At 41.4% G+C, this 121,896-nt stretch overlaps 1 protein-coding gene and 1 pseudogene across 2 annotated transcripts; both read right to left on the bottom strand.

Moving 5' to 3' along the window:
- Nucleotides 1–24,763: 24,763 nt before the first annotated feature.
- On the bottom strand, nt 24,764–62,669 carry RASGEF1B (RasGEF domain family member 1B). 2 transcript variants are annotated; one of them, XM_028124197.1, is made up of 14 exons: nt 62,542–62,669; nt 50,607–50,789; nt 48,599–48,721; nt 47,877–48,014; nt 42,041–42,253; nt 41,335–41,409; nt 39,867–39,962; nt 39,642–39,744; nt 37,868–37,947; nt 36,486–36,581; nt 31,125–31,220; nt 30,647–30,770; nt 29,406–29,478; nt 24,764–26,139 (listed from the first exon to the last, which is right to left on the bottom strand). In XM_028124197.1, the coding sequence occupies exons 2-14, from the start codon at nt 50,781–50,783 to the stop codon at nt 26,115–26,117; spliced, it is 1,419 nt and encodes a 472-aa protein (XP_027979998.1). In that variant the 5' UTR covers nt 50,784–50,789; nt 62,542–62,669; the 3' UTR covers nt 24,764–26,114. The 2 variants fall into 2 exon arrangements, with proteins under 2 accessions (XP_027979998.1, XP_027979999.1); XM_028124198.2 differs by lacking the exon at nt 62,542–62,669 and adding an exon at nt 61,853–61,957.
- A 53,101-nt stretch (nt 62,670–115,770) lies between these two features.
- On the bottom strand, nt 115,771–116,398 carry LOC148164901 (small ribosomal subunit protein bS16m pseudogene; annotated as a pseudogene).
- Between the last annotated feature and the right edge of the window lie 5,498 nt (nt 116,399–121,896).

Genomic DNA, 121,896 nt, shown 5'->3' with positions numbered 1-121,896 from the left:
CCAGTTTGTTTCTCAGAGTCCATCGTCTCTCATGGTTCATCTTCCCCTCCGATTCCCCCCACTTCATTTTTCCCTTCCTGCTGTCTTCTTTTTTTTTTTTTTAACATAAAATCTATTATTTGTTTCAGAGGTACAGATCCATTTTTTATCTATCTTGTTCGACCTTTCATTAGCTACTGCTTTTTGTGAGCTGAATATTTTTAAGCAGCAGACAGTAGAAACCCTTGATACCACAGGCAAAGGAACTGGATTCACACTTAACTTGGGAGCTCAACAATTGTGATCCATTAGGCTATTGGTATCCATAGTTGTAGCGATTCCGGAAACATTAGACCTACAGGGTATCGAACCCACGTAATCAATAGCTGTTATGAGAAGATTCTTTTGTAGTTGAAAAAAAGAACAGTGCTTAAAAACAAACACATTTAGGCAACCATGAGTACTATGTAACCAAACAACTTTATTAATTTTGGCTTATAGGATTTCTTCTTCTTCCTCTCCTCCTCCTCCTTCTTCTTTTTACTTGAGATGCCATATATTTGACTGCAGTACATTCCCTCAGTAAAGCATTATATCTTTTAGGCATGAGTACGCTAAAAGTAGGCTCCATGCCCAGCATGGAGCCCAACATGGGGTTCGAACCCATGACCCTGAGATCAAGACCTGAGCCGAAATCCAAAGTCGGATGCTTAACCTACTGAGCCACCCAGGCACCCCACAATGGTTTTTTAAATATAATTTAATTTAATTTTAAGTTCCAATATAGTTAACATACAGTGTAATATTAGTTTCAGGTGTACAATATAATGATTCAGCATTTCCATATATCATCCTGTGCTCATCACACCAAGTGCACTCCTTAATCCCCATCACCGAGTTAACCCATCCCCCACCCACCTACCCTCTGGTAATGTCAGTTTGTTCTCTACGGTTAAGAGTCTGTTTCTTGGTTTGTCTCTTCTTTCTCTCTCTCTCTTTTTTCCCTTTGCTCGTTTTGTTTGTTTGTTTTTTAAATTCCACGTATGCGTGAAATCTTAGAGTATTTGTCTTTCTCTGACTGACTTATTTCACTTAACAATATACTCTCTAGTTCCATCCATGTCATTGCAAATGGCAAGATTTCACTGAATGCAATGATTAATTAAATCTACACAGTGACTTCAGTTGTCCTGAGGCTTTATATTTACTTGGGCTCTCTTCCTTAGGGGAACCGCACAAGCCGGATCCCCTAAGGGGGATATAGATATATAAGGGGGATATAGTAAATATAAAGCCTCTTCCTGAGGCTTTATATTTACTTGGGCTCTCTTCCTTAGGGGAACCGCACAAGCCGGATCCCCTGTCTGTGCTGTGGAAACATTTGGCAAGGCTTTCTCTCTCTCTGTCAAATGAATAAATAAAATATTTTTTAAAAACAATTTACAATTGTTTTCTACCTGCTTGCCCTCTGTTTCTCACTACCTTCATATAGAGGCTATTAGAGAACAGAACAGCCCAAAACTCATCATCTCTTTGCAGGACCTTTTCCTCTCAATGTTCCAGAGGGGCTGGAGAGAGATTGCTCCCCATCGTGAACAAAAGTTGCATACGTGCAGAACAGATTCTCCAGCAGAACTCAGGAGAGATATTCAGGGAAATTAGTATGGTGAGGTAGTCATTTCTAATAATACACACGTAAGAAGAAAACAAGACTTTGGGGAGGGAAGAGACTACGGATCACATCAGTGATAGTAGCCCTTCCTAAGTGCAAAAACAACCTCCTTTAAAAAAACAAAAGCAAAAACAAATAAAGTATATTCCACCTTCATCTTTCTAAGATAATAACCACAAAAATTTCTCCGTGGGATTCTCTGAAAGGTTTTTCCTTGGTGCGTTTTAAATGATTATCTTACAAGAATTAATGTTGCACATGACTTGAGGAACACATACCATTTAATTAAGGTAGAGCCCACCCTACTGCAGTTCAAGATGAGAGACCACCCCGATCTGGAGCAAAGGAGCCAAACAACTTCCAAAGTGGTACAACAGGTCAGTCCATTGGTCAACAGGGGTATGTTGAGTGCCTTTTCTGTGCCAGACACTTCTCATTCTCCATGGTTCGGAGACAGCAGGAAATCAGAGAGACAATGTTACTAACTTCAAGTTCCCCGGCTGCATTATCGACAGAACATTTAATTTCTCAGTTTTGGGGCTGATGCCCTGCATTTATTTTTTCATCCAAAACAGTGATGGATACTTTTACATAAGGAAACTGGTCTACCTACAAACTATTTCAGTTTTGTTTTAGTTTTGTCCAGAACAAAAGGAGAGTATGCTCCAAAGGTAAATTCAACCTGCCTTTTCTAATAAGGCAGAGAATACTTTTTAAAAATGTGAAATGATGGGGCGCCTGGGTGGCTCAGTCAGGTAAGCGTCTGCCTTGAGCTCAGGTCATGATCCCAGGGTCCTGGGATGGGCTTCCTGCTCAGCGGGGAGCCTGCTTCTCCCTCTCTCTCTGCTGCTCCCCCTGCTTGTGCTCTCTCTTTCTCTCTCTCTGTCAAATGAATAAATAAAATATTTTTTAAAAATGTTAAATGACATTTTGTTTGGTTTCTCCTTAGAATTTAGAAAAACAGTTAAGTCCAGGTCTCTTCCAGGATATCCCATTATATTACCTCGGAAGAAAGAAGAGCTAGGACATAAGAAGTTACAGTTAGATGGCAAAGGGGCCCCTGTTAGAAATAATTTTTGAAACCATGGGTTTAGTGTCAAAGCTACTAAACAAACACTAGTTGACACTTGCTACTCATCTTTGAAAAAACCTCCTCTAGGGCTGGCTGAGAGGGTCAAGAAAGCATGACCATTGCAGACCACATTCCTGGCCCCATCCCTGGAACCGACTTAGAATCCTCACGTTGTCAAGCTTCGTGAAGGCAGCCCAAGCTGCCTTTCCCAGTCCTTGTTCCAGGAAATAAAGTCATGGAGAGAGGCAGAGAAGAGGCCAGTGTCTGTCCATCAAATTGGGCCACACTTGAAGGGACAAGGTCATAGTCTTGAATAAAATCTCCAGAACCCCATGTACTATATTATTGGGCCACATTTATAGCTTCTACCCTATTCAGCTGAATAAAGGAAGCAATTTCAACATAAATATTAACTAAACTGTCGTTGCATTCAAAGCTTTACCTTTTCCCAGGCGCATATTAGGTTCTCCTTCCTTTTAGAGAACCGTTGTCCCCCAAACCATGCCCTCAGCAAGGTCCTAAATGGCTGTCAGGAGGAACACGGGGCAGAGTTAGTTACTGCGAAGCCTGCTTGCTATACGATGGCATGAGACCATATTGCACACTCCGTTGGCCACGAGTGGGGAGAAAGTTGTTTCCACTTTGGTTGCTGAGTAGATTAAGCCTGGAAGAATGTGATGCAAGCTGGGGGCCCCCTCCTGCCCTCCGCACAAGCCGGATCCCCTGTCTGTGCTGTGGAAACATTTGGCAAGGCTTATAGCTGGGACATGTGTTTCTTAATCCCCAGTGTTCTGGTTACCCAGAACCCGGTGGGTCTGATCCCAAGAATGCCGTATCTAAAACTCAGCTGAATCTGCTTTGGGTCTGGCAGTAACGATGGTCACTGGGTTGCATGCATATCTAGCATGTAATGCCTCTTAGTGGAGAGTTACAAGTGGAATGTGTCTGTAACAGTTATAAATTGGTTTGTTTTTATTGGGCCAGATTCTTATTCTCTGAACGCAGTAATAACTCTCTCATAGAGCTTCAGAGCATAAAAATCTGGAATCTGGCCTGGGGTTTAACCTTTGCCGAGCCTGAATGCTTCCTTCCAGAATGTTGCAGTGGGACATCTGAAGTCCTTCATTCCCACATTTGGGGAATGGGGTTAACTTGTCCTTAGGTAGCATAAGCAGGCCAAGCCCAGATCAGCACCAATTCCTAGAGGAGGTGACTATGTCCCTGAGCCATAAGAGGGCTAAATTGTGGGTAGAGAGGATGGGGTACAGTCAGCGAATTGCCCCTGTGCCTGATCCTCACAGCTGTTGGAATGCATACAGCTCCTTGAGTATCTATGACACCAGCATCTGCTGTCATCCATGGCATGGATTTACCCGTTAACGTCAGGGTATCCTCTTATACGTCAGTGCAGCTTTTAATTCAGAATTATAAGAGGCTCAGGCTGTAACTATGGTAACATAGCCAATAACAAAGACCCAAACATAACCCTAAGTAGTTTTTGCATTTATCATTCTCCCATGGACCTGTGTTTTTGCTGTGATGCGGAATTTAAAGACTACTCTTTAAATTGTTACTGTGTATATATTATCACCCATTCTACACGGAAAGCCCCTTGGGGACAGAAGCCATATTCCAACCATCTTTGTGGCAAAAATAGGACAACGAAAAAGACATAGCCTTTGATATTAAATTGACTTGTGTTCGAATGCCAGATCTTCCTAGGTTGGCCTCGTGTGATTTAATTAACTTCTACGAGCTTCCATTTCCTTATGTGTAAAATGGGGATAACACCCTCCTCATAAAGTTCTCAGTTCCTTTCTTGACTTTCCATTGCCTTCACCCTCACCCAGTGTCTATTAGAATGTTTTCCATGCATGCAGTAGATATTTTAAATATGTGAACTGAATTCCTTACAAGAAGCAGCTAACATTTTCAAAAGGGGAAAATGTTTTATTTAACAATCCTATATATGAATGCCTGAAAGAGAGAACCAGAGAAACTCAATAAACTGCCCAAGGCCCTAGAAAGCATTGGTGGCAGGTCCCAGGATAAAAATCAAGACTCCTGGATCTCAGATGAGCTCTTCAAGGTCATCTAAGCCTTCCGTAAATGCATGATTTCACAGTGAGCAACAGTCCATGAGGAGACAGGGCAGAGCAAGGAGGTGGCAGGGCTGGAAATCTTACCAGAGCTAATGCCATTCTTGAAGGCCCCAAAGCGTAGCCCCGTGGCCTCAGTCAAAGGCTTTATGAGAACAGAGACAGACTCCACAAAACCTGAAAGGTACATTTTATTAACTAGCAGGATAACGTCCATTCTGTGGCCTCCAAGCACAGGGAAGGGGGTTAAGAGAGAGAAGAAACCACAGTATGGATACGTTCCCACCCGCACCGACTCCTCTCTGCCTTCGTCTTCCGTTTTCAGAACACACAGGAAAATAAAGAGAAAGAAAACAAGAACTGCTTTTAGACAAACACCACAATCGCTATTGCTGCAGAGGTATTAAAGGGACTACTGCCGAGGGATTCCCCAAGGGCTCCCCTCCTGACTCAGGTAGCAGGCTATGCACGAGGAGCTCAGGCCTGGGAGCCGTGGGCCCCGCTGCTCCCCAGCTGGGTTCTTGCACACAATGAGCCCACCCAAGATCTCAAACTTGTGAAAAGCTACATTGGGTCAAACCAAGTGGTTCTCAAGCCCATTGAAATCTAAAATATTATCTATTACATCGTCAGTGCCTATTAGGACAGGCAGTGCTAGTCCTCTGGCCTCACGCATTCACTTAGCTGTCCTCTGTCCTGAAGTTGGGAGTCACTGGACTAGCTGGTCTCTTTAAATGTATGATGTGTATCAGTGATGGGAAAGGTAGTGAAGAAATTGTTATGGATAAATAACCTTAGGGGTAAGAGCCACGATCTGCCAAAGACCACCCAGGCATTCTGATTAACCGTCTCTGAAGTGGGGTGCTTGTGTCCAATGGGAAAATATGTTTCCATTCACCAAACCCACTGGAATGAAATACTACTTAGGACGTGAACAAAGAGGGGCGTGCTGAAGGCCACACAGTGTGTGAAGTTGACAATGCAGGGATGGCGGCTGCCTGCAGGGCCTTGTGGGTTTCTTCCCAAGGAATATGTGTCACCCTCCCCCCTGTAGGACTTGACCTTTTCGTTTCAACATCACTGGACTGGGTGGGAATGTTGATCCTGGAGAACTTGATCAATGCACTCTTGCCATCAAGGAGGGGCCCTTAGTACCACTATGTCTCCATCTGCCTCAAATCATCTTCTACTTCATCTCTTGCTCCCAGACTTGCAAAGGAGAAAGGGCAACGTGTCGGGACTCCAGCACAACTTATACTACATAAAAGATCCCTAAATGCATCCACACAGTGGAATATCCAGTCATATTTGGAAAGCCGAACTCAAAGAGTGGAATGTTGGAAATCAAAGAGTCGCACGCACAGTGTCCCAGAACAAGCCAGCCATGCCCTGGTGGCACACAGTGTCCGCGAGGGGGCAGGGCACAGGTACCATCCACACTCACACAGCTCTTTCCTCAGTACCTCCAACCTGACCGGTTTGCTCTTTTTTGTTTGTTTGTCTTTGCGAGGCAAGACAGTTGAGATAAAACTGCCATCTAAAATACTTACGTATGTCAAGTTGTTCCTTTTCTTTTTAAAGGGGAACTAGAAGAGAGAAACTAATCAACTAGAGAGGAGCCATGGGCCATCTTCGTCCCTCTTAATACCTTAGCTCTATGTCTCCATTTGTCTCTGTCTGTCTCTGGTTCTTTACCAGGATAGAGGGGGAAGGAAGGAAGAGATGAGCTGAGAAAGAGGGCATAGAAACCAGGGAGAATTGAAAGGTGTGTGTTGTGGGGAGGGAGAGCCCCTAGCTGGGCAGGTATGGAAGGTGGGGGGAGGAAGAGGAGGAAAGGGAGAGGGTGGAGGGACCAGGAGTTGAACACTCAGATGCCGAAGGCCCCCAGCAGGTGACCCAGGAGAGTGATGCTCAGGCCAGGGAGGAGAGCTCAGAGGGAGTGGTGAGGACCTTCGTGAATGGAGAACGCATGGCCCCCACTACTCTCCTCCACCTTGCATTTATCAAGAGAGAACGTGGGCTTGGTAATGCTGGATCTTCTGATTTTTCCAAAGGGGTTTGAAATCCAAACTTTCTTTTCTTTTTTTTTGAAAGATTTTATTTATTTGACAGAGAGAGAAAGAGAGAGAGAGAGAAAGCACAAGCAGGGGGAGCGGCAGAGGCAGAAGCACGCTCCCCGCTGAGCAGGGGGAGCCCGAAGTGGGGCTCCATCCCAGGACCCCAGGACCATGACCTGAGCTGAAGGCAGTCGCTTAACCGACTGAGCCACCCAGGCGCTCAGAAATCCAAACGTCCCTATGAACCATTCCAGTTTCTATATATTGGTAAAACATTGTTCATCATAAAAAATAATTGCAGGGCAGATTTGATGCAAGAGCTACTGTGTGTGACCAGCGTGTAAGCAAAGAACAGGTGAGGAAAGTGTCAGACACCTATCAGATAGGAATGGGTTGATTTTCACAGAACAGGAGGGTGGCTAAAAACAAGAATAAGGAGAGAGAGCAGGCCAAGCCAGGCTCAGGCCTCTGGATAATCAATGCCCTGGGGTAGCAGCTGGGATGTGCATCTTGGCGCCTGGAATGCCTGTTTGAATGCCAGGTGTCGCTGGGCAAGTTATGTGACTTTGGGGAGCTTCCGCTGCCCTGCTCGCGAACAGGAGAACGACACTGACCTTGCGTGGGTGTTGAGAGGGTTAGGTGAGCTACTCTGTCTGGACATGCCTGGCATGTAGTTGATGCTCCATGGATGTTGGTTAACTTGTTTTATTTTTTTCCTGTCAGCAGAGGGAACAGTTGGATCCCAAGAAGATAACTCATTGGTTTAAGGGACCACATTCTTATACTCTGGAACGCCATTTAGAAGGGCCACTGGGGAATTATGAATCCTTTTGAGAACTCTTGAAAATACATGGACTTTCTCCTCAGAAAAGTATATATAACAACACACAAAATATACACACACATACAGTTTACGTTCCATTTCAGAAGGTTATAGGTCATCTGAAACCTATCCATGAACTTCAGGGAAGGGTCACTCGTTTATGATAATTTTGTTACAAAGCATTGGAAAAGAGAAGTGCCATGAGAGTTGGTCCCTCATGTTCATGGTGAAAGACTCAGACCCAGAGCCAGATCATGGGACGAAAATCTGGGATGCATGTGAACACATATGTACATGTTTTACGTACCTTGCTCATTTAGGTTGACTTTTCATTACCCCAGCATCATAAAAAAGGAATTGTCCATACCACCTGCGTGAATGACCATCTGACTGAAATGTTTCCAAGGAGCTGGAAGACGCTTTGCGTGCAGAGATAGCCTTGAGGGGGAGGCAAACCACATTTGTCACTAAGAAAGAGGATCATCTAAGGAACGCTCCTCCATACGACTTGTGAGTAACAGGCTGAAGGTGAGCAGCACCCAGGAGTGGGCCCGCTGAGATATTTGGAAACATCTTTTGCAAACAAGAAGGAATCCAAGGCAATAATGGAGACCAGGTATCCCTTCCCTGAAGGTGATACCGTTACGTGTGCTAACAAAACACGATGAGGTAACAGGTAGCGACACACTCCCATGATATCCACCCACCTTACCTACTGCTCTAGACTTTGCAAGGTCATTTTCAGAGGCTCTTTGAAAATTCCATCTAAACACGTTCCTCGCCTGTCAGTAAGTACCACACTTGACGCAGAAATGGCTCTAGTATGTAATTGGTCTTTCTTCTACATTTACCCAAAACTCAAGGCGGGGGGCCTTCTGTTTCCTAAGAGATATATTTGTAAATACAACTGATCCCTCTCAAGCTGAAAAGGAGTTCCTACGTGTTGTGAATTGAAGATAAGTAAAGAAAGAACCATGCGGGGAGAAAGGGCCTGGGCCAATGGAAAGGGAGCGGGTCTAAGGAGATCCCTGGTAGAGGCAAAGCGTTGTCGCCCAGAAAGCTCCAGGGCTCCCTCTGCCGGCCACGTGTGAGGTGGAGAGCATTTCCCCAGAAAATCCAGAGCCCTCGTGATCCGTGATCCGCCAGGCAGGGCGAGTTTGGGGATCTGTGTTTCTCCTTAACTCCAGGACCATTAAAGAGGGCGGGCGGCACCTGCAGGAAATGAGCAAAATCTTCCGGGAAATCTAAGTCGTATTGGAACTTCCTAGCTTTCCAATGTATGGGGTTACCATTTTTCAAGTTGTTTACTCTGGGAAATGAAAATCAGTAGCCCTATTTCTTTTTAATCGTTAAAAACATGATTTCATAAGAAGCATTTCCCCAGTTTTATTGTCTATTTCTCCCCTTACCACTGTAAAGAAACAGGAAGAAATGTAATAGACAAGCAGGGGTTCCGTATCCTTAAGGAGATAGGCTTTAAACAATGTCCTTGGACTCTTTTCTGGGAAACCTGTGTTTTGTGGGTCCTGTGGGCTCCCCTGCATCGGGATCTGCCTTTTGCATAAGACGAACACCGGAATAAGTGCTAACCCATACAGCGTAACCCGCGGGAGGCACCAGAGGCTTGAAGCAGAAACTCAGCTAAATGAATCTTCAGCTCTGCTGGAGTTCTACCGAGTTGCCCTCGAAAAAATAGAAATTTATGTTCAGTTATAAAAATAAAGATTTATTTCTGCCATCCTACATTTTATGGACTGATACAACCCCAAAACAGCACAGCGGTTACAGATACTTCGGTGTAAATTAATATAAGCAGGGCATTTATTTCCTACCTGGGGGAAGGAGGATAGAAAAATGCAAGAAGCCCCTGTGATAATGGAGGCAGATAATCAAGGGAAACAATATTCGTTGTGTTCTGTAAGCATTATGGTGTCCACTTTACAGAGAAGGAAACTGAGGTTAAGGAATTCATTTACTTATGGCCACACAAAAGTGACAAATCTATAATTCAAAAATAGTCTACGTTCTTTCCCTACAAAAGGGAGGATAGAAATATCAAAGGTCTATCCTGCTGGCTTCACACTTTTGCTTAAGGCTAAGTTCCCACTTGAACGGGTCCAAATTTCTCCTCGCAAAGTTCAACAATTTCTTGGAGCGCTCCGTGCTTCTTTTCATATCTGCCACAGGGTGGCAGCATTTCCCCAACGATACCGCGGCCAAGCACCTAAAACTGGAGGAATCCGACGGTGGAGCCAGAAGTGCAAATCGAGAGACAACCAATACAGGACATACAAAAAGAGGAAAAGTTCCCAAACTGTGATGGCACCCTAACGAAGTAAAAGCTTTTAAACCCAATCGTAACTTTCAAACTGAAGACCTTCCAGCCTCCCTGCTACCTAGGAAAATGAGTTCCTGTGACAATTATTTTAGAGCTATCCTTGTTTCCACCACCTGATGGCAATCAAGACCCCGAGAATATCTAAAACCCATTCTTTTTCTTGGAAGTTGGGAATCCTGTTTGGAAAGTTCAGCAGCCTAGGCCTTTATCCGTAATCCCCAGGTGTGGTGTGGTGTGGTGTGGTGTGGTGTGGTGTGGTGTGGTGTGGTGTTCAAGATGCCGTGAGTGGGATGCCCTGACCATTCATTCGACCCATGGCCTCTCTCAGAGGTCCCACTAGTACGGGATTCACGGACTCACATTTTCTCTAATAAGTTTCATAATTTTCCACCTCTAAGCTTCAGCCTGCCACAATTTGGGTTGCTCCTTCAAATAGCTTCTGAAACAACCAACTTCTTCCTGTTCAGCTCTGTCCTGTCTCCACATGGAACTCCCATGATCCTCCACCACCTGTCACAGCGCACACACCCCTAGACATGGACACTCTGTGGAATGTAGGTCATAACTCATGGATCTAATGGTAGAAGCAGCCCTCAGATTGCTCCTTGAAGCTGAGACCACGTCTTAGGCCCTCTTTGTGAGGCCAGCTTTAAGCTTTCAGCAAAGAGCTTAGTGCCGTGTCTGCAGAACGGATAATTGTGAAACTGTGATTTCCTTGGCTTCAGGGATGCTGATGATAAATTTCCTTGGAGGGCCTCTGCTGTGATGTGAGCATCCATGAAGATGAGGACAGTAGGGGGGAGTCCGTGTCACATAGAAGAAGGGGAGAATTAGTGAGTGAGGGGAGAATACTGCGAGCAGTGTGCTGACTCCAGAGTCCCTGACAACTCTCGGCAAGCTTTCAGGAGCGGTGAGAGCCCACACTGCACCTTCATGTCTCTAGGCTGGGGTACCTCCAGGATGGGCGGTGGGCTTGAATGCAATGTCAAGCCTGGTGTAGAGTTTTTTTCTGAGACGAGTTAAGTTATACATCAAGATGCTATTGCTTTGGCCGTCTTTGCAATAATTTTTGGCTGAACGCTGTTGGAGAGAAACAATGGAGAGGATTCAGGAAGACCATGCCGTGAGGTAAATGAAGGAAAGGCTAGAGGCTAGGCCCTCTGAGGTGGGAATCAGGAAAGCTGAGGAGATGGCTTCTTTATAGCTCCTTGAGTACTTAAAGTTTAGTGAAGAAAGAAATGAATGAATGAAGAGTAGTTGTCCTCACAGAAAGGAAGTAGTCTTCAGGAAATCATTTTGATCGCTATTCTTCTTTATTTTTCTGTGACTGTAAATGAGGATGCCCTATCTCTTTTGTGTACCGTGTTGCTGCCCAGATTGTATCTTTGTGCTGAGTGAGGCAATGACTTCTTGGCATCCACATCATATGCACTTGGTGTTTATAGACAGTTATCATATCATTAGTCATTGCCTGCTTAGCTCTGCTTTCATGTTTCCACATAAATGAATCCCGCCCACTCCCTCAGTCTTGTCTGCCCTTATTCTCTGATCTTCTTCCAGCCTTTCCATCTTTTGGGGGCCCCAGAGCACCTCACTGACAATTTATGGTCTCAGGTAAAATACCGGAGCTACCCAGAAGAAAAATAGGGTTGTGTGGACTCAGGGGAGGGTTAACCCTCTTGCGTACAGTTTCGAAGTGGGAACCGGGCACAAAGGAACTTCCCGATTGGCCGCCTTATTGGGATGAAATGCCTAAACTGGTTTTGAAGGGCTTGACTATTTACTGGCTGTACCCATAAGGAAATTTTGAAAGCAGGCCTATCCATCATACGTTATAATACATTTAATGTCCTTTGTCCCCCAATACCGAAATTTTAGACCAGGGGCAATAACCTTTCATAAAAGGAGATGGAGCAAAACCTAAGGCAAGTGGGGAAGAGGGGAGGAGGTTGCAGGAAGAGCCCTGAAGCTTGGGCAGGAAGAGGTTGTCCCCAGAGAGCCCTGGCAGATGGTCACGCTGGGTACAAACACACAGACCAGTCGGAAAGGAGGGTGGGTGGTCGGTGGAGTGAGGTGGAAATTGGGTTGATTTTCCCATCGACCTCAATTTCCTTGATGAATCAGGAGGCAAGATGGGCAGCGGCGTGTGAGCAGGAGTCGGGGGGAAGGAGTTTTGAAATTAAAGGCTGGAAGGACCCCAGGAAGAAGGAAGCGTTGACAGCTGGGCTGAAACGGGGGAACCCTGATCTGGGAATGGCTTTCATCTACAGCCCTACCGTTTTCTCTTCCAGCATGCCAATGGTATCATTCTGTTGGTTAGATCTTCCTGATCCTGCCTTTTCTCCTCACTGTGGCTCTCTAGATTTTTGTCACTTTTCACCCGCACCCGATTGGTCTCGTTACATCCCATCTCTCTCTGCCAACCTTCCTTCTTTCTCGCCGCTGCTGGAGTGACATTTCTCACCACCCGATCTGATCATAGGACTCTGTGGCTTGAAAGTCTTCAGTGGCTCCCTTGACTATTGATTAGAAACTGAGTTCCTTTCCTTGGCACATGAGGCTCTGGTAAATTGAAAAATAGCCACGGATTTTTCCTTTCCCCGGATGGATGCCCTTTTGCAAAGTCAAGAGATGGAGTCCATTTCTCCACCCCTTCAGTCTGGGTTTGGGCACGGGATTGGCTTTGAGCAATGGAACAGCCACTAAGTTGCTACATGCAGAGATGTGAAAGGCACTGGTGCCCTCTCCTTGCTCTTCTTGGGGACCTTTGGAAGTCCATGTGAACGAGCTCAAGCCAGTGGGTCGGTGGACCAGAGACCACCTGGAGAGAGTGTCCAGTCGTTCTAGACATTCCAGCCAGGGCTGTCACCAACGAGTCAAATCCGGCTGACCACAGACATGTGAACAAGCCTAGCCTCGACCAGCAGAACTGCCCTGCTCGGCTCACTGAACCCATAGGTTCCTGAGTCAAACCACGAAATGTTGGGGTGGCTGAAGATCAGAACGAGGGTAAAGTAAGTGAGGTAGCTATAGTGCAAACCGTAAGGAGGCTCTCCCTTACCTTTTCACAACACTGAGAGGGGGTGCCATCTTGTACCCCAACATGTCATACTGGCCTCCCTCACCTGGCCCTAGTCCTGGCCCTTTGTAGATGTTATACAGCCATGGCTGACTGGCACAAGTTTCTTCTTGACCCGGCTCCTGAGACTTTATTCTGGGGAGTCACAGCATCGATACCATGGACCACTGCTTTCATCCCCTCAAAATGTGCCCTGTGATATTTCTCCCTGTCCTCCCAGTGACAGCTGCTGGGCACCAGGGTCTGGTACCTGCCCAAAGCTTACAGCAGATTAAGAAGTGTGCTGATTCAAAAAGTTCTGCTCAGAAAAGGTCAGTGATGTTTACCTAGGCCAAGAGATTCTCGACCTTGGATATTATCTCCTGCGTGTGAGATCCCCAGAGCATCCTGAATCCTGAATCCCCTTCCTGAATCAGCGTCAGTGAAGTGTCAATATATTACAGGATTTTTCCCCCTAGATTTCCTTGAGGTTTCTGTCTCTCTTGAGCTAACTTGCTAGATTTTTTTCCCTAGTACCGCAAAGTACTTTAGCATTTTTCCTCCTTATCTTCTATTCACTCTTTATGTTGAGTGATACTGCATCTATTTCTCTAAGCATACATAAGTTGTGGTGCCTTTGCTCAGCGAGTTCTTTTGGTTACAAGGCCTTCCCTTCCAGATCTTTAATGGCAGACACTGCTGGTATGGAATCAGATCCCCTGGCTATATGTGATCCTTTCCATATCTTGTACCCTTACTTCAACTTTAGCACGTTCTGCTAATGACCCACACCCAGCACCTATGCCCCTCAGAGGATTGTACTGGAGATGCCCCGCCTCTTGCCCATATGCTGGGAGTTTTATACCCCCACCCCCTGCTCCATCAGGGTACCAGTGACAGAGCCTTTTGTAGAAGTACAAAAGGCTCACTATTTCCGCTCTAGAAGGACAAACTCTGAGTGTCGTTTATGCTCCAGAGCTCCTCATGGGCATGGGGATCAGTCTGAATCTGGGACTTCACCTGAAATTGCCCTTTTGCTTGGCTTCTTCCGATCCTTATATGATATCCCTAACCTCCTTACTGCTTTGTCCTGGGAGCATACCCCTAGCGCATATCCCCCTGCAGAACGCATCCTTGTGCTTCTACGTTATGCTTAATAATTGCTTCTGTTGTGTCCCTGACCACTTACGGGGAGGGAATCAACCACTTCTCTCTGTGCCCTGCGGACCCCAGCAGCTTCAGTGGTTGCAATTGAGCAAAGTCAACACTAACAAGTCAGCAGACTGGTTCTCTTACTGGTCAGTGAGCACTTTGAAGGCAGGGGTATGGTCACATTACTATTCACTGAACTATCTCTCGTAACCATGAGAGACACAGGGCATAGTTGTTGATTAAAAAATTCTTCTCATTGACTTGAAATCTGCCTCCTGGCGATTTTTCCTTTTGACCCCTAATTCCTCCCTTTTACACAATAGAGGAAGACTTCTGACAGTGGTTCCTTTCCACCAAGTCTTCCCTTCTGGCTCAGTAACTCTGGGTCTCACATGGCTTTGATTTCTAAAACTTCACCATCCTTATCACTGCCTTCTTGGTGCTCCCAAGTTTGTCAATGTCCCTCGTCAAACCTGGCACTCAGAACTAAAAACAATAGGATGACAGGGGCGCCTGGGTGGTTCAGTCATTTAAGTGGCCGACTCTTGGTTTCGGCTCAGGTCATGATCTCAGGGTTGTGAGACGGAACCCCACACGGGGCTCTGTGCTCAGCGTGGAATCTGCTGGAGATATTCTCTCTCCCTCTCCCTCTGCCCCTCTTCCCTTCTGAATAAAATAAATCTTTAAAAAAATAAAAAATTAAAAGCAATGGGGTGACAAAACAACAAGATGACCTAAAACAGACGTGGATTAGCAGGCCCTTGACTATAGACCTCTAGTCTTCCTCCATCTGGATGCAGGATTTGTCTTAATAAGACTGAAGTGGCTACTACAAATACCCATTTTGGTCCAATGAAGATACATGTCAGTTAAAATCACTAGCGCCCTTTACATGAACTTTTGTTAAGACCCATCTTCCTCCACCTGAATTTACAAGAGTGAGTTTTAAACCTAACGTCAGTCTGTCAAGCTTCATCTGGTTTGGTTTAATTTGTCATCGCAGCAAAACGAAAACTCCATCAGTCTTGTGAACTTTTCAAGCGTCGTGCCGGTCAATGACAAAAATGAGAACAAAATGAGGACAGAGTCGGAGCACCGTCACTCCCTGAGCAACTGTATGTGAGCAGACATTGACCTCACGCCATACTCTGGGAGCCCCTGCCCAGCAAGCTCTGAATTCTGCTCTACTGTGCTATGAGAGGGTCTCCATTTGTGCACTGATAGGATGACAGAAAGACTTATTTTAAAAATTGCTAAAATCAAGTTTTCTTATATCTTTGGAATTTTCCTAATCGAAGAAGCAAAATGACATGGCAATTAAGAGCATGGCTTTTCTGGTCTGACACAGATAAATCTAAGTTGTGTCACTTACCAGTTTTGTGATGTTGAGCAACTTGCAAACGTTTCTGTGCCACGTTTTCTCGACTCCTTAAATAAGAGTAAGAATGGTTTCCATGCCATAGGATATTTATAAGTAACTTAGTTTATTTCTACCAGGAGTTTAATAGAGAACCTAGCATGTAGTGGTAAGCTTGATTATGTGTTATTCCCAACTTAAAGACACATTGGGAGGGGGCTGCTGATTTAGGGAAAATAATTCTGATCACTAATTCCAACATGTGGGTGGCACACCACCAAACAATTCCCCAAAACCAGCTGGATGTCCTACGATTCAGTGAATTCTAAGTCAGATCGCATAGGTTAAGGGCTAGGTCCTGCAAGACTGCCCGCCGCTCCCACTTCAGATGCCAATCGCAAGTCCAGGTTGTAACTTGAACTTCTGACCCATTGGCTATAGATCTGAAGTTTCCACTACCTCCTCGTTGGGTTCAGGGAAACATTTCAGTTGATAGATCACCGGTTTGTTATAAAAGAATATAATAATATATTATAAAAGAATATGAATATAAAAGAATATAACTCAGCCAGCTGGAAGAGAAATGCAGGGCAAGGTGTAGGGCCGGGGCTCCATGAGAAAGCCTCCATGCCCTCTCAGAGCACACCACTTTCTCTGCTTCCCCATGTGCTCACCGACCTGGATGGTCTCTGAACCCTTCCTTTTCAGTTTTTATGGAGCCTTCGTTACTTAGGCATACTTGATCAGATCATTTGGTTATTGGTGATTGATTCTGCTTCCAGCTTTTCTCCCCTCCCCCAGGTCAGGGGAGGTGAAACTGAAAGTTCCAACCCTCTAACCACAAGTTTGGTTCTCCAGGCAACCAGCCTCCTTCCTTAGATGCTTTCCAAAAATGACCTCATTAACATAACAAAAGACACCTTGCTCACTCTCCTCGCTTAGGAAATTCCAAGGGTTTAGGACCTCTGTGTCAGAAACCAGGAAGGGAAGAAAACCAAGTATATATTTCTTGTTATAATTCACAGTATCACAAGAGGGCATCAACCAGAAGGCCTCACTGAGAAGGAAACATCTGAGCAGAGCTGGTGAAGAAGGAATGAGCCATAAAGCTGATGGGGAAGAGGGCTCCAGGCCAAGGGGATGGTTGGGACAAGTCTCAATGTGTGTACGGACTAGTAAGGAGTATGTGCCTGGATCTGCCTGAGCGAGGGGGGGGGAGCAGAGGAGGAGAGGAGGGGAGAAGGGGAGGAGGGGAGGCCAGAAAGGCAACAGGCTTAAATCTTACAGGACCTCAAAATTTTGCTTTGAGTGAGATGTGAGACCACTGTGGTAGTATGGGCATTGGGATGAGTGCCATAAATGGACTTGTGTCCTAAACCACCACCCTAGCTGAGATGGGGTACATAGGCCACAGGGTTGGGGAGGCTGTTGATGATGGTGTCTTGACCTGGTGGAAGGGGTAGCAGTGGTAAGTAGTCAGTTTCTAGCTGTTTGAAGGTGCAGGCTACAGGACAATTGACGTGCACTAGAAGAAAGAGAGAGCAAGGATGTGGCCGAGGGATCTGGCCTGAGCGACCCAGAGGACTGAATTGAGGTTTGCAGCGAGGGAAAAACAGGAAGGACATATCTGGGAAGTACATCAATCAGGGTAGACTAGGTGCTGCTGTGGTAACAAACAGACTCCCAGGCTTCCCTGGCTCAATCCACACACACTCTCTCCCACTCATAGTACGTGTCTGTTGCCTGTTGGCAGGGAGCTCAGCTTGGAGCATTCACTCGGGGACCCAGAAGGGCCGAGGCTTCCTCCTGGCACCTTTCCTCCAACACCACAGCAGTTGGAAGGGAGCGCCATGAATTGAACTCTGGCTTTGAAAGCTCCCGCTGGGAAGTGAAGTCACTTCCACTCCCAGTTTATCAGACAAAGCAATCACAGAGCTCGGCCTCACTTCAAAAGGGGATGATGGGGAGTGCAATCCTACCACTTGCCTGGAAATCAGAGTTGGAAAGACTCAGTGACTAGCACCGATGACCACCACTGGTGAGAAATTCCCAATTTTTTTGCTTTTGTATTTTGGACACGGCCATCCAAGTAGAGGTATAATGTACGAGGTCTGCAGTCCGGGAGACAGTAAGATGTGGATCCAGGCTTGTAGGAACCTAGAGTTCATATCATTTTAGGGGAAGCTTCTTTAAGATCAAGGACTTTGAGACTCAATATAAAATTAGGGCCAGGGTCTTCAAAGGGGTTGTACAAGTGAGAGGGCTTGAAGCTTCAAGGTGAATCCACCTCTAAGAAAAATTCTGCCCGACACCTCACGGCCGAAAATCCTTCAGTGGCTCTACATAGACATTTAGGGAAAAGTGCAATTTCTCAATACAGAGCCCAAATCTTTCGTCCAGCTGGCTCCCGCCTACCTCTCAGGCCACAGCTTAAACCCTACCTCAACCGTCACAAACACGAGTTGGTTCTTTGAATAGAGCATTTCATCTGTGCCCCTTTTGCAGGGATGCTGGCAGTGTATCAAGGGCCTCGGTGCCGGTCGGAAAAGGCGACTCGTGGGGAGGCTGGATGGCACCAAAGCATCCTGTCCTCCAGATGGAGGCTGCCTCCACGGAGGCTCCACACAGCTTGGTGGGTGGGGGCTGGTTGGATTTCAGTCCGGAGCTGTCCTCCTCTGCCCGTGCGGTATACAAGGATACACGTGGCCCTGGACCTACACAGAGTAAGAGCTCCCCAGGCAGACATTTGTAAAATCTCAGGCTTGCATCTGCCCTGCAAAGGGCTCTGATCTCCCAAACTAATTAGATAAAAATAAAACGTTCAGGTGCAGCGTCCAGGAGAGACGAGCTCCCGACATCGGTTACACTATAGAGGTTGATTTTCTCAGGAGAAGCGGAGCCCTCCCGGGCTGGTAGAGGGTTTTAAAGCAACGGCGTAGGTGCTGGGTCTCATTCACACCTCGGTGTCTCTGGCACTTTGTACAGGGTGAAGCGTGCCTAGGAACTCACCAAATCTTGGATGAGATTTTGCCTTTGTTTTCTTGACAGCTAGACAATCTGTAACTTCCAAAGTGCCGGAATAGCTGAAAACAGCACGAATTGCTAAGGACGGGAACCTGGGCAGAGTCCCAGGCAGGCTGGTCTGCCTTAAGCGGGCATCTGCTTAGTGCAAGGGAACAGTCCCAGATTGTGGTTCGGGTCCCAGGCCACTCACCAACAAGCCTGATGGCTAAATTAATCAATTGCTTGGTAAAACCTTTAAAACTCCTATATTATATGGCTTTAGAAGTTCTCCTCGTCCTCATGTCTCCCCTCACTGCCTAAATTGTTAAATTTCGCTCTACTGGATGCCCTAAAATTCTACCAGTTAGAAAGCTAACATAGAATGATTCTTAGTCAATCACTTAATAGAATGAATTAGATTAACAAATTTAAACCTTCCAATTGCTAGCTTAGACCAGTAAACCCTAATGAAAGCGATGCCTTGCTTTGGAGAGAGGGGTGAGGGGAAGCTCCAGGACACAAAGCAAGTTCAGGACATAGGATGGGAGCTGGGAATTTACCAGCCTTATTGGGAACAGTGTTGTCTGTCATGGGCAAGGCTGAGATTCCTCCATTCATCCCGCAATCCGCTGAGCCACGTGACCACTGACCTTCTGGGGCCCAGGCACATTCCAAGTAGAGATACTTGATAGGACTCTTTGTTAAGGCAAAGAAAAGAGAGGCTCAATACATACAAAAGCACCTGGGAATTGTGCTAAAGGAGGTGGACAATCTTAGCAGTAATACAACTACTTTCCTTCATTCCTTCCATCTCTGCTAGAACCCAGAGTTCCACTGAGGACAGAGTCTGGAAATTGAAGGCCACATAGGGCTGGATGAGGCAGACTAAAACTCCCTTCGGACTTGTTCCAGATTGACAGCTATGGGTTGAAAAAATAACTCGAGGAGAAAAACCAAAGAACTGTTTGTACCATATCCTAAACTCTCCGAACCTAGGACATTCCACGTATAAGAATGTTTTGGTAATTAGCCTGCACCCTCGCCGCCTTATAAAATTAAAGGGCAGAGATAAGGGATCTCATTTATTCCACTGTGCACCTGACAGCACAGCAGGGCTGGCTTGATGTGTGAGCCAAGAGAATAGTCTGAAGGAGAGAAAGCATTTCACAATGCTCGAGCGTTTGGGGGGCACCCCAAAACCCCGCGGGTTAGCCTTACCTCCTAGGTCCGACCTGGCTGAGAGGCAAGCACGCCAGCCAGCTTCTCGTTGCCCTGCGACAAAGCGCTTGATCATTTTTGGGTGAGGGGAGAGGGATCGATGACGCCCATTTTCCAGAATTTCATAAAATTGTGTGGAGTCAGTTAAGTAAGTGACTATAATTAAAAGCAATCCTCCTACATATCTAGGTCTATTCACTCATAGAATACCTATTTTGATAGCAAGCAGTTTGTAATTTCCCCACATGTTGCCTAACTTCACTGTTTTATTAGCGTTTACATCTTCTGAGCATCTCAGAAACTCTGACACTGCTCATATCACACCTCTTCTTAAACTTGCCAAAAGCTTTGTATGTACAGATCCCCCCTCTCCCTACATTTTTTTCTCCCTCTTCTGAGTTCATGCCTGTTGTGTTCTTCCTTTGATCTTTTCTCCATGGCAGAGGTCTTCCTGGATTAGGATTCCTGGAGCATGGGTAGCTTCAGGAAAGAAGAAGGTGTCCATCCTCAGGGGACTGGTGTGTGTCCCTCCTTGTCTCCTTCAGCGTGGGACTTCCTCTAACAGGTAAGTCAGATTCTGCTGCTTACCACCGAGGAGGGCTCCTCTGGCCCAAGACACGAAAGTTGACAAAATGCTGAAGCGGGCTCTGACCATCACTTGTGTGAATCTGGGTCTTTTGAGCCAAAGCGTGACTCATTTGTAAATGACTAGGTGTGAACAGGCAATTTCTTTATGATTTTATCTACATAAACAAGCACAATTACAGCAGCTGCTGTGGCAAAGATTGGTCTACACAGCAAAGCTATTCTTGTCATCTTCAGACACTGTGCTTTCTTAATCTAGCACCTTTGAAATCATTCCACTGGCCTTGCACAAAGGATATTTTCTGGTTTCTGGTCTAACGGGCACTTTTCACTATAGAGAGCTCTTTCCCGGTGTGGGGAACCACTGGAGGAGTGACTTGAGCCTCTAGTACTCCTTTGTCTCCTCTGAGTAGCAATTAGCCTCCGATCCCTCCGTCTTCAAACACAATGACACAAAACACAAAAGAGGCAGGGGGGGAAGAGAAGGTTGCAGGCACAGATGCAGGATGTTGTATTTACTTGCTAATTCACCTTTCAGTGGGGCAGGCTGAGAAGGGCTTTCCCAAACCACAGACTCTTAGCTCTGGAATGGCCATCCCACATCAATTAGTCCAGACCCATTACGTACAGAGGAGGACACTGAGGTTCAGAGAGGTGGGGAGACTTCCCCAAAGTCCCACAAATCTCAGCACGGTGCAGTTTAGCATTCCGTTCTCATGTGGCTCATCTAATACTCTCACAGAGTGGATTTCCAACTTATCCTAGAACCCTGAGCAATCTTGGTCCCAATTAATATTATTTTTAAAGGTGGATTTCTTGTTACGATTATTGGTACCAGTAAACACAGGGGGATGTTAGCAGTCTAATTAAGCATCATCATAATAAAAACAAACCTCAATGCCTTGGATTTACCTTGTTGATCTCTGGGCACTGATGAGCTTGGACCGGAATTACTTAAAGTTATACTTATTTCCAAAATCCAAATGTCTTAGAGGTACGTTCGCTATTTAGTCAACCCAAAGAAAGCAAAAACCGGTGAATCTCCAATAACCAGACTGATTAATTGGCTTGCCTGTGCATTCAACACACTTACTGAGCACACGTTAACTCCCCACACCACTCACATGCCCTTAGGAGATTTCATAATTGCTTTGCAAAAAATTTAACAATGCCCACGGTCCTCCAAGTCCACGTTTCAACCAAGTTGACAATATACTGTGCTGAACTTACTTTCCCACAGCAGTTCATCCAGAGAAAGATGATTTCAAGCTAACTATCATTTTCTCCAAGCAGTGTAGGGTGGAAAGAGGGAAGAATGCAAACTTTGTTTCATGGTAGAAAACCCATTGGTTTGGCACCCTTCGAGAAGTACATCATTTTCTTCTTGACTCTAAGAAATATCAGTTCCCTTCTTCCTCTTTAATGCCCTAAATTATGACCTACAAAACCATTGCCTAGAAATAAAAAAGGTTGGATTCTGTGCATATTTAAACTTAGGTGTGCTAACAGTTAACAGTATTCTAAGATAGATCTCTCAGACTGTCCAGAATGTGATCACACACATTTGGATGTTTCTTCTCTTAATAGAGCAAATCATAGAGAAAGGAAGCAGGGTTTTAGGTTTTCAGAGTGGGAATTAAGCCTGTTGAAGGCTGCTAGCACTAAAAAGGGAATTAGCTGCCTGGGAACCTCCTTATTGCATTAAGTTTTAAAGAAGTATATATACATCCTTTAGGAGGAGTTGATTTTTTAATGTAGTATTAGGGCAGTGGCTTTTTTGCATGGAGCCTTATCTGCTAGTTTTGAATGATAGGTCCCTAACCTTCTAGGTTCGGATGCATAAACCTTCAAACCCCAACATCTCTTTTGTTGGCATTTAGTGGAGCCAGTGATCTTGATTACGTGAAGCAGACAGTTGAGGGGATGATCTGATCATTCAAATCCGGAAAAAAACCCATGGCTTGACTTATCCAGGAAGTTTTAATTTTCTAGTAAAACTCTCGAAGCCCAAATCTGGCAAACGTCTTTCCTTTTCAAATGTCTCCAGGGTGGGGCAGCTGGCTGGCTCAGGGGGTCAAGTGTGCAAGTCTTGATCCTGGGGTTGTAAGTCGAGCCCCATTGTGGGGGTAGAGATTACTTAAAAATAAAATCTTAAAAAAAAAAAGTCTCAAGGGTAAAACTGACAGAGTTGCTCTCAGCATATCTTTTTTTATGTTTGGTTACTAGTTTCCAAGTAGCTCACATTTTTTTTCCCCAGACAACAAATTTAGGAATTCCTTTGAATGCTTAGCTCCAAAAGAAAATTACCCCCAGTTGTGCACTGTCAGTCAGGATAGTAAGATATGTTTGGAAAAGAGGCAGGCACTGTCTTTTGTTGAGACAAGTCACAAAGCAAACAGAATCTACCCCAGCAGCAGGTAGAGGATGTTAATAATCCACAGCTCAACATTCCTCATCGTTTAGTGACTCAGCTCCCAGTGGTAGGCTGTGGTTTCTTGAGGTTCTAAGTGCAGGAGGCAGATGGGCGGCAGTTAGAAAAAGAAAAGCACAGAAAGAAGTGTGCTAGGAGAAAAGCACAAGACGGGTGAGGCACCGGCCGGGGTGCCAGAGCCAGGTCGAGTGGACAGGCAAAGCTGAAAACCTTCAAAGGCAAAGGTAAGGTGACCGTATCCAAGGATGTTCTTTGTGAGACGAAAGGCAGGCGCCCTGGGAGCTCAAGCCTGTGGCGGCAAACACAGGAGACCCTTGCAATGGAGAAAGGTACATTCTTCTTTCCCTACCCAACCCAGGTTGTTCGGAGGCTCCCTCCAGGCCTCAGCGCGCAGCCTGCTTTGGAATGTCTGGCGTGCCTGGACAGAGTACCTCCTGAATTGAAATCTACTGACTGACATGGCCCGGCGCTGCTTGCACTGTGTTTACCGAGGCTTCTGTCCAGCCACATAAATTGGACATGGATCTGTTAACCTGCTGGGGAGTCCAGATATGCGGCACGAAGAGGAGAAGAGTAAATGATTGCCACATATCAGTCAACTGCATGCTTTCAACCCCCGGTTTAGCTAGATATTAAGACAAGAGGCTATTTGTGAGAATGGCAACCCTTTCCATGAAAACTGTTTAAGAAGCCTTGGCATCACGTTTTAAGCCTAATTCCGCTTTAGGAAAATTTTTCCAGCAGCCACATGTATGTATCTAATGCTCTAATAGAGACCTTATAGCATCTTTGCAAACTCATTTATGTAATGCTCAAAACGACCTTGAGATCAGGGGCTGGTCAGCAAACTTTCTGTAAAGGGCCAGAGGGTGACTATTTGAGGCTTTGCGGGCCACGCTGTCTTTGCCTCTCTGCCGCAACTAGAAGATTCCACAGCAGAAAGCGGCCACGAGACAATGCCTGAGCGGATGCGGGTGGCTGTGTTCTACTTTATTTATGGACACTGAAATTTAAATTTCATATGATTTTCACAAACCATCAGATTTTATTCTTTTGATTTTTTTCAACCATTGTGGCAGATTTGGCCAGCAGCCCATGGTTAGCTGACCCTGGATGTGGATGTTTGAGAGAGGAAATAGCACGGCTGTCACGGCAACAAGAAAAGGGGCACGGAGCTCAGGGAAAGGTCTTCCTCAGGGAAAAACAGCAGTTTTGTGGGGTGCCTTCCTACTCTAAGCAGATTCCAGGACCAATAGCATTAGCAACCGCTGGGCCCTACCCCAGACCTGCAGAATCCAAATCTGCACCAAAGCACGATCCCTGGGCAGTTTGCAAGTTTGGAAAGGTTATATCGAAGTTGGAGAAGGCTTGGCAGCATGGTTCAAAGCTTGGCCTCCTTCAAATTTTGGGGCCTTTCAATGGCTATGCGGCCTTGGACAAATTATTGTTATTATCATTATTATTACTTTTTTAAAAGATTTTATTTATTTATTTATTTGAGAGAGAAAGAGAGAGAGAGAAACAGCATGAGAGGGAGAGAGGGTCAGAGGGAGAAGCAGGCTCCCCACTAAGCCGGAAGCCCGATGTGGGGCTTGATCCCAGGACCCTGGGATCATGACCCAAGCCGAAGGCAGTCACCCAACCAACTGAGCCACCCAGGCACCCCTATTACTATTATTAATATGCCATTCCCACACCTAAAAAGCGGGGATGGCGATCCACTTGGAGAGTGCCTGGCAAGTGCTATTTATTAAATGCTTGCTCTGATCCATTTTTAGAAAATAAGTATCTGCACACATACTCAAGGCCACTTCCTCAAGGACAGACACACTCCTAGCAGTCACTTGAGTTGACTTGCTTTGACGATAGCCCCCCACCCCAACAACCCCACCCATAAAAGAAAAGAGAGACGCCACAGCTCCTGGCCGCAGAGTTTAAAATATATTGATGGTTGTACAGGGACAACTGGGAGACATTTTGGGTCTGCTGAGATGGCGTGCAGCGTACACACATGCTCTGTTTTTGGAAACCATGTCATTAAGTTCTCAAATACATCTCTGTTTTGAACATGATGTTTTGTTTTTTTCATTAGCACGGTTTACTACTCTACAGTTTCTCCTAGAGTAAATAAATATAATGGCTATTTGCAGAGCAGCTACAGACTTATTGAGATGTTTAACAAGGTGAACTATTTCACAATTAGATCGACCTTTGAGTTAACAGCAAGATGTTTTTCATCTGTTTTCGTTCACTCCTGCAGTGGAGGGGAGGGGGGATTAACTCTTCCAATTTATTCTTTGTTCACATGTTTAGTCACCAACAGACTCCCAAGCATAATGAAAAATAACAGTCTGTTCAAAAAATTAAATTGTAATTAGGCCATGGGTTTTTTCCAAGACCCTTAAAGTCAGATAATTTAAATTTACAAGAGGAAAAACACAGGCATGATGGAAAACTAAGTAACAAAAAACTACTGCAAAATACATCTGTAGAACACAGTGGTCAGCTGTAAACTGCTCAGAAGGGCAGAGAAAACAAAAAGTTCTTCTAGAACGTTAAGCAGTCCAACGACAAACTCTGCTTTTTTTTTTCTTTTCCCTAGTGGCTATTTTCCTACCACAGTGTTGAGCTTCATTATATTAAATAACTTATATGGGTAAAAAGGAGTTTGCTAACCAGCAGCCAACTCAAAATCTTGCAGGAAGAGGGAGGAGAGGAATTCAAAACGCAGCACACACTAAGGGGAAACGAAGTCCAGAGTTAGCAGTGCACCATCTTACCCCTCCTGGCAACACTGTGAGGCTGAAGTTGGGATCTACATGGAAGGTTCTCTCCCCTCCCTCCTCTCCCTTTCTCATTTAAGTTAACAAAGAAACATGGGCTTCCTAAGAGCCAGCACTCAGCTGGGCAAGTCCCATTAGCAGCAAATGTTCAACCAAATAAAAACACACACACACACACACACACACACAAAAGAAAGCTCCATCCAGGTGCAGAGCGGTGATTCACATGGAAATTCCAGAAGATGAATCATGTGCAGAGCCGGATCGGTAGAGGATTCTTTCTCAAGTGTCTTCAGTGAACATGTCAGTTCTCCCCAAATCCAAGTCAATCTGTCAGCTGTGGGAAATAAGTTCCCCATCTGCTCTTGAGCGAGCTTGCTTGCAGAGACTTAGCAGGCTATTTTGTAGAACTAGATGCCAAATAACAAAGGCCAGCCCCTCAGTGATCTGAGTGACACAGCAGCGGTGACAGTCAGCATCCCATTCCTTAAACTCTGCCTAAGAGGCTGGACCTGAGTAATAAAGAAGACAGTGTGAGAAGGAATGTGGCAGATGATTTCAGTTAGAATTAAAAGGTCTTGCCTAATACTAGTTTCACCTCTCCTAGGCTTTAAGTTTGATTACACATAGTTAAAAAGAGGAAGAAGGGCACCTGGGTGGCTCAGTTGGTTAAGCTTCGGACTCTTGATTTTTGGCTCAGGGCACGATCTTAGGGTTGTGAGATCAAGCCCCACGTGGGGCTCCCCGCTCAGCGGGGAGTTTGCTTGAGATTCTCTTCCCCTCCCTCTGCCGCTCCCCCCCACCCCATGTGCATGCTCTCTCATTCTCAAAAAAAAAAAAAGGAAGAAAAAAATATTAAGCATTGAAGTCCTTCTGGTTTTTGTGCCAGTGACTGCTAGTCACTTCAAATAACTATTTATTAATGGAGTTGGCAAAAAGCTTTGTTTATAGGTAAATCTTTATTTTGAGTGGCTTTATATTAAAACAAAAACAAAAAGACAAAAGTCATTGATTATTAAAAGCGTTTACATCTGCACTGGTCTTATCACAGATGGGCTTACTCAGCAAATATAAGCATCTTCACATTCCAATGTCCATTGAGAGCATTTAAATAGACGGTGACAAGAATGGTGTCTACCGTCAGAGGTATATTTGTCATTGCCACTGCTGAGCCTACGTGTCTGACTGAACGGTGCTAGGACCAGCAGGAAAACCTTCTACGCGAAATTATCTAATTGCCTTCAAAGTTAATGCGATGTAAGTTTCAGCTAGGTATTATCATTCTAGAATAATTAGTCTTTGTATCCACTTAACACATGCAGCTTTGCAAACCATGATAGCCTATTTTCTCTTCTTTATCCTCTTGGTGGTTGCTATGATTGGGTCAACACCTGCCGTAACCCCACGTCATTCCCCAACATGGCAGGAGCACAGGCCCAGCGCTGCAGCGGGCATGAAAGACCCCATGCTTGCCCTCAAGGGGCTTACATTGTAGTAGGGATAAGAAGCAATGCACTACAAGACAACCCGTTGGCTTGTAACAGGAGACTGCCTTAGACTCCTTCTGGGGAGATATGAATCAGAGAGGGGGAGGTATTGGAGGGGGGCCTTGAGATGACACAGGATGTGGAAAGGGCAGAGTGCACAGCTGTTACCCAGACTCAAAGGAGAGTTTGTTCTTCAAGGCTCCTTAAAAACAATTTTAATGTAGAAACTCGTCTGTTATACCAAGGATACATCTTCATTGTGTTTAGATACATATTTCCCCATATACCGTCCTCTCTCTTTGTGCTGGGGCTAGCCCCTCAATGAATGCTTATCAGAAGCATTATTACTGAACACTTTTGAGTTGAGTACAACTGCGGACGGATTCATGGATTTGTGTCTGAATTTAAGCCAGTACAGGGCACCCTCTTTTTCACTTTCTATTTCTAAATTCTCCACTAAATTCTCTGGTCACATTTCAACCAACAGATTGTTAACTGTTATTGTATATTGTGTGTACGGTACATATAGATACGGGAAGAGACTGTGTAATTCACGATCTTTAGTTTTTACTATCAATTCTTTGGCTTTACGAACCCTTCCAAACTAACCACTAACCACTAGGAATATGGCATAAAAGAATAACAAACAGAAAAGCCTGGAAAAAAGTATGTGGGAGGTTTGGACTATTTAATGTGTCTGGATTTCACAGGTAAAATGCTGATACCAGGTATCATTTAAGTATAGCCAATTTCCCCACTTACCAATTTTTAAAAAATCTATAAAAGTCACAAGAATTAAGCTATACTCAGGGGCCATATCAACTTCAGGCTCTTAAAAAAAAAAGAAGAAGAAGAAAGGGAATTAAAAAGAGAAGAAACATGGAAGGCAAAGAACGACAAGGAGTCATTCCTAAAGCTCTTATCCAGCAAGATGTGGGCTCTGAGGCTCATGTTCTACACATGAATAACACTGAAGAGTGCCATAAATATCCTTTAACCCCAACAGAGTAATACAAAATTTTAATATAAAATTGCCACTGGCAGGCGCACAATCTCATGAAAGTAGACTTGAGCACCAGCCCAGCAAGCCTGTTACATTCCCTTGATTCCAGGTGTTGGCCACCCCTTCTTTACGTTTGTGTCTGGGATAAAAGAAACATCTCCAACCCTTTACCTATCACCATGACGTATTCTAAGGCTAATGATTCCATTGCCTCTGCACCCCTCCCTCTTCACTGAGAGGTACACAGAAAACCTAAATTTTCCTTTGAAACAAATGAAATCACACAAACCAAATATATCTAGGATACCCTAGTTCATGAAACACAGCCCATTATCAAGTATAATGAAGACTCCCAAATGACTTTGGGAAGAAGAGAAATGTGGTTGTCCACCCTGGGACAAAAAGGCACATGTTCCCAGAGTCTCTTATTAAAATTACAAATAGAGCAATTTTGATTATATGGTTACTGAATTCTGGGCGATTTTACCTATTAAAATATCTCAAATGGTTAAAATATACATTTACCTATTACCTAACCTTGTTTTTCTGAAACTACATTTGCTTGAAAATACCAATAGATTAACACAATTCTTCAATTTGAATAGATTCTGGATTATGTTTAAAGTCCCAACTTTTGGGGCACCTGGGGGGCTCAGTCAGTTGAGTGTCCGACTCTTGATTTCTGCTAAGGTCATGATCTCAGGGTCCTGAGATCAAGCCCTGCACCAGGCTCCGTGCTCTGCTTGGGAGTCTCTCCCCCCTCTATCCTTTCCTACCCACTCAAGTAAGTAAATCTTTAAAAGATAAGTAAATAAAGTCCCAGCTTCCTCTTTTTCTCAAACCAAAATGGAGACCAAAATCCAGTCGCTGAGAGAGTGACACACTCAGATTTACTGAACCAACTGGTGCTCGGTTCTCTTTTATCTCAGGTCAAGTAAAACTTTTAGTGTTAGAACTATTCAGAAATAGAGTCTGAACTTGTTATCTTTTAGATGAAGGGAATGAGTCAGTGCTCTTTGTACCATACATACTATGGGGTAAACAATGGCAGAAAGAAAGGAGAGCAGAGTCACTGCATGTGTGACAGTATAAAAAAAGTGAAAGGTGATAAAACTGACCGATGGCAATGAGGATTCTCATCTGCAAAGATTCAGGTGACAAGAGATAAGGAGCAGAGAGGACTCGGAACACACAGGGAGGGACTTCCTACAGAAAGCATGTGGCTTTCCTCAAGTAAGCCCAACGTGGCCTATCGAGACGCACAGCAATGAGAAACACAGAGCCTCACCTTAAGGACTTCCATCTGTCCTTCTCTATATGATTTTCAGGTCCTTCACTCTCATAGGAAGCCAAGTAGAGCGCTACAATCGACAAAAAGTAAGAATGCATGAACACTGAGGCCTTCTCCTGGTATATTACCCACCACCATCCGCCTCCTGTTTAACGTGAGCTAAACCCTAAAGCAAAACTCTTTAACATATCCAATTACAACTGAGAAGCATCATGGTTTCATTAAGAACACAAAATATCACTTTGCCTGACTGACCATCTCAACAAAAACCCAAGGGCCTCTAGGCCAAAAAGGCACTTAATTAACTGACAGTTTATGGGGGGGGAAACAGCTTACAAATGCAAGCCACATGATGCTATCACACACTCATATTTGTGTTCTTTATGAAGAAGGGGATGGGAGGGGGATCCTTTCCTGGTAGCCTCAATTTTTAAAACACCTTTCATAGCTAAAAAGCCAGATTTTCCAGGCCACTTTTTCATTCTTCTAATATTTTTTTCTTTATTTTTAAATCAAAAAGAATCTCATTCAAAGATTTAAAAGCTTGGTATTACTCTTATTTGTAGAGGTTAATAGCAACCAAGTCCCGTCTGGAGTGGGTAAAATATTAATGCAAAATGCACTTCAGTCATTATCACAAACACTATCAATCGACTATGAGAAATTGTTAATAATACTAGTGATTTCGAGAATATCAGAATATAAAAGATCAAAAGAATAAATCCCTAAGTCTTTTACAAACTTTAATTCTCTTCTCAATTTATTTTATTATAGACAATCGCTGTTTCTGCCTCAAATTCCTTAATGTCTTAACAGGTCAAGATTTTCCACTACTTGTTCAAATAGCAGCAGGTAGCAACTACTGATTTTTTTTATTTTTGTTTTTTCAAATTGCTTTTAATGTCAACATTTTTTGTCCAATGAAGCAAGTCCAAACAAGGGCAAAAAAAAGTCCTTCAAAACCTTTCCATTTGTGCCCAAAGCTCTGCAGCTCTAGTATTATAAAGAATGTTTAAACACGGAAACAATCTGTTTATGGGTGAAGAGTGAGTGCCTGGCAAATATTTTAGGGATAAATCATATGGTTTCCTGTGCAACAGAAAACTCTTAAGATGGAAGAGGTCAGAAGACAGGCCTCATGTTATATGAGGAACCAGACACCAGGCTTGTATGCACCCATTCCCTAATGGCAGGGCTTGAGGACGTTGGTAGGAGCTCCAGCTATGAGGCTTACTCACCATCTTCACTGAAGACTGGCACCGTGAGCAGATACTGCAAGATCTTCCGGTCCCTCTCAAATGGACACTCTACCTGTTTCCACGTCATGAATTCACTCACTTGTTTGGCCAGTTCCCAAAATTTCTAAGAAAAAAGAAAAGAGTTGAAAAGCGGTCATCAAAAGTCATGAGCATTCCATTTAATGTTCCCCTCTGGCTTCAAATCAACTGAACTACATGATTTGCTTAATTTAATAAAAACTAGCTATAGGTATTTGTGAGGAACAGGTAAACATTTACTCACATACCTCCGGATGATAATTAATAATAATGTTGCAGCTAATTTATTCTACTCAGTAGTGTTATTTCCTTTCAAAACAATAGAGAAAGAGAAAACTGCGTTCTAGAACTTCATAATCTGCTTAGGCTGCTTGGCCCGGGATGGAATGTCAGAGAGGCCGGCTCCTCCCTGTGCTCAGATTCTGCGGCCCACCCTTACCTCAAAGTTGACATGGCCGTTTGGAAGGCGGTTGGCACAGCCCTCATTGAGGAAATAAATATCTTTGATTAAAAGACTGAAGAACGGTATCACAATCTAGAGAAAAGAAAAGATTTTGGTTTGCTTGGGCAAATAGATACTCAGTGTCTCATCAAACAATACAAGAAATTCATGAAGGACATTAGTGCCGGCTTACATAACAGACCACGATGAATTAAGATACAGTGTTTTGTTCATGGCCCATGACAGCAGTTTCCTCCCTTGCATAATTTTGCTAAAGATGCAAATGCTATTAATAACCAAACCCCAGCAAAGACAACAAGCATTAGGAGGTGGATGGCTTCATGTAGCTTTTGCAGTCTTCCCCACTGCAACAGCATAGGATAAATCTAAAAGTTCTAGCTCTAATCCATGGGAGAAGATCTAAAAGAACTCTTGCCTTTCGTTTAGCAATCTCTTAGAGCAAAATATTAACAGAACACCTGTCACTGCAGGCATTTTAAGATTTTTAAGATATGTGACCCCTGTCCCTGCTAGAGATCTGTACTGTTGTATCAGCTAGACTTCTATATTTTAGATGAATTTCTTTTTAGATGAACATTTTACCCGTGAAGACATTGCTCAAGATAATGTGAGAGCTCAGGGTTTTAGGTAATAGTTGCTGCAAACTTCCTATTGGGTAAACCTGGCCTTCAGAAGAGAACAAGTAGGCACCTGTTCTCATGGGAAATCACCTAAGCAGTACATTGCACAATATGTTGTGAGCTATGTCCAAGTGAAGGAGGAATATAAATGTGTACATTAGAGTTAATGGCTGTTGGAAAAACACTAAACCTCTAGTAAGACTCTCCTGCCCCGGGTCTTTGATTTGATGAGGTGGTATTTAATTAATTAACCTAAAATAATAATCTCTAAGAAACTCTTCTAAATCCTACTAAGCCCATAAGGAACAAAGAACAAAGCTCAGACATGGTAACTTCCACCTTTTCTCAAATGCCAACAAGTTTTTGAAGATTCTAAATTTGCTACAGTGCAAACAACGCTCCAAACACAAGTTGTGGGCCTCTGTTGTTTACCCAACAGCAGGTTTTTGAAGTTTCCCAAAGCCTATGACTCATAGGGTACATCTACACTAGATGAATGGGAGCCCTGGAAAACATACATTTGGGCTCATACACAAAAATATGAGGTATCAATTTTCACTTCTAGAGATAAATTCACATTTCCCCCCTAAAGTCATTTTAAAAAACAAGCTTTGGTTATTTTTTATTTCATTGGTCGCTGGAACAGCCAAAGTGAATCTGTGGTTTTGACAGCGTCTTTGAGTATTCTTGTAATCATTTGCTATTGTCTGTGGAAGTCTCTCAAGCCAAATTAGTAAAGATCCCCTCATTACCTTCCCCTTCAAATAATACTGGCTAATTCTCTATTATTTTAGGACTAAACAACCATCGTAACAATGAAAAAGCATACCCTGGACCTCGCTTCTTTGAAAGACCACCTCTAATGGGGAAGCCTGGGTTTTGGACTCCATTGGACCTCGGCTTAAAATGTGGCCCCACAATTTATTGGCAGTACAAGCCAGGAGTCGACAAACTGGCCCGCGGCCCAGCCCAGGCCCACCACCTGTTTTGGTATAGCCCAGGAGCCACACATTTAACATTTTTAAATGGCTGGAAAAATAACAAAATAATATTTCATGAGCACGAAAATTAAAGGAAATTCAACTTACAGTAGCCAGAGAGCTTTACTGGAAAAAAGCCATACTCGCTCATTCATCTACATAACGTCTGTCTGCTTTTATGCCTGCACGTCAGAGTTGAGTAGTTACAAGAGAGGCCGTATGGCCTACAAAGCCTAAAATATTTATGATCTGGCCCTTGATGGGAAAAGTCTGCCAACCCCTGATGTAAGTGTAACATACTAAGAAAGCCTAGTTTCCTCACCTTAAAATGGGAACAACAGTAACTACCTCACTGAGTTGTGGTGAGGATTAAATAATACAGGTCTGACCTCGGTTAAGTACTCCCAAAAAATCAATGGGGCCCATAAAAAGGGAAAAATACTATTGATACAGTTATAAGATAATAAGGATATGTCATCACAAGGGAAATGAAGACTAAGTTATAATCAAGATGTGGTACTTGCATGGTATAATAGCTTTTAAGCAAGAACTTTATTCTCAGTGCTAGGCTGTGAGATTCATGTGGTGTTGACCATTCTGTCTCACATTGATATTTAAACTTTCCATAACTCCATGTCATGTGCCTCTAGCTGAGATACAGAGGCTCTACTTTATGTAATATTCACATTTATGGTGCTGCAAGATGATCATATACATACATATATATATATATATATATATACACATATATATAAATAGAGAGAGAGAGAGAGAGACTTCACATATAAGAGAGATCTAGTATTTGTCTTTGTCTGACTTATTTCACTTAGCATAATGTCCTTGAGGTTCATCTATGTTGTCACAAATGGCAAGATTTCATTCTTTTTTATGGCTGAATAATATTCCATTGTGTATATATACCACAATCTCTTCATCCATTCATCCATCAGTGGATACTCAGGTTGTTTACATGTCTTGGCTACTGTAAATCATGCTGCAATAAACATAGGGGTGCAGAGATCTTTTGGTTTTCTTTGGATAAATATCCAGAAGTAGAATTGCTGGACTGATCCACTATTAATGGTTTGAATCACTCTTCTAAGAATATAGAAATATAAGTAATCTCCCTTTACTGTTCTGTTCCTTATGCCCATACGCCAGAAAGAAGTCTCATAGGCTCTTCAACTTCCAATTTACTCATTGATAGTCTTCTTCATTATCTGCAGCCCCTATAACAAATCTCACAAAATAAGAATCAGGAGATTATAAGGACTTTGGATTTCCAGGCACTAAGGTAGAGGTATGGGTTACCAATAGGAGGGAGCCCGAGCCTGGTTTCTGGGAGGTCCTGCCAATGATGTCTTTAAAGGGAGAACTTCTCAAGTAATAATGTTTTCTAATTTCCTTTCAAAGTATTCTTTTTTTTTTTTTTTTTTTAGATTTTATTCGTTTAAGTAATCTCTGCCTGCCCCCAATGTGGGGCTCGAACCCACGACTCTGAGATCAGGTGTCATATGCACACTTCACCAACTGAGCCAGCCAGGCACCCCTCTTTCAAAATATTCTTAATTCAGGGGCGCCTGGGCGGCTCAGTCATTAAGCACCTGCCTTCGGCTCAGGTCATGATCTCAGGGTCCTGGGATCGAGCCCAGCATCGGGCTCCCTGCTCAGCGGGAAGCCTGCTTCTCCCTCTCCCACTCCCTCTGCTTGTGTTCCCTCTTTCGCTGTGTCTCTCTCTGTCAAATAAATAAATAAAATCTTTAAAAAATATATTCTTAATTCAGCGACTTGGCAAATATACCTTAGAGGCATTACTGGTTTCATACCTAGAAATGAATGCTGTTGAGCAGGACCAAGTTCCCACAAACATAAATGGAATGGTAAAAGGATTTAAAACCATGTAATCATATGAGGAATGGTTAAAAACCTGGAGGCATGAGTACCCATAGGAAAAACAGCTGTTTAAAGGTCATTTAAGGGCCTCTGTGAGGAAGACAGAATTGATTTGTTCTATGATATGGTACCTAGAGATGTGCCACCCTGGCCACATAAACTTGCAATTTGAAAGAATATTAAAGATGCTATTATCCCAAACCATGTTGCTGGAAAGATTTTTAAATTACTTACAAATAAAGAGAGTTTCTCCTCACTTCAAAAAAGGAAAAATAAACCCCAACTCTCCTGAATAAAAGATGTGTTTTACCCAGAAATGTTTTCATTCATAGCCCTTGAGACCAATTGTGAAAAAGCAATGGCATTTTTTTATTTTATGGTGGTGATTTCATTTGTTTTATGAACTAGAGAGTACAATTCATATGCTCACATAGAACTGGTTTAAAAGAACAACAAAACTAAAGTGGACAGAATTTATTAAACGCTGTAAAGGGTAAATACTTTGGACTGGTCTCTGGAAAAAGCTATGAGAGTCCCACAAGTCTAGTCTCTCTGGGGGGCTGGACTTCAGAATGACTTTGGCCAGGGCTCCCTGTTACAGATAGGATTCTATAGCCTCCTGGCTCTCCTGGAGGGTCCTGCAGAGAGAGCCTTGCATCTGTCTGGGACGGGGAATGACAGGATGTAGACAGCCCCCCATGTGCTGATTTCCTGAAGCTGAAGAAACTTCTGATTCAATTTTTTCTCAGTCTTGTCACAGGGGTGCTGAGATTTGGGCAAGTAAAACTTAAAAGCTGGTACACTCTGTCAGGCTAAATTGAGATAGTTTTCCCAGTTTCTTCTCCTCTCTGACCTTGTCTCTTTAAAAAAATAATGTATTCACAGTGTCTCTCAAATGTTATCAGAACTGATATTCTGGATTTTGTTGAGAACCAATTTAACATTTTCAAAAGGTGGTGTTTCTTTTGTGATTTGTTTTTATTTTAGATCACTGAGGCTGAAGTTTTTTTGCGGAAGGGATTGAGATGCCCTGAAATGTTTTTTACCCTTATTTCTAAAAATTTGTTGAAGATACAGTTTAACTTAAAAGATGGATAGAATCTAAGCGAAACATAACTTTCATCAAACAACTTCATCAGCCCATTTACCATAACCAGGTATTTACTTTGCAAATAACATGATCTCTAAATGTCAAAATGACTATTCCTTTCCACCTAAGGAAACAGGACAATGACATGGGCCAAGAAAGGACCCTCAGAGTCGAGAGTATGATAGATCCAGGATAGTATTAAATTGTTTAAGGGGAGAGTAGATAAAGCAAGGACCATTAATTTCTCAGACACCATCCCTGTACTTTTTCTGCCACCCACGTACCCAATTAGTAACAGCAGGCCTAATGCTACAGCAACTAACCTACTTTCTGAAAATAAATGACTTAACCATGGGAGGTAAGCTAATTCTTTTAAGAAGAAAGGTTATGCTAAATCAGCTACCTTGTGCAGAGCTGAAATGTCTATTTTCCATTAAATCAAATTACTCCAATGTTATCAGTCATCTTAACATATGACTTAATTTATTGCTTAAAAAACAACTAAGACATATTACAAAATGATCATTTAAATAATGCAATAATGACATAGTAATATCCATTTATAATGGATAATAACATGGTACCTTCCTTTAGCATTCCCCTTCTCTCTGTGGCAAAGCATAAAAATTTCCATAGTATATCAACTTCTCTCTTAGATCTGAACAGGTAAAGGAAGCTTGGGACATTAGTTCACGTGGCATTTAATGCAACACATGGCAATTCTACCACGAATAAAACTCCTTTAAGCACATACCTTCTCTCTGCTGCTGTGAGCAGTTAAAGACCTTTGTGCTGCCCCACGAAGAGCTGTTCGGTAATTGTAGAAATTACTTGAAGGGTCCATCTGATGCTGTCCACAAAAGAGAGAAGAGTATTAATCATTTACTTCTCACCAGCAGAAAGTTTGCAAGATCATACTTTTAACCCTACATAAAAAATTGCAATAGGCGAGGGGTGCCTAGGTAGCATAGTTGGTTAAGTGCCTGACTCTTGGTTTCAGCTCAGGCCCTGACCTCGGAGTCCTGAGATCAAGCCCCGTGTAGGGCTCCATGCTCAGTGCAGTCTGCTTGGATTTCTCTCTCCCTCTCCCTCCTCCCCACCCCTGTTAGCTCCCTCTTTCTCTCTATAATAAATAAATAGATCTTTAAAAAAAAGATTGCAGTAGGTGAGAGAACTCATTAAGGATCAGATCTACCATAGGCATAAAATACATCATAACACAAATGTTTTCTTTGCTAAGGTTTGGTTCATTTAAATAAGCTGATGTCAGCTTCAATAATGTCAAACCTAGACCAAATTCTTTCCAGGTTCACTGTGGAGCTTAAACTTAAAACTGATAACAAAGAATCAAACACCAGTGTAAGAAACCATTTCCAGGTTTCATTTGAATGTTAATGGGTCAGCTGATGGTTGGCCATGCATAGGGATCCAACCCTTTCTGGTGAACTTGTTCTTTGCATTTGTTAACAAATCATTCACAAATAATTGAGGCATACTATCTTATAAGAAGGAAAAGACATTTAATAGATAATATGAAAAAAAGCAATATATCCAATGATACTTCCCAATTTGGAGGAAAACTTAGGAAAGGACATTTTTTTATTATCTCCAAAGACCGCTGATTCAAAGCACCAATATGCCAAGGGGATAATGACATTAGTATGACCCAAACACAAAGACTTTATGTATAATTCTTACTATCCTCAGAATTATCCTGGAAGAGCTTTTGCATAGGTTAGCTAAATTTGCTGAAAGGAGGATGAATGAGTATCTCTATAGGGATGGGAACTCTTCCCCTGGGACACTGTAAATAAATGAAGTTAGCCCACCTTGAAGTAGAACTCCCAATGGTTCAGGATCCAAATTCCATCCTGGCAAACAATGGGATGTAACTGACAGGTCACCATTTCTTCAGTCAGTTCACCCCAAAATGGACACCTCTATCTATGAAAGGGCTGGTCTACAACCTGATTTATTCCCCCCCCCCCGCTAATTCTAACCCCTTCCATTCCCTACCTCTCTAAGGAGAGATGGGCTTTCTTCTCTGCAGTACTCCCTGATCAAGAGCAAGCTCACATAGAAGAATTTCACTTTCTGGGTGTAAAATGTTAACAGCAAGGCATCAGCTTCACATACCTCAAGAACATCAAACTTTGCAGTCTTCACTTTGGCCCATGTTTTTTTCAGTCGAGACACTGGGCTCATGTTCATGCCAGCTTCCCATTTAAAATGGAGTCGGGGGCGGGGGGAGAAAAAGTTGAAACAGACAAATAAGAGAAGTCATTTGAAGTTATCCTCTAAAAAAGTGTTCATTACTAAGTGTAAGTTAACTTGATTAAAAAAAAAAACAACAACAAACTGCCAGTTTCCCACAGTAGAAATACCATTTCATATTCCCACCAATAATATACGAGAATTCCTCTTGGTCTCATCCTCAACAATATTTGGTTCACCCAGTCCTTTTAATTTCAGTCATTTCAGTGTGTGAAATGGTTTTACACTGTGATTTTAATTTGTATTTCTCTGATGACTAATGATATGGAACGCGTTTTCATATACTTATCATCTATAATATAACAATAAGTATATGAAAGCATACTTTTGTGACATATCTAAGTATCTGCCTCATTTTTCATTGGGTTATTTGTCTTCTTATTATTGATTCATAGGGTCCTTTATAGAGTCTGGATACAAGTTCTTTTTCAGCTATAATATATTATAAATACTCTCTCCCATGACATGCCTTGTCTTGACATTTTCTTAATGGTATATGGGGGAAAATTAAGTAATCTTCTATTACCCAGACTGTGGACTTTCATTCAGGTCCCTGATTTAGATGATCTTTCTGTTCACTATTTTCAAGAAGTAAACCAAAGAGCCAAAATTTGGGGTGAGTATTTTTAGGGAGAAAATAAGGAAGATTATGTCAAAAAGAAAATGGAAAACAGAATTGGTGAGGTGGGGGAGTTATCAGGATCAAAAGCTTGAATTTCATTTGGTAGAATCTCTGACTTCAAATTGACTCTGACTCTAAAGGGTCAGGTAAATACTCAACTATTTACTAAATACCTACAATGTATACAATAAACATATGATTTATCATATAAATTAGGGTATTTTTAAATGAAAGAGTCACTATCAATAATTGTGGCATGACCCCATGCACTATGTTTATAGGATGAATGAAAAGAAACATGGTCCCTGGTGTTAAAATCTCCATGTTACAAAGGAGGAGCAGAGTTCGTACACCAGGGTAATAAGGTGCTGTGGGTGGTAAGTACTAGGAGCATGGGCAGTCAGAAGACGTTACAGTTTCTCAGGCCACCCTCTGATCCATGCTGATAGAATCGTACAGTGTAGTCGCAGATCATACATTTCTATAATGCTTGACACACTTATAATGCCCAAACACTTTTTAAAATCCTTCATTTGGGCAAATCTCTCACTTATGAGCTTCTATTGATAAATATTCAGATGAGGACAAACTGACTGGATGTATTCCATGAAGTCTCATACATGTCAAAAGGAATGTACACAGGGCGCCTGGGTGGCTCAGTTGGTTAAGCGACTGCCTTCGGCTCAGGTCATGATCCTGGAGTCCCGGGATCGAGTCCCGCATCGGGCTCCCCGCTCAGCGGGGAGTCTGCTTCTCCCTCTGACCCTCTTCCCTCTCATGCTCTCTATCTCTCATTCTCTCTCTCTCAAATAAATAAATAAAATCTTTAAAAAAAAAAAAAGGAATGTACACATTTGTACGATGGTGATATTTAAAGCATTCTGAACATTCTAAAACAATTCAGGATTAAAAAGAATTTTCATTAATAAAACTGTACTACATGTAAATTTCTAGTAGACACATTTCACAGGACCTATACAAATAAAGGACATGTATCTTCCAGAAAACACTCACAGATTATCGCCATCAGGGAATTGAAGTTGCCAATGTTAAAACACTCCCGAGCTACGTCAATGAAATACTCGATCATTCTTGCTCGGTGCTTCTTCTTTACAGGCTGTATAGAAAAGGCGGGGGGGGGCGGGAAGAGGGCAGTGATCCAACACGTAGACCCAACAGATGTAAAATAAGTACAAAAAAATAATAAAGTGAGGAGAAAGAGAAAATTCATTTCCTCACCATGCAGATTTCTGTGGCAACCAGGTAGCTGAGGCGATTGAACCATTCCACGTAAGCCTCTAAGTTTCGTGTTTTCTTCCGTTCGCTGTAGCAACTCTACAGAGAGAGAGCAAAGTGAGCAGATGAGTTGGAGACAAAAAAAAAAAAAAGAGTGGATTAGGCTCTCATTTTTGTCAGATATGGGCCTTTATTCCAGTTGATGGAGCAAGACAGCTTTCTAAGACAAGGGGATGGGGACAGAGAGAGAGAAAATCACTAACATTCTCGACTCCCTTTACGGAAATATCACAATCTCTTCAAACAGTCCAGTTAATCCCATAAGATCTAGAAAGGTACTCTGATGCATTCAAAATGCTGCCCCTCCCTCCCCGGAAACTAAGTTACTCTCCTTGGGAACTGTCCTCAGAAGCACAATTCAAAGGGTTTTGGCTGCATTCTAAAACAATCTCGACTGATTAATGGGGTGTGACTGCCAATTGCTAGCAACACAGCAAGAAGAAGCTGAGACAGCAGGGGACTAGAACATTTTCTTTTAAAATTCAGTCTAGGACAAAATTTTGAAGCATCATGTAGCAAGAAACTAAACATCTTCCAAGGTAGGTAAAGGGAAGTCTAGGCCATCACGGTCTTTAGTAGGGTGAATGACACATTATTCAAAAGTGAAAGGAGCTCAGCTCATCTCGGAGCTCAAGGCCAAGCCTGAACAGGTTAATTACACCCCTCTTTCCTTCCTTCAAAAAAAAAACCTAACAAACAAAAAAGTCCACTAGCCTTCTGCAAAACCTAATCCTCGCTTCCTGTACTGAGGGAAGCTATTCTAAGGCCGGAAAACAGCCGTTACCCCTAAGTTCCAAAGGAGGGCTTTCATTAGTGGGTTGATACAGTCTTTGCCTAACAACTTGCGATGTTTCTGGAGGTCACTGGCTGGGGGTGGGTAGTTTCTTATGTGTGTTTTATAGTCCATGCCCAGTGTTATTTGCTTTACATGTGGGCTTCACTCGGGCAATAAACCTGTCATGAGGGTTCATCTTAAAACAAGAGGCAAAGCGGCAGAGACCCTTACTCAGCACGCTGCATGTGCATCCTGTCTTTAATGCCCTGTTATTGTTGAATCATAAGCATAGCATTCTCTTGTATTTTCTTTCTGACTTAATCTGCTAAAGCCATTATGCTTTTATCTCCTACCTTTATCACCACAAATCCTGCATCTACGTGCTTATTAAATTTCCCAATAAGGAGGAAGAAGAGGCTAAACGTTTGTGATAGGGTAAGAATAGGGTGAAGGCACTTGAAGATCTGGCTTAAGAAAACTGCAATGAATCAGACATAGCTAATGAAAAAAAAAAAAACTTTCTGATTGTAAAACCTAAGACAAAATAATTCAAATTTCTGCCTCTTGTACCTACTGTCACAGACACAGAAATTCCATTTCCAATTTCAGAGCTGACTTCTAGGTAGCCTGATTTACCTTGTCATTGTCCAAAGGGTCCTTCTGTACAAACGCCTGAACAAATTCTTCTGGCCCAATATAATTGAGCCTTTCCTGAAACACAAAACCAGCAGGTCAACGTTATTAAAGAAAATGAGAAGAAATGGACGGTTAACTCCTTCTGTTGACTTTTGGCATGGCCCCCACTTTTTATAAATGAGCCTTTAACCCTAAATATTGTCATCATCATCAAGATCTGAGCAGAGGCAATTTTCTGTGTAAGTCAATGTTACAGGACATAGTGAAATGCTGGGCAAATTATGGAAAAGTAGAGGGGAAGATGAGGTAGGTCAGTAAACATGCCCTTCAGTCTTGCTCTCACAATATTTAAATTGAATTCCCGGGGCGCCTGGGTGGCTCAGCTGTTAAGCGTCTGCCTTCGGCTCCAGTTGTGATCCCAGGGTCCTGGGATGGAGCCCCACATCAGGCTCCCTGCTCAGTGGGGAGCCACTTCTCCCTCTCCCTCTGTGCTCTCTCTCTCTCAAATAAATAAATAAATCTTAAAAGAAATTAAGTGAATTCCCAGAATGTCAGAAACATTCATATTTGAATGTCTAAGGAAAACGAATTCTAGCTATTACACATATTATTTCCCATTTGGATTATTCTAATATAATCTCCCATGACATTACAGCAGATAAACAACTTGTGTGGTTGCCACAGCAAAAGGTGACAAGGACCTTACCAGCTCTATGTGAGTCAGCTGCTGAGCCAGAGTGTAAGGGTCACTGCAGACAGTGATGATGTCCCTTTGTATGGACTGTGGCTTGGTCTTGAGAACCGTGAGCCGATCTGTGGACGTGGAGCTGATTTTTGCCAGGACTTCCTCGTACTGGCTGAGTGTAGCAAGTTTGCGGATTAGACACTGGATCATCTGCTGGACATTCTTCCTGTATGTCTGCCGGAGGATAAGCAAAGGATTACATCCTGGCTCTGCGTGTCGACTTTTGCCACCATGCAAACTCAGGGACTGTGTTCTTAAGTGCTTTTACCCGGATGCTGGAGAACCACCAGGGCAGTTACAGGACGAGTCAGCCTGGCTCTCATAGTTTGAGAGAGATACATCACACATAAGGTGTCTTTTCAGACCTGTAAAATTTAGCTTTTTCCTCAGGCTGTTCTTGAGAATACAATTCAGGCTGAGCCAGGAAAACCCCACAAAGACATTTTAGATTAGCTATTACATAGAACTAACTGCTCTTTGGGCCGGCTTAGGAATGTCCTGCTTTACTTCTGGTAGGCTAAAATACATTGATCTCCACTCAGAGCATCCTCTTCCTAACACTTTTTCTGTCGGGTCACCTTCTTGATTTCCCCACTCCTCTCATGCCCAGTCTCATTAGTCTACAAGCATGGATGCCAACCGGACAGAAAATACCATGACTCTCCACTCCCCACCCCCCCCAGCCACCTTCCTGACTTCCACATAGGACCTGGGTTACCATGAGGAAGCAGTGGCTATTCATTTTTGGTATCTGACCTCCATTTGACTCAGGTCCATTTCTCTTACATTCATGAGTCAGTGCTAACACTCACAACCAACCAGACTCTTCCATGTGGCAGTTCTCCCCATAATGCTATTACCAGTTGCCACCTTGTCTGCTGCTGCATTACGCTACAGCCATAACACTTAAGATCAATTGGTTTCAAAAGCAATCTACGTATTAGAGATAAATGTCAACCTCTTGACTTCTTACAACACTTGTTAAGACAAAGAAATAACTTCACAATTGATCCATCCCCAGGGTACTTTTATCATGATAGAGTTATAGCATTCTTTTATTTTTCCTTTTCTAGCCCCAGACTGCCAAACAAACAACATTCATCCTTGTAGGTAAATTACCTGAGAAAGGGACACACGCTAACATGGTCCTTAAGTTAACAGCTCCAAAGGAGGGCAGTACCAGTGAATTGAGATGTGAAAAGGCCTTTGGTTATGCTCCTCTGCGTAGTCAGACCCTTTTTAAAAGGTACTACACAATATTACTTTCTGAGATGAATTATTTGAAAACTGAATGGCAATCTCACCAACAAGTATAAGAACCATATTATTTTACAGAGGCAATTTGGTTTACTAGAGCAAATTACAAAAACTCAAATGAATAGATATTTGCATACTTAAGGAAAATTACAAATGCATCTGGAAATGATCAATTCTTACTTAGTCAAGGCAAAAGAGCATACACAGCCTTCTTTTTCTTTCTTTTTCTCTACTTATCTGGCATATATTCTACTTAGTTCTTTAAACTGGTCCATTAGATGACCTTTTTTTCTCTCTCTATTATTCACAGACCACCCTAAATCATTAATGAAATACCTAAGTGTTTAAAAAGTTGAACCTTCACAAAAACCTATCTTTCACCTAGCATTAAGGTTATCAATTTAGAAGATGCTATCTATTTGGTAATATGCTTGTCACTCAAAGAAAATGTCTTTTTCTTTGGAATTTGAAGGAGTTCAAGATTGAATTAAGGGCTATTTTAAATCCTTAATGGTGGGGTGAAGTAGGGGACAGGGGATGGGTAAAGCAAAATGGGTAAAGCTGGTCAAAAGGTACAAACTTGTAGTTATAAAATAAATAATCACGGGATGTAATGTACAGCATGGTGACTATGTGAATAATACTGTATTACATCTTTGAAACTTGCTAAGAGAATGGATCTTAAAGTCCTTATCCCAAGGAAAAAAAATTCTGTAATTTTTTGTGTGGTGATGGATGTTAGTAAGACTTATTGTGATCACTTCACAATATATGCAAATATCGAATCATCATGTTGTACACCTGCAACTAATATATTATATGTCAATTACACCTCAGTAAAAACAATAAATAGAAATACAAGAAAATAAAATAAATCCCTTGTCCCTATTTCCCTTGCTCTTCTGCTTTCATCATCTTGAGTTACACTAAAAATCTATGAACTTAAAATGGTTTCTTCGGCCCCCTGTCCCAAATGTCATAATAAATATTCCCAGGTGACTCTGGTATGTAGCAAAGTGTCAGAATCTAGGCTCTACTGGCAAATCTGGTGGAAGATTCTTATTCTACACTTTAAAATATGCTTTTTTAAGGGAAGAGGTTGAGGGATGTACAGTCAAGGATTCAGCTAGTGAGCAAAAGGCAGGAAGCTATAAGGGGAAAATGTATACAACAGGGTGGAGGGTAAAGCTATTCAAATAATAAAGAATTAGTGTGCGTGTGTGTGTGTGTGTGTGTGTGTGTGTGAGACAGAGATGAAGAGACACACAGGAAAGAGAGTATGTATGTATGACCTCTTTTAAAAGTTTCCTGCTGCCATTTGATTCCATTCCAAGCTTTGTGTTGTTAAGCATGCTTCCTTACTGAGTCATGAATTGCTAAATATGCACTTATTCTTTTTTATAACTTAAAATGCCAGTGACAGTAATTACCTGGCAAATAAAGATAGAATAAAGACCAGCCCCTTAAGGAAGAGAAAATTGCATTTTACCCACTATAGTCATTTGTCATGTAATTCAATCATTAGCTCCATTTCATGTTTCTTGCAGGCAAGTCCTAATAAACCACTTCATTTTGGGCAAATCCCTAGAGGGGGAAATATATTAAGCCAAATTATGCAGAACTGTCCTAGCAGATTCAGCAGAACCCGACAAAATTATATATAGGGAGCACCTGGATTCATTGACTGCCAAAAAAATCCCTCACGTCTCGGGCAAGAAGCAACAAGTCTCAACCCAAGCCCATACTCCTTCCTGTGGAGGGAAATATTTTTTTCCTCTTCTAGTAACTGATTAGTTCGTTCATTCATTCATTCATTCATTCAAACACTACTGAATACCTATGAAATGCCAGGCACTGAGCTAGTAGTTAAGGATGATATGATGAACAAAGGGGGCACAGCAAGGAGTCGGGGGGGGGAGGGGGGAAACAAGTCATAAAAAAAAAAGCAAGTAATTACTAACCACAGAGTGCTATGAAGAAAACAGCGGTGAAAGCCAACAATGAGAGAGTTGCAGGGTGACTGTGGTGGGGGTGGTGAGGGAAGGTCTTTCTGAGGAGAGACACTTGAGCACATCACAGATACGTGGCCTGCCAAGCACAACTGAGGAAAGAGCATCCATCGCAGAATTTTAGAGCTGACAGGGATGTTAACATAGCGCAGTTACCTCTACAATTTACGGGAATGGAGAAGAGGCAAGGAATTGAGGGAACCTGCCGAAGCACACTCAGATCAACCAGATGCCAAGTGTGGCCATGATTCTGAATACTGGACTGAAGGAGCCAAAGGAACAGTCTCTCCCTGGAAAACCCAACCTGATCAAGGCAGGTGACTCTCGGCTGCTCGATCCCTAGGTTAATCAATTCCTTGGTTCGACCTGGCTTACTTTCTCATCTCCTCTTTTCACATTCAAAACCATCTGAAAATCTCAAGGTTTATCAAGGATTTGCTATTAACAAAAGAGTGCTGACAGGAAGCCAGGTTAGAAGGTGGTGTGGCCCTTTATATTTCCCCCTAACCCTAGAGTAGCTTGAGTCTGACAAAAAAAAAAAAAAAAAAAGACTGGATCCAATCTGGCCATCACAGATAGAAAGGATCTCCCTCATTGACTACCACGACAAGAAAAACAAAAGGCCACCCATCTGGCACTTTCAGAACGCTAACTTTTTATCTGAAAAAGATTTTTAAGATGTTCCTTTGGAAAGGATCAAGGGACCATTCCTACTTTTTAAAAAGGCAATAGAGGGAAGGGCAGTTGACTGACTATCAGGTTGAGTACCTAAATACAACTTAACTAAAATGCAGTACTGACTGGCTCTGGACTCAGGCTTCATATAAGAAAAAGTCCTAGTGATGCCACTAATCTTTTGAGCATCTTGTCCTAAACTAAGTTCATTGAGCCAGGATTGACCCTGCCAAGCAACCCAACAGATATAACTCCTCTATTGTAAGACTGACTACAAAACTGCCCTGGGATACTGAACTTTTGCCTTTGTGAGTGAGGGGCCTGCCAATTCATACCTGGCTAGAGCCTGTCACGGGCAAACTGGCAAAATAATTTAACAGTCATAACTTGCAAAACGACTCAGGAAACCACTCATTCAGCCTTATAGATATAAATCATGGTTGTCTTGAGCACCAGGTTCAATAGAATGTCATAAGGGAGCAGTAAAAGGGTTAAATCCATTTTCAGGAGGACATAACTGTAGGGAAGCAAGTAAAGTTTTTAATTGCAAATCTTATATAATTTTTTAAGGTGGGGAAGAAATGGTATTAAAATATATTCACCAGAAGTAGACACAATAGATAGGGTATCTTGTTACATGATCTTTACAGCACACCACTGAAAGAGTGAGTTCTCAAGGAAGGTACTCGTAATGGGAAAATTCATTTTAAGATGAATGAACCAAGATATCTCTGCAACTGCCAAATGCTTCATCAGTCTTTTCCTGCATGAAAGTGTTGTATCTGCGCCTAAGAAACTTGTTCCCAGGGGCTCACTGGCAGCACAGAAACTACAAAGACACCCTTGCCCAACAAGGCTCAACACAAAATATCAACCTTCCAGGCCTGCTTCAAAGAGGACCACCTTGATTTTGTTGCAGCTAGTTAATTCTTATCAAAGGCTCGAATGTGGGAAAAGATATTTATGAAAGAGTATCCAAGAGACTCACTTTCTTTCTCCACCTATGCTAGGTGCTAGCCTTGAACCAACTTCCAAGCACCAAGAGACTTGGATCTTTTTCCCTTTGTCTTCTCCTCTCCAGAAGAATGACCTTAGCTAATGACATATTAATTGTGTAGCCTCAGTTTTTTATCAAGGAGCATTTGTTATAAAAACTATACAGAGCAGTTTCCCCAATCTCATTCTATGCCCCCCAGATAAAGTCCTCCGTAAGAAAATTCTTAAAATTTCATTTAATTTAATGCCCTGAAGAATTAGTAGGTTTTCTCTTTCCTGATGGTGAAAATCACATAACCATCTGTATTTCTCTTTTACCTGGAGTTTATGCTCAAATCACAGCAGGCCTGTCCTACTAGACTGTTCTCAACATGAGCCTATTTGTGCTCTCCCTTCCATAGTACAAAGTGTCTATTTCTATTTACTATGTATCAATGTACAACTTGTTATCTGTTAATATGTTACTATGTTATTTATTTGATATCTATTTGTGTTTAGATCTATTAATATGATATGTATTATCATACATGATATGTAACTTTCTATGTCAAATCTTTTTAGAAGGAAGAAGAGTATAAGTAAAATTGAAAAACACTTGCAATGTGAATCCTATGCACGGATTGACATGAACATACCCCCAAATTAATCCCATGAAACTCCAGATGATAGCCCTTAGAAGTGGGATTGTATAATCATTCCCATTCGACACACCAAACAGGCCACTATGCTATGTCAAAGACTTGCCCAAAGGCAACACAGAAAGGAAGAAGTGAAGATTGTGATACATAATTCAGCACCATTTCCCACCAAGGCTCGGCCCTGGAAATTCAAGTACTTTTGCTAAAATTCAGGATACCAACCTCCTCTCCACTAGCTATTCGGTGAGCCAGATCTTTTAAGTTTCTCATCATTCTTTCATCCCGAAAATCATAAGGAAACGTTTCCGTCCATTCTGTCAGGAGTTGAAGGATTTTGGGTGCAATTTTTCTTATCTGGTTCTGGGGAGAAAAAGCAAATCTCATTCAGTGATCTCTATCACCATGGACTGCATCAAATCAATAACTGTGAACAGAGTCATTGGAAAACTTCTAGTACAAAGTCTTTGGGGTTGAAGAAGAAGTCTAGTCCCCCTTCCCCAAGTCAATGCCAAGTACCACCAGCTTAAGGCAGGACCTAGGGATCTTCCATGGCCTTAAATTTATATTGTGGGCATTTGTTTGTTTGGCATGAAGGGCATGATAGTTTATTTAAAAAATTCGACCACACTGATCATAATGACCAGCATACACATTATGAAGGCTTTTCTCTTGGGTATTAACATTGAGGTATTTTTATATATTGAAATGTTTCAATAGGACCAAGAATGTTAGAGAAATAAAGATCTTAGATGAAAATGAACACTAATAATTCCAGTGTCCAACCCTATCATGTGTTCTGTAGCCCATTCCCAGTGCCCTTTGCACAGCGGTGATACCATTAATGCCCTTCAGCCTGGGGGGAAGGAAACCAACTTCACAAAATCTAAGCGGCAGAGTTACCATGCCTAATAGACAAAATGGTAAAGTTCAAAACACATCATTACCTTATCGCTATTAGGATCACTTAGTCTCTGGTGCTCAACACATAAGTGGCAAACTTTGGCCATTAACTCATACGGATGCATAAATAACCGAGAACTGAGTAGGAAGGTAAATATGTACGTTCTCTGTGGCAAGAGAAAAAAAATCATTATGGTTACATTCTCTCCAAAACTAATATCTTTCCTATAGTTTATACATCTTATTTCATTAAGTTCTCTTGATCAAAGTTAATATGCTGCAGTTTCAAAAGTAATGCTTCGTAGTAAAACACCTTAAGATGGATTTTTCCTTTGCCTTCTGATGTATCTCTTCCCTTAAACCATACTAAAAATAACAGAAGTACAAGATAAGTTTATCTACTGAAATTATTCAAAGCACACTTTCACATCTCTCCTCTGGGAGTCAGGACACCAGGACACATAACTCAATTCTAGGTAAGAAGAATGAAATTCAGCCCAGAGAAATAGATCTAACTTAAATATACCACCCATACAGAATCTTGTTCTGGGTCCAAATATTATGATAACTCAGTGGAAACCAAAAAAAAAAAAAAAAAAAACACCCAACCACAATAGCTCAAGAAGTCTCCAGTGTGTCCAGCATGGCACACAACAGTGTCTGTATGCTTGTGCCAGAACGTTCAAAGGCGGGCTTTCAAGTAATCTGTTTACTTGCTCAAAGGCTAAGCAATTTCATAAAACACAATATCACACTATACACTTTTCTTTAACTACATTGTCTCCCAAGAAGCCAGTAACGAAGTAGGGTTTATTTGTTATAATAGTTTCAGACTCCCAGTGAAAAGAGAAATACCAGGGTTTTTTTTTTTTAACCCCCCCCCCCCCCCCCCCCCCCCCCGCCTTAGGCGCCTTTACTAGCTCATAAACACTTACAGGGCTGAACAAGAGATTCCTTTTACTTTTGATTACAAGTTTTCCCTGTGTGGCAACATATTTCAAAATGCTATGTAACAAATCACACAGAGAGATAACTCAGGAAGAAACACTATGGTGAATTACAGTGGCAAGCACAAACTATCCTTCGCACACCAAGGTCATTATTATATTTATAAAAACATATGAATCTAGTGTCTAGATCATTTCATGAAATTCTTATCAACAACCAGCTGCTGTTGAGTAACAGGGGCAGCTGTGGCACAAGCAAAGGGGGAGAAAAACACCACTTGCCCAGAAACAGAAAAACCTAGGTTTGATTGCTGATGCTGGGGTTAAACCGTGTGCCGATTACTCAACATTCTGAATTTCAGTGCTCTCCTCTCTGGCTTCTTGGAATTGCCATAGAGAAAATGTAAATGAATTCCTTAGATTAGAAAGTATCATCTAGGGGCGCCTGGGTGGCTCAGTCGTTAAGCATTTGCTTTCGGCTCAGGTCATGATCCCGGGCTCCTGGGATCAAGCCCCGCATCCGGCTCCCTGCTCCGCGGGAAGCCTGCTTCTCCCTCTCCCACTCCCCCTGCTTGTGTTCCCTCTCTCGCTATATCTCTCTCTGTCAAATAAATAAATAAAATCTTTAAAAAAAATTAAAAAAAAGAAAGTATCATCTACATAAACACCAGCTATCAAAGTAAAACATAAACAACCTATAAAGAACTGCAACTTGAATATGACTGTTGATCTCCTTTCTCTGAAGTTTTCCCGTCACACTTCACTTTTCTCAGCATAGTGATGATCTTGGCAACAAAACAAGGCATTAAGTATTCTAGGAGTATCCAATGTCCTCCGGCATTTCTATGTAAGGACCAACGTATATGCATGAATTAAACCTACAGATACTTCACTTAGATGGTATCTGACCATCTACCGTGTGGTACCAGCCCTGAAAAGAAACGGATATGCAGACAATAACCAAAATCTGAATCATAAGCAGGCTCAATTTGATCTTAAAATACTCAATAACCAATATGCATTTTCTTATTTGGGAAAAATTCTTAGCAACCCAGATATTCTGAAGAATACCAAGGATGTGTTTCAGAGGAACAGGGATACCTACATCCGGATAATAATCCACATTAGGTACTAAGTGCTGGATGAGTGCTTCCAGAGACCCGGAGAGGAGGTTGTTGTCATGGTAATACAACCCTCCACAGCTGTCGTCCGCAGCCTGATAGAGGTTTCGGTTGTAACCACTGCTGTCAAACATTGCTGAAAAGGGAGGAGTCTGAGGCATGCTTTCCTAAAATGAATTTTAAAAGGAGAAAACATAGTGTCAGTAATATGCCATCCAGAAGAAAAGTGAGCTTTAATAGCAACGAGGGAATAGGTTATTTTAAAAATAGGTGAGGTTCTGATAGAATATCAGAATCCATCAAGAAAGCAAATTGCTCTTTGAGTAACACATGTATGCATATGGGTGAGTACAAATCTCATTCAGTTGAATACCATAAAATGCTTAGATCAAAGGATCCAGTTTGGATTTGAATCCAAGTCTCCAGCTGCCATACTTAGAGATCACTCCTTCACACGTGGGGAAGAGAACTGAGCTTCCGATTGCTTTATCTCACTGAGTCAAGTGTCAGTCATCCTAAGGTAGAAATGGGCAAGCCTTCAAAGCTGGCTGGGGAGAATTACATCACATACGAGAAATACTGGACTAACGTTGGGCATAGCAGGAGATAATCAAAACAGATGTTGAAAAAGTAAAACTGTAAGAGAGGCCTAGAATTAAAGTACATTGTGTGTGTGTGTGTGTGTGTGTGTGTGTGTGTGTGTGTGCGCGCGCGCGTGTTTACAGATGTATGTACAGATGTACGTATGTAAATCCAGAAATACAATGCTGACTCTCCAGCTTCTATTGGGAGATCAGAAGCTGTCGATTTTCACTCCTTTGTGTCAAATTCTTTTGGGGTGGGGGCTCTATAAAGCCTCCATTGTCAGCAAACATGTGGGCTGAGGGGCCCCTGATTTGGGGAACAGGAAGCAGGGTGCTGGTTCTCTCCATTTGTATGCTTTGCAACTCACACAGCCCTTGTTAGAGGGTGCTCAGTAGAGGCTAGAGGCTATTAAGTTATTACTCGGATTCCTAGGGACAGAGCTTGGGACCCTGAGAACAGACTCTTGGTTTCTGGCAGCACGTTTGGACAATGGAGGCATTCAGGAGCTGCCAGACTGAGAGTTTCAGAAGGCAAACAATGCGGGAAGCCAACTCCAGGGTTTGGACTGACGGGGACAGGGTATGTGGAGGCTGCAGGAGGACACAACCTGGGCTAATCCTTCTTTTTGAGATGCCAAAAGATATTTGCATCCAGATGGGGGAGGGGTGTGGAGCCCTGTGTGAGAAAGCACATCCTTCACTCCAGGTGCATCTGCTCCCACTCCAGCTAATGGGGACATGTGCGCGTGCCTCGGCAAGCGTGGCCACGGAGTGGGGTGTTGGGAAAAAAAAACCTACTCTTAGGACAACCTGGCAGATGAAAACAGCATTTAGGGAAGGAAGCATCAAGAAAAAGAAACAGAAGATAAGCTTCAGCATTTTGTACTCTATCCCATCCACAAACCAATGCCGAGGGAGAATGCAAAAGGGAAAAACCAGCCACCAATGGGGAGAAATTGATTACTGAGGATCACTTTGGGAGATTTGTCACTACCTGCATCATCACTGCCATGCCTCGCGCTGAGGCAGGACAAGGTCAGAACAGCCAAAGGATCAGGAACTATGGGATGTAAACATTAACACAAATGCTCCATGCTTAGTTGAAATCATTGTTAAATAAATAACTCCACGTTAACATTTTATAAGACAGTGGACAAAGTGTGTTTCTGTCCTCATCAAATTGCCAGTTTTCTATGAGTACAATGCTTGTGCAATATAATCTTTGCAAATGAGTTGTCCTTGGTGGGAAGATAAAAAAAAGAGCCCATCTACCCTTGCCCTGAGAAACTCAAAATGTCCATAAACTGAGACTCTGGGACCTGAGATGAGAAGCGCCTCAAAGTTTTGCCTGATAGCCTGGAGGGAACGGTTCATTTGAATTTGGTTACCTACTTCTGGCTTAAAAAAGCTTTAGATGGTTAAAAACCATACAGTGTCCTTCATGAGCAGGATCACAGGTGGAACTCTGGGAGTTGAGTTTTTTTTTTTAATTTTTTCTGCCAAGAACCATGAATTTTCTTTAATTTCTCCATCTATTCATCACTACTGAAACCATCCTAATAAAGTGATTTGGGGAGATGGCTGGCCAAAAACTTGGGAGTTTCAGAAAAATCAGAAAATGTTGAAAGTTCAAAAGGATCATAGAAATCATCTGGTCCGGGATGAAAAAGAGATTTCATTTCACTTTCCAACTGCAATCAATTAGAAGTGGGTGCCTAGCGGCCTGTGGGTGAGTGAGAAGAATTTAAAGGCTGTAACTAGGTGGGAGAATGTGTGACCTAAGTGATTAGCAACGACTGCAAAAACAGTCATGGAAGAGGTCAAAGCCCAACCTGCTCCGAGCTCCTATTTTTATTAATGTGCAAACCCTGGAAGGTGGAACGAAGTGACCAGGCTAAGATCTCACAGTGCTGTGGCTACAGCACCAAAGGAACCCAGTGGAAGCCCCTCACCCCGTGAATCTTGCACCCCTGCTGCCTTCGGTTTATTAACAGTAACCATTAGCCCGTGATAGTCAAGAGTCACCCAGTTCCCTTTCAAGGAATCAGCACCAAAAGCCACAAGTATCTGTACTTCTCAATTATTTACTCCCACGAAGCAACAAGGACTCAGGTCTGACCAAGGACTCAGATTTAATGAAACCCTAACCTGGTGCTTCACGGTGGTGAGAACTTCAAAAGGTAATATACCACCACCACCACCACCACCACCCCCCCAACACATGTTTTTTATTTAGAAAATTATTCTCAATTTTGTTCACTCCTTCCCAAATCCTAAATTATAACAAAACTATTAAGTTCTTTTATAGCAAAATTCTTCTGAGAGCATTCTTAGAGCAATGGCAAAAGGCTTCTGTATTGTTCCTTGGAAATGTTTCACTCATGGGATTTCTTTGATGAGGTAGAAAATATCCACACTTAGAAAATCCCCTCCAACCAAGCACCAAAGAAAATACTGCAAATAGCAATGGAAACCAAACTGAGGTAAATGAATTGGGGTTATAGCTTATTACTCCTACAAATCAATTTTAAGAGGGTATGTCTCAGGTCATTTTCCGCCTTCTAATCAGCCCTAAGTTCTATTGCTAATCAGCTGATTTCATTCTCCTATGATCCATCTTGACTGTTGAACTTGCACATAGCAACAATCAACTGCCGAGATTTGAGTCACTCCAAGAGACTCCAGCCCCTATTTACGCATGTTGGTCATATTTTTCTATGTTGCCTTATACTCACAACGGCATCTTTTCCATTCCTTAGGCCCCCTCTCTCCCTCCCCATTCTGCTACTATGAGATCCTTTGTGCAAGGGAAAGGTCTCTACATTCCACCTTCCTTTACTTCTCTGATTCCCCTTCAAGGCCGCTCACCTGAGAAATGCCTGGACGCACGGCACGGAAGGCTCTGAGATCAGCAGCTCCCGTTTGTGTGGTTTACTGCCTACAAATGCCTTTCGGGATTCTTAGAGCTACTCTGTTTGGTAGACAGCCTCTTGTTGTTTGGACTGCATAAGAAGCTGAGGTTCAGAAAACCTGTCATAACTGACTGGGGTTACACAGCAGAGAAGGGACAGATAGATAGGACAGTGTTTCAAACCTTGATCTTCAGGTTCCAGGGTCCAAATTTATTATACTACATCGTGTTGTACTACAAATGGACCTCCTTGAACCTGTAATATTTCACCATAAAATGAAAAGTCTGTCAGTCTATCCCAAATTGTAGGCATCAGAACAATTTATATGCCTTATATGTTTTATGTAAGTCATTGCTCCAAAGATGCATCAATGACACTAATTATTCTTATGAAGAAGCAATACTCCCATGAGAACAGAAGTATTTACGCTACTGACTTTTGCCATCAAGGCACAGTCCCATCTAGACAGAGATTTCGGATTTTAACATATACATCTTTACGTTTTAGTCTCTTTGTAATTGGCATGCATATAGTGATAAGAAGGCACGCGTGACAGTCTTTTTTGTCCTTAGCAATATGAAATAAAAAAGAGCATCTTACAATGGATGGCATCTCAGATTCAATTAAATAGAGTAGTATTTGCTTATGTTTACTTTATAGATCTCCAGTAAAAAAATCTTACTGAGACAAATGACCAAAATAAAGATCATGGATCACAGTATTCATCACCCATTTCTGGACAATCTCTAACAAGTGGCCAGTCTAGCCATTTTCTAGAAAGACCAACTGCCTTGTGTAAGAAATGCATTTGACAAACAAGGGGAGGTCAACAGCATGGTAAAGTACTGTCTGTGAAGTGTACCTTAAATACCTAAGAAGATAAACATAGTTTTTTCTTTCAAGTATCTTCCCTGTTATTACCCACATCAAGAACTATTGTTTGTTCAGTATTACTCAGATTTGTCATCCAAGACTTGAATTCTCTTGCTTCAGTTCTGGAGTTGAAAAACAAGGCTCAGAAGATTAAATATTAGCTTGGTTCTTGTTTTAAAAAACAGAGAAAATATCCAAGTGCTGGACATGAGAATCCTGAACAGCATTTATCCCCAGGTGCTATTAACGCCAGGAATCATTTGCTAATGATTTCTGTAGCAGAAGAAGGGCAAAGGGCGAGGCTGCTCTTATCCCAGAAATCCCATTTATTTGTTTTCATCTCGGGGTAGTTCTGATTTCTTATCTGTAGCAAACCTTTTACAGCTCTCACAATTAATATTATCTGTCTCTAGGGTCCTTTAAACTCTCAATCCACTCCCCTCTACCCTTTCCAATATAATCTCAAAACCAACTTCTCCACTGTCTACCACCCTTCCTTAGCGCAGATTTTGCCCAATCCAATTGGCTAACCAAAAATCTTATTCAGGAGAACCTGACTTTTCCAAAATTAGAATGTGCAACAGCATTAGGGTAAATGCTGGCATTAATTTACTATTAAGTCAAACTTCAAAGTAGTTAATTCCTTTGGGGAAAAAAAGAGATTTATATGAGATACTTGAAAAGAAAAACAAAACTGCTGACTTTATTCAAATCACTACCAATAAGATAAGGCAGAGGACAGGCTCACCTCACAAGCAATTCTCACCTTAAAATCATTTCCTGGGAAACAGTATATTCAATGTGGCCAGTGGCTCTTAACTTCTCGGGAGATCACAAACCTCTCCCCACACTGCCCTGAGAGCAATGTACCAACAAGTTTGCATATACCTTGTGGAGTTCGGACCCCAGTTTAATAAACACTATGTGCAGACCTGTACAGAGCCTAGATATGATTTATCTAATCGTCTTCAAAGAAGAAGAACATGGCGGTTCTAAAGGGAAGCTTGGTCTAGCACATCCAAGCTTGGCTCCTTAGAAATCAAGGAATACTTATATTCTCCGGTAGTGCCAATCAAATGGAGCTAAAGAGGCTTTTAAAATGATACTTCTTTTGGTTTGGGTAGAGATATTTAAACAGGTATTTCCACTCCCCCTTAATTGAGATGGCACTTTGGGGTGGGGAAAGATGCGATGAGACAATGGGAAACAGACTTTGGTTTTTAAAACAATGAACCAGGCTAAAAGAAAGCTTAGAGCCATGAAATTAGCATACAGATCACAGGTTCTGTTGGAAAACTTCCCAACAGGAAGTAAAAGATATATCCAACTCAGGTGTACAAGATGAATGTTCTTTCTTAAAATTAACTTGGTAAGCTGAAAAGTTGGTTGACAGACTAGATATGTTACAGGGGCACCTAATTCAGTCACAAAGATATATCATGTTCTTCCAAGGACTCTGAAAAAGCTCAGCCTGACATTGATCCAGAAGCAAGGAAACAAGGTCTGGGTGATTTAAGGGATGAATGGATTTGAAAGGCATGCCTAATGGTTTCAAACCAACGAAAGCACCAGATGAAAAGCTGCCTTTTTCTAAACAGCAGACTGTGTTTGAATTAGCGACTGCTTTTGCACAATGTTATTTATGATGAGGCAGGTGCACCAGGATAAGGTGGTTTCAGGTGACATTTCAAATTGGAAAAGAGGTTGAGGAAAAGATGGGTGTGGGAACTAAATCCAAAGCTATCCTTCAACATCTGCTGTAGGTACTTTGTAAATCTCTACCAGAATGTCAAGTCAGCATTTCCTTTACACTTAAGAGAATGAGCTAGAAAAGGTAGGACTCAAAAAAAAAAAAAAAAAGTATGGGAAGCTTTCAATCCATATTTCATCATAGAGTACTTTGGTGAAATATTTAACAAATCCAATGCCTTTATATCGATCACTATCTTTTCATTTCTGTTCAAGTGCTGGGCATGTGTCCCAATTGAAAAAAACAAAGCCACTGAAGTAGAGGAAGGCCTCCCTATCACAGCTGAACTTTGAAAGTATATTTGTTTAGTGAGGAGAGGCTTAATTCAATATCCTGGAATTACCTGTTTCCCCATTCCCATCTAGATTCCAAAGGAACTTTGCACTTTGCTGAGATGAACCTTCTTCCTTTTCTCACTTGAGGTTCCAGAAAGCTGAATGAGAAAGATTCACATGTTTCAGCTTTACTCAAGTACTTCTAGCCTCCTTTTGGCACCACTGAATCTTAGAATACAAGGACAGACTGCACGCTCATAGAGGGTAGCGAACTATGGATTTGACTCAGGGTGAAAGTAAAAGTCACGTTTCTGACACTATCTAAAACACGGCTTCTTTTGAGCTTGAAAGTGTCTAGAAGATTATCTTCGCACATTTTCCTGAGCCAGGGAAAGTCCTAAGGGCAGAGATTTCTAGCAACAGCTCTGGAAACTGTAGAAACGCTACACTTCTGCTGACCTCCTTGAGAAAAGAGGTACAGTTCCTGTGAGTACAAACAATGCAGAGTAGACAACTCTAAATCAACTCACTTCTTTGGCATGTGAACAGAAAGGAACTCACTCCCAGATAGGTACATTCTTTGGAACTGAGCCCCAAGTGCTCAGTAAATTTCATACTCAAGGAGGGAAAAGTGAGTATTTTTTATTAAAGAAGGTCTTATTTCTCTCCATAATGATGAAATTGGTGGTACTATTTACCGATGTTACAGGCTTTCATAAAAAAGAACTTGCATTTTTCTTGATTTATCCTGGATGCTACTTAAGAAATCTTTACTAATTCCTAATTGATGGAGGAAAAAGATTGTGACTCAAATAATTACTGTCTTTGGTTTCCTTGGAAGAAAATTAAAGCTAAAAAGTGTGTCATCTTTTGTCTTGGAGATATCTTGTTAGCAGTTTATTTATTAAAACACAAAACAACATTTTACTACATGGCAACTCTAAATGGACCTGGAAAGTCATTTAAAACTTTTCTACAAGATAAATCTTATACTGCGTGGGAACAGATCACAGAACACTTTGATACTCTTTATGCGTTGTTTTGAATCTACAACTTCCATGTAGTTCCTGAGCTGAACAGTAGATGGCTCCACGTTCCTTGTCTGTGAAAAGATTGGTGCTTTCCAGCTTCAACAGTGGGTGCTGGTTTAGAAATGTAGAAGGACAACTGGAGTTCTGGGTGAAAAAAAACCTAAGAAATTGGTGTTTGTGATCTTGGCATATTATTGAGCTTCGGAAAGTGGCACTGTTCGTGCTGTACGGCTGAAAACAAATACTGGCTGAAGAAGTCAAGTCAGTCTTATTTTGTAGGTCTTAGGTGCCCAAATACAATGAGAGTTAATTATTCCATTTTCCCAGGAGGACAAAAGTGATCTTCTGGACAATCAAAATCATCCTGATCTAATTAGGTGCTGTCAAAAAGAACTTTGACCTTTCTGGGATATTGGAAATGGCCCTCTTCCACACTGTCCAGTCAGTCGCTGTTAGCTGTAAGTAGCTATTAAGCACTTAAAATGTGGCTGGCGCAACTAAGAAACTCAATTCTTAATTTTGTTTAATTTAATTAAACATAAGTTTAAATATACCCATGTGCCTAGTGGCTACCATACTGGATGGCACAGATATAAGGTGTTGGATCATCTATACGATAGCTCTCAAGCCAAATTATAGAATATCATATGGGGAGCATCCTTTACTAAAAGGGTTTATTTTTCTAAACCCAATTCATTTCAGCAGAAAAACGATCTGATACTTAGTGAGGACATTTAGTAAACAAGCAGAAGTTTCTATTTACATTTTATTATGTAACATGGTTCCTAGGATAATTTTATTTTTTGGCTGCAAGTCCTTGAAAAACTATGCTTATCCCTCCCCCTCCATTCTTCTCTTTTTGATAAATAGAACGATCCTGGCAGTCTGTAAAGTGTTTTCCTTCCCTACAAGGCTAATTTGTATTTTCCCTGTGTGAAACTGATTTTCATACAAGGGCTTCCTAATAAAATTTGAATCAAATGAATGACTTCTAGATATAGACATACCTTGAAATGGAATAGCAAATATATAAACCTAAGGAAAAAACCTAGGTCAGAGGCTGGTTAAAAATTTCATAAATGATGGGATGCCCGGGTGGCTCAGTCAGTTAAGCATCTGACTCTCTTGGTTTCGGCTCAGGTCATGATCTCAGGGTCATGAGATATAGCCCTGCTTCAGACTCCGTGCTCAGCGGGAAGTCGGCTTGAGATTCTCTCCCGCTCCCTCTGCCCCTCACGCTTGGGCTCTGGCTCTCAAATAAATAAATAAATAAAATCTTTTTTAAAAATTTCATAAACGGTAACACTGACTTAAGTAAAAAAAATTTCTGACTCAACTTTCTTGATAATTAGTATTTTTTAGTACACTTATAGGAGAAAAACAAAAGCAAAAAGGAGGTCAAGAAAATATTAAATCTCTATCTAGTTGTTATCAATACAAAGAAACTTCACTCTCTTCTCTCATTTCCCTGCACCCAGAAAGTAGCTGAACATCTAACTGCAGACACTTCATCTTTCATCTTCCACCCCATCTAGGGTACAAATGCAGAAAGGGATAATATAGCAAAATCAAGCAGTTGTCACAGAACTTAAAAGGGACTCATAGATCATCTAGTTCAACACCTGACCAACTTTACAGATACTGCAGGTAGAGGGAGAGAACAAACAACTTGTGAGGGCCTCAGGACTCATCTCCCTTAATCCCAGGGCAGAAATCTGTCCAGAGCACTAGGCTACAATATCTGTTATTTTAAGATAATCAAGGGCTGTATAGATCTATTTTTTTTTAGTAGGTTTAATTGGAGAACCAAAAAAAGGACAACTGTAGTTCTAGAAAAGTGAAGGGGGTGGGGAGGCAACACCTAAATTCAACCACGAACATCAAAAATGCCACAAATCGTAAGCAGTATTTTCAACAGTACAATTTGTCTCTTTAAGACTTCACAATACGTTATAATGTCTTTTCCATTATTTGTGGCATAAGAATCAAGATTCTCAATCCCTGCTTCAGGAATTCCAAATTCTTCTCTAAGTAAGGGGGAATACTTTCTTTTCCCCACCTCCTGTCTCAGGGAGACTTGCTGGGGCCATCCAAATTGCTTCTCCAAAGTCCACTTCTTCCAGGTAGCCTTTGGAGATTGCTAATGTTGATTCCCTCATTTCCTGCGCCATTATTGGGTACCTTACCCTGTATAGACTCACCCAGCTTCTTCCCTTCGTTTCTTTTTCTTAGATAGGAGTTATTCAATTGTTATTTTTTTTTGAAAGGGTCTATTGTACTTTATTAGCCGGTGGTTAATTTTAGATTATCAGAATGTAACGTTACTAATAATATAAGAAATATGTATTATGACAAATAATACATTTTTAGAAACATTAAGTAATATAGACCTAAGACTATATTAGATTAGATGCTAAGCTGGGGTAAAAAAGAAAACAATTGTAAATGCTTTCTGGTGATTTTCTATTCCAAAAGACAGTGTTATCTCAGGTATCAGGTGTGGTAATATCAGAGAAAATGTCTTGTGGACCACACAAAATGGAGCGAGACTGAAAGTGAACCACGGGGGAAATAAATTCTAAGAATTTAACACTCCATTAGACAACTAGAAAGTACAAGGCCAGTATGCTTAGTCGCCAGAAATGTTGCCACCTCCAGGAAAACAAAGGATTGACCCACATGTAGTGGAATAATGCCAACAAGAAACTTGCTAGTCAGTAGCTAATCTTCTCAACTTTGCCAGAAAATCTGCTTGAAAGGAATAATACAGCAAAGCTTGTGAACCCTGATTTCTGTCAAAAGTGGCCCAACAACTGTCCCCCCAAAATTAAAATAACCACTAATGATAGGCTCTAACAAGCTGCCATTCTTTTATTCTGTTTGAAAATCTCAACAGCCAAAAAATTTTATTTGTATTTCTTTTTGAAAATCAATTCTATATTTACCCCAAACCTCACCTGATCAGTTATATTCCTCCCAAATCTCCAATGAGGCATACACTCTGGTTAATTGTAACCTCCTTATTTCTTAGCATAGGTTTTATCACAGTGGTCCAACTATGTTTTAAATTGAGACACAGCTATCACATGCCAAGCTCTGGCTGCTATCTTCAAGAGGAAAGAATAATTATTCACCCCATCTGAGTCTGACTGTACCAGACATTATTCAAGAGTGCAACACCCTGATCCCTAGACTCTTCCCCTTTATGCACCCAGTTCAGAGACCCTCCCTCGGCCTTTGGAGATCATCCAGGGCTAAATATAGATCTACGCACACCAGCAGTTCCTGGCCGCTGTCACATGGTGCTGCTGACGATGGACTCCTTGGAGACATGCTGGGCCCAAACACATACACACAAATTTGTGTGCATATTCATCTATACCCACCGAATACACTGGCAAAGATGGGCACCTCCACGTTCACAAGAGAACGTCGCTCCCTAGAGATCTCCTCCTGCTATTTACATCACTTGGACCACCCTCTGCACTGTCAGATGACTTAGCTACCTTGCTTTAGCCTGAACTGCATCAATTCGATTGGGGTAAGGTGAGAAACAATACTCAAAACAATGCTCAAGTGGTACGCGGATGCGGACACACACACACACACACACACACACACACACACAGGTGTGTACACACCAGACATCCCCCCCCCCGTCTCCCCCTTTGCTCTTGTACAGCACTGAAGTTGTTCCCACGATTCCCCTAGAAAGTGGAGCTTCTCTTGTGCTAGCTGCCGCAAGGCTCCTAGGTACTTCAGCTCACGTTATTATAACCTAGCCAGGTGTCTCGAGGCGACTCACCTGAGCTCGGGCAAAAGTCAGGAGACACGGTGTGTCCCAAATTCGCCAGGTGAACGGAGGGATAAACAACTATCGCCTCGTCAGTGGCAAGCACATAACTTCTGTTTCCTGTCCTTTCCTAAGAATCAGAGCTTAGATTATAAGGCACCCACACCAAAAATAAACAACCCTCCCCCCACCCCCAACACACACGAAACTAGCCAAGTAGTAGAAGGAAACAGCCTAGCAGCGCGCTGGAAAGGAGATGAAAGGATGAACGCGACTAGAACTCAGACAAATCCTCAAAAACTACCAAGATTTCAAGCGTAAGGCCTGGCTGCGGGATCGGGGCGAGAGCAGCAAAGCAAAACGCAAGCTTGTCCCTGCCCGGACCTCAGCGGCTCGGCCCCGCACCTGTTGGCACCGGGTCCGCTCCCGGGGCAGCCCCAGGCGCCCTCGGAGGCCAGGCAGGGGACTCCCTCGGTCTCTAGCTTTTGCCAGGCGCTTTGTGCCAGAGAGCATTTGGTCGCCCCGATTCTCCCGCCTCTTCGAGGCGCACCCGGCAGCTGGGGCGCCTGAGAGCCAGGCTCGCTCGGAGCGCTGCTCCCGGGCCCGGCCGTCTGGGAGAGCGCAGAGGGCAGCACGGCCGCACATTCCCGGGGCCAGGCTCCGGTCCCTCCGGGAGAATGCCTGGCCAGGGAACAACCCACCTGCAGATGGACCCCGGGTCCTCGGCTCCCCCGCTGTTTGCCGCGCACCCACAAGCGCGATCAGAGACCAGGGAGCTAAAGCGCGCGCGAACAGGGAAAAAAAAAATCCGCCCGACCAGTCGGGTGCCTTGTTTATACTGAAACTACGGCCTCAGCCGCGGCGCACACCCCCTTCGCTCCGAGTGCCCGCCTCCCGCCGCCAGCCCCGCCCCGCCCCGGCGGGCGCGAACCAATCGCGGCGCAGCTCACCGCCCACGCCGCCACCGCCTCCGGAGCCCGGGACCCGCCCACGCGTCGCAGGGCGCTGGGGACTCCCGCCCCACCACCGTCGCCCGGGTGCCCTCCCACGCTGCGGAGGCTGGCAGAGCCCGGCGCAGCGGTGTTTACCTGAGTGGGTTCGGCCCGCTCAGATGGCTTGCGTTTCTTTCTGAGTCCGCCTGCCCGGGGCTGTTTGTGAAGTCATGTGTGTGTGTGTGTATGTGTGCGTGTTCATTTACCTGTGTACTACCTGTAAATACCGGCCGGACTCGTTATACAGTATCTATTAACATAATTATGAGCTAAAAGATTACTACTGTCCATGTACTTTCAGAAGAGAGCTGAGAGAAACCACAAGAACATTTGCTTAGCAAATATTTACGCAGAGCCCGACGGCTAGGCATTGTGCAAAACGCTGAGGGCATGCTCTAGGCAAAAGTAGGCAGGTCGCTGCTATTCTGAAGTTTACAGCCGGTCTGGTGGAGGACAAACGTTAAGCAAATGGTCACCCAAACAAAATATAAAATTGCGGCTCTTACAAGTTCCACGAAGGAAGGGAATCTGTGCTGTGAAATATGATTCTGGAGGCAAGGCGGGCAGGACAGTCCCCAGTAAAGCCTGTGTTGTCATGGTAACCACAGACTCTATCATTGGATACTTGATAACTATTTTAGAAAAAAGGTAAAAACCTCAATACTTCACCTTGTACAAATAAAAGAGACTGAAGGGAAGAAACGATGGAAACAAGAGAAGAAAGGGACCCATGGAAAGAAAAAAATTGAAGCATCCGGAGACTCTCTTGCGAGCTACATGACCTTGAGTAAGTAAAGTAGCTTTTCTGAGCTTCAGTTTTCCCATATATAAAAAACAGCACTATTCATACCTGTCTTATAGGACTATAATTAGGATTACTGAGCTAGAGGAACCCTTTTTGTCCTGGCTCCATCCTCCTTCTCCCCCTCCTCCTTCCTAGCCTGGAAATGGTCATCTTCAAGTTCACCTTGCCTATTAGCTGATTCTTCCCCTCATTTTCTTCATCTGTGCCTCCTTTCACTTCTCTTCCTCTAATTATACTCTTTCCTTTTCTCCTGCAAATGGGTCTCTCCAACTCAGTAATTCATTCTGAGCCTCTCTGCAGTTTAAAGGAGAAACCATGCAGCCCAAAAGGCTTGGTGGGAGTCGGCCATGCAGAGAGGCCCAGAGGTTCTGGCTGCCCAGCCTAGCTGTTGCCGTTGTGCTGGGTGTTTCGTCTCTCAAGCTCAGTTTTCCATCCTGGTTCCGTAACAAACAAGCCATCTGAGGTTGTGCAAGCCATGTGCAATACTGCGGTTCCCGAGTCTGTAGCAATTAATTAAAAGGGTTGGAGTAAATCAAGATTTCTTAGTGGAAATGTTTAACATATCCTTTATAACCGCTGGATACACCCACCCACCACCCCAGAAGATTTTGCCCTGTTTTACTTTCTTAAGTGTTTTCTCACCGAAACAAAAGATGTTTATTTTAGATTCTCAAAATATAAAATGGACACAGTGATAGCATCGATTTAATGTTTTACCAAACCATGTGCCTGTTCCCCATTCTGGTGGATCCCTCACGGCTCCTTCCAGCTCCCTGTATGAGAGGTGATAACATACGGGGACAGCTCCAGAGCTGGGTGGCCCGAATTTTGATCCTGTCCTATGGCTTAGCCAGTTATCAAACCTTACAAGAGACCCTGGGCCCCGGTTTGCTCATATGAAAACAGCAGTCATAATTTATAAAAGTCACTTCTTCACAGCATATTGAGAAGATCCACTAAAAGAGTTAATAAATGAAGTGGGTTTGGAGCAATGTCCCTCAGAGAAGCCTTCCCCCGACCCCCTCTCCACAGCGTCCTTCCCTCCTTTCATTGTTGTTTCCTCTATAGGATTTACCACCATTTAACATATTGTATATTTTACTTATTATTGCTCTCCTCCTTGCTAGAATATAAGCTCCAAAACAGCAGGGTTTGTTGTTGTCATTGTAGTTGTTGATTTCCTGCTGTATTTCCAGTGTCTAGAACAGTGTCTAACACAATAGGCACTCGATAAATATGTATTGGCTGACTTAATTAATGCCTAGTAAATGGTAAGTACTCCATAAAAGCTGTGATGATTAGGTATCAATTATTCTCTATCATGAAAAGATATTTTTTCTGTGTTCTGCTTCCCATAGTTCCTTTCTGGTCTTTTGACTCCATTGGCTCAATTTTTATCGCTATAATTGTTGGTAAGCTCTATAAAACCAGTCACATTGATGCAAATAAAGCCCTGCTGAGTAGGATACTCAATAAAATAGCCACTTGTATGGAGCTTCAAGTATATGGCAGGCCCTGTGCTAAACATATTTTTCTCTTATTTTCCTCTTGGACTTCAAGTGCACAAAATTAGAGCAATCATCATGACTAATCCATGTCTAACACTCTTTTTAAAATTTTATCATTTTAATATACTTATTTTATATTATTAGTCTCTTTCATTTCCACTCTAAAGTCCTAGTTTTCACCATTTCAAAGGCACTTACTCTTTCACAATGTATTTAGTGCGTTTTTCATTCTGCCTTTCGTGCACAATGATGGTATTGTTTTATGTGAGTACCACATGAGTAAATTTACCTAAATGTTATTGTACAGTCCATCTTATTCTGTCTCTCAGTGTGTTCCCTCCAACTTTTGACTGCTCATCTATCCATGTTGATATATGTTGATGTTGTTCACTCCTTTTACCTTCTGTTGAGTATTGTACCATATTGGTGTTACTTTTTTTACTTACATTATCTTTGATCCTTGACAAAACTCTGAGAGATAGGTACTATTTTCTCCACTTCTGAGATGAAGGAATGATGCTTAGGAAAGTAAGTAACTTGCCACGGCCATATAGCTGAAGAAGCCATAAATTAAACCTGTGTCTCTCTGATTCCAGTGCTCTGGTCTTTCTACTCTATAAAATGGATTTAATTACTGACTGTAAGATTTATGAAATAATGTCTGAAAAAATATACCATTAATTTGACTCATTTTACATGTCTAAGATATTGCTGTTAAAACTAGTAGATATATGTATTTAAGCTAGAGTTGTTTTCCTTGGGAAGCAGTGTTTATGATTTTCTTTTTTTTTTAAGGATTTATTTATTTATTTGAGAGAGAGAGAGAGAGAGAGAAAGAGCAGGGGGAGGAGCAGAGGGTGAAAAAACTCAAGCAGACTCTGCTGAGCATGGAGCCCAATGTGAGGCTCAATCTCAGGACCCTGAGATCACGCCCTGGGTCAAAATCAAAAGTCAGATACTCAACCGACTGAGCCACACAGGAGCCCCTGTTTAAGATTTTCTTAAAACACTTGAACTTTAAATGAAAATCTCACAAAGCATAACTGCCTTCAAATATGTAAAACTTGCCCTGTGAAAGACGAATGAGGCTCCAGAGCACAAAATAGGACTAAAGAGAGAAAAGAATAAGAGAACGGATCACAGCTTCAGTGTAAGAAAAACATTAAAGATACCCAAGGTGGAATAGCAGCCTTTTTCAGCATCGAACTCCCTCTCTCTGGATCTTAAAAGGCCTTGTGAAATGGCCAAGTAACTCTCCAAAACACTTTGACATTTTCTCTTTCATTTATTTTCTCGGTGTCACTCTGGACTATGGAGATGAACAGTTTAAGCATAAGGCATTTTAGTCCGAGCTTACACAGGTAAGAAAACAAAGGCACCAATCACCCCATTTATCAACAGTTAATCTAGACCACAACCATGGCCTTCTCACTTTCAAAGCCAAGCAAGACAAACTGACTAAGTATGATGTACATTGCCTGTCTTGTATTTTAACAAAAGATTCATGAGAATTTTATAAAGCAAAAACATGAGGAATGACCAAATGCAATTTTGAGAAAATCACTTAGCAGTTCCTAAGCAAGGTCTGTTAATATGAAATATAGCTATTCCACTTCCGTCCCCACCCCTTTCACATGGGATGAGGAAATACTATCATGGTATGGCTAAGTCGAGACAAAAATATTTTGGAGCCACAGGGCTCATTTTTTGGGATCCCCTCTCTTTGGACTCTTTCCCACAGGGCCGCAATGGTTATGTTGATTACTGTGCAAGATGTTGGACAGGCCAGTTAGATCAGCCCAGCTCCAGACCTTAGAGAAAACTCCTTGTCTTCCCCTTGCTATTCAGTGGGCTTCTCCTGGGCTTCCCTTCCCTCAGCACCTGAGAGCCTAGAGTGAAAGGCCAAAGGAGGCTGCTTGGCATGCTTTGGTGCCATGCCCTCTTCCTGCTTCTACCCTGAGTGAAAGGAATTCTGTCTATGGGCCAACCTAGCTCACTAGGGGACCACAGTGGAATTTCATAGTAATGAAAAGTGTGTATGTGTTTGGCATTGACCTGTGTACCTGCATTTCCCTGGAACCTGAGGGAAGGATGATGAAGGCCGGACATGAAGATTTAGATGCTGAAGATCTTGAGTCCCTGCCCAGCTGCATGAACACTTTTATAGCCCTGCCATTTAGAAGGAATTTTTGTGATGAAACACATGCTTGGGTCAGTCTTGGAATGATCATCTCAATAGTAATTTCCAACATTTATTATAGTTTACAATGTTTTTTCACAGCCACTATCTCATTTAGGGAGAGCATTGGGTCTGTGAGCGTCATTTAATTCTGACGGTTTCATTACAGAGGCATATATTTCTCTTTCCTGGGATCACTAAAAATATTACAGATAGTTATTCATTTAAACTTGCTAAGAAGATACTCCTAAGGACAAAGGAACTGACTAAAAAGGATAACTCCAGGGACGTCTCTTCCACAGACCCATGTGATTCTCTATCACTGCCACTTTTTATCTCGCAGACCTTAAGTCATACAAAAGAATGTAATGACCCCATGGGAAATTCCACAACAGATATAGTAGGTTTTCAAAATCCCCTAGGGAGATGTAAAAAATTAATGGATCTTCATTTATGCTAGATAAGAACTGCTGAAAGGCAAAGTTACTATTTTTCATCAGCATTACTCTTTCACTCATTTGCCAATTCTTATTTACTCATACAAAGTAATTATTTGTAATATCCTCAGGAGGGATATTGATATTGAGAAATAATATAACTTGGCCTGATCATAAGGTTATGAGACAATCTCATCATCTTCATTGGTTATATATTGCATAGTGACTTATTTTTTTCTGCACAAAGAAATATTTCGTAACCTTAAACGTGCATCATTTTGACAAAATGTAATGCTGGTTTGAGTGTAAGTCCAACATTGTTTAACATGAGTTTGTTTAGATAAGTATTCATCCTATAAAATCTTTATAGCAAATAGTAAATATAAATGTATTTCTCTATTTCTGCTTTCTCTTTCTAGCGTTTTTTGCCTGCTTTCTTGTGAATAAATTGATCTTAAAATGAATTAAGATAAGGTTTTCTGTTTCAAATTCTTATAGCCTTTAATGTTAAGTCTGATTACTTTGCTAGAAGATACCCTCAGTTTTGACTAATTACCAATCTATGTCCTAGAACATTGAGTGGGAAGGGAAAAAAATGAATAATAGAATAATAAAATTTTAGAACTGGTAGAAATATTAATGACCATCTCTTTTAATCTTTCCCCACCCCCATGCCACCAACCAAAGCATTTTTGAAAGGAAATTAAATTCTAGAGAGATCAAATGATCTTTCCAAGGCCATCCAACAAGATAATAGCAAAGTTATGTAAGTCAAAGAGCCTGGATGATAAGCCCCAAACTTCAAAAACTACATGATTTTATTTCCTAATTATTTCTGCAGGGCTGACATCTATGGAGCTACTATGACACTGTAGAAGGTACAATTTGTTTTCAAATACTGATGACAAATATTCTCAAGATATTAAATATTTCTTGATGAAATGATAAAGAATTCTCTAGATGCTGCTAGTACTTTTCATTAGAATTCTCTAAGTATTGCTAATACCATTTATCTTATTTAATATTCAAGATGGTAAAATAGTAAACTCTCAGTTACTTTATCATCAAAGTAACCATGGCATAAACTATTCATCAGACATCATAAAGTATATTCAAGAAATTATGTTGATCCAAAAAGCTTCTCTAATAAGCATTTACTGTTATCACCATAAAAACATATACCTAGCGTATTTTCTCTTTCATCTACTAAAATAATTGATTTTAATAAGACGATATAGTTTTCAAAAAGTATTACAGCATTGTGATTTCTAGATAATTCTGTGAAGTTTAATTTGGTAAAATATCCAAATACTTATTTTGACAAATAATATTATTTCTATTGGAAAACCAGCATTTCTGTGTATATGTTTATATATTGCTATGGAAAACATAATGTTAAATACATTTTCTGCTTAAAAACAAATGGAGCAGATCATATAGTTTAACTGTATTTCACTGGCGAATTAGAAAGAACAGCTGTCTCTGAGAAGGGGTGGAGGTGGGACCATCATGGAGGCAGAGGGAGCTTCAATTTTTTGTGTAGTGTTTGATATCTTTCATAAAGAAAGACATAGAGCAGATATGACAAAACATTATTATCATTTGTGGGTGGTGGGTGCACAAGTGTTTATACTTTTTTAAAATTTTGTAAATTTCTAAAAAAAAAAAACACCCAAATTTTTATAATTACAGCTGGGTAGTTTCATGTAGCTATCCTGCATAAACTTAAACTTCTATAGTTAAAACTTACGTTTTAAGGCAATCTATACTGATGACATTACTGTTTTACCTTGTTCTGCTCACGGATTAATCACATTTATGAAGTATGACTGTCAATCAAAAGTGCAGAGAGTTTTATTTGGTCTCACCATACAAAAGTATAATGTGTGAAAGGTTTGTTAAAGAATGTTATACATCTCACATAGTTTATCAGAATTAGCTTCCTCTTGCTCTTTGGTGTGGTCGCGTGTATCCCCTCTCAGACAGTGATGCATATTGTGAGTGTACACAAAAAAGAGCTTTGATTCTTGACTGAGCCCTGCTTTAAAGTCAAATCTCCCCCAGACTAGCACCACTAGCATATGATTAAGATTTCCAGGGCCTGGAATTAACTAGTGATAATTTTAGAATCTACAATTATTCACGTAATTGTCTCCAATTAGCTGTCTCTGAAGAGTGGTCAAGAACTAAAGGAAAATGGAGGTTGAATATATGGACATGTCTCCCTATTCGTGCAATGGTCCATTTACGTCAGCTCTGTTGAGAGAGTCAAAAGTATATGTTTGGAAATGTGTTCAGATGAGTCAATGGGGCGGAAGGACATAGCTGTTGCTTGTACAGGTGGCGTTTGGGGAGATTGGAAGAAAAGAGGAATTCTCTGGCCCAGACTATTGCTCAGTGATTTCAAAGAGATTATCTCCTAAGAGAAAGTTTGTAAGGAAATAAGCCTGAGAAAGACCAAGGCCTTCTTTATGGAGGTATGAACTTCATACCTCTCACAGCAAGAAATTTATAACAGAGGGCCAAATAAAATGCCTCAGTTTGAATAAAGTTTCCCCAGATAAATAAAACATGTGTCTTAAGTTGTTCTGTTTTGTTGTGTTTTTTCAGAACTCAAACTTTTTTTGAAATGCTCTTCCTTCCTAAGCTAAAAGTTAAACACCAGATATTATAAAAGGCTGTTGTGAACCCAAACTTTCTAACTTCTAAAATGCTAACAAGTTGTATTTTTCTCCAAAATAGTTGAACTAGGACATACTGTTTTGAAAATATCTCTAAATAGATGCGATTTGGGTTAGTCCTGCCCCCGCTCTCACATGAAGGCTAATGGCAGACATTGTCATTTTTTGATTCACAACACAAAAAAAATAAAAATGAATGTGATTTTTATCTGTGTCTTTCCCTTGGTAAGGAAAAACCCATATATAATGCTGGAACCAGTCCTTTAAAATGTATCTCAATGACATAAACTCCAGGAACATCTCACCTGACAAGTAAGATGCCTATTAGGCCCTAGAAATTTTTACAGAAGCTTTTAGGGCATGAGGGAATATTTGAACCTGTTAAACAGGAATTCTTTTGAGGAGAAACAACCAGCATATTGAAATAAGTCATTTGCAAAAAAGGCTAGCAGAACTTGTTCCAGAGCACACACAATGAGGAAACAAATGCAAAACAGGACAGCTAGTTGAGAGCAAACAATGGAAGGGACACATTTTATTACCTAGAGAGCAAGAGCAATGACCAGTATTTCAAGGGGACCCTCGTCTGTGTGGGAACAAATAAAGAAGATCCTATAAAACTTGGCTCTCCACTAAGGAAGCTGACACTCAGATTCTGAGTTTCCTCAACTGTAAAATGAGGGGATTGGATGACATGATTTCAGAGGTGTTTTCTCACTGTCAAATGCTACCTCATATTAAGTTTTTGTTAGTTTTTTAGACTAGTTCCATCTGGATAACTCAGCAGCCAGGCAAGAGGCTTGAAGAGGACCAGAAGTGATAGACTTGACCTAACTCCACTGACCTTATGACTGTGGGCATATCCTTTCCCTGGAGTTCATTGTCTGCATTATTAGTGATTGTGATGTTTGAAAGAGTCCCTGGGCATCTACTTTCATTTTTTCCCTGAGGCTTGGCCTTCGCTAGAGGCAGTGACTACCAGTAACTATATCATGGCATAGTGACACCTCCGCTCTGGGTCTGGTTTATGATATCTGAGATTCAACTTCAATAATGGAAGGTCTGGGACTAATTTCTTATCCAAAGGATATGCATTCCATGTAGGGTGACCTGACTACTCCCATTCACTTGGGATTGTGCTGGTTTTAGCACTGAAAACCACATGTTTTGGGCAGATCTTCAGCTCCAGACAAATTGGGATGGGCAGTTGCCCTAATTCCACATATATTTACTGAAAAGAGAAACTTCCATGGGCCAGGCCCTGGAAAACGTATTGGGAACCCAATGAGAACAAAACAGATAAGGTTCCCTCTGTCATGGGGCCTCCCTCCAGGTGGGCAAGATAGACTTAAAACAAGGAAATAAATAAACAACCAATCATCACAGATGGTGGTCATTACTGGGATGGAGAACAGCTGTGGGGCCTTTCTCAGACGGGGTCAAGGAAGGCTGCTCTGGAAGCAAGACTGTAGGACATGGGGTCAGTCATGAATATTGTCAGTATAGGTTAGTCCTAGGTCATTTCTAAGAATGAAGAGGCCCTTCAAGGAACCCTTAGGATCATATTGGCACTCTCTAAAATCACCTTATTTATCCATTTATGTAATTACTACTAGAATTAAATTTGGAATAAACATTTTAATAGAATAATTAGAATAAAAAGTACACGTAAACAAAGACCTTATCTATAACACCAATCAATGGTGTATACACCAATACTTGGTGTATAGTAGGTGTTCGATATCTATTGAATAAATAAGTGAGAATATTGCTACCTCTTGGTCTACTATGTAGTTCCCCAAACTCACTTTCCTTAAAATTTCCCCTTTTCTCAACTGGCCTGTCCATAAAGTAGATGGAGTTGCAGATCCTATGGGCCATGTTAACACTTAAAGTTTCAAGCTAGGGCTCTTCTGAACCAGTGTGTGCCTGCTGGCTCCAAGAGAGATTTTTGAAGTGCTTTCTTTTGTTCTGTGCCCACGTTTTAGCTCAGAAGAGGTTAGGTACTCAGCCACCTAAGTCAAGGACAGATGTAGCTCATGGTTTCGTCTTCAGCTTTATGATGACTTGCTTCTATCGGTGGGTTGTGGTGTTACTAATTAAAAGAAGGCAGATGTCTAATAAACTCACAGCCTGAATACATGAATCATAATGACTATCATACTGATAACAAATACATACTAGCTGAGTTCTCCTGTTCTAAGTTTTAGGGATTCAAAGCCATGGTCCCTGATGCCAAGTCGATAGTTAATGATTGCAGGATCCAGCATTGGCAATCACTTTGAGCAGCAGGTGTTTTTCTGTATAAGCAGGAGTCATTCATAGCCATTCAAATTAAATTTTTAAAAATCTGGGGGATGGATGACTAACATTTATTAAGCATTTACTATATGCCAGGGATTGTGCTAAGTGCTTTCTCGATATATTTATTTAATCTGCATAACATCCTATAAAGAGGATTCAGTTCCTAGAAGAGGAACTGAAACTGAGGGAAGTTTTTTAAAAAGTTGCCTAAGAACAAACGTCTAATAAATGACAGATTCAAGATTTAGACACAGGTCGGCCTAACTGTGGTCTCTATATGACAAGAAAGACACAGTCCACAAAGCAGACATATAAACATCAGCTGGATTTGCAGTGTAATGACTCTTGTACTAGAAGTAAGTCCATAGCTTGTGTGTTTTCCATGACCACATAAGTGGTTACAGTACGATTTGGAGGCGGGGCTATGCTGCCTAATAATCAAGATCACCCATAATGGAAACAGGAAGAACTTGGTTCAAACTCTGGCTCAGTGTGAACTTAAGTTATTTACTTATTACAAGCTTCGGTTTTCTCATTTGTAAAATTAAAATAATAACAATGCTTGTTTTAAAAAGGAACTAATATCCTGTATATAAAGTCATTAGTACAGTATCTGGCACAGAAAACTCAATAAATGGTAGTTAATTAAATATAATCATCATCACTATGCAGCAGCCTCTCTCATCTTTAATACCTCAGCCTCCTTCAAACTCCTTTAAAAAGTAGGACTGTATTTGCTTATCTAGTGTGCTTTCATTTTCTATTGTTGAAAAACCACTTGAAAGTTGCTGATACCCTTACATACTTTAGCATGCATCTCCTAAAAATAAGGACATTCTTGTACATAGATAATGCTATATCTAGCACCTATGAAAAATCAACCATATTAACTAATATCATCTAATTTCTAGTATATATTTAAGTTTCCTAAATTGTCCACAAAAATTATTCCCAAAGATTTTTTGAACAAGGATGTAATCAAGGTGTTATATTTAGTTGTTGTTTCTTTATTCTCTGCTAATCTGTATCTGTCTCCACCTCACTCCCAGCCCTCTCTGCTTTTCTTGACATTGCCGTTTTGGAAGAAACCAGGCCATTCATCTTAGAGAAAGTACCACAGTCTGGATTTGGCCAATGTTTTTCCTGGAGGTGCCATTTAACCGGTTCTTCTGTCTTCCAAGTTATCTTTAAATTGGAATGCTGGTCTTAAGGCTTTACTGCTTTTTAAGTTAAATAAACATTGTGCCAAAAATGCCTCAAAGTCGATGCTGTGTAGTTCATATTACATCATATCAAAATTTCCATGCCCACTTCCTCTTCAAAATACTTTGTGGTTTTGTAGGCATCTCCAGGGTATGGCTACACCAGTGGTTTTCCACTCTAGCTTCACTTAGAGTCATCTGGGGAGTTTTAAAAAGTATTTGTTCCCGACTTGCATCCTTAGAGTTGCTTGTCACGGGCCCATTCCACTGGATTGTTGTGAAGCTTCCCCAAGTGATTCTTACTGTAATCAGGATAAAGAGGGACTGGTTTAGAATACCAGCTCTGAGAAGGCAAGGGGCATGCCCTTCTTATTTACTAATACACATTCTCAGTGTCTAGTAGAATGCCTGGCTCATAACAGCTGCTCAATAATACATTCTGCATCAATCAGTTCATTAATATTCAGTGCATAGGCAACCTCATCCCCCTTTCACACCCTAGCTTTTCCTTTTCTTCTAATTAGTGCACTATGAAGTCAAGAGGTTAATTTTATAGCATGTTCAGCCATATCAGAACATGCCACTATTTTTCAAATCTCTGAAAACTGTATATCACTAGAATAAGAATCATTTTCAAACATCCAAGAGAGGAAACAAGAATAATCATTTAGCTATACTGTTAGATTGATTCTGTTGCAGACAATTCCTTTTTTTTTTTTTTGTTTTCACAATATCAGTTCTTCCAGTTCTGATCATAAGGACTGGTGAAATGATCCTAAAATTACTTACGGAGGAAGAAAGACTGGGATTTTGTCTGGGTTGTAATTGTTTTTTTCAAAATATATTGAGCACATTTCAACCATATGCAGCAGAAAGAGAAGGACTTTGGGTATAGTTATACTTCTATTTGTTCAAATTCAACTTTGGCCAAATCTTAAAAACAGAATAAAAAGATGCAAGACTTGTTAGGGTTTGCCAAAAATAACCATCTGTAACTTTAAATACAAAGGAGATAAGAATGGTGACTTTTTCCTAAAAGAAAAGCCTGTCCCGTAGCAACATTGGAAAATAGGAAATATACACTTATTTATTGTACTTGCACTAAATGAAAATCATCAACAATCAAGAGAAACTCAGCAAAGGATTGAACACACGAGTTTGTATCTGAAAAGGCTTTTATCCCAAGGAAAAATGCTCAATCTGACTCATGTTAACAAAAATGTAAATTAAAACTACACGAGATATCTTTTTCTTTAACTCATCAGATTAATAAAAATCCACTGTTGTGGAAGATTACAAATGCACATACCTTTGGATCTACCATAGTGGCTAAGGAAAATCATCCTAAAGATACACTCCATTCGTTACATGAAATAACACATGAACCAAGCTATTTGGTTTCCTCGAGTAAAAGATCAGAAGTAACTAACTGTCCATCATTAGAAAACTGGATAAATAAGTTCTGACACATTCACAGAATCAAACAGTTTGCAACTATAATAGAAAATAATAAGGAAACTATGTACTGATATGTAATGCTTAGTGAAAGAAGGTACAGGTTGTTCTGTAGTGTATGCCATAATGTATATAAAAGGATAAAACAAGAAGGCATATATATTTGTATTGTATTATTTCTTATGTGAAAAAAATCTGTGCACAGATAAACAAGGAACTGATAGGTGATTAGCTATTTGGGGAGGAGATGGGAACTAGTAGGTGGAACACAGCAAGAGGGACAGACAGGAAGGAAACTTCTCACACGACAGCACCTTTTCACACTTTATCGTGTTTAAACTGTGTGAATGCGTGACATAGTCAAAAACTTAAATATTCCTTAAAAGCCTTGTTAAAAGTCCTAGGAAAATGTAGTTTTTAAAAAAAAAAAAAAAAAGAAAAGAATCCAGATATTCTTATAGCTCTTAGTCTTGTTGTGAAGTCGGAGAGTAAATCCTATTATGTCTCAATTTCACTAAAAATGAAACTGAAACTCTGCGTATTTCTCATACACCCAGACCTAAACCATGGATTCAGAAGAAAACTTACCAAGATAATTTCCAATTTTGATTTTTGTCGCTCCGCAGAAGGTCAACATTTTAGAATACATTAAAACATGCACTATTTACAGTCCAAACAGACCAAAGTTGAGAGACATCCATCCCAAGGCTAGTGCTTACATAAAGTTGAAGTAATGATGTCAAAGTAAAATGAATCTCTTTCTCTCATGGAGCTCTTCATGGGATCCATGAGAGATGGGGCTATCTCCCATAGTGATGGGGAATTCCATCTAAGAAAAAGGGATTCTTTCTTCACAGACAACAAGATGAAAGGGAATTGTGGTTTATTCATTAGGTTCTTCCATCTATGACTTTCAGTTACCGGTTGTGTCTATTACAAAAACCTGTGGGACTGGTGGTGTGTCGCCAGCGCTCTGCCGCATGCCATGCATACAGCATGTGCATCAGGAAAGCCTGACAGGCCACAGTAAAATACGTCTGGGTTCTAGAGTCTCTGTCATGTTGCCAAGTCTTATATCCTCCTCTGTCTTAGCCAATTTCCTTATCTGGCAATGGAGTGAGAGACTAACTGGAATACCTCAGCATTTTGATATGGTGACCAAATAATACAATAAATAAGAAAGACTTGGAAAATTGTAAATTGAAAATGGTACTATTGTGACCGCTGTGATGACACAGATCTGAACAGATAGGGCAGAGGAAGGAGAACATGATTCCAAAATACACATCATGGAGAATTAGTCTCAGTTTTACAGATGAGCGCAAAGAAGGCCAGAAAGTTTAAATAACTTGTTCCAAGGCAAGTAGCCAGTTAGAAGCAGAACTGGAGACAGATTCCCACTCAGTGTTTTGATTGAATGCCTCACTCTTCTACGACTCTACTACTATTACTTTGAGCTTTGAGAATACCTGGAACATGGGAAGGGGCAAAGGGCCACTTGATGACCCTGGCCATAGGAAGGCTGGAGAAACAATGAAGAAATGATCAGGGAAGGCACGGAAGGATAGCAGAGTATTGGTTAAGTTCTGGGTGGGGAGTCATAAAAAGGAAAATAAGAAGGCAGGAGGCAAGAGGAAACCCACTTGTACTAAGCATTTCTGACTCAAAAGGGTCTTAAGAACTTGATCTCATTTAACCATTACAACAATCTAAAGTCCTCTCCATCTTCCAGTTGAGGAAACAAGACAACAAGTAGTTAAGGACTACTGGCCAATAAGGCGCAGGGCGGTGATGAAATCTGGGACTGAGGGCCTCTGGGTCAGACCCTTGACCATGCTGCCTCATTCCACAGTAACTGATAACTATCATGGAGGATGTGGGCCCAACGGGAGGGTAGTAGATATTTAAAAATATATATTTATGATGTATGCTCAAAATTTAAAAACAACATCTTTGGTAAATATTTTCTTTCTGAACCTTTGGGGTGAAATATTAGTAGAAATCTCCAGATAGACTCACGCTGGGTGTTTTCTGCTTGAGAGTGAAAAAACCTGGGGCCACTTCTTTGAGAGTAACACCATCGGGATCCTCTTTTAAGAAGGACCAGAGCAGGGGGTTTGAATCAATGAATAAATACTATCACATAGGACTCTTTGAATGAAATTAGCCTGGGGTATTTTTTTTTCTGAGCTTAATAAATTCCTGAGTAGTGATACTATCTAACACATACACAGAACTTTCTAAGTACTGTGTACTCTTCTGAGAGGTTATGCATTCATTTAATGCTCATAACTATATAAGGTGAGTTCTATTATTATCTCCATTTTGCAAATTAGGAAACTGAGACACAGAGATCAAGTAATGTGCCCAAGATCAAACAGCCTGAAAAAGCCATCATTGGAGTCGGAGCTTAAACCCAGTCAGTTCAGCTTGCAGGACTTAATGTTGCATATTATATGGCACTTTGCATATTCTGTCGCCTAGGCCTTCATTAAAATAGCAATCTTGCTGCCTACACTAAAACCCTGGATTGCTGGGGTTGGACAGATAAGAACTCATTTATTCATTAAGTAAGTCATTCCATTATTGATTCATATAATATGTATTATAATCCTACTATATATCAGGCTCAGTAATAGCAAAATGGGATGTGGTTTCTGCTATGCTCCAACTGAGAGTCTGGCGGGGGGGAGAAATGCTTATCAAATAATGACACAAAAAATGTAAAATTATAAACTTTCATAAGAAGGGTGAAGGAAATGTACAAGATGTTATAAGATTCTATGAATATTTAAAGAGGCATCTGTCCTAGTCCAGGGCAGGTCCTGAGGAACTTTGGCCTTTGAGCTGGGATTGCAAAACAAGAGACCTTGAGTTGTTTAACATTTCTAAGCCTTAATCCTCACCTGTAACATGGGGGCAATGGTTCGAGGCATTATCCCAGCACTTAGTAACTACTTAATTAATGACAGTTATTGGCTTTGTTATTTTTAATTTTCTCATTACTTTGTGACCCATATCCACTTAGAGAATAGGAGATAGGAAATATAAAGATTTAGAATAATAACTTTAGCAATCATAAATGTGGAAAGGAGAGGGGAGAAAAAGAAAATAATTTGAAAATGCTATGGATTTTAATTTTTAAAAATTAGAGTTCTTCGGTAAAATGAGCAGTATATTGTAAGTAACCAAACGGGAAAATAAACGCATACAGGAAACCTAATGCTTTTTCTTCATGTTTTTTCTGACACTTCAGGATTTTGTCGTGAAATTGCTGATGCCTGGCTGATAGCATATTTTTCTGTGATTTTAAATATTTCTTCCAGCATTAGTCATTGGACTGATTGATTTGCACGCTCTTTCACGCAGCGCTTACTACTGCAGCAGTAGGAGAAAGGGTTGGACTGACTTCACCTGGGTGGGGTAGGACAAGGAAGGTGAGGCTGGGTGTGGAGAACCTCTAGCTCTCCGGAGGAAAGATGTTTCAGAGCTAATATGTGGGCCACAGAGAGCTTCCAGCCCAATGACTCTCTGCTTCAGAAAAGAAGGAAAGCTGCGAGGTAAGTTGATAGAAAGTATTGACTCCTTCCTGCAATGTGAGGTGTCCCTGGAAGAATTCCTCGGGGGTGAGTTCAACGATCCCACATTTTTCAGACAGAAACCTGCCTCTGCCCCCTTGAGGAGAGCACTTCGAAGGGTCACGGGACACTTCAAAGGGCCGGGAGCTTAGTGCAGGACTAGTGTTCGAGGGCTGGAGGTCCCGTACCCCGGCAGTCCGTGAACCCACCGCCAGACCAGCAGGGAGGCGGGGCGCTCGTGGAGGGCTGTGCCGACGTGGACATGAGCACGCTCTTATCCCGAATCCCAACCCCACACCACTTCAGCTGGGGGCAGGGACAGGAAGCTGGGGCGGCCAGGAAGGGCGATGGGGGTGTGGGAGCCCGGGGGGGGGGGGAGGGGGGGGATCGACCAGGGCCACCTCCCTGGCCCAGCGAGGTCTCGACTGTCGCTGCCCCGCCCTTTCAGCCCCGGGTTTGGTTTCCACGGAGTCCAGTCCCCTTGGCAGCGGTATCTTTCAGTTCAGTTGACTCAGGCGCTCTGGGGAAAAGTTGCCTGTCCTCAATTCCTCTACTCCTGGGCACCTTTAGCCCTGGAGTTTCCGTCAGTAATATATTTGCTTTTCCTTAGGTAGTCTAGAAGCAACTAACACGTGTGCCTGACTTCCTCTCTTCTCTTCCTTCTGGGAGAAATTCTAAAAAGTAAAGGGGACTATGTTAAATAGGAGATATGGGACATTAAGTGCAGGCAGCCCCCATAAGCCACCATTAACTACAAATGGGATTGCCATGTTCCCTTTAAAAGCAATGGTGTTTTTCTCATCATCAGGGACGAATACTGGAGGTATCTCATGTTTCCAGGGTGACTCTGGGGGTCCTGACCTTTCATTGAAAAAGCAAGTTTTGTAACTACATGTGGGCTTTTTCCCTGTATCTGAGCACCGACTAATGCCAACGGTATTTCTGTCCTGCTCCCCGCCTCCAAGCACACACACATGGGTACATGGAGGAATGGGGTAGGGTTAGGTGGAAAGACCAGTAAAGAAACAAGACAGGAAAAGAGCTTTACAGGCATAGGGAGGCAATAAATAGAATCACCGTGGCAAATCCCGAACTAAGAGAAGCTTTCAAAGGCAGGATCGCCCACAAGTCTTTCTCCAGAAGCTCCAATCCTCAACCCCGCTCTGTCACACAGGCAAGGATGCAGGTAGGCACTGTTAGATCTGCATGGGTGGGATTCTACTGAGTTCAAATTCTTAATCTTAAAAAGGCACAGCAAAGAGGATGCCTTTTCCTCTCTCGACTGTAGAGTTTTAAAACATATTTCCTGTGTACGTTGTCATTGGGTTATGTACCACATCTAGCATATAGCAGGTAGTAAGTAGTTGTTGAGTGAAATCTATAAAGCATGGAAAACCATGTGTGTTTCCCCGATGACCAGAGAACAGACTCCTGCTGCTTAGGAAAGAACCTGAATTATTTGTCATGTGTCAAACACAAAAGGCCCCAGTCCCAGGGCTCTTGTTGAAAGTCTCCAGAAATAGAAAATAACTTCTTGTTTATTGATTGACCTATGACTGGTGTATCTGGAGTTTAGCTCTAGAAATGGAAGGAAAATAAGGTATCTTTAAACAATTTATAGACCTAAAAAGGACCCTCCCCCAACGCTGTTTGCTGCCACCTTCTTTTTTTCTCCTCTGCTTCCTTCTTTTCAAATGCTACCTGACAGACTGCCGCAATCACCCTGTGAATGTAAGTAATTTCCTTATTGACAGCCTCCCATTCTCCCTGACATCTGTCAGCACTCCCTGACACTTGAATAAGCATTAAGACATTAACAGTCTGGCACAGGTTTAAGGGCTGGAATAGTAATGCTTGGCAGGCCTGCTGCACAAAGCCACATGCAGAGAGACCCCCACTCATTCAACTCTGTCGTCCTTCTGGTTCGAAAATGTGGCAGAGCCCAGAGTAAATGCCGATTATTCGCTCGACTGCTCTGGCATTTTGGTGTCTCCTTAGACAGGCCAGACCGTACATTAAAAGAAAAGAACAAGAAAAACAAGAAAATGCTTGCTTGTGCGACGGTGTAAGTGAGAAGTGGAATGTTCAGAAAAAGGCAGGTCTTTGCTCAGCGGGATGAGTTAATATTTTAAAGGGATTGACTTAGAATAAAAAGCAAAGTCAAACTCCCCCTGACTTACACATAGGACAATTAGCATCATGCTTTCTTCTGATAACACCAAATTCTTTCCAAAGACTAGCTGGCAAATGCCATCTTTGTGCCATGGATTTTTTGAAAATCAATTTGTCAGATCCTCATACAGAAAATTTTGAGGACAGAACACCACCACAGTAGGCTTTGTTGCCCGAATCTGTTCACTGAGAAATGGCAAAGCTATTAACATGCTTGGTTTTTAAACTGTTAAGTGAGTCAGAGAGCTGCTTCTGTTCTGTTGCAAGCAGGGCTTGTTTTGGATCAAAACCCAGCAATCCACACAGGTAAAGCTAAAATTAACATCAAAATAGAAGGGGCAGAACTGTGAATGTGACACTTTTTCTTGAGTGAAAAATGACTCACTATGGCTGCACTTGAGAAACAAAAGAGGAGTTAAGATAGGTTTTTACCAAAGTTCAAGGTAGTCTGATGACAGGGTCAGGCAAGATGTTTCCCTTGGAAGCATTCTGGGGCTCAAGACTTTGACATCTTCTGGGGGCCAAGAGCCCTGATTTTTCTCATTCCCCTAGTTGGCCACTGTTAGGACCCAGCGATGCCACAGAGAACAGCTGATCTTTACATAGTGATTCCTTCTGCAGATGCCTTCATTTCCTAGTTGTTTGATCTGAGCCTGTATCATTATCTCTGCTTTGCGAAAGAGGAAGGAAAAGAGTTCCCAGAGGGATAGGGGCTTGCCCCAAATCACACAGGTAGTAAATGGTGGAGGCCCATAGTGAACCTGGGTCTTGTCTCCTGGGTTGGTGTATTTCCACGTCATTGGCTCCCAGCCTCAGGGGGCTTGGCCAAAATGACCAGAGAAAGGAGATCGTCAGCCAGGAAGGACTGTGACTATCTTTCCAGAGCCCAGAGAGCTGTCTGTGGTCATGATTAGGCTGACTGACTGGGATCTGAGTGGAATCAACAAAATCTGCTCCATTCCACAAAAGGGGGGTGCTCAGGTGGGTAGGGTGGTTCCCTTCAGACTGACCTCATTTCTTCATGAGCACAGCAGGAGAATCAGGACAAGCCACCATGGTGACATGGGTGTGTCTGAAGGTGCTCGGGCAGGGGGAGTTATAGTTCTCAAACCGATTTCCGTGACACCTCCAGTTTGCCACTCCAAACCTTGAATGGGAAGGGTATGGGCTTCGGAGTCAAGGGGACCTGAATTCAAGTTCAGACTCTCACTAGCTGGCTAAATTTAGCCAAATAAATCTCAGTTTTTTTCATTTATAAAACAGTGATGACAACCATATCTTCCTTATAGGCTTGCTGTGAGGGCTAACAGAGCTAAAGCCCGTCAAATGTTTAGCACAGTAAATGCTCAAAAATAAATGTTAATACATTGTTATTATTAATTAATATAGGGACTCGTGTGAGGCTCATATCTTTCTGACTATCGACTTAACATCTAGTCCGGGCTTTACATTCACTCTGACTACCTTGGTTCAGGACTGCTTTTCTATTTGCTGGATATCAGATGTTCTCTAGATGTCCCATTATCATTTCAAGTCCCTTTCTAATTCACAACGCAACACACACATGCACAAGGGCACCTGCTTAACCCCCCAAAGCCTAGCTCTCATGACAGCTTCCCTGTAGAAGATGTTCAATGACTTCCCACATTCTACAGAAGAAAAATGATACTAGTCAGCTTGACAATCAAGGTCTGCTTCCTCCATAAATGTGCAATTTAGCTTTGTGGTTCTTATTATATCTCTTTGCATACTCAGCAAAACGCACAATCCATGGGGGCAGAAATCTGTGCCTCTTGTCCATTGCTGCCCCCGATACCTAGAATAGTTGTTTATTTACATTCAGTGCTCACTAAATATTTGTTGGTTGAATGAATGAATGAATGAATGAAAACAATTTCCCCGCCAAAATGATGATACTTTCCACCATGTTTTACTGCAGAGCCTATTAGTCGTTTAAAGATAGGAAATCTGCTTTCATGTTTTAAAGCTGCCAGCATCGTTTTTAAAGATGAAGAAAAGCCAACACAGGATTTTTAAATATTTGATATATTGTAGAAAATAATGTTTATCAGAGGCTTATTCAACAGAATGCAATATAATTTTGTTATGCAAGGATAATTATGGGAGTTCTAGAAATAATCATTATTAGTCACGACAGGCAGCGTGACCCAGTATTGGGACAGCAGTTTCAAATCAAGTGACAAAGGTCATCTTTACTCTTGCCAGCATATGTGTTGCTGAGACAAGGCATAAAGGCTTCTGATGCCCCCGCTGAGTGTGGGCCTAATAATGTCTCTGCTGCCCCATATCACCCCTCAGGCCTTTCTTCGCACAACCCCTTCCTTCCCCTCACCTGCACGTCTTCACACCCAACTTCTCCTTCAGAGGCTAAACTAAATACCCTTCTCTCATCTTTTTCTAGGCCTCCCTCCTCAGAAGAAATCTCTTATTACTTCACCACACCACAGCAATTTCATGTGGGTTCATACGTGTAACGATTTATCACTTTATACCGTGCACTTGAGCTGTGGGTGTCCTGAATCGGTTTGTGAGAGCAAGGCCCGTCATCCCTCTCCAAATTATCTTTCTAACCACTCTCCACCTACTGTTTTGTATCTTGTCATGCTCACAGATGCTCAGTATATATTTTTTGAATAAATAAGTGAATGTGGCAATGCAGGTAAAAATAACAGATGGCTGAAGTCTCGGTGTGAGGCATTGGGCAGGGTTTACTAGTTGGCAGAGGAAGAGAGGGAGAGAGGAACTGTGTCAGAGGGTTATCCGATTACAGGCAGCATATTCTAAAAAGTGACATGAGCCTAGTGATTAAGTGCAGGCTCTTGAGCCAGGCTGTTTAGGTTCAAGTACCAGCTCTGTCACTTCACTGTATGAATGTGGGGCATCAGATGGCATTTTTCCCTATTTCATAGGTTTTGTTGTGAAGACTAAAAAAGCTAATAAATGTAAAGTGGTGATTCCCACTGTGGTAGATTGCAATATTGTTTCAAATATTTCACTGCCTTTTGTGTTAAAATAATTTTTAATGTATAATATATATTATATATCTAAATTATATATATATAAAATATCTCTGCTCACTGTCACATGACTTGCCGTGTTCCTTTCATCCGCATAGGGCTTAGCCATGTGACTTGCTTTGACATGCGGAATTTAAGTAGAAGTGACATATGCTACGACTGAGCAGAGGCTTTGGGGCCACTGTGCCCTTTTTCCTCTACCCCAAGACTGACGCATCTCACGGAGGGTCATCTCCGTCGTGCTGGATCCTGCGTGGAAAAGCCATGTGGAACAGAACCTCAGCCACCACAACCAACATCTGACACGTGAGAAACAAGCCTCTGCCTTTGCAGGCCCCTGGGATTTAGGAATTGTTGTTGGGACACAACATGGTGAAGCTGACGCATGGCCCAGTGAAAGAAGGACCCCAGCCATGGAAAGACTTGCAACAGTGCCTGGAACATATGAGGGGCACCATAGTGATTATCACTGCCAATGTGCTCTGACTTTTGACACGACTTCCTAATTTGCACTCGGTTGTCTTCAATTAAAAGCCTCTTCTTTGGACTCCTCAAAGTATTTTGTTGTAGACAATCATCTGGCGAAGAGCTGGAAGGTGTGTGCGTTCCAGTCTTGACTTGCTTTTTCTGGGGCTCTGTTTCCTCATAGCTAATTGTCAAGGTTGTTTCCAGCTCAGAGAAATTTCGGAGTCCACGGGCAAGCAGCTGCCAGAGTCTTGCACTCATTCAGTAAACAAATGTCGGATCTACCACTTACAAAGCAGAGTGATTTCAGGCCCTCAGCTTCTTCCTCTTTCCCCTCACAGGACTTATGTTAGGCTTTGGCCACTATTGGGTTTCCAGGCAATGGAATTTGCATAGGCTCCTGGGGCACAGCACTATTTTTTGTTTTCTTTCTCATATTAAGTCACTAAACTCTTAGCCAGAGAAAAAAGTGATGTCCTAGAAAATAAGTTACAAAAAAATCTTTGGCTCACCAAGGATGTGTTTAACTTAAAGGACTTAAAATAAAAAGCAAGGTACAATCAGAGAAGAAAAAGAGGCTGCTTGGGGGGCAGAGGTCTGGCCTAAAAAAGAAAGCTTTTGGTTGCAGCCTTCTTCCCGCCATTATCAGCCAGGTGATCTTGGGACATCACTCATTACTCTGGGTTCCCATTTCCCTACATGTAACAGTAAAGGATCTCCAAATTCCTGTCCAGTGCTAATGTTTTATCACTATGATTCCATCAAAATTAATTGACAAAGGTGGATTTGTTTTTTTTTTTTTTTTTTTTACAAGTTTCAGGTGTCAGTTCTCTTAATTTGTGGAGTCGGAGAAATACCCTAATGGAGGGAAATGTTGCAGGGAAAGCCCAGCCCACACAAATCTTCTGAGTTGTTAATAAATTTTGATCCTAAAGGAGAAATAAAAGAAAGAACTTGATTTATAATCATTAAATGAAAACAAGCACTATTTCGTTTGCCAGAAGAACAGGTGGCCTAGTATCTTTTCCTGCCCACTCACAGGAGATTTTCTGCTCCAACTAAGGAAAGCTGATCTCTGCCATATTCCTCCTAGAGCTATTGAAATGTATCCAGATCCTCAAAGTCTCAGCCAGAGGTCTGTCAAGTTGAGTGTGGGCACCAAAGCTGGTCCATGCATTGATTGGTTTCCAACACCAGGTCCTCCTCCCATCACTTGGGATGGCAGGTGCTTGCTGTTCCCATGCCACTGGCCTTGGCAGGGTTGACAGTCCAGCTTCCACACCCTGCTTTCCTTAGATTCCCACCACCATATCCTATTCTTGGTTGTGGGCAGAGACAGCCCCAAGATTGGCTTTGGTAAATATACAATCTCGGTAAGATCATATGCTCTAAGAGAAGTCCCTAGGATCCCCCCTTAAAAATATACTGTCCTCCTCACAGAGCTTCTGTGATTACTAAAACTTGCAAAAGCCCACCCTCAGCCTCAGAAAGGCATTCTAGAAGAAAGGGCATGAGGGTGCCCTGCTGAGATTCCCCCTCTGAGAGAACCTGTGGTGGAGCATTGCCTCCAGCTGCCATATTTTGGATTTGCTGAGCATTCACTCAGAGGCCACACTTCCCCTGGGGCTGCTCCAGGACAAAAACTGAGCACAGGGCGGGGATTAGAACTGGGCCCTTCCTGTCTCAAGGGGGGAGTCCTCATATGGGCACTTTTGGCGTGAGGACTTTTCAGCAGGATGGTCAAAACTTTCTCAGAATTCTGCTGTGGTCTGAAACTCTTCCTACTCAATCCTTCCTTCCCTCTTCCCTTTCCTAGACCTCAGACCTGCACCATAAGGCAAAGATTCCCCCCCTGCCTGTTCCTTCTCCCCACTTTATTCCTCATCCTTCCCGGGCACTTTCCTCACTAAACCTCCTGCATAATGCCTTCCTTTGGGCATCTGCTTCTAAGAGAAGCCAGGCATGACGCCTTCAAAAGCTAGCATGTCTGGCCTACTCTATTAGTTAGGGTTCTCCAGAGAAACAGAACCAATAGGAGATCTATCATCTGTCTGTCTATCGTCTATCTATCTATTATCTATCTATCATCTATCCATCCATCCGTATTATAAGGAATTGGCTCATGTGATTACAGAGTCTTGGGACTCTACAGTTGGCAAGCTGGAGACTCAGGAGAGCCAATGGGTAGTTCTAGCCAGAATCTGAAGCCTCAGAGCCAGTGGTGTAAGTTCTAGTCTGAAAGGTGGCAGGCTTGAGACACAAGAAGAGCTGATGTTTCAGTCTGAGCCTGAAGAACCGAACAGACCAATGTCGTGCTCGCTTCGGCAGCACATATACGAACAGACCAATGTCAAAGCAGTCAGGCAGGAGGAGTCCCCTCTTATTCTTATGGAATGAGGGGCTGGTGTGATGGCAGCAATATGGCATCAGTCTTTTTGTTCTAGTCAGGCCTTCAACTGATTGGACGAGGCCTACCCACATTAGTGAAGACAATTTACTCCAACTACTGATTCAAATGTTAATCTCATCCAGAAACACCCTCACAGACATACCCAGAATAGTGTTTGACCAAATATCTGTGTACTCTGTGACCCAGTCAAGTCGACACATAGGATTAACCATCACACCCATGGAATCCAATGCTAATCAGTTAAATGACTTCTGCTCAAGTCCTGAATACAAGTCAAGGTATAGTATGAGTTGCATTTATGTTTATATCTGTCTCGCTAAAAAAAAACCCATGAATAAAAAAATCTACGAATGCCTGAAGGTAGAAACCATGTCTTACTCACTTTTAGATCCGAAGTATGTATTGAAAATTCAATAACTTGAATTCCTATGTTTCCTGCACGAGCAAAGTGCTAAGGGTATATCAGTAAACACAACAGACCAGGTTCTTGTGCTCAGACAGCCTACATGAAGGTGAGAGAGACAAATAATATATCAAACAATTGAATATATAATATAATGTGTGCCATGATCAGTGTGAAAAGGAAAGAGTAAAGTGGGCAAGGGGATAGAGAGGAATGGAGAGGTGTCACCTTATATAAGTGTTCAAAGATGTCCTGAATGGGTAACTGATGAATGAAAGACTCTGAAGGGAGGTGTTGGGAAGGTGGTATAAGTGTGTTGGGACGAGCAGGAATTTGGAGTTACACAGAGCAGAAGGAAGGCCTCCTCTTCTACCCAGAGAATTGACAACTAAATTGTTATTTCCCCCAGCTCTGGCCTGTTTTTCTTTGCCTCCCTGACTCCTATTTCTATAGCATTTCTTACAGAGTGGGCCCTGACTCCCTCTCTTTAAGTGACTGCCTCACTGGAGTAAGTTTTCAAGTCAACTTTATCGCTTGCATTGACCTTCCCCAACATGAGGGCTTGGGGCCAGTTTCCACTTCTGAAGAAGTTTCTCTAAAAGTGGTGCTCTGGAGACTCTTCAGTAAATGAAGATAGACTTGGCAAAGAAAGTCCAAGCGTACGGGCAGATAATTAAGAGAGATTTTCAAAGCCTAGGGGGAAATCAAAGACCATTATGTATGTATGGTTTGCACTAAACCACTTCTATTACAATTTGAGCTCCGTACAGCTGTGTAGCAATTGAGGAGTGAGTCTACACAGCCAGGGAAAAAAAAAAAAAACAGAAGTCGTGTGGATGCCAACCTTCTAGCTGCCTACAGGGGCCACACATAAGTTTAAGTTTCACAGCTCCTGAGGAATCACAGAAACCAAAATAAGTAATTTTATTGCCATCCTAATAAGGAAATGATGACGTAGCCATTGAGAAATAAAAAAAGCTTAAAAATTTCCCTTTCCCTCTTCCACCTCTCTGATTCAATTCCTCATTCTCGACAGGGATGTGGTGAAGGGTATGAGATTTTTATGGAGTCATCTGAAGTCTCTGGGAGGTTTAGCAGAGGAGTCTGGGCTTTGGAACTGGGCAGGCCTAGAAATGTGATTTAATTCTGCCAGCAAAGAGCTGTGTGATCTTCGGGAAATTACTCAATCTCTCTGAGCTCCACTTCCCTTGTCTGTAAAATACCCACTAGAGAGAGTTGCGATGATCCCATGAGATGGGAAGAAAGTTGCCTGGCGCAGGATGGGTGTTTAATGAATGATGGTTCATCTTTCTGGAAAGGAGGGTCCCTAAGGAGCTCAGAAAGCATTACCATACTTTCTCTTTATGATTTCTAATAAATGTTATGGCATCAAAAAGGTCTTTGTCAAGAGCAGTGATCACAAAAGCAAATGTCTTTGGCAAACCTACAGTAGGATTTGATTTGTGATTTTAAGAGAACTATGGCAAAATAGCGGCCCATGCTGCTTTGAAGGGGCAACTAAAAGATTTATGCCTGATATGAGGGGGTGTACCCCTCCTCTACTGGAGGGCCTAAGCCTCATCTAAATGGGGCGGTTGCTACTTAGCTCCTACCTAGGAGTGGTGCAGACCCGCCATTGACAGATTTTTTTAACCCCTAAATCCATTTCTATGTGAAATTTCCAGGTCACACAAAATGGCTCCTAGGTCAATTGATAAAAAACAAACAAACAAACAAACAAACAAACAACCAGAGACCACAAAAAGCATGTTTGCAGGCTGGATGTGGCCTCTAGTTAGCAGGGATTGCCAGTTAGCAACTTCTGGAAGAGGAACATTCCATGATTGCACTCTCACTCCTTGTATAGTAAAATATTTTAGTTTTAAAATAATTCTTTGAATAATTCCACGCAGAGCAAAGAGTTCAATGTACAAATAAATCTCTTCCTGCATATTTCTATATCTAGGACATCAAGGGCCAAAAATAACCTAAAAAAACCTATGAAGGATTTTGTTGTTATTTATTCCTCAGGATTCAGAGATTGCTGGCGGGCACTGTCCAATGTCTGTGTATAGGTAAAGACACAGAGCTGATGCCTGCTGATAAAGCTATTTTCTAGATATGTCCTTATAAAATGTGATGTTCCCTGACACTTTCCACGGTATCATAGAGGGGTTGAATTATTAATGAGTAGTCCACAAAATTGATGCCTTCACATCTTAAAAGAGAGCACAGAGAGAGCTTAGGAGAAATTATTTTGTTTTTTAAAGAATCTTTCTACTGGCTCCAGATAAGCCTCACAAAAACAACGCTCTAGAGAAAGTGCTATTTGGCAACAAAGTGCTGATTGTTTGCATAACAGTGGCTGAAAAGTATTAAGCCACCAGGGTGTTCATTAACTTGTTCCACTCCACTTCTGAACTTAAAGCAGAGGAAAAAAAAAATTGTATTTCAATATCAAGAGGCACAGCAAAAGTTAAGCTCCATTTTTGATTGACAGTTTCCCACACACTCACACACTCTAAAACTAGCAACTGTACATTTAGAGGATTTACGGTAAAACCTAACAGATTTCTAGAGTATGTGACAGTCCAGATATGTGTGGATGGCTTACCCACAGAAGCCATCTCCCCAGGGGCGAAATGTACCATGACATCCCTTTTGATAGGTAACAGGCACATTAGGATGGAATTACCTCAGTTAGTATATGACTGTGACAACAAGAAGAGAGAAACCTTGGACCAGAAGAACTACCGGACGTCTTTAAGGAACGTGTTGAGTCCCCGTAACAACACAACCAGGGATTTGTTAGGCATTGGCTTTGAGAAACTGAATTACCAATACTTCTTCTCAGGACATCTATGTGTTCTGCGGACATGTCTTCACCAAACAATTGCTCAGTCTATAACCATCCAAATAGTATTGGGCAAGGATTGCATGTGAGGTCCAACTAATTGAGATCTTGGAGAGGCAAGCACTGAAATAGCCCTATTATAAAGTAGCATATCAAATAGAATTTCTATTTGAAAAACTAACCCTCAGTTACTCCTCTTATTTCTCACCCCCCCTTTTTTCTCATGACTCCTTATCTCTAATACTATAATGACCCAATAATAAAAATATTTTGCCTTGGAAATCTCATTTGGAATGTCGAGTATATTTTAATCATGATATTAAAGACACCTTAGTTTGAGAAAGGCTTTTTGGAAAAGGTAAGTCAAATTCAAGCAAGTGGAAGCCAATCTTTATGCAACCCCGTTCCCTAGGATTATGATGTTCCCATGATAATTTCATCATCTCACTTGGGTCAACACTGCAGTTGACTGGAATGGCAGAACGCCAAGAGAAGTTGCTACGCCAGGTTTGGCACTTAACGATGCTGAGTTGTGCTTTCCCTCGAGAGAGCACCCCATAGTGGGAATGACATTCCCGGAGTGGGACTCAAGGGGATGGTCAAGACACTGTTTTTCAAGGTTAGTCAAGATCGGGTTGGCATTTGGGTAGAAGACAGGACGCAAACTCTGATCGGGATGGCAGTAACATTTCCATACTCTTACTGTGTGCTGCTCAAGTTCCTGCTGTCATTTCAATTAGAACCAATGGTGTTTTTTCCTACCAGTCCCCTCAGATGTGAAGTGTTGCTGTGACCTGCCGAGAATGGATTAGGTTTCCTTAATAAAGATAAATACATCACAGCAGTGGGTTAAGTGATACAGCTAACAATTAATTCTTGCTTCATTAAGCCAAACCAAATAATTCTCATTTAAATGAAGAAACCCATCCTGCTTCCCAGTAAATATTTGGTATCAGAGTAGCAATGAAAGCTCATGCTATGTAAACCTTACTTCTCTTTGGGGGATCCTAGGACATTTCCACTGGTACCCCATTGAGAATGATAAACATTTAAAGCAAAATGACACTTGTCCAAATAAATGGGTAAAAGAAGCTTTATGGAGTCTCTTCCTTGAGTTTGGGGGGGTTTTGTTGTTGTTGTTTTTAAAGTGTGTGTTCATGCTACTGTTCAGTCGTGAAAATGTTGTAATACTCCCTGGGCCTCTCAGCCATTAGTATGAATTAGAAAGTCCTACTGAATAATCTCAGCAAATCATCTGGTAGAAAGTGCCAAGGCTTTTCAGGCTAACTGCACATTATACATATAAATCATTATCACTTTGGGGTTGATTAGAAAAGGGCAAGTATTTTGCAGTCTTGGCAATGTGTGTATGCCTGTGGCAACCGATTAGCTATTTCAAATTAATAGCTTAAAATTAAAACAGCCTGGGGTTAGAATAAAGGGAAATGGTTTTTCTACGTAAGGAACGCTTCCACCTCTTACGAAAAGCCCCTTCCTTCCCCCTCATGCTTTGCCTTCCTCTTAACATCCAGACTCAGAATGCTCTCTGTCAGCTGGAGGACATACAGGGATATGACTTATCATGTGAGTTTCCAGAGCTCACTGGAAGGGAAGGCGGTGGAAACTATGGGAAAGGAAGATGTCAATAAAATGTATTTTTCTGTAGTCATCTCCCAAGGGGAGCTGGGAAGTTGCTCAGGGGGCGTGGCCCTGCTGTAAGACAGGACCGAATCCTTCCTTCCCTCTGCCTTGCACCATCCTGCCTGTGTCAAGCAGCTTCCCAAGACAGTCGGCCTACAGCCAGCGTGCCCACTACAGCACTCAAGTGTCTCCCAGTCAGTGAAAAAGAAAAAGCCCAATAGGGAAGAAACGATAAGACCCACACTCTGTTTCCAGGGTAGGAGGGAGGCTCAGGAGCAGGGAGAGCGGGTAATGTGATTTGGAGGTGGAAAGAGGATCTGGGTTTCAAGAAAGAATTTTATGAGATCTTTTTTGCCATTTTGCCTTCTCGGCATTTCAGGTCTAGATTTTATTTTGGAAAGTATTCAGAATTACACTTGTACTACTATGTTAGTTTGTCTTTTCAAGTTAAAACAAGAGAGAAAGGAAGAAAAAATCTTGGTCTTTGAAAGACCCTTTTGCAGGCCGTAGAAAATATACCTTGATCTTTTTGCTGCTCTCCAAGAAATTGAGAAGCCTAAAGTTTGCCTAACCTTGGCGTTTTTTGATAGTTAACTAAGATGAGCAAAGCTTTATTTCTTTAACTATTGACTTTATTTCCCTAGTGACTCCCTTGTTTCCATATTGTATTTGATAAAGAGAAGCTCTCCCCTATGCAATTTTAATTTAATTTTTCAAAAAAGATACAAGTGCCATTTTAGAGGCGAAACGAATTTTTTTTCATCAAATTCCTCATGGAGAATGCGTTATAAAATTTTATGTTCTTCAATCTTAAAGATCGTTACCACTGTTAAAATACTGAGTGGAAAGAGAGAGGGGGGAAAATACCGTGACATCAAGCAAATGTGTTTTCAAATCCAGCTCTGCCACATACTATCTGTGCGACACTGGGTAAGTCACTAAATGTTTGTGAACATCTGTTTCTTAGTCTCTGAGAGATAAGGCTAAAAACACACACTTGGCATCGTTTTGTTGAAATTACATCAGATAACCAAGCATGAACACCTCTCATGGCAGATATTATGTATTCATTCTGTTCATTCTCTTCCTCCCAATTCGAAAATGCTTTCTGGAGATTTGACTTAATCGGTATCCTCAGAACACCTAGCAGTCCAGTGAGCTCCGTGATAGGCCTTGTTGAGAAATGATAAAGAAGTAGCAAACCCAAATTATGTCTCAGAAGAACATTCCTTCTATTTGAGGAAACAAGATGTATGAAAGAAATGCACCTGGGAGGCCATTAGGGCACATACGGACAAGTGTTAGAGGTTAGGGTATAAACAGCAGGTGCCAAGAAACATTATGGGAAAAGGATGGGTTTTATTTAGGCTTTTGTGGCAAAGAGAATTTTAATTGGCATAAGCAAAACAAACTGCTTTTTTTTTTAAAATTCTAACTCCTTTTTTTTTAAGATTTTATTTATTTGAGAGAGAGAGAATGAGAGATAGAGAGCACAAGAGGGAAGAGGGTCAGAGGGAGAAGCAGACTCCCTGCCGAGCAGGGAGCTTGATGTGGGACTCGATCCCGGGACTCCAGGATCATGACCTGAGCCGAAGGCAGTTGCTTAACCAACTAAGCCACCCAGGCGCCCTTAAATTCTAACTCCTTTTTATTTTTTTAATCCTGTGAGTCTTTTTTTTTTCCAATTTTTTATTGTTATGTTAATCACCATACATTACATCGTTTTTGATGCAGTGTTCCATGATTCATTGTTTGTGCATAACACCCAGTGCTCCACGCAGAATGTGCCCTCCTTAATACCCATCACCAGGCTAACCCATCCCCCCACCCCCCTCCCCTCTAGAACCCTCAGTTTGTTTCTCAGAGTCCACCGTCTCTCATGGTTCGTCTCCCCCTCCAATGTCCCCCCCTTCATTCTTCTCCTCCTGCTATCTTCTTCTTTTTTTTTCTTAACATATATTGCATTGTTTGTTTCAGAAGTACAGATCTGTGGTTCAACAGCCTTGCACAATTCACTGCGCTCACCATAGTACATACCCTCTCCAACGTCTATCACCCAGCCACCCCATCCCTCCCACCCCACCCCCACTCCAGCAACCCTCAGTTTGTTTCCTGAGATTAAGAATTCGTCATGTCAGTGAGGTCATATGATACAGGTCTTTCTCTGATTGACTTATTTCACTCAGCATAACACCCTCCAGTTCCATCCACGTCATTGCAAATGGCAAGATCTCATTCCTTTTGATGGTTGCATAATATTCCATTGTGTATATATACCACACCTTCTTTATCCATTCATCTGTCGATGGACATCTTGGCTCTTTCCACAGTTTGGCTATTGTGGACATTGCTGCTATGAACATCGGGGTGCATGTACCCCTTCGGAACCCTACATTTGTATCTTTGGGGTAAATACCCAGTAGTGCAATTGCTGGATCGTATGGTAGCTCTATTTTCAACTGTTTGAGGAACCTCCATACTGTTTTCCAGAGTGGTTGCACCAGCTTGCATTCCCACCAACAGTGTAGGAGGATTCCCCTCTCTCCGCATGCCCGCCAATATCTGTCGTTTCCTCACTTGTTAATTTTAGCCATTCTGACTGGCATGAGGTGGTATCTCATTGAGGTTTTGATTTGGATTTCCCTGATGCTGAGCGATGTTGAGCACTTTTTCATGTGTCTGTTGGCCATTTGGATGTCTTCTTTGGAAAAATGTCTGTTCATGTCTTCTGCCCATTTCTTGATTGGATCATTTGTTCTTTGGGTGTTGAGTTTGATAAGTTCTTTATAGATTTTGGATACTAGCCCTTTATCTGATATGTCATTTGCAAATATTTTCTCCCATTCTGTCGGTTGTCTTTTGGTTTTGTTGACAAGCAAAACAAACTACTTTAAAAACAAACAAACCTAGGGAACTTTTTTGAATGAGAAGAATATGATTTAAGATACAGTAAAATTCATAAGATTTAAGAGGGTAGAAATGAACAGAGCATATATCTTCAGGAAACTGACCGACATGGAACAGAGAGCTTCATTGGGGGAAATAGCTCAAAAAGAGGAAATTGGGATCAAATGGTAAAGAGCCTTGCATATTATCCTGAATCCGAACCATGAGGTCTTCAGAAGGAGAATGAAAGCAGACTCTGGAGTGGTTACTGCTGTTCAGCGTGGACCATGCACCCTTATGCCCAGAAACTTTGCTAGAGTTGAGCGCTTGTGTGCGTTGGGGAGACCAGGTTGTGGGTGCTTCCCAAATGCTTCCTTCTGGTGTCTGTTCCAAGCCATAGGCTCAGTGGGCCTTGAAACTTGTTTTCACCAATTTACCAATATGGAGGTTGGATCCATATGAACTAAACTCAGGAGAGCTGGCTCAGAAAGAGACAGTTTAAACAATGTAGAACGCGACTGAGAATTACTAAGAAGAATGGGGTTTATATAAATAATTTAGCCTAACTAGATCCTCTCTAAGAGAAACATCATTCTGAAAAATTAAATCAATATCCAAAAGTTGACGGGTCATTCATTCATCAATTAATCAAATATTTACTCAGCCTCCACTGAGTGACAGCCACATGGATGAGAAGCAGCATGAGGATACTGAGGAAGTGCACGTGGTGTGTGACATCAGAGGGTGAAGCAGGGGCATCAGGACATGGGCAGGCTGGAAGGCAGGGTCCAGGAGCTAGGACTTGATTCTCTCTACAATCACAAGCCACTGAAATGTTCTGGTAAGTTTAGAAACAAGTTGTTGAACTTCAATGTATATTATTATTTATTTGGGTATAGCATCAGTAAATAGTATTTTACCTCCTACAGAGTACATGTGTTCATATCAATAAAGCTACTGCAATGAAACAATAGTAGTTGTGTATATGAAAAGTACATGAAAACCAGACATAACAAGCTCTCAAAAGCTAAGTTTCAGGTATAAAAATGAACCACTGGCTGAAGAATCACTATTATCCATGGGAGTTATTTGTATAAACAAAGAAATTGGGTATGTATTATGTGTCCAAATCAAGGAATAAGTTAAGTCCAAAGCACACTTTAAAAAAGAATAGAATTGGGGGAGGGGGATGGATGGATGTCATAGTCGGTTAAGTGTCCAACTCTTGGTTTTGGCTCAGGTCATGATCTCAGGGCCGTGAGATTGAGCCCCACATCAGGCTCCATACTCAGCGGAGTCTGCTTCAGTTTCTCTCTCCCTCTCCCTCTGCCCCTCCCGCTTGTGCTTTCTCTCTCTCTTTCAAATAAATAAATAAATCTTAAAAAAAAAAAAAAGGACAGAATGGGGGTGGTGCCTGGCTGGCTCAATCAGTGGAGCATACGACTCTGGATCTCGGGGTTATGAGGTCGAGCCCCACATTGGGTGTAGAGATTGCTTTTTAATTTTATTATTTTTTTAAAGGTTTTGTTTATTTGTTTATTTGTTTATTTGACAGAGAGAGACACAGCGAGAGAGGGAACAGCAAGAGAGAGGGAGAAGAAGACTCCCCGCTGAGCAGGGAGCCCAATGTGGGGCTCGATCCCAGGACCCTGGGATCATGACCTGAGCCAAAGGCAGATGCTTAACGACTGAGCCACCCAGGTGCCCCGAGATTACTTTTTTAAAAATTACAAAATCTAAAAAAAAAAAAAAAAGAACAGAATGGAATAAAATCAATTTAAGGGGAAAACCACTATCATAAAATTCGGTAGGCCTCTACCAGAGAGGCTCTAAAATGTATAGATCCCAAATTAAGCCTCATTACAGATTTTTAATTTAATTTTTGATAGCTAATATATTTACATGTTTCAAAATCAAAACAATAAAAATAATATAGACAGAAGCTACATTCCCACTCCTGTCCCTGTCTAGCCCATACCCACTGCCGAGTCCCTGTGGATTGCCATCTTTATTAACTACTGCTGTGTTCATCCAATCTTCCTTTATGCATAGCCCACATACATGTTAGTAAGTATGAAATTGAATTAGAAAAAAAAAAGAGGAAGGAAATAAACGAACCTTTATTGGTCAACCACTACTTGCCAGACAGTGTTAGGTGTTTTTCTATAAGTTAGGTCACTGATTCCTTAAAACAGCTCTGTTAAGTTGGTCTTTCTATCTGCCACAAGACCAGACCTCATGTCAGGTGGGCAAAAACCCCAGCCCTTTGCACTGTACTTTAGAAGTACTTTCCTTTTTTTTTTTTTTTAAAGATTTTATTTATTTATTTGAGAGAAGAGAGTGAGAGAGACAGAGCACAAGCCGGGAAAGAGACAGATGCAGAGGGAGAAGCAGACACACTGCTCAGCAGGGACCCCGATGCGGGGCTCGATCCCAGGACCCTGGGATCATGACCTGAGCCGAAGGCAAACCCTCAACAGACGGAGCCACCCAGGCATCCCTACAAGTACTTTCTCTTTGCTCTCCAACCTAGAGTTTCATGTGGAGCGAAGGTCACATGATTTTTATACTTCAACTCATTGCTTTACCTAACTAACATCTTTAGAATACCCATTTTTCAGTGTGGTTTTCAGGATTACATTGAGTTGTTAACGAAGTATGAGGCATTCAGTGAGACTTCTATAAATGGCAGCTATTATAATGTCTCTAAGAGAACTTCCTGTGTCAGGCTAGGTTCATTCAAAATGTATTGATTTCTGTTTGACTCATAGAGATGGTCCCATTTTTGGATTCAGTCTATTTTGATGCTAAACTTACTCTGCAGTGAGTAATAACCTTTGTCTACTCCTTACAAAAATAAAAATAAATCTAGATATTATGTCACTAGATCCTCTCTTGGACAGCCAAGTTGAAGCCTGGGAACAAGAATGACCATATTCACTCTGCATCAAGGGTCAGCAAACTTCTGTCAAGGGCCAGGTAGTTAATATTTTTGGCTTTTTGGGTCTTTGTCACAACAATTCAACTCTGCACTGTAGCATAAAAGCAACCACAAAAATAAGCGTAGCTATGCTCCAGTAAAACTTTATTATGGACACTGACATTTGAATTTACATTTAATATTAATAGATACTAATGTTTGATTTGAATTTACATGTGTTTCAGTATCTTTTTCTTTTGCTTTTCTTTTGCTTCCACTTTTTGTAAAAACTACCCTTAGCTCATGGGTCATACCAAAGTTGGCATCATTTACCAACTTCTACCCTAAATTATAATGATTTGATAAGACACCTCTTGAATCTGGCCAATTCTCTCTCCATCTCTCTCTCTCTCTCCTAATCTTTCTCTCCCACTGCCCCACTTTCATAAACAAGCAGACAGGAAAACAAAAGGCCCTTCTGGAAGAAATACTCCTACTTACCCAGGGAGCTACAGTTTTATTCCTCATAAGGAGCTTAGGGTTTTGTAAATACAATTATGATTCATATACAAGTTTAGATACAGGTTTGAGTTGATGTTAGCTAAGCGTCATGACCTCAATGCTGGAAAACACAGTAGAAGACAGTATGTCCAGCTGCTGGGAAATTGAGCAACATCGGCATCTGACGGTCTGTAATTATTTGAAAACCAAACTTCGGAGAAGATTAATGGTATTCTTGCATCTTGCTACTTGTACTTTGAAGGCAGAGGCTGTTTGGCCAGGGGATGCAGGGAGCTCAGAAAGGCCCCTGTCTAGCCTCCCTGGGTCTTTGTCCTGGCTGAGAGACTAGAAGTCAGACTTGCTGGGACCCCTCTCTGGAAGGCTGCACCACAGCCTATGCTCCTCCTTGAGGCTTCGGCGGTTACTTCTCTGTCTCCTGCCTCCATGCACCGTCATCTCCCCCCTCTCTCTAACAAAACAGAATGCAGGTTGTCTGTGGAAAACTTCTTTCCTCAACACACCCCCATCCTGAGGCAAAAGGAGCACAAAACCCTTGCTAACCTGTTAGAAATGGTTAGGGAAAAATACTTCAATAGTCCTATAAGTTATCCTTGACACAAGCATTTCTTTATCATCTGGGGGAACCAAGCATTTCAAAGGGGCAAATAGTTGCAGTCCACTCAGGAAAATTCCATCTGCTCCTGTGGATTTTTCAGATTTAGGAATTCTTAGAAAGAAGATCTGGAATGCTGGTGTGACCAGTGAAACTTCTAGAATTCTTTTTTGAATTATTGTTAGCACAGTGCTTCAACAGGAATCTAGATGTGGAAATTTTAAAGAAATGCTGGAACTAGGGCTTAAAAAATTATAATTGTCAGGAGATGAGTGGGGAGCAGGTAATGAACAAAAGCATGGGGAAATGAAGGCATGAGCTATTTTAAGCTGCAGGAAAGCAAGGAGCTTGTCTGTCTTATTCACCTTGATGTCCTTACCATCAGCCCTTGGAGGAGTACCTGGCTCAGTGAGTATTTGTTGAATGAATGAAAGAGTAAATGGATTTATATAGGGAGGAGGGAAGAATAAGACCAGAAAGACAAAGTCTGGGGCGCCTGGGAGGCTCAGTCAGTTAAGTGTCTGCCTTCAGCTCAGGTCATGATCCCAGGGTCCTGGGCTCTCTGTTCAGTGGGGAGTCTTCTTCTCCCCCTACTCTTGCTCTTTCTCTGTGTCTCACTTTCTCAAATAATTAAAAAAAAAAAAAAAAAAGACTAAGTCTATCACTCAGATCTCGGCAGGAAACAGAATTTCCCCCAGATAATTCAAGTACCACTTTAATGAAGAAATGACTTTAAAAGGCATGGCTATGTTAAATGTCATTCTTCTTTACAAGGCTAACTTGTGACATAAGCCTTTTTTGCTTTTTTGTAGAATAACAATAGGCCTCATGTTTCCCATTTACTGTACCCATCTGTCCTGTTTGCCCTAATAAAATCCAGTGATTCCTCAACCTCAAAAAAAAAAAAAAAGTATGGTACAGGGGTGCCTGGGCGGCTCAGATGGTTAAAGCATCTGCGCCCAGGGTCCTGGGATCGAGCCCCGCATCGGGTTCCCTGCTCCCCAGGGAGTCTGCTTCTCCCTCTCCCTCTGCCCCTCCCCTCCACCCCCCGCCCCCCAGGCTTGCTTTCTCTCGCTCACTTTCTCTCTCAAATAAAAAAATAAAAGTTTTTAAAAAAATGAGTATGGTTAAGGGAAGAAATAAGGAATGTGGAAGCACGTGGAAACTAGTAAGAGGAGGCTGATGGCACCTCTTCAGCTGAGAGCACCCGCACAGGGCCCCAGCAGCCGTTTGACCGAAAAGATGCAGTTACTACCAGAGGCAAGCACGAAGTAGGCAGGATGTGAGCAGGACATACCCTAACCTCTCTCTCCTCCCCGTCCTCCAATTCTCCTGCCAGTGACTCCCACTGGCCCAATCCAACCAGAAGCCAGAGGGTGTGAAAGCAGGACAGAGAAGGTTGGAGAATGGATCTGAGAATGGGGGCAAACCAACAGTCTGTGGGGTGAACTGAAACTGCAAAGTTTTTTTTTTTTTAATTGATATACAAATGACATATAGTATTATATTAGTTTCAGATGTACAACATAATGATTTGATGCATGTGTATGTTGCAAAATGATCATAATAAGTCTAGTTAACATCCGTCACCATGCGTAAGTTACAATTCTTTTTCTTCTAGTGAGAACTTTTAAAGTTCACTCTCTTAGGAACTTTTGTGAAAGCTGGTTTTAAAAAAAATGTGTGCCTTTGCTTCCCGACGCCTTCGTCCATTCTCTGCTCTCCAAAGATATATCCTGGCCCACTAATCTCTTATCAATTGGACTGATAGGCTATTAGCTGCCATTGGAGATTTTGAATACGGAAGTGGCAAAAAAATAAGGCTTTGGGAAGCCTTATCTATGTTCACATTCCAGCCCCCACCACTCCTTAACTGTAAACGTGGGCTAGTTACTTAAACCTCTGTGTTGCTTAAAATCTCAATTTCCTTATCTGTCCGATGAAGGAAATTATGGTAGCTATCTCATAAGGTTGTTACGAGGACCAAATGAAAAGTAAAAGTGAGATGCTTGGATCTGATATGATTGCTTTTTAAAAGCTTATCTTGGATCAGACTTAAGCAAATTTGTCTTATATTGAAAAATTTACTCTCAAATCAATGTTAGGGCAAGGTTGTAGTGAATTTGGCAGTCATAACTAAAAGACGAGAGTCTTTTTTATGACTTCATGAGTGCAATTTTATTCTGCCTTTGTCTACCCAAGCTAAGAAGTTCCCTTCCTTAAGCATTGATTTTTTTCTGCCTTTAAATAATATTGGAATGTTATAGAGGCTTGAGGTAATACCAGTGAAGTCCACCTACATGTGATCTCAATATACAGCTGCAGTTTAGCTACCAATGCATTTCTGAAAATTGCTTCCTTGGCATTTCAACATTTTATTCGAAAAAACAACTGAAGCAGAAAGAAAATCAAGCAACAACAGGAGGGCTTCGTTTTTAAACTCATTAGCTGGCAAACTAAAAATTTGCTTAGATCAGTTGGGGTTTCAAATTTCAGAATTGGCTTCTGAAGTGAAAGTCAGTAGCTACAGTTTAAAAGTCTGCAGCAAATTTTCTTCCCCTTCCCCACCCACTTCCTTATTTTTCTAGCTGGAGTTTCATGGCGTGCGATGTACTCCTGTTTATACCATCATTAAACTTTAAGCAGACGTATAGTTTATAGAAAGACTGGCCATAATTATGATTTTTAAATCCCTTCCCCCACCTCCAATTTTTAGCACTATAAAAGAAACATTACTCGTACTGAGTTCTTGACAAATATTTGTGGGAATTTCTAAAATTATAAATGCATTTATAATTCTGATGCCTGATGCACCAATTACACTTTTTTAGGTTAAATCACAAGAGGATGTAAAAGTATTTAAATATCATTTTGACACCTGAGACTTCTAGTTATGTCAACATGCAGGTGAACCTTCGTGATGATTCTTAAAGATAAGTTGCTTATTATTATAATATATACTTCTTTCAAGTAATGACTATTTTCCCAGTGAATTATGTTTTTAAAATGTAGTATTAAAAAATAGTATGTCTTGGGCCATGACAGCCCTTAAACAATGATTTTCAAGGACTTCCCCAGTCATTGCTTAATAATACTCAGGGCCTCCAGACAGACTTCAGAATCACATGTTGGACATTGTACATACAATATAATCACACCCACATCTAAAAAAAATGTGCCCAAACCAGTTGCATAAAAAGATGAAAGGAAATGCACCACACTCTTAACAGTAGTTATATATGGGACCTAAGAATAAAACAAAGTGGTAAAAAACAGTGCTAATCCATTCCTAGGGATTCCTGATTGCCCTTTTACAGCTTTCTTGTCAAATACGGTAGAGTGGTGAAGAACATCAGGTCTGGGTTTGAATCCTGGCTGCACTGCTTACTACTGGGTGACCTTGTACCAGTATGAACATCTCTGGGACTCAGTTCAGTCATCTATACAAAAGGGATAATAGTAATATTTACCCTGTACAGTTCTGGGACTAAGTGAGAGAGTATGTGTGAATCACTTATAACCGTAACAGGAACTCGCTTGGGATAAATAGATGAGAAGAGCTATTACTTTGTTATTTACATTCAATCTTTTCCAGTAGAATGTGACCCCCTGAGAGAAGTGCTAATCCTGTTTTATTTATCTTTCGTATTCCTGGACCCTAATACAATGACTAGCAGATAAGAGATAACTCAATAAAGATGTGTGACTACGTGAAATGAACGAATTCCACATGTAGGATAAAGTGACGTAGAATGTCACTATTTCATCAGTGATGATCTAATTGTAATTGTCCTATCCCTAGTCTATGGTCTTTCTTTATTTCAGCCTTCACTGTTTACCATCTGCTCTGAAAGCGTTCCAAGCCTGTACGCATTGATCCAGGTCACTAGTAAATGGTTTAATTCATGATGACACATGTATAGGCCAACAAAGAGCACTGAAGAGGAGTGTTACTCTAGGGGCACCTGGGTGGTGTGGTCGGTTAAGCGTCTGACTCTTGGTGTTGGCTCAGGTCATGATCTCAGGGTTGTGAGATGGAGCCCCGTGTCAGGCTCCGCGCTCAGCATGGAGTCTGCTTAAGACTCCCTCTTCTCCTCCCCCTGCTCTCTCTCCCTATAAAATAAATAAAATCTTAAAAACAAATTAGGAGTATTACTCTAAGACATACCAGCCTTCCTAGTGTTAGAAACCTTTCAGATTCTCATGAGTTAGTTACCTTTCAGATTCTCATATGGGTTATAAAGACGAGGTCACACCTAAAGTGTAAGTTTGAAAGAGTCAAAGGGCACTTAGTCCACATGTAAAGGCAGGGTTTATAAATCAATCAGTTCGTCTCGTAAGTGCCACGCTTCTCTTCAGCAGCTGCAGCCCAAAACTATTGGGCAGAGCTGCACTTGCCTCAGAAATGTCTCAGGAAGTGTAGGAAGCCACACGAACGGCTGGACTACACTTTCATAGAGAATGAGTTTGATTGCTTGAATTTTCTCCAAACCTCACTAGATTTTTAAAACTAATATTATTTTACAAAAGTGTAACTTGCTTAAGACCTCTTCAGAGTGTCTTGTGATGAAACAGAAATGATCACTTTCAACTAATATATATGTAATTCCTAGTATTTGTCTGTCCCCTCAAAGTTAGTTGTTGGGAGGAAATGATCTCCTCGGCTCCCTTCTGTCCATGTTTCAGTCCCAGTTCTTGCTCTCTTGCTGAGGCAGAGGCCAAACATAAAAAATATTAAACACACAGACACGTGTCACACCTATATCTTGTTTGAGAAAAGAAGATATGGCTCCTAAAGCACCCAGAAAGTAGAGGAGAATGACTCACTTCTGGGAGTACCCTGCAGATCTTCAAAGGGCCGGACCCCAGCATCCTTAACTGCCCTTTATTAACCCATTATGGGTTATTACTTTATTAAATTAAACTATTAACATACCCAAGGGATGAGGTGGGAGACATGGATTGGCTGTAATTAGTAAGTACCCAGTAAATAAGGAGCAATGGAGGGAATTCACTACAGGAGAAAAGGGTGAGTAATTAGATCACACTGGCCATGTATTTATATAATGTCTAGTAATTTACAAAGTGCTTTTTACATACAGGAAGAGAGTAAACAGAAGAGTATAGTGAATTAGTATAGGTAAGGAGTCTTCACTAACACATAAAGTCTTTAGACCTTAAAATTGCCCTACTGTGACTTTAAGTTACACCGAGGTAATGAAATATACTGGGACTACAAAAGCAATCTAGATATTCCCTTATTTAAAATGTAAAACAGGTGGATCAAAATCTGCCTTAATATTTTGTGAACTTTGATACCATTACTCCTTCTATTTTATGGAATTTTTTATATAGTTCTAGATTTTAACATATAAGAGTGGGTTTCCAGAGCTTCCATTCATCTGTTGCACAAGCCCCCCACCCCCACCGCCGTGCATTGGACGTGGTAAATTCAAGCCTCACAACAGAATTGTAGCACAAGGACAAGAATGACCAGTGTGCCTCGGAAGCCTGAAGTTGACCAGGAAGACATTCATGTTTCTGAGCACTTATCCTGACCCAGGCTCTGGGTCAAGAAGCACTATTTCTACTGATAAGACCCAGGCACCCCTTAACTCAGTGGCAGCTTGTCTTCTCAAATCACAGCCCAGACCATAGCCCAAATAGCACAGAGCGCAAGGCTCCACCTCCCATCCCCACCCCTAGGTAAAATATTATTCTGTATGAAACTTTAGAAAAAGAAGAGTGTGAAGTCTGAGAGCCAAGCCTACTTGCCATCCCAGGGGGCCATTATGTACCATTTTTCTGCAATTTCTCTTTGCTTTGTTTTTTCCAATGATGTATTTAGCTACAGCAAGTAGAGAAAAAAACCTATTCAAGAGAGTGGGGTCATTATCCACACACAAAAGGCCATTTAGAGAAAGAACAGCGCCGTCAGTTCAAGCTGTGGCTGCCAGAGTCCAGACCCATTAGAAAAAAAGGTTAGCTGTTTAAGTGGGAATGTGAAACAAAATGTAATAATTAGGGCTAACTGGGCACCCTCCCCCTGCCAAGAAAGCTGTCTGGGATCATAAACTAATTCCCTGAAAGTCCTAAGCTTAGGGGAAAGCAAATCATCAACTCTAAATGACAGTTCAGTTGTTAACCTTTACCCTAGAGGCTAGATTTTCATCCTTTCTTTTCTTTTTTTTTTTTTTCCTTTTAGATATGTTTTTTTATACATGTCACTTTTATAAGGTTGGGCTGTTCTTTTTCTAGCTTACCATTACTGACATGTTTCAGATCACTGCTGTGTGTGTTTGTGTGTGTGTGTGTGTGTGTGTGTGTGTGTGTGTAAAAACCATGAGAACAAATAAATTCCCAAATTAACAGCAGTTACCTTCAGTGATGAAATATGTGGGAGATTTGGGAATTAATTTTTCTTTTATTTCCCCCTCTGTACCTCCTAATTACTCATTTATTATCATGTAATGTAAAAGGGAGAAAAAAAAGACACATAAAATATTTCTGATAAAATTTTCTACCGTGCTTCCCTTAAAGGAGAAAAAAAAAAACAATTAGAGTTTCAACATGATTAATCATGAGGAGAAAGGCGGTAAGTGCCTCAGAGAAGAGGATGCATGGTGAAGGGATAAGAACTGACCCGAACGTTAACCAGACTTCACCTCTCCTTTTCCTCGGCCGTTTAGCGGCATCTGGATGAAAGTCATTTCAGACTAACAGATATTTGTAGTTGTTAGTGATACAGGAAATGCTCAGCATTTAGCATCCTCAGAGGCACACTGTTGCGGTTAATAAAACAATGGTAGGATGAGCATATACTAGTCATTTAATAGGTACTTCTTGTCAGAATGATGGGTTGAACTATGCTGGTTACTGGAGGGTAACTGCATTCACAGGGCATGGATTACCAACCTTCAGTAAATAAGATGGGGCCTAAAATGCTATGGAAAATGTAATGTTTGATGATTTTTATTTTTTTATTTTATTAAAGATTTTATTTATTTATTTGAGAGAGAGAATGAGAGAGAGAGCACATGAGAGGGGGTAGGGTCAGAGGGAGAAGCAGACTCCCTGCTGAGCAGGGAGCCCAATGCGGGACTCGATCCTGGAACTCCAGGATCATGACCTGAGCCGAAGGCCGTCACTTAACCAACTGAGCCACCCAGGCGCCCAGTGTTTGATGATTTTTAGAAGGCACTCTGGGAGCATGCAGAGCCTTGACTAATTATTCTGAACATCAGTGATGAATATAACACAGACTTGCATAAGTACGAATGTGTAAGAAGTTTCTATTGCTAGATTATATGACAAATTTGTTTTTTAGGCAATATTTCTAAAGTGACTTGAAGGTAAAATGGAGATTGGGATTAACTGCTTAGCAAATGGAGATTAGGCATTTTATTTATGCCTTTATGGACTTTCATTAACACTTGTTTTCATTTTTATGGCTCTCATAACAAAATATTTACTGAGGGTGGCACATTTAATCCAAAAAGCATGATTCCTGTGTTCACATTGCTTAATTGTTTAAGACGTATTTATGGTAAGGGCATTTCCTTTAAATCACATGAGATTTCTTTTAAAATTTTTCATCAAAAAAGTTCTGTGTAGGTGAAATTTTTTTTAATCTTTATTTTTTAATTAAAAATTTGTGCGCGTACTTGACACACAATGTTACATTAGTTTCAGGGGTACAACATAGTGACTCCACTTCTCTCTCTGTTATGCTATGCTCACCACTAGGGCAGTTACCATCTGTCACCATATAATGCTACTTCAGTGCCACTGGTGATATTTCCTATGCTGTGCCTTTTATTCCTGTGACTAACGGGGAGCCTGTACCTCCTACTCCCCTTCACCCATTTTTGTCTAGGTAAAGTTTTGTGTAGGTAGAGGAAGGGGCAAGAGACAATCTTGAAATCTATAATTGCCTTTTGGTTTGTGGCGAAAAGAATAGATGTGAACGAAGACGTATGGGCCTGTAAAAGGTTGAGAAAAAGACATGAATTCAACTCATCAACAGACATTTCTGAAGGCCTACTATGTTCCAGGTGCTGTTGGAGGCACTTGAGATACATAATGTTAATAGAGGAGACAATAAATGATAAGTGGTATAAAAATATCAATGGTGCTAGATGATGCTAGAAGTTATCAAAAAATAGAGCAGGGCAGGGGAGATTCGGAGAGGGGGTTGCTTCTGAAATTTTAAATAGTGTGGGTAGGGTAGGCTCCATCGAGGAAACTTTTGAGCAAGCCTTGAAGGAGGTGAAGAAATTAGTCACGTGGATATGGGTAAGTGGAGAGGGGAGGGCATCCCAGGCTACAACTAAGAACGAATGGGAAAATGGAAAGGGGAAAACTATTCAATGACGAAAGGAGAAAGAGCATGGGAAGAAGAAGAGAGCTACAGTCATTTGAGACAAGCAGGCAGTCAGGGAATTCTTAATATAACGTAACTTTGAAATGCTTGGCTTTGGAAATGATTAGAAGGGATAGCAAAAAATAATCGTTGTCCCTGATAGCATATGGAAACCAGATCTGTAAAATAAATACATAAATGGGATCCACTTATACACACCTAAAGACTGGCATTTTTTCTAGGGAGCAGCCACCAAACTGAACGCATTCTTTGTTTTACCATTTACTTTCTGAGAACCGCTTGCACCAGTCACTGTGTTAGGAACTGGGGCACAGCGATGAGCAAAACAGACGCAGTTCTTACATTCATGGCAAAGACGTACTTTATATAAATGATGCGCTTGTTATCCTATTATAAATGCTGTGGAAAATCTCAGAGTCAGGAAAGCATGTGGTAGTTACATGACCAACTTTGGGAGTCAGGAGAAGCTTCCGCTAGGAAGCCATATTTGAGTTGAGACTTGAGGGGTGCATTAGGGTTAACTAGGGAAAGAGATTCATCTAGACAGAGGTGGAAGGAAGCATGGCATGTTTGAAGCCCTGAAAGACCAATGGCTTGAGGAGGGACTAATGATTCAGTCAGGGGTCTAGCAGAAGACAGGGCACACTCAAACAAGGCCACAGAGGACAGGTGTATAAAGGGACTCTTTACAATGGTGTCTGAATGGTTAAGGGGAATCCACAAGGGACATGCAGCACATGCTAGGAATGCAAAGTTGAAAGGAATAAAAGCTGCCACTATGCCTGGGCACTGTAGTGGAAGGCAGGGGTATTTGCAAAAGACAAGAGCTGCAGGAAAGAGCTACGTCACCTAGTTAGCTAGGTGAAGTATGCCTCAAATGGACTGAGAGTTGAAGGAGGCACAGCCAGTCTGAGGCTACACAGCATGGAGAGATCCAGGGGAATAAATACCGTGCTGCAATTTCCATCTGCCTTCCCATCTCCCATCTTTCTTTAGTCAAATGAGCTGTGAATCAGACAGTGAGGGAGCCCCTTGATGCAGAATATAAAAGTCAGCTCCTAGGGCACAGAATGGGGTGGAGGAGGATAAAGCGGATGTGGAGGGGCAAACAGAAAATGTCCTGCAGAGTCTGGGCCAGATGGGACCAGATCTTATGGCCCAAGTATTTGCTTTTCTAAAAGTGGTAGGCAGCAAGGGAAAGACGTGATCTGGTTTGCATTTGTAAAGGAAGCTCATTTGTGTCCTATGAGGAGACTGGAGCTACTTGTGGATGAAGGAAGCTCAGTTGGAGGTATTTTGGTGGGCCCAGTGAGAGATGGGGGGTAGTTTCTACTGTCTGGCAGTTGTAGAAGGTGAGGAGGTGTGGGAAGACTCAAGACGTAATGAGTGTGTTGGTTTGGACGTGGGACGGATGGGAGAAGGTATGACAGGTGTTAGTGATGAATTCCAGATTTGGGTTTGCTTAAGTGGATGGGTGATGGTGCCATTCTTCAAAGGAGGACCAGGTTTGGGGAAGATCGTGAGCTTGGTTTTGGACATACTGAGTCTTTGAGAAGACCACTATGAATGTCAAATCAGCACCTCCACTTTAGTAGGTGTTTACCAGCCTACTTTTATTGTACCCCCACAAGACATTCTGCAAGGCATTTTATATAAAATATTTTCTCCAATCCTCAAAATGTGGAGGCAGACATTATTTTTCCCCATCTTACTGATGAGAAAACTGAGGCTCTAGGTTAAATATTCTGCTTTCATTAAGTACTTGAAATCCAGACATTTTAAACTCCAACTGGAGCTCCTTCTCCTCTCTACTGCTTTATCTGCAAGTCACTGAGGCATCAGAGAAGGCTGAGCAAAAGTGAAAAAAAAAAAAAAACTGTTAGGAGGTTTTGTTTCATTTGGAGAAAATGTGGGTTTTGTCTCATTAGATTCTAGAGGAGGCTCACATGAGTTTCGATTAATCAATCAATCAGCACTCCCTGGGCAATCATTATATGCTTAGGACTTGGTGGGTCATTATAAAAAGATTATGAATAGTATAAAGTATGAACCTTGATTTCAAGGGCTTAAAATTTAGTCAAGGTGGCAAGTGCACTCCAGAAATAATTTTCATATGATAACATTATATGCTGATAACAAAATGCCGGATTGTGTAGGGCCGACAGTCTGAGGAAAGGATAATATGATATATATATATAACATGATAAAGTCTTATTTAGGGGAGACTTGCATTGTGTGCGCAAAAGGAAACTGAAGAAGGACAGAATATTGTGTGATGAAGGTCTAAGAAATTTCGGTAGTTAAGTGTTGGTCTGCAGATTGGATGTCTCCTTCTCAGGAAATTTCATAAGATCCACAATTAATTATAGTTAGCTAGGTGAAGTATGCATCAAATGGACTGAGAGTTGAAGTTTCTGGAAACCTATTTTATTTAAATTAATTGTTGCAATTTCTGCAACCAAGAGTGCTTTGTTTTGTTTTGTTTTGTCTTGTTTTGTTTTGTTTTTTTATAGACAAGGGACAGCAATCTGTTCATATCTTTGTTGAAGGAAAGCTGAAATTGCAAATGTGTTTAAATCTGATACAATCTGAATCCTTATCCCAATAATGAAAAATGTCATCAACAAATCTTACTCTAAGATCTTTGAGGCTCCATAAAGATTATTCTTTATGGGAAAATCACCTCAAATTTCTTTCCAGAAGGAAAGATAAGACCTCTCTTAAATAATGGCATCAGGAAAACTGAAATTTTCTTAGTAGTAGGCATTATAATAACTGGCATTTTTTATAGTACCTTATGATTTGCAGACTACTTTATATACTTCATCTTATTTGACAACAAAACAAAGCTAAACTTTCATCAGAAAGTTATGTTGGACAAATTGTTCTCCAGAGAGGAAAAAAAATGTGTTGGTTTTAACCAATTTAGAAACAACAAAAAAATCAGTCTTAGCTTCTTAGGCATTAAGAGGGAGGTCATGGGCATCCGAATAGCCAACAGACACATGAAAAAGTGTTCAACATCACTCAGCATCAAGGAAATACAAATCAAAACCTCAATGAGATGCCACCTCACACCAGTCAGAAAGGCTAAACTTAAGTCAGGAAACGACAGATGTTGGCGAGGATGCGGAGAAAGGGGAACCCTTGTGTGCTGTTGGTGGGAATGCAAGCTGGGGCAGCCACTCTGGAAAACAGTATGGAGGTTCCTCAAAAAGTTGAAAATAGAGCTAACCTATGACCCAGCAATTGCACTACTAGGTATTTACCCCAAAGATACAAACGTAGTGATCTGAAGGGGCATGTGCACCTCAATTTTTGTAGCAGCAATGTCCACAAGAGCCAAACTATGGAAAGAGCCAAGATGTCCCTCAACAGATGAATGGATAAAGAAGGTGTGGTATATACATACAATGGAATATTATGCAGCCATCAAAAGGAATGAAATCTTGCCATTTGCAACAACGTGGATGGAACTAGAGGATATTATGCTAAGTGAAATAAGTCAGTCAGAGAAAGACAAGTATCATATGATGTCACTGATATGAGGAATTTGAGAAATAAGACAGAGGATCATAGGGGAAGGGAGGAAAAATGAAACAAGATGAAACCAGAGAGGGAGACAAACCATAAGAGACTCTTAATCTCAGGAAACAAACTGACGGTTGCTGGAGTGGAGGGGGGTGGGAGGGATGGGGTGCCTGCGTGATGGACATTGGGGAGGGTATGTGCTATAGTGAGTGCTGTGAATTGTGTAAGACTGATGAATCACAGACCTGTACTTCTGAAACAAATAATACATTATATGTTAAAAAAAAAAAGAAGATAGTAGGAAGAGAAGGAAGGAGGGGGGATCGGAAGGGGAGACGAACCATGAGAGACTATGGACTCTGAGAAACAAACTGAGGGTTTTAGAGGGGAGGGGGGTGGGGGGATGGGTTAGCCCAGTGATGAGTATTAAGGAGGGCACGTATTGCATGGAGCACTGGGTGTTATACGCAAACAATGAATCATGGAACACTACATCAAAAACTAATGATGTAATGTATGGTGACTAACATAACATAATAAAATAAAATTTAAAAAAAAGAGGGAGCTTATGGGTTGTCATATAATATAACAGCTGTCTAATAATACAGTAATGATGATAGTTGTAAGAATAAAATGGATTGAGCCTTTGCTTTACGTATGAAACTGGTCTCTGCATTTGTATGTATTAACTTGTTTAATCCTACAAAAAAACCTTGAAAAAGATATTATTTCTATATTACCGATGAGGAAACTGAGGCGCAAGTGTTTAAGTAACTTGCCAAGTTCACAAAACTAGTAGGTAGAAGAGCTGGGCCTTGGACTCAAGAAGTCTGGCTCCAGAGCGCTCACTCTTTATCACTAAGAACTTTTTCCAAATGTAAATTGTCTCTTATATAAACAACTTCTTAAATAAAAATTGTAAAACAGCCAATGCCTTACAAACGAAACATAAAGGGAAAAAGGGAATAGACACTATTGTGAATGCTAATCAGGACACCTTAATAAAACCACATAGAAAGGAAGAAAGATCATTAAAAAATCTGCTTAAAGAATTTGAAATTGAAATATTTCTAACTTTTTGGCTCTCTCTGAAAAAAGAGAAAGGAAGGTTAAGAAGGAAGAGACTAATTTATGATCCAAGAATAACCCAATGTTATCATAATTATAAAAATATGTTTTTAGTCCTTCCAAAAAATATTTCCTGCTTTACTTGGAGAGCACATTAGTAGTTCTTCTAATATAGAATAATTCCATTCCCAAGGAAGAGAGAGAGTGTAGAGACAGATAGAACATTCTAAAATCATGGGTACCTCACTGAGGACCCCAAACTCCTTAACCCATTCCCCACACTGGGTGTGAGAGGCATAAAGGGGAAAGTGGCAACAGAATCTGTTCTAACTCTGTCCTTTTGGGGTGAGGATACCTGGCACACAGATCTACTCAGCATTCCAGAATTCTCTTGTGACAAGAAAGGAACTTTGTCCCTTGAAGTTTGAAGATGTTTGTAACTGGGATAGAAAAGAATAACTCCCCATCATCTCTGATAGGAACTGTTAAGGCTGCTTTGCATTTGGGGATAGATGGAAGAGACTTTTCTCCAAGGTTCTCCTCAGGAGGCTAAACTAGAGAATTTTTCCTAGTGTCTTTATGCAGTAGATAAAGACAGGTGTAGACCTCATGGTATCGCTATCTCTTGCCTACTGCTTAGAGATGGAAACCCACAGGGGAGATGCCCAAGTGTAAGACTTAGCGTTTTGACTCCTAATCTGGAAATCCACCTATTATTATCTCCTATGCAAAAGAACGGAAAAAGTGTTTTGCCTTGTCTCATGACAAAATTAAATTTCCTAAAGTGATATGAAAAATTATCCTATTAAAACCTCTGATACATATTGTGCTGAACTATTTCAAAATTTGGTTTAGATAAAAAAGACTTCTAAAAGTGTTTAAGTTTGTGGAACTTTTTCTTTAAGGCTCACTAAGGGAGATATGAGCAACAAGATCTCATAATCATAGTGATCATAATAAAGAACACTGTGCATTATAGGGATTTTCCTACACTGTTTTTCTTGACCCCAATCAAATTCATACAATTAAATATAAGCATGCTATACTTTTTGACCTCCTAATTCATTCTTCACTGAAAGACTTAGAGCAGTGTTTTTCAAATTGTGATCTGCAACACCAAGGATGATGAAAACAATTTGGTGAAAATAAAAAAGTTAAGCATTTTATGTTACAAAATAAGAATGAAATAAAATGGACTGGATGAGAAATATTAGAGTATACCAAACACGGTAAAAATAGCATTATTTCATTAAACTTTGTTTCAATTATTTATATGTGTATGTATACTGGGGTGCAATATAAAATATTTGTTGTTGATAAGAGTACAAAGAAAAATAGTGAAAACCACTGACCTGGAGAGATTTTTGGACAACTACCTCACCCCAGTGCAGATTGTTAATCCTTTACTCATAAACCCAAAAATCCACAGTCAAGAGTGACTAAATTTTTATATAGTCCCATAATGAATATTAATACAGCAATGAAAAGGAGTAAACAACAGCTTTAAGCAACAATATAGATCAACCTTAGAAACATGATATTGGTATGAAAAACTAAGATGCAGAGAAACTGCATACAATATGATACTATTTCTGTAAAACTCAAAAACAAACTTAATACTATATTGTCTAATGATATATGCTTATGTGATAAAAGTATTAAAATAAAGCCACAGAGCAGCCAAACCTAAAATCCAAAAGCATGGTTACCTCTGGGTGGAGGGTGGGCTGGGGGGAAGTGGAGAAGATTGGAGGAGAGCAGAAAAGAAGTTTCTACAGTGTTAATATTCTAGTTTTTTAAAATTTTATTTATTTATTTGAGAGAGAAAGAATGAGACAGAGCGAGAGCATAAGAGGGGGGAGTGTCAGAGGGAGAAGCAGACTCCCTGCTGAGCAGGGAGCCCGATGTGGGGCTTGATCCCAGGACCCTGGGATCATGACCTGAGCCAGAGGCAGTCGCTTAACCAACTGAGCCACCCAGGCGCCCCAGTATTCTAGTTCTTAAGGTGGGGGATGGGTTTTATTATGTTTCATGACTTGAATATATTCCTCAATTTGTGTCACATTAATTTTTTGCTGGCATTCAACAATAAAAAGCGAACTTGTTAAAAGCAGTTTTATAAGGAAATACATCTATTTTTAAAAAAATATTGTATTTGATAGAGGTCTGGTAACTAGCTTTATTCCTAAAACACACCACCTTTCCCTATGATGGAGCGGCCAATAATACCCCAGACAACTCTGCTTATCTAAAAATAAGATTAGCTTTTAACCAGCTGTGTGGCAATGACAGAGTAAATGAAGATCATTTTCTCAAAATTGCACGTTCCCCTCTGTGACCCTGCATAATGTTCTTCTTTTCGTTGCCTCAGTTTCTCCAGCTGCAAAGAAAAGAATCATGTGTAACTCTGGATTCCCGTTCCCTCCCTATCCTGCTCTAATCTTCAGAGAAATAAGACCAAGCATTTCTAAGCAGTTCTTCACAAACTTGCTATTTGATGGACGCCCCATCAAAAAAGACTTCTGAATGGCTGCCAAAATCCCTCACCCCCTTATAGACAGCACAGTTCATTGCTTTGGCTGTAAAGGAGAAAAGTGCTTTATGCATGGGTAGAAGAGAAGCTGCCTACAGTTTCCTGTCTTTGGAGATTTAATTATTAAGAAAAAAATGTTAAGTGCTCACTCAGTAGCCAGACAGTAGTTTGTATACACAACCTCACTTCCTCAGTATAAGTACACACAGTCCCCAAATCAAACAGTCTGCGTTCCAAATTCACTGGAAATTTAGTCATTTGGAATTTACCCCTTCTGAAGGAGACCATGCTAGAAATGATGAAATGCCTGTCTCCAGGTCTCTGAAGGAGAAAGGACTGACAGTTCCCCTGGTCCCTCTTGCCTCCAAGGCTTCCCAGGGCAAAGGCTTGGTGGGGAAGACTGAGGGGCAGGGCTGTTGACTAAGCAAACACATCCAACAAAGGGAAGCTGTTACAGGGCAGGTCGGGGAGTGGCCCTTGGGGGCCCCTTCTCCGTGGCACTCTCTCTGGGGCAGCTGACAATGAAGTAGGGGAGTGGGAGATGGCTTTTCCGTAGAGGAGGCCAACGTCAAGAGAGGCTTTCAAAGACAGGCAGGCCACATGGGACTTCCAGTAAGTGCCAGAGGACCCATTTGTAAGTACTGAAGAAAATGTGCCCTTTGGGACTTTTGGGAAATAAATAAATAAATAAATAAATAAATAAATAAATAAATAAATAAGGGAAAAAAAAAGTATGTCCAAACGTTGGTCTGCTAAACTATTCAAAGCTCAGAGAGAAGAAAAACCGCTGGGCTGACATGATTTTCTTGTCCTTTTTTCTTTTCTTCCTCTTTAATGAAAGGCCAATAACCCCAGGTGCCTAAACCACACTAACTCCATTCTTGGTGGTCAGATAGCCCAAGGCCGCAGCCCGGACCCAAAGGCAAATGGACGCATGGTAGTGGCAAACAGCCAAGAGTCATCCTGGCCGGGGGACATGTGAAAGAAGACCTGTGGCTCACGGCAACATTTGATATATGTGTTAAATATGACCGTTCACGGTCACCAGAATAAAACGAGGTCTTCTGAATGTAACGAGCCCGTTCAGTTGACAGGGCTGACGAAGTCTGGTCATTGAGTAAGGGAGGCAGGGGATCCCGGACAATTGTGGAAGCAGCTCTGTCCCACAGAGCTTGCCAGGTCCACTGAGCGTCAGCCAAGGTCAGGTAAATTTACATAAATAACTGAATCAATGCTGATGCAACCCTTTTCATATGTTCCTGTCACTGTTCAGAGTAAAAATACGTATATTAGCTAATTTTCAAAATTGTCATTTTATTTATTTATTTTTACTTAGAAAACTCCACTTATTGACTTCCAAATCTGATAAAACTAAGAGCTCTGCACAAGTGCTTTAAGAGAACTTTGACCTTTTCCCCAGTGCTCTGCTCCCTGAAATGAGCTTGTTTTTCTTTCTGGAGCCTCTGGATCTGTTTTCTGAGATGCTAAGAGGACTTCACGCTCCTGTTTCCTTTAGGGTCTCTCAGCGTTTGTGATCATCATGGGATGCACAGGGAAAAAGCCAGAAAGACCCAGAAGCTTCTCCACATGCTTAGAGAAGTGTGCCCCAGAGCCGCCAGGTGGAGAGCATTGATTTTCTCTCCATGATGGTTGCCCGGCGGATCATAAGAGCCCAGCCGCTCCACAAAACAGCCATCCCTGGGACAACTGTTGTGAGCAGCCCCAATGTGGCAAAAGGCCGGATGGCACAGCCAATCAGGGCAAGGCGGATGGCTAAGTGGCCTCCGTGTCAGGCCTTGCGGTGCAGAGGGGAGCTGGACCGCAGTGCGGCCAGCCTGACCTGGGGCGTGTGGTGGGTCGGGGAGCCTTGGGGCACCTGGCCAGCCACACAGACCAGCTCTGTGGCCTTGGGTAGCCTGGGCAGCCAGGCAGATGGATGCGGAGAAGTCCACACTGCTAGACGGTGGGCCTCACCTCTCCACGACCCAAGCCCTAGCATACATTGTCATTTTTTTGTTATGTTCAGTTAGCCAGTATATAGTACATCATTAGTTTTTGATGTAGTGTTCAACCATTTATTAATCATTTTAAAGTTAGAAGATTTTGATGATAAAGGGGAAAAAACACCAAAGATATAATGTAGGTCTACCGCAATACAATTACACAAATTAGCAAAGATACCAAAACTAGCACCTGGAATTGTTGGGCTACATCTAAGAGAAACGCATTTTTAAGAAAATAAGGATTTTAACACAAATGCACTCTTGTCTCCAGCCTTAGGACAAATCTGTAGGGTATTATTTTGAGCTATCAGCTGAGTTATTTTTTTCTTCTCTCTCTCTTTCATATAATAATTATTGAGAATTCATATAGTGATTGAGACACTGTAAAAGAACGAATAGCAACAACAAAAGCTATCATGACTTTGCATCCCCAATGTGTCCTGAAAGCCAAAGGTAGCAGTAGAAATTGTCACTGGATAATAAGTCCCAAACTATAACTCTATGGGATTCTTTACAAGTTTGACATTGAATTGACTGTTAATAGAAGGAAACTTTTAGAGGGGAAAATAGTGTAAGAATTAATACATCAGGAAGTAAGGATGTATAATTTTCATAGCTTATGCTCCAGAAGGTCAATACTTTAATTCAATCAAGACTATAACATCACTTTTTCTTTTTAAAGATTTTATTCATTTATTTGAGAGAGCACAAGCAGAGGAAAGAGGCAGAGGGAGAAGCAACTCCCGGCCAAGTAGGGAGCCTGATGCAGGGCTCGATCCCAGAACCCTGGGACCATGACCTGAGCTGAAGGCAGATGCTTAATCAACTGAGACACGAGGCGCCCCTAGAATGTCACTTTGAAACATACTAGCATCCTCAGGCAAGGACATGGCAAAGTACTTTACAAAAGATTCAGCAATAATAATCCACCAATATAGTTAACTAAAACTTTATATAAAACTAAAAATTTTATATAAAACTGAGATATTTCTTAGCTTCAAACTCTTTAGTTACTCATGAAATCAGCACACTCAAAGTATTCATTCAATCAGAGGTTTAGCTGGATTTCATTCATTCCAGAAATGAAGGAATTTACTGAGTGGCCCTGTTTGAGAGTCTATGAAGGTCGCAAAGAAAATCAGGCACAGACCTCATTTTCTAGGGAGTTTTGTGCCTAATAGGTGAGATCAGCATACGCAAAATAACTAGAATACAAGGTCAAAAATGGTGGCTACCACAGGAGAAGTGTGGATGACAAACCAGGGAGAGCAGATTTGGGGAAACTTTTGAGATGTACTAGACCGTGAACTAGACATACAGGATGGACAGGAAGTGCAGTCCAGATGGAGGGAAAAGTTCAATTACAGGCATGGTTTGGGCAATTTCAATTTCCCAATTGAGCAATTTCAAGTAACTTAGTTTAGCTGGCTAGAGAGTAGTATAAAGGGGAATGGCAGGAAATGTGGCAGGAAAGGACTGAATGAATCCTTAATGGAATGAAGGATTAGGAATGTCAGGTTAAGCGAGTATCTTAGACAACTCAGATCTCAGCTCACTGGCAGCCTGTTTCTCTCCCTACAGGAACACCATCCCAGCCACTGTTCAAAATATACCATTGAAAGGACTTTTATTTACAGATTGAGAGTTTAGTGCATAAGGAAGTATATTAGGAGACTGTAAAATAACATGTAATTTACTCTTTTACCTACACTAAACTCGCAGATTCATTTTGCTTTTACTCTGTTTGCAAAGAAACCATGTCACAAAAATACTGTCGAACAAATTAATGTAAAGGGATGAGTGTGTGGATGAATGGGTGGGTGGCTTTGTAGGCAGGTGGACACGTGGGGTTGTATGATTGAATGGGTGGGTGGAGACTGGATATGTGAGTGGAGGAGTGTATAGTTACGTGGATAGAGAGGTGAATGGTAGTGGGTGGATGAGTAGATGGAAGAAGGTTGGGTGGCTGACCCACTGGCTACCTAGAGCACTTGGGTGATTTGCTCTATGATCCCATGATTAAGTGTTCAATAGCTGACCAAAAAATGTCAATAATATAAATCCAAACAATGTTTGCTAGTAAAGTTTTAATCTGGCTATAGGAGTCAAGTACATTTTTTATTATAATTGTAAAGTGCACATTCTTCATTGCACATTGAAAGAGAATTCGAAAGACATGTCTTTTTATTTCCTTCATCCCTTCCCACAATGGTATAGGACTTGAAGTTTTCCCAAGTACAATTTGAGTGAATCAAGGCAAAGCCACTGAAAAGGTAAAAGTCAATTAGGTAAGTTTAGGGTGATTTTTAAAAATGACATTCACCATCCTATAAAGTGAGAGGATTCAGTTATATTAATAGTTTCAAAAATTATAAAACACTGAGGTTTATTTTGAAAACCAACAAACACCAACAAACAAGCCAGCCAACCAACCAAAAATCTCAAAAACCCAATTATGTGTAAGGAAGGCACTAGTATTTACTAGTTTCACTAGTAAAATAAGTTTTAGGAAACCTTATACCCTTGCTATTCAAAGTCTGGCCCTTGGACCAGGAGCATCAGCATCACCTGGGAGCTTGCTAGAAATGTAGAATCTCAGATCCCATCCCAGACCTACTCAATATGCAATTTTATATGCATTAAAGTTTCAGAAGCATTGCTATATGCTCTTCTTGGAAATTCAAAATGTATGTAGTGTTATAAGTTAAGTTTTGTTAGATCCAATGTTTACCAGAGTTATTTAATTGTGGATTTCTTTTTATAAAATACTGGGAACACCCATTTAACATTGCATGGAAATTGTAGAACACAGTTTGGGTGATGCTAGGCTCGATGAACCCTAAAGTCCTCCCAAATAAAGCGTTCTAAGTATGTGTTAATTATATAGATATACATATACATATATCTGTATATGTGGGTACATATATTTAGCTACATCCATGCATTTATGTATCATCTATCTAATAGAAAATAACCATGATTATTTATGCATTTAGTAAAAACAACAAGAAAATAGACCTGTTATATTTGAGAGAAATGGTGGAATGCAATTTTAAGTTCTTGGTGAACAGAAGGAATTTTATGAAAATGAACCAGCTGAATCAAGAGGTTTACTAGAGAACGTTTATGTGGGGCTGGGATTTTCTTTTACTCTCCAAGATTTTTTCCAAAATATATATTTTTCACTAATGAGGGCTAATTTTTTGATGTGCTTTCTCCCACTTGTTCCTATTCAAATATTTTATTTTTGAAAGAATGTTGTTTGGGGGACTGTTAAAATTTCCATAGTCTTTTAGGAACATTATTAAAGAATGTTAGTTTTTAGATGAAGTCTCCTTGGATAAGTACAAATTGATACGAAAGATTTGGACTTAATTTGACGCTATTGGAAGTAATCTGAAAATACACTTTCTCATGGTGGTAATTAGATCCTTTAAACAATATTATAAACAGGACATTTTATTGGATTTGGCTTTGTGTTCTTTAAGTGCTTATCCAAAAGTACATGTATGCTACCACAAACCCTCACCCCCGAAAATGGCACATAGATCCAGGATGGTGGCTTTCTCATCCCAGGGACTAAACACTTGAGAATACAAAGGGCTTTGTCATTGCAAGTCGTACTTTATTCTGACCAGCCTTGGGGATGAGCGGGAGTAAGACTGAGATTCTGCCAGGCTGTAGGAAGCCAGAGACGATTTTAGGTGGTATTTAGACATCTTTCATTTTAATAGCCATGACATGATCTTTATATTAGAAAACTGATATCAGTAAAGCAAATGTGGTAGATACTATCATTTAGGACGAGGTTAAATTTTTTAAAAAGTGAAGCCATTTGAAAAAGTAAATAACATTACAGATATGTATACAGTAAAAATTGTGATGTGGTAATGTAAAAGATTGCAACATGAGAAGTCCTCCCCTAATCCAACCCTTTTGTTCTGTTGAGGAATATGAAGCCCTCTCTATATGTAAGTTCATGGAAATTAGGGCATAGAGTTCCTTACTTCCCAGGTTCCAGTTGATAGTGAAAGTAATAGTCTCAGATGAAAATATCTTAAGTGCATCTGAAATATCTTTGGGATGTAGAATTATCAATCACAGTGAATGTCTACTTCTTTAGATATTAGACAGCTGGTTATATTCATTCAGTTCATAATTTTCAGGATTTTACAAAGCATTCAGATGCTTCATACTAGTAAAGTGAAGAAATCCCTCTCTCAAAATAGGTTGGGTTCATCTTACTCGAGGTATGAACCATAAACTGTTAGGAAGTTTCGCTTGGACCTGTTGCCACTTTTCTGAGGGTTGGTTTTGCCTACCATTTTCAGATGGAAACGCGAGCAAGTAATGATTCTGCCTCCAATTTCTTTATTATACAAAACATAAAAAAGGACTCTACACCATTTAACTTTCCCGTGCCCTGGTTTCCTTATCTGTGAAATTCCATTAATTAACTGATCTCTAAGGTAACTTATAGCCCCAAAGTCCCATGGCTTTATAGCTATTAAAAAGATGAATGGTATATTAAATCCATAGAAATAGCCCACCTTCCAGGGAGAAGTATGTTATTAGATAATAACACTGGCATTTTTCAGTGCCTACCATGTGACAAGTACTCACAAACATGGTCTTGTTGAATCTGCCCATCAGTGTGCACGATTCCTATTCCACATATGCAGAACCTGAGCTCCCGAGGGGTGCAGTAACTTACTCAACATCACACAGCTAGTAAGTAGTTTGAGCCCAGGTCTCATTTTCTCAAAAGTCCACTCCTTTCCTCCACCACACCAAACTACCTTTCCATGATCAGAACATTATTATTAACTTTGAGATAAAGCTACTGGGGCAGGATTGCAGAAAAAAAAATACCTACTGGTCAATTTGTCAGCACAGCTGGAAAAACATCCTAAAGACTGCCTAATTGTTTAGAATATTGAGAACGCATGTCATTTTGTAACTAAACCCTTAAATACATGGAATAGATTAATGACATGAAAGTTTATCAAACTCAATTTAGATGTGAATTTGATGTTTAAAAAACCTCAAACTCTGATACTGATCTAGGAGACAGAAAGTAACTGATATAAACATTATTCTTCAGAGGAAAAAGAATAGAAACCATATGAATATCATAAATAAATAAAAGGATTTATTATAAATAAAAAGTGTATGAAAATAAAAATGTTTCTGAGATTTCAGAATTATTTTAGCTTTCATTTCATTGAAAATAGGAAATAAATATTGCCACTATCTGGAAGAGAATAAGTAATTGCTTATGAGCAAAAAGGAAATGTCTAAAATTATAACCATAATATTTATAGCTGAAAAGATGCATTTTATAGCAAAATAAAAATCTGTGTATGCATGTGTATATTTAGATGGTGAGTCAAAAGTCAAATTTAAAAAATGCATTAAGTAGCATCTACTTGTTAGAACGGCTTTCAAGTGTAAACTGTATGCAGATCTGGCATTATCTTTTGAAATAATAACT

The sequence above is a fragment of the Eumetopias jubatus genome, unplaced genomic scaffold (genome assembly GCF_037043125.1).
Source record: "Eumetopias jubatus isolate StellerSeaLion01/CBP00866 unplaced genomic scaffold, mEumJub1_p1.0 scaffold_2, whole genome shotgun sequence".
Lineage (NCBI taxonomy): Eukaryota > Metazoa > Chordata > Mammalia > Carnivora > Otariidae > Eumetopias > Eumetopias jubatus.
The sequence above is the reverse complement of the archived record's forward strand: the minus strand, read 5'-3'. Positions and strand labels throughout refer to the sequence as shown.

Bases quoted from the DNA above. Each gene is read 5' to 3' on its own strand.
- RASGEF1B (XM_028124197.1), bottom strand. From the start codon at position 50,783: ATGCCTCAGACTCCTCCCTTTTCAGCAATGTTTGACAGCAGTGGTTAC. The intron at 48,015-48,598 runs GTAATGATGTGT...TTTTCTCCCCAG, and splicing joins GTGATCCTAATAGCGATAAG to AACCAGATAAGAAAAATTGC. The intron at 29,479-30,646 runs GTGAGTAAGCCT...TGTCGATTGTAG, and splicing joins GCCAGTCTTCAGTGAAGATG to CGCTCTACTTGGCTTCCTAT.